The 144,179-nt window shown below is 48.2% G+C and overlaps 1 protein-coding gene across 1 annotated transcript; it reads left to right on the plus strand.

Moving 5' to 3' along the window:
- The first annotated feature begins 1,063 nt into the window (after positions 1-1,063).
- On the plus strand, positions 1,064-82,955 carry Cacng3 (calcium voltage-gated channel auxiliary subunit gamma 3). The gene is made up of 4 exons (XM_077106099.1): positions 1,064-1,274; positions 71,335-71,418; positions 77,918-78,058; positions 82,444-82,955. Exons 1-4 carry the CDS (start codon positions 1,064-1,066, stop codon positions 82,953-82,955), a joined length of 948 nt encoding a protein of 315 aa, XP_076962214.1.
- Positions 82,956-144,179: the final 61,224 nt, after the last annotated feature.

Consider the following 144,179-nt stretch of genomic DNA (forward strand, 5'->3'; position numbering starts at 1 on the left):
CGGAGAGAGCGCCAGAGTGCGCTGCGGGCTGCTTCCCCTTCCCCTCTCCTTAACCCTTGGCGGAGCGGAGGACGAGGATCGTGCCGCAGCGCCAAGAAGCCAGGGCGCCGACTGCCCTGGGCTCCCGAAACTTTGCGCGGAGCGTGGGCAGGACTAGACGGAGCCGAGCCGGCTGCCTGGCCGGGGAAGGGTGCCCGGGGAGCGACCCTGGTGCATCCCGGGTCCCTGGCCCAGGCGCGACCGAGGCAGGGGCGCCGCTGCAGGAGGGAGCTGTCCGTTCAGCACCACGGACCATCCACCCCGGGCGGAGGAGCCGGAGGCCGGGCAACAGGCGGGGAGCTGTCCCTTCAGCACCACGGACCTTTGCCCTCCCTGGAAACCAGGCGGCCCCCGCCCAGGACTCTGCCTTTTTTCCCAGTTTGCGCGGGGGTGTGGGAGCAGGCGGAGAGCTTTCCTGGGAGGCTGGGGAAGCAGTGAACACTCTTCTCAGCGATCGCCTCCCAGCAGTGCTATTTTTTGCCATCCGCCCTCACCCCCAGCACACGCGCTCGCACACACACACACACACACGCACGCACACACACACACACACACACACACGCGCGCGCGCGCGCACACACACACACACACGCACACACGCGCACACAGACCTCTCCGGATTTCTTTTCCTTGAGTCTCCCGGGGCTGTGAGGAGCCAGGCGCATCTCAAAGCGAGCTGGAGGCGCCAGGCTCTGAAGCCATGCCCTGCACGAACCCTTGTCCTTACCAAGCTGCTGAGGAATGAAAGGAAGCCAGGGACCCTCCGAAGGCAGCAGTGATGTGGACCAACCCCCTGGAGCCAGCACCCTCCCGAGGGCCCTAGACGACCCGGGGAACTGGAGAGAGCTCAAGACAGGAAACCCCAGCTTTCCTAAAGTCCCCGTGGATGCTGACAAAAGGAGATCTGAATTGTGGGGAGAGCCTGTCCTAGGTTACACAGCTGCAGAGTGATTTTTTTCTCCTCCGGCACTGAATCTCCCCCCCGCCCTCCAACCCCCAGACGTCCAGAGTACCATGAAGAATTATGAGGATGTGTGACAGAGGTATCCAGATGTTGATCACCACCGTGGGAGCCTTCGCAGCTTTTAGTTTAATGACCATTGCAGTGGGCACGGACTACTGGTTATATTCCAGAGGCGTGTGCAGGACTAAATCTACAAGTGATAATGAAACCAGCAGGAAGAATGAAGAAGTAATGACCCATTCGGGGCTGTGGAGGACCTGCTGCTTAGAAGGTATTTACAAATTCCTCTCGATGGCTCTGAATTATCCGGCTTCTGATATCTGGTGGGTGTTCAGGGAGCTATGGAGGCAGTGGTGGGGGAAAGAGGAATAGTTGGGATGATTGCTGAGAATGTGCAGGTGTCCAGACTGTTCCCAGCAAGACCGATGCTGTGTGGGATGAAAGTGTTGGATCTTGTTGATTGTTTTTGGTGTAAGCTTCATGTGACGAGATTTGGGTGACACTCGAGGCAGCTTCTGCAGTTGAGATATCTCGAAATCCAAAATCCTCGGGCATGTTGTGAACTGCTTGGGTCTCTGGTTAGAAAAGAGGGTCTTTACAGTTGCTTTGATTGCATTTCAGTGGTGGGGGTGAGGAAAGAAAGAAGCCAAGATAGAAGGGAGAGAGAGAGAGAGAGAGAGAGAGAGAGAGAGAGAGAGAGAGAGAGAGAGAGAGACACCCTGGTCTGACCTGGTGCATCCTGAGCTATTTCTTAACATAGTCTTTTCAGTTTCTTCTGAGTTTGGTCTAACTAGATATTGTCATAAACTTCCAATGCCAACCAGCATCAGGGTAACATGTGGAAACCCCCACCTCCTGCTACACACGTTTGAAGAAAACTTCCTTATTTATACCTGTGTCATTATTTTGGATCAAAATAAAACGGAAGTCTTTGGGAATTGAATCCACCTGCCTTCATTCCTAAATCATCCCCCAACCCTACAAATAATATTTCATGGCATTTACATAAGGTTGATTCCCCAAGAACTGCAGCTCATCACTTCTAATTCTAAAGATTTTAGAGGATTTGTTCTACATTAGAATGCAGAGGACAGAGCCGTTTTAGAATGGGTAGCCTATCTCACTCTTGAACTTGTTTCACTACATGAGGGTTGACTCTCAGTAGCTCTGGGCAGTGCCTGGGTATCATGGGGAGAGAAAAGAGAGATAAAGAAGAAAATCAAAGCCCTGTGGAACCTGGATGCCTGAGGGAAGTCACTGGATGAGAGGGACAGTAGACAGGTTCTTTTTTTTTTTTTTTTTTTTCCAGGCTTCTGAGGAATCTGTCAAGCTTATCGCAGTGATAAGCAAGAAAATATGGATTTCCTATGTCCTCCCCTCCCTTCCTGTCATAGCTCTCTCTATACCTGCATTCCCAGTGGCTGGTACTGTCGGAGCTTCTGGAGAACTTGCATTTATGTAAATGTCTTAGGAAGTCATGCTATGACATCACTCACTAGTGTAATATTGCACCATTCCTGGCCTTCTTCCCATGCCCTGACTCTGAACAACTGCTCTCCTGACTGTAGCGCTACTACAATTGATTGTGTCTCCAACGCATATTTGCAACTGGTGGGAAGCCCAGGTAGGAAGGGGCTACTTAAATTGCAACTACGATCATGTGAAGTCGAAAGACCCGAGCAAGGCAGCAAATGACCTGGGTAACCTTGGCCAAGACCTTTGCCCTCTCCAACTCTCAGTGTATCAATAGGAGCAATGATTAGTTTGCAATTGGTGGTCTTGGCTAAGCGTTCTCCCACATGTATACTGTATCCAGGGCAATGACTGAAAATTGTAACATGATTCTTTCTTAAACATTGACAAAATGCTAATATTTGTGATTATTTGTGATCATGCCCAAGCTGGATGGTGAAGTCATTTTCCTTAGGGAAATTCCATGAATTCCCTTTCCTATGTTGGCAAGAAGGAATCAAATTATATTTTGGTGATACTGGGATATGGAGAATGTTTGGATGCCCGCAAAGTTCCAGAGATGGCATTTAAAAAAATCTGAAGCACCTCTCAAGCCCCAAATGGCACATAGGTATATCATGTTTTAGTCATTTATAGTCCTTCTGCTTCTTGCAACTAAACCTGGAAGTACCCAATGAAACACCAATTTTGGCTTTCCCCATTATACTCTATGAAAAAAAAAAAATCTGTCAGAGCAGAAGTGTGGCCTAAAATTTCTGAACCCTTGCTCAGAATTTCTCAAGTGATGGTTTCCTCTTTTTTCCCAACATCATGTCCTACACCCACAATTTGCACAAGGAATTGGAACTCCACCCAGGCTTTCTGTGGGCTTGGTGGGAGAAGTGAGAAATTGACTCAAGAAGGGAACTGGATGAATTGAAGATGTGTTCTTGGGCAAGTGAATTCTTCTGAGAAAATTCATTTGCAGTCTTCCTACAATTTGGCCCAGCTAAATCTTTTTAATACTTTTGAAATATTAAATACAACAAGATGCACAAACATTAATGAATCACAACAAATTTTTTAGCTAATGTATACAGCCCTATCACTAACATGTAGATGGGCCCGGCTAACATTTGAAATGGGATTCTTTCTTAATATACCCAATATATCAAGTGCTCAAGGATCCTTTAGTGTCTGCATGGTAAGATACAGGCTTCAGGCAACATCTATTTCCATCCTTTGAGATTGAAGATGCATAGCCATCTCTTATTTGGTATCTCTTTTTCTGTTCCCGAGCCTCAACATCTTCATCTTCTGGTCCTTTATGTATCCAAGGAGACCGGGGGTGGGAGTGGATCTTGTAGCTCAATTTTCTTACAGACCCAATCAGAAGAGTTCCTCCTTCCATACATTTTTAAAAGCCAAGAGACAATGTGGCTAATTTGTCCAAAAAGAAGAAAATGCTCAGGAGGGACAGGGCAGTTGTCTGACGGTATCTGAAGGGCTGTCATTTGGAAGAGAGATTTGAAATGTTCTATGTAGCCTCAGTGTGGGTAGAAGTAGGGACTAGAGTTAAAAATAAATAACTATCCAATGTGGAATGGGCATCTCCAGGAAGCGATGGAGTCCCCGACATCAACGATATTCACGTGGGAGAAAATAACTTCAGTTGTTCCTTGACTTGACTAGACATTGGAGTCTCATGATGAGTTTTTCCAAAATAGATCACATCAGGACCCACAATTAAATCTCCTGCTTCTCTATGTCTATGGTGGATCGCTAGACTCTGAATTTTCTAAGTCCTCCAGGCAATCGTGAGGTTCGAACCGACACATACTGAGTATTTACAACAGGCTTGGACCCGACTATGTTTGATAATGAGGATCACACCACTCAAGGAAGAGAAGGATACTTCCAGTTTTTATTCCCATGACCCACCAGCATGTCCTTGATCTTTAGCCCTTGCTAGATGCTAACACTGCTCTATGAATTTAAAAAAAAAAATCCTTAAACTTTTGATTAAATGCTTTCCTGTTCGGAAGAGCTCAGTGATGTAGATACAATTATCATTAATCCCATTTTATAGATGAGGAAACTGAGGGGGAAAAATTACATAACTTGCCCAAGGTCACAAACCTCCACTCAGCAGTCAATACTTAAAATCTACAGAAGGCTGCTCCTCGGAGCATTTGCTAGAGAACATTAATTCGTGTTCTGAGGGATGGTTTGCTACTGGTACAAGCATCAGCTCAGGAGAATGCCCAGCCACATGGGTTTTTCCATTCTAGAAGTCCCCATTCTCAGAACACTCAGCCCGTGTGGCATCAGCAGGAGAGCCACAGCCACCAGATACCACCAACTCAGAGGTGGCAAAGGACACGCTCTGAATGAAAAAAAAAAAAAAAAAAAAAAAAAAAAAAGATCAACCTATGTACAGACACCCACACTGAGAAACCGAAATGAATGACTGACTCATTATCTGAAAAAGCATGTGAGGCATCCACCAAGTAGTGCCTGCCCTAACCTGCAGCAGGTTTCCAATGGCAGCCCGTGAATTGGAATGAGAACATGTGCAATCTGGAACTCTCTCATTAAGAAAAACCTCTTCAAGTCCTAGCTACAACCAAAGCAATGTATTTCCTGGGTGGAAAGACCACTGGCCTAAGAGCTTAGAAGCTCTGGGTAATGAATCCACTCAGTGTTACTAACAGTTAGCTCCACTGTGTGTCTCGCTCTCCTCCATTGGAACCCAGTGGGCCCAATTCTAAGAAGAAGAGCTTATGGTGAGATGAGGGAGTAAGAAATACAATTAAGTGTCCGTGCGGCCTAGGCAAGCAGTGTGAAGTGTGAAACAAGTATTTCAAAGTCCTCTGGATTCTATGGGGCAGGGGAAGATCGACGGTACCTGAAACTTGGTCTCGGTGTGGGGGCAGTAGGGAGTGGTGGGGACTGTGGCAAACTGAAGGGCACAAGCACCATCTAAAAAGGCAACTATGACTTGACTTCAGTTGATTTTCACCTCGGGGAGATGTGCACCCAATGGGGCCCAGAAGTCCCTATAAAGAAAAGCCAGGGTGCAAAAATCTCTTCAATTTCAAAACGCGGGCAACTGGTTTGCCTTCTTAAAAAATCTGGCATTCATTTTTTCCATTGTAGCTGAACTTGGCCTACGGGATGCCAGTTTGGAGCCCCCCAAATTGCCTCAGTGACCTTTCTAATCCAAATTTTGGATATTTTCATATCTGATCCCTAAATTGTCCTTTATAAGCCGATAATCACTTTTTCAATTCATTTTTTTTTAAATTAACTGCTAAGAAAAGAAAGCCCACTTAGGATTTTAGGACAGGGAACTTAAAATTTATGGAAAAGAGGTTCAATAAACTGCTGTTTCTGCTCCAGATGGGCCTCGATGACACCAAACATCTGGCAGAAAAACTGGAAAAAAAAAAATTAGCCAGTCATTAGAAGTTCCCCCATATTTCCTCATCTCCAGATGGTTGACTTTTTCAGCCAGATGGGGTTCCAGCTTTATTTATGTGTTCGGAAGGCTTCAGGGAAGCTGCAAAGATGTGGTTGAGGATGAGGGGAGACAAAGACATCGCAGTTATGGAGGACTTCCTGTGTGCCGAGCCCTGGGCTCAGACGGGGTGACTCACGTTTGGCATCTTCTACCCGCCAGGAGGCTTGAACGCCATAAGGACCCCTGGGTTTGGAGACACTGCAGCTTAGACACAGTTCCTAAGTAGCCCCTTCTGTTCCCCCAGTCCTGGACTGAATGCCACACCCCCCTCCTTAGCCATGAGTGTAGAACGTTCTAGAGCTCTTCTTCCTGTTCCCTTCTGTATTCTTCCTCCTCACCCACAAGGCAGGAAGGAGACTGGGGTCCTAGGAGAGGTGTGGGTGACCTGGCCGTGTGTAGGTTTAGTCAGGACTGGGCAGAAAGTAGAGGTCAGGACGTAAGCATGATGAACAGGCAAGTTTCCACCGACTTCCCACCAGGCTACAGCCCCCCTGGCCCCTTCTGGAACCTCCCAGAGATCCCTCAAGTGAAGGGTGAAGAGCCGACCCCACAGCACCCTCGTGGCCCTGGGAAACCATCTGTTCTTCTGGGCTGGCCTTGTGCTCTGCTGATGGCTGAATATTTGAAATCTCACTCTGAGTTGTGTCATCCCTGGTAGAAAGAACCTCCTTATGTTTTTCTGCCTCTCCTGTGTGACTCCACAATCCCACCCATTTTAAGAAGTAGATGCTTTGAAAATACTGTTGTTGGTTTCACCGCTCAAAATTGTATCTTTTGGATTAGAATAAAGGCCCATGGCTGGCCTGTGTCCCAAGGCTGGGTGACCAGTGTGGTTTATTTGTATGGGGTAACTAGTGGGTGTCAAGAAAACAAAACAGGGAATCAGGCAAAACGAGGGCACGTTCTTTTAACGTTCTCCCAGAGCTGTGTGCAACAAGTTTACCTGAGAAGTCATCTCATTCTCTGGGGACATATATGTTTAACTTTCCTTCTCCTTCTCCTTCTCCTTCTCCTTCTCCTTCTCCTTCTCCTTCTCCTTCTCCTTCTCCTTCTCCTTCTCCTTCTCCTTCTCCTTCTCCTTCTCCTTCTCCTTCTCCTTCTCCTTCTCCTTCTCCTTCTCCTTCTCCTTCTCCTTCTCCTTCTCCTTCTCCTTCTCCTTCTCCTTCTCCTTCTCCTTCTCCTTCTCTTCTCCTAATAAATTTGGGCCTAGCTGCTGCATATTCCCTAGTAGAAAACTGAGAAAATGCATACATATAATTTTTGGTCAGTAGAGGGACACATGATTTCTGTTCATTAGAAGAGATAACCCCAAAGATTGTGGATTTAGTACTTGCTTTCCGGAACACTAATCCGTTTTATATCTAACTTAGCAATCTTACTGGAGAACTTTTTCCCTGAAAAATAAAATAACCAGTTTTTCCCTTCCTTATAGTTGAGTTGGAAAAAAAATCTGACATAAGCTCACTACGTATTTTAGGAGAATTGTCTTTTTTTTTTTAAGCAATTTGAAAATTATACTATGACGTGGGGGAGTTCCCCCAATGAAAACAATGTTTCTGAGGTTGAACAGAAACCTGGAAAAGCCCAAGGCTCATTTCCTCTTCCCACATCCTTGTGACCCTGCCAGAACGCACCGCTCCAATAGAGGAGCCAACATGCCTTCACAATGTATTCGAGACCAGAGTGGATGCCGAATAATAGCAGGGGTTTGGGGGCCAGGTGGACTTGGGGTCTCATCTGGATCCTCCCACTTCCTGACTGGGGGACCTTGGAAGTTCCTTCCCCTCTGAGCATTATTTTCCTTACCTGCCGAAGGGGAGAGAACAAAAATAGCAGGTGCTCTGAACGGTTTTACGTTTAGTTCTTGTGGCTCCTTCAAGCTTCTGAGTAACCCATTGGCCATGAGCTCATGATCCATTCATTTTAGACGTTATCTATTTGCAAAGAAAAATGGTAGTTAGCCTCATATACCAATTTCTCCCCTTTCTCCAAATACTTTGAGTTCCTCTACCCGTGGCTCCAGGAGAATCATGCGTATCAAACAGGGGACCTGGGAAAAAGAGAGACTAGTATCTCATCACCGGATTGGATGCGCCCAGGTACCAGTCTCAGCAAGGGAGTTGGGTGGGGAACAGGGTGAGTAGGCGACGGGGCAGCCTGTTTGGAATGGTGAGGCCCTGTGTGTGGACTGGTTCCAGTGATAGAGAGCTGAGTTTGAGCCTTTGTGCACCTGTGCCCAGGCAAACTGCCCCTAGTCACCCACACTCCACTCATCAGACTCACACCTTGGCCCAGAACTCTGTCTACCCAAAGGGAAGAGGATCTTTAAAAAAAAAAAAATGGTACAGGTCAACTTGGGTACCAACAGCATGGGTCTGTGAGTGGCTGATAGCAGGAGCCAACGCTGAATAGGAAATCCTGCCCCAGAGTTAGATATGCCACATCAGGGAAGGAAGTGGCGGTGGGAGGGCACCCTAAGACCCTTCACTAGCCAAGGCATGTTCCCTGCTGAGAGTCAACATGTAGGTCCCCGCCACACAGAGATCACAGCCGTGGGTGCTGGCTGGAAAAGCTGTAACAACCAATCAGAGAGATTTGCAAGGTCACCCAGCAAAATGAAGTGACAGGTTGATTTTTTTCTCTCTCTCTCTCTCTTCCTGCTCTGGTCATGGGTCTCCAAGGGAAATGGGATTTGCTATCGTTTGGAAGCACAGAAATCTCCTCCCTTCCGGAGGAGAGCCAGTAAAGCAGAGATAAAGGAGGAGCATTCTGGATTTGAGTAGCATTTCAGGGGTCTGCTGAGGCTTGCTCCCCAATGCTGCAGATGAACAGCAATGTCTAGAAACTTCTCAGCCGAAGAGATATCCCTGCAAGGAAGGGGCTCATCTATGGCCACTTCCTGTGGGCTTGGGTGGGACAGCCACCTCCAGCGCAAATCTTCCCTCCTTCCTGGAATTGGTAAGCCAGAGAGGTAGTGTTATGGATCCTGAGGGTTTGCTTCTAAGGGAGCTATAGAAGGAGTGGACAGGCCATGAGAACCAACCCCAGAGAGATCCAAGGGCCAGGCCCTGAGCCTTTCTTTCTTTCTTTCTTTCTTTCTTTCTTTCTTTCTTTCTTTCTTTCTTTCTTTCCTTTCTTTCACTGATTCTGACACACACTGATGTCAGGCACTGTTCTCAGGAAGCACTCTACAAACACTGCTTCATCTCCACGACTTCCTCCGGAGATAGATCTTATTATTATCCCCATTTTGCAAAGAGAAGTGTGCAGTCAATCAGAGCCAGGATTCAAACCCCACTCTCTGCTGTCTTTTATCACCTAATGCCGGCCTAAACAGGCTGCACTGGTCTCATAATGGTCTTGTCCACTTCTGGTTTTTCTGCTCCACTAGCAAGAGGACGGCGGCTCAGAGGGTAGCCTGTCCAAGATCATGCTTCAAGGTGACAGGGACGTGAGCCTCAGCCTCACTCGCCCTGACCATCACACCACACTGCCTTGATTTAAAAGCCCAGGCCTAATGGGCTGGGTTTCCTTCTACCTGTCTGCTCTGATGTCAAGGAGAGTGTGGTATCAATCACTAGCTCTGAGCCATTCAGTGACTAGGAAAAAAAAAAAAAAATTACTCCAACAGTTGCCACAAGCAAGGTCAAGGTCAAAGAGAGAAAATAGTGAAGCCAATAAGACTTTTGGCCTCTGTAGCACTGGGCTGTGAAGAAGCACTGTCTCTGGAGGTTCAATGCAAATTTTTATTTTAAAAGGTGACGTGTCAATCATTTGGAAATGAGAAGCACAGGCGTCTGAGGGGGGCAGGGCGGTGCACGTGAGCAGACCACTGGAGGGCGCCACATCTTCCGCACCGGGCCCAGCGTGTGCAAACTTGGGCATGCCATTAGGTTCGTGGCTGCCCCCCTCCCTGAGGATTAATCTTGGCACAGTATTTATTTGACTTCTTTGAGCTTTCGACTCTGGGTCAAGCAGAAGTCAAGGATTCCATCCCCAGTCCACCTCCTGGTTTCGGGTTTGGACAACTCTATTCCACAGGCAAAATCCATCGGCAGCCAGATCCCCAGTGCATCCCTCAGAGGCCAAAATCATCTCTGAATGCTCACCAGGCAGTGCACCCATGTACCGCCAGGCCTGATTCTTGCTGACCTTGGGCTTGAGTGGACCAGAAATGGGCAGATGGATGAAATTTGGGGCGGACAGGTCCTAACACCAACAAATATTTTGTTACCATCCCCAAACTCTATTCACCACCTTTCTCTGAATCACTAGCCTAACGCCAGAGCCTGGGGTGTATAGTAGATGCTCAATAAATATACATTACTTTGTTGCTGGAGGGAGGATAACTCAATTACCTTGCGCTTCTCCTGGTGTAAGCACACTAATCCCTAACGATTGCTGTTCTGCTCCTGAGTGCTTACAAACCACCCTTTTAATAACATATCCTATTATGCCGGTCATGATTTTTTTTTTTTTTTTTTTTATAATTCAGCAGCCTGTAGTTTATGGAAATCTGGCTTTCCAGTCTTGAAAAAAAAAAAATCTCCATGCTATTTGTCATCTGTTATTTTCCATTTTGTCCTTGAAGATTGTCCAGAATAGTTCAACCATCGCATCTTAAAATTCCTCCAATACCTTGGGTGCAAACTTGTTGTGTGGACATATTGTGTATACACCCAGCAGACTGCTTCTATTCCTTGTGCCTAAGAGTCTCTCTATATATTTAGTTACCTGGACGTTTAGGAAATAGAATTTCCACTACTCTATATTCTGTAGCATATGCTGTTTGGTATCATGCATCGCTGCTCTGGAATCCGATAATACCTACCTGTTAAATGAGAGCGATTCAAAAACTCACGGGTAACGAGTGGGTTCGGGGGGCATCTTCTCTTATCTAATCCATTACAAAATTCTACTGTCGCCCGTGGAAATTGGTTTTGGCAGAGGGCAGTTAATAGAGATGCATATTTACCACAAATCATTTTGACCCTTTGCAAATCCCGGGGGCTGCAGAACCAATTAGCTGTTTCTCAGCTGAAGATACCTTAAAAATCTGCATCACCCCGTGAGTTCTGATTCTTCAAAATATTGCTTTTCACCAAAGATGAATCTGGTGTGGGATCAAAATGTTCTAGGTGTTTAGAGAAAAATAAAAAAGATCAAATCAAGAGGCAATGATGTTAATCGGAGTCAAAGGGTCTACCGTGCAGCATAATAATTGCCCCTTGTGCCTTTGCACTCTGCGATGGGGGCAGGATTCAGCTCCTGAGCAGTGGGGGGATGGCAGGGGTTGGGATGGGAGGAATTATAAGGTCTGGACCAAGGAAATCAGGGCGAGGCCAGCTCTGGAGGACTATTTGCCAGCGAGAGTCCCTGGGGCTTAGCTGCAGGGACCTCTCATTGCCCTAAGAAGTAAGGAATCATTTCCCAGCACAAGGGACTCCTTCCAAATTACCTGGCACCGGGGCGCTGGGGTGAAGTGGACACTGAGGTGAGTTTCCTTGAGAAGGTGACACTTCATTTACAATGTGAAAGAGGCGAGAACCAAGCCCAGTGGTTGCTGGGGGAAGGGCATTGAGGCAGAAGGATCAGCAACTGCAAAGACCTGAGGTCTCAAGGCAGCTGTGTGGCAGAGGAGGAGGGAAGTGGGTCAGTCGAGGTCCTGGGGGAGCCAGGCCACCCCCAGGCCTTGAAAGGAGCTAGAGGGACTTGGACTTTGACTCTGAGCAAACTGGAAGCCTCTGGGGAATTTTGGACTCCTGTTCTTGAGTTTGCCAGGTCTGAGTCTTCTCCACGGTGTCACCTGCTGTGGTTAGTCCTGTGACTGTCCCTCCTTCCCTCAGGCAAGAGCTTCAGCTGTCTCTTTAAAACCTTTGCCCTGCTCTGTCCTCAGCCTCCTGGTGACAGGGCGCCGTGAAATAGCATCTCAGCCTTGTCCTCCTTCTTCCCCTAAAGAGGAATCCATCCGTGGTCCCTTATGATTCTCAGTGTTTTAATTCTCACTGGGGCGGGGGGGGGGGGGCGGTTTAAATAAAAAGTGACAGCCACGTAGAAACTTCTGGCACTGACGGAACCTTGCAAAGATCTTGCAGTCATCCTTCCCGCTGGGCAAAGCCCCTTCCCAGCTCACGGACCCTCTCCCACCCTGCGGCTCAAGCTGGCACGTCTTCCCCGCAGGCCCCCCAGCCAGCCTGGAGAGCCCATCAGACGTGCTATTGGTGGGCACTCTGGCCGGGGTCCCCTGCCCTCTGGGTGCATCTCCAGCAGCCACTGGACACAATGCCAGGTCCTGAGGACTTGGATGAGGACCAGGGAGACAGAGTCGGTAAGCTAACCACCGTGAAGGGGAGGTGCAGGCAAAGATGGCGCACCCAGGTGAAGCTCCCGCAGCATCGAGTAGGAGGCCCTGGCTCAGTCAATGTTGGGGTTGTCATGGAAACGCTCCCTTAGGGCTTCCGCCTCCCCAGAGCGCCTGGTCCTCCGGAGGTGCTCGAGGCACTTTGGCAGAACACCCAGAGGCTTGTGGAGAACTCACCACCGAGGACTGTGCTCTCCTGGTCCTGGGAGTTGGAATCCAAGGGAATTCAGACCTCCTGGCCTCTTCCCCTTAGGCAAAGGGGACAGAGATCCTTTGAGCGATCACACATTTATTATTGAAAAAAAATATATTATTGAAAAAAATTGACCCTGGCTATTCAATTATAATGGTGTTCTTTTGAGTGGTATGTTTTTTGCATGGTATTTTTCCTGGTATATTTTCTTAATCCAAATACTTTTAAAATGTATAAGTGAGGGGCTGGGGCACAGATAGAGAGCTTGCCTAGCACGTGTGAGGCACTGGGTTCGATCCTCACCACATAAAAATAAATAAAATAAAGGTATCGTGTCCATCGATAACTAAAAATCAGAAATATGAAAGTAATGCAAAAGCATATTTTTATTTTTATTTAAAAAAATTTTAAAGCCCACGTCCTTTGATTTGTTTATTTTTGGTACTGGGAATTGAACCCAGAGGTGCTTAACCACTGAGCCATATTCCCAGCCCCTTTTTAAAATTTTTTATTTAAAAACAGGGTCTCACTGAATTGCTCAGAGCCTTGCTAAGTTGCTGAGGCTGGCTTTGAACTCACAATCCTCCTGCCTCAGATTCCCAAGCCACTGGGATTACAGATACACACCACCAACACGCAGCCAAAAACACATTTTTAAAAAATATAACACAAAATCTATCTCTGAGTTTATCTTTGTACCCTTACTATAATCTCATCCACTCCTGCTCCCCCAAAATGATTGCCATTTCCGGTTTGGTGAATAGCTAATAAATATCATTTCCTTATTTTTCCACTCTACCAAACCAAAGGGTTGAGAGAGGGTATGATTTTCCTCTTTGAGTTCAAATTCTTCAGAATCTACTCAAAAGCTTTCTAAAATCTATCTTATTATGTATAAAGGCACTTAATCATTCACACTATTTTAAAAATCAAATCAGAGAGAAGGGATTTTAATGACAGTCACCCACCTCCTCCTCCCCAGTGCAAGTCATTTTTTTTTTTTTTTAACCATTTCTGATTTGGTTCTGCCGGTGTTCACCCACATCCCTAAATAATATGTTTGTCTATTTCTTGATTTATCATCTATTGACTTCCTGCCATGATACGGGAGGACTGAGCTAACGTACTCCACCCTCGGTATCGATCAACTTTCTAATTTCTAAAAGTAACATAAATCTTCATTTCTTTTCCCACTCACCTGGGATAGAATGTCTTAGCCTCACGCTTTCTGGGAGGAGGATGGGCACATCCTCCATCGGCCTCTACCTGTGTCTGCTGGCTACATCTGTTCCTCAGCGTCAAGACTCATCCTGGTGCGTTCTGTTCTGCGGCTGCACCAATGCCTTCCCTGCTCGGGCTGTGGACAGACTCTGAAGGTGGACAGCCAATGGCCATGATGATGACCATGTAGATCACGTTCGACTCCAGCTGAGGGGTTTTCTGTCATTTTCCCTTTCTGGCTTCGATGTCACCATCTCTGAGTCGCTGGAAGGAAAATATCCAAATGGTGTTCACCAGTTGCTCAAAATTATGTCTTGGGTGTGTTTACATCACAGTTGGGCAGTTTAGTACAATTTTCATTTTTTTTCCTGGAGTTTCTGAAGGACCCAAGGGGGTTTTTAACACGCTCTTTTAGAGCAGAATCAGGTCTTTCAAAACACACCAGCCCTGTGTGTGTGTGTCGGGGGGGGGGGGAGATCTTTCTGGAAGAATTACTCCTCTCTCCCCACCTCTTTTTCCTACTTCTTCAGTAGAGTCTGAGGTTGAGTATTCAAGCTCTCCCACCATGAGCTCAAGCAAGCTCGAAAATCAAGTCAGCCACATAGGACGGCCTGACTTCCGGTGCGTCACTTAAGCTGAGTTGGTTTCCTCATCTGGATTATCATTGCGCCCACTCCTAAGGTTGCTATGGGTACTTAATATTTGGATGGCACTTAGAAGAGTGCTTGTCACACATAAATACCAAGGTGGTGGTGGTGTGCTTATCCCATTTTCCCGGAATAAACAGATTGCACAGAATCTCCTCATCTGCACTGTTCTGTCAACAGCAGGAAATCATCTGGGCCGTGGCTGCTGTATCCCCAAGAATCTTCTCCACCCTCAGAGAAGACGGAGGCAAAGCCAATGATACAGTTGATGGAGACCCCTCCCAGGGAACCAGGCTCACAGTCTTTAGAGACCAAGTCTGGGGCCTGATTCTTTTCAAAGTCGTTGACAGGGTCATCAAAATGTCACAAAATCTACGTCCCTAACATTCTCCTAGCCTCTCAGGGTCCCTATTCTCGTAGCTTCTCAGTGACAGCAGCAGGATTCGAACTCGGGTCTTGCAAATCTGAAAGCCAAAGTCCTTCATTCCGATGCTACAATCCAGCCTTCTCAAGGGTGGACCACTACCAGAGCCAGGGGGCAGGGACGCAGGCTTCCCAAGATCTTTCCAGAAAGTCCACAGCATCAAAACTATTTCAGAGTAATCATAACCTCCTGTTTGCCTTTTTTCATTGTGTTGACATTTGCACTAATGATGCAAAAGCAGAGATGGGTACACCTGCTGGAGCCTGAACACAAACCATGACAGTGACTCAGTTGGCATTGTGTGAGTTACCACCACTCCTAGGCAGAGAAAACATCAGTGTCACTTTAAGATATTCCTGGCAGAACAGCAAGAAAAAAAGAAAAGAAAAAGTGTTCATTTTATTAAATCTCAAGGCTGGAGCAGTCGATTTTAATAGTGTGGGTAACACAGTGGGAAGCATCTTCGAGGCACCTCAGATGCAAAGCCAAGCGCACTGGTGGTCTCTGGCAAAGACCCTCGAGGGACGGAGTCGTGAGCTGAACTCGCTGCTTTCCCCCCCAACCACTACCCCATGAAACGTCATATTTACTTGAAAGAATGACTGACAGGCAAATTATGGTTATTCAGACTTGGGTATTTGGCAGATTTTTTTTTTTCAACAAATGAGCTAAGTAAGCCTGTCACTTCAAAGAAAGCAACTAACAGTATTTGTTGCCAAGGATAAAATTCAAGGTTTCAAGTGAAAATTCCAATTTGGGAAAACTTGTATCTGGCCCCATGAACCAATGTGATGTTCTTTTTTTTTTTTTAATATCATGTACTGAAATGTGGCAAATTTAGAAGACCTGTGTAAGTTAGTGAATCAATATTTCCCAGCTGACCAATGCATATGCCCGGTAAAAGATTCATTCAGGGTGCAAGATTAGAACAATGGCTTTTAATAGGTCAGAATGTGAAAAGCTAATTAATATGGTTTCAGATTCTACATTGCAACCAGCTTTTAAGAATCTATACTTGTTGAGATTTGGCGTAATAAAAAAGAACAACGTCCACAAATATTTTCACAGGGTATTCAAATATTCCTCTCTTTGCCATCCACATATTGGTGTGAGATTAGATTTTCATTTACTTCGGCCCAAACAACCTTTGGCCAAGGATCAAATGCAGAGTCAATGAGAATCTGACTTCTATGAAGCCAGACATTGAAGAGGGTTGCAAAGAATCTAAAAACAAATGCCACTCTTCTCATTCAATATTTTTTTTCTGGAAAGTATATCATTTTTTTTCATGAAAATGTGTTATTGATGGTAATGTGCAACTGGGGTTGCTCATCATTTGGAAATGAATTGAAAATTTAAATGTTTTTTTATTTTTTTGCTTCTTTCTAATTCAAGAAATACCAAATAGATACAAGTCACAAAAACAAAAAGCTCAATCATTAAGCGTGTAGCCAGACGGAGAGCAAAAATTTGAGGGCTGTATTTTAATTCTGATGACAAGTTTCAGATGACCCAGGAGAGACACTGAAAGAGTCATTTTCTAACCTTGTCACATTGGCTTCTGGGCTTGCCTTTCCTTCTCCGGTGGGAGATGAAACACGGTCCCTTGGTGAGAACTGCCATCTCTGTTTCTGAGTTCTTTTTTAGTTGCAGCTAAGCAAAACCATTGTTCCTCCATTGCAAGAGGCAATGGGGGACTTCAGCAGCCCCCGGAAGAGGTGTCTTTGATTAAAATGCAGCCCTGCTGGTGTAAAGTCTGATGGGGCCCGGAGGACGCGTAGCATCTTGTGTCTTTGTTCACAAACAGTGACTCCACGGAGTCGGGATCTAAGTGCAGGATCTAATGCTGTAGCTCCTCAGGCGTTTGGTGGCTTAAATTCATGTACTGTCCACTTTCTACCCTGTAAGCACAGAGACTGCGGTGAGGATGGAGAGTTTCTGGGATGGAAGGGACTGCTGGGAAGTCTCTGAACACACACTCCCCTTGGCCCATCTGCTACTAGGTTCTAGAAAACAAAGAGAAATCAGAAGAAAAAAATTAGGCTGGGGTCTGTAGCCTGGTACATCTCTTCTGTTTCTTTGTTGCTCGCCCGGCCCCACATCTGTTCCCCTTTTCTCCTTCTGGCAATAGAGTTCTGGTTTTCTTAGGGGGTCTCTATGTCACCCTGTTCACAATCCGTGTGGTTCATATGGAACAGACCCAAACCCGGCTCTCAGGATGAGTATGTGACCTAGGAATGACCTTGAAGATTATCATGAGGCACCTGGAGTTTACACCAGGCCAGTGATTCCCAACAGGGACATTTGGCCATGTTTGTAGACATTTGTTTGGTTGTCACCATTTGGAGGGGTGCGGTACTGGATCCCGTGGGTGAGGCCGGGGAGGCTGCCAAACACCTGGCAAAGCACAGGGCACCCCCCACACCCACCCCAGCAAAGGACTATCAAGTCCCAGATGTTGAGAGCATCAAGGCCGAGAACCTGCTGGGAGGGGAAGGGGGAGCCATGGGAGGGTTGTAAGCAGAGGGGCCACGTGACCTGAGTCGGAGCTTGTACAGTGAAGCGGCCTCGCAGTAACAGACTGTAGCTACAGCAATCGCCCTGGTAAGAGAGGACTTGAGAAACGTGAAGCGCATGTGATGTGGAAATAGACATTTGGAAACTGGCCGAAGTAAAGAGCAGAGGCTTAGGGGGGAATGAGAACCTCCGGTGAGCTGTGACCCATGGCACGTAGGTCCAGACGCCGAGCCCTTGGGAGCTTCTGCATGTCCCAGTAAAGTCATAATCGCCACACCTAACATTGCACGTGCCACCTGCTACGCTACATAATTTACATGATCACATAAGCAACTCTTACTGTCCCCATCTGGCAGAGCAGAAAACGTACACACAGAGAGTTTAAGCAACAGACCCAAGGCCACACAGGTAGCTATCACCTGAGACAGAATTTGAACTCAAAGGGTAGGAGGCCATGGCTTCCCTTCATAACCACGAGGCGACTCCCCAGACGGAGAGGAAAGAATCTTCCAGAAGAAAAAAAAAAATCACAACTCTCAGAAGAGCTGACGGATGCAGGAGAGTTAGGGAGACCTAAGCAAGGCTTCATCTGGAGGCTCCTTCTGGCTGGACTGTGGAGAGCAGAGTGGGGAAGGGAAGAGGAAGATTTGAAGATGGGTTATGAGGACTTAGTGCAACAACGCAGTAACACTGGATTTCCATATTAAGGAAGGAGCAGGAGTGATAGAGGCTTCGGCCAGCACTTTGGCAGATGCTCAGAAGCAAGAATCCGACAGAATTTCCTGATGATTCTATGTAAAGGGCGAGGGAGAAGGAGGTCAAAGACTCTTCCAGCCTTCCGATCCCCTTCGGTGACAGCAAGCTCAGTGATGGAGAGGTGGCGAGTTAGCTTTTGAACATGTCGGAGTTTGCAGTCACCTATGTGACATTCAAGCGGGGCTGTTGAGGGGGCCACTGGATCGTCTGCTGTGGCGCTCCTGGGGACATCTTGTCTAATTATTTCTACGCTTTCTGATCACAAAACACTCAAACGTGCACATCCCAACCCCCGCTAATTGTAATCGAGACAACCGGAGGAAAAGGCCATTAGACGAACTGATGTTAAAAGTCCGCGTGCGACATCAGGAGGTCACCGCGGTCTAATTGGGCACGGATAAGGTTTACTGGGTCACGGGAAGCAAGTTGTGCGTAACCATTCTGTCAGCCCCTTGCCTGCTATTTCTGACTTATCTTCTGGTTCTGAGTGAGCATTAAGGAACCCTTTCATAAATGGTGACCTTTCGAAATTTGAAATGATGGTTTCTGGCTAATTTCCATAGCAGCCCTGGGGCTGCTGTTTGAAGGTCATGGGCTGGAAGCTCTTGACTTGTCTGCACCCTGTGCTCTCAACCATAATTTGGAAAAGGGCAGTGTTATTTTCATCCTTAAAATGCCTATCATTCAGATGAAGGAGCATCTTCATGGTTGTGTGGTCAAACATGGTTTGAGGATGAAAAATGTAATAAGCTTATTTAAAAAAAATAAAAAATAAAAAAGACCAGACCCAATCTCTTGTGCAGAATTCAGGAGCCTTTTGCTTGAAGTCTGAAGTCCTAATAATACAATAATACTGTCCATGTCACCTGGAAGTCTCTGAGTGGCACCAAATTCTGTTTTAAGACTGGAGATACAGAGAAAGGAGAGAACCTGATTGGTTCACATCACCCAAGAGTGGAGACAGGGTTAGATGCATGGGGTTGAATCTATTGTTTCCTTTGCTTTCTGCACCGACTCTATTTTGAAGCCATGAATGGGAGACTCAGGGATCCACCAGGATACTCTCTTCCAGGCCAGAATCCAGCAGGAGTAGGCGTTTCCTGCCCAGCAAGCAATTCATTGGCTGGGGCTAGGTCACCTGCCCACGACTGAACCAATCACCGCAGGCAAGGGGTCTCAAAGAGCTGATTGACTGAAACTCAGTCAAGGGTTCCAATCTAGGAGTAGGAGAGCCAGAGCGCCCCCAGCCCCCAGAGACAGGTGTGCTAATAAACAGCAGCTGTGACTGGTGGGCTGCTACCTGTCCAGAATTGTTCTAAGCAATGTGCAATATTTTTTTTTCTCATTTGTTCTTTATAATGACCATTTGGGGTAGGCACTATTTTATCCCCTTTTTAATCATGAGGGGAAAATATAGTGATATTAAGTAAATTGTCCCAGAAGCCACCGCTGGTAAAGGACACAACCACAAAGAGATGAAGTCCCCTTCCCAGAGACCCACAGGAGATTCCAATAGTGGAATCCCGATGCAATCAGGCAGCCTGAGAGCCCAGCCACAGCCTTCTGTCACCACCCTGGGAGAGGATGGAGTTTCCAGATGGCCACTCTGACTTAACACTCTGCAGTTACCGAGGCTTTCAAATATGACTTCCTTTTCCCCCTCCCAACAAACTTTATGAATGAGACGGGATGCAAGAGCAGCCTCCCCATCCCCCATGAGCAACCTGGGCTTCGGATTCATTGATCAGCTCTGGATCAAACATCGAGGCAGCTGGGCCACAGGAGAGTGGAATCCCATGCCCACCCCTTCTGACCCTGCAGCAGCGGAACCTAAGAGCTTGGTAAAGGTCCAGGGCTTACCCCAGGCTTTTCCAGAGGACTCACCTACGTGTGCCACCCCCTGGGTACTTTCGGCACTCCTTATAGGCAGAGGTCAAAAATCCCAAGAACTTGGACACAAAATTACCCTCGCAGACTACAAACTGTAGACCTACTTATGCATCAATGTGTCCCTGTGAAATTTATCTTTTGTCAAATTCACATTCATGCATAATAGATATGCACACATACACACATAAAACAGATTGATTTCTGAATTTTCTAATGTGATTTTTAATCTATATTTTTATTTCTGAGATTCTGTCATACTGGTTTTTGAATTAATGTAGCTTTGCAAGACTCTGAATACTAACGATAAGGGCTTCCTTATCGTTATCTTAACTCATAATCTGATTTTCCCAGCTGTTCTATCAGCTGGCCAGAAAAAAAACTGAGATAGCAATAAAGATTTAAATAACAGATTTATTTGGGCACAATCAAAACATTGATTTCATATTTTAAATGTCTCTTTTATTTGTTAATATTCTATTCTATGTCTTTTAGAGAAATTTTAACATTTTTCACATTCAAGCTGGGGATCGTATTTCTGGGTAGTTTCTATATTTTAGGAAAGTCATGTTACTTTCCAGGACATTTTCCAAGTTATTAATATTACTTCTATAGAAGAAAGCTACTATTGATCTGTGATTATCTATTTGTAAGTTGCTTGCACTTTTCTTTTACTGGTGACTATTGTAATTAATTTCATTTAGGTTTCTGGTTATACAATCCTTTTTTTTTTTTTTTTTTTTTTGGTACCAGGGATTGAACCCAGGGGCACTTTACCATTGAGCCCCATCTCCAGTCCCTTTTTATATTTTTTTTGGAGACAAGGTCTCACTCAGTTGCTTAGGGCCTCGATAAATTGCTGAGGCTGGCTTTGAACTCACAATCCTGCAATTTAAACCTCATCCCAAGGAAAAAAAATGTGGGGGGATTGAACTCACAATTCTCCTGTTACTACAATGCAATGATCTGAAGAGAAATTTCCTGCAGGATTTTACCAAGAAGCAGGGTGTTTTCCATTGGTTGAGACAGGTTTTCTATATTACTGGTATTTATCAAGGTTTCCACTAATGTCTAGCTAACTAAGAATTTTAATCAGGCAAGGAGGTTTATATATTTGGATATCTATTGCAATTATAAAACTTTTTTTGTTTTGTTTTTAGTACCAGGGATTGAACTCAGGGGCACTCAACCACTGAGCCACATCCCCAGCCCTTTTCATATTTTATTCAGAGAAAGGGTCTCACTAAGTTGCTTAGGGCCTCACCTAAGTTGCTGAGGCTGGCTTCAAACTCTCCATCCTCCTGCCTCAGCCTCCTGAGCCACTGGGATTACAGGCATACACGCACCTGGCTGAAATTATAATTTTTTAACCCTTTTGTTTTATTAATAGGACAAACTGTATTAATGCCTTTCATCTTAGCAAACTAAGCTTCCGTTCTTTGTAATAAATCCTTGGGAGTCATATTTTATTTTTTGTTATAATGTTGAAATAGATTTGCTAAAATATAATGTGGGATATAGTCACCTGATCAAATGATTTTTCTATACTCTGAAATAGACTAAAATGGCAGGTAAATGTTCATATAAAAATTTATGACCTGGGGCTTGCTTTCTTTTTTTTTTTTTTTTTTTTTTTTTTGTGGTGCTGGGGATTGAACCCAGGGCCTTGTGCATTCAAGGTAAACACTCAGCCAACTGAGCTACATCCCCAGCCCCTTCCTTTGGAAGTGGTATATTGGTACCTTCTTTCTCATTTGTCAATGTCAGGAGTCATTTCTGTTTCCTAGAAAGCCTTCATTTCATAGAAATGTATAAAAGTTGGAGTAGAGCGTTCAACAGTGTGTGTTTACCACTTATTTTCTTCCAAGTCTGCCTGTTTTTCTTCTCTGTTTTCTCATTTGGTTTCCGACTGCATTTATAATTGGTATCCTCGCCTCTTCCAAGATTGTGCCACGAAGTTGTCTTTCAGTCTTCAAACTTCAGGCTTCGAGTTTCCATCTTTTTCTGGGCTTTCCCGTGTATTTTTGAAGAGGTTGAGAAGAACCGTTGAGAGGCAGCTCGCCAAATGCCATTTTGAGTAATAAATTCTTGCTCCTGGGGTTTTTTTTAAACCCATATTTAAAATTTCATCTTGTTGAGGTTGACAGGTTTCAGTGTGAGGAGATCCTTTGGGGGATCCTAACCCACATCTCGCAGAGTCACTGGCTGTCTTGGGGAAGGAACGTCTGCTGAGGGGATTGACGAGCTTGTCACCTCTGTTCTCAGAAAGTCGTTGGTGATGTCATTGGACAGGGGAAAGTTCCCGGATGCAGTCCTGGGGTCAGGGAGGCGCTGAGCATCCTGTGAACTTGGGTGAGGTTCCCTGAACACCCTGAAGAGCCACGCCCCCCGGTGCAGGTGGAGCCCATGTTGTTCACTCCTGTTTCCCACAGGCTCCAAGACTGACTCCGGGATGCCCTGGTGCTGGGCTGGCTTAGACCCATGAAACCAAAAAGATGTGACCCCTGCTCTCAATGGACTTAAGTAGGAGAAAAATCCTTTCTTGGTTATGTGATGTCCTGTATCACAAGGTGACTGCACCATTATTTTCTTATGTGTGTAAACATTGAGAGTTCTAAGTTCCCTCTTTAAAGATTATAAAAGCATGTATTCTGGATATGCGTTCTTTATTGAATATGCATAATAAAGAACCTTCTCTAACTTAAAAAAAAAAAGATTATAAAAGCAATGTATTTACCAGCAAAACTCTCCAAAAATAGGAAAAGAAGTAACAGTACACCCTGCTGTATTTCCCCCCTGCTTTACCCTCACCGACTCCAAACTAGCCACTGTTAACAGTTGTATTTCCTCTACATCCTTCTTGACCCTCAAAACACACACACACACACACACACACACACACACACACACACAGGAGAGGGCCATTCTTTGCCTTTAGAAATTGAATCATGTGATAGACATTACTCTGCTACTTACTCTACCCCCCAATACCTTTTGACTATCCTTCCAGGTCAACAGATACTAACTACAGAGCTAACTCAGTCTTTTACATGGCTGCATAATATTCCACTGGTCAGAATCCCCCCCCACTTATTCAACCATAAAGTGGACTTTCACTCTATTTCCAGTTATTGCTGTTGTTATCCTCCTTATTCCCATATCCTTGTGTACCAGTGCTTTTGTTTTTCTACCTAGGCTTCCAAAAATGAGACTTCTGGATCAATTAGGGTGTAGTCTAGTAGATATTGTCAGATTATGATTTTAAAAGATTGCAGCAAGGGGGATTTGTTATCAGACAAATGTCTTTATTAGTAAAATAAAGAATCCCACACTTTGAAAGGAGATACCCCAGAAGGGGATGGAAGCACAAATGTGAGCCCTGAGTTTCGGTCTGACCTTGGCCTTGGGCAATGGCAAAACCAAGCCTGGCCTCCTGTTTTGTGGTGGACCTTGTTCTGGGAACGATAAAGGCAGCATTGCCATTTATTGAGTGTTTTCTGGATGACACGGCAGAGCCTCAAGCCCTCAGCTTCCACCTCACTCTCATTTCTGGGTATTTCTAGTTTTTATTTTTTTATTTTTTACTTTTTATTGTTTGGGTACTGAGGATTGAACCCAGGAGTGGTTAACCACTGAGCCCCATCCCCAGCCCTTTTTATATTTTATTTAGAGACAGGCTCTCGCTAAGTTGCTCAGGCCCTCGCTAAGTTGCTGAGGCTGGCTTTGAACTCGAGATCCTTCAGCCTCAGCCTCCCGAGCTGCTGGGATGACAGTGCACGGCCCTGCCCCGCCAGCCTCGTGTTCTGACCGCCACGGGGGTTTCTTCCACTGATGCCGTTGCCGAGTCCCATCTGCCATGAACCACTCCCCTTGAGCAGGGTCAAGGCCGATCCTTGCTTCCTGTCCTGAAGGAGGGACACTCCTGGGTAAGGTCCTTGCGGTGAGTCTGACCTGCAGGATGTGGGCCCTTCGCGGGGACCTCCCCTGGCTCTCTCTTGACAGGAGGCAGCCCCAGCTGGAGTACAGACTCTGGGAGCAGTTGGGAACCCTCCTGTGTCCTTCAGCAGTTGTCCTGAGACTCTCTAAGCCTCCTGCTCTCTTGGCCCGTGGCTGCCCGACTCAGTCTCCTGTCTTTTCCCAGAGCACCGTCCCCTGGGGGACAGGCCGGGTCCCTGCCTCTTGGCTCACAGGCAGCACAACACTGGCGGGTGTGGCTTCGCGATCATTAAATTCAACAGTGTTTTAAAGTAACGTCGAGGGCTCACGAGGGGAGAGGGACAGGGAATTCCCGGTTATCAAGGGCTCACCGTGGGGCAGGTGCTGTCTTGGAGCCTAATAAGCATTCACTCTGCGGAGCAGGAATGATCATTTCTATACGGTAGTTTTCTCTGTCGTATTATTTTATAGTCATTTCTATGAGTCGCAGACATCCCCATTGTATGGAGGAGAAAAATGAAATTAGCAGAATCAGGGTGACTCTGCAGGAACCGCCTGGGTGGTGGCGATGGCGGCTGTGATGGCTTCAATGATCAGTCATTCACCTCGGGCTCTGTCTGCACTGTCTCTGTTAGTGCTCGCAGCCACGAGTCATCCAACCGGCAAATCCTACTATTATTATCCCCGCTCACAGATGGAAAAACTGAGCCCCAGTTCAGTGACTTGCCAAAGGCATTTGGTGATGGTTGGCGCTTGGATTGTTCCGATTCCTTAGAAGGGCCTCTTCCGCTTGCTTTGGAAGGGAAATCTTCTTCTGTGGCAGTGATTCAAATCTAAACATCCAGCTTCCTGGGCCATTCTGAGATGCAGTGTCATGCCACCCCCCAGGAGGCCTGGGGACAGGAAGCCAGCTCCCATGTCCCTCGGTCTTCTGGACCCCGCGGGCAACATGATTCTGCATCCTGTCTCGAGGCTCCACAGACGGTCTGTGCTTGGCACGGCCCGCTGTCCCCATGGAACATCTGTACCCACTACTTCTGTGAGTGATTCTATTTTCCACACATCCCCAGCTCGTTAGAAAGCAAGGCTCCTATTTGTTGGTGGATGTTTGCAATCTGAAGCCGAAACAGACAAGAAAATGATTGAGCTGATTCACGCTGGAGGGGAGTCTCTCTCTCTCACACACACACACACACACTCACACACACACTCACACACACATGCACAATCAGTGAGGACCGATCTCTAGCATCTGATCCAAGGCCCGAGGTGACTTTGTCCGCCCAGGGGCCATTTGGCTCTTGGAGACGCCTGCCCAGTGGGGAGATGGTCATGCAGCGATGATGGTGGTCTTCAGCCCAGGGTCCTCTGGACCAGGCAACCAGGCGAAGTGTCAATGTCCTAAGACACCCTCCGTCAACCAATGTGAAAGCTGAACTAAGCAGCGCCCCGCAACCCGGCCAACCTGGGGCCCTGCAGAAAGGTCCCTCTGCCCCTTTACAAATGCACAGAACTTCCTCAACATTCCTCTCAGATTTTCCACTTTTGGTCTTTGGCCAAATGCAATCTTTAAAAATACACATTTGGCAAGAATCTGGGGGAAAAAAAAAATCCCTTCAGATTGTTATGTGATGGTGGGGAAAGACACGCTTTTCTTTTTTTTAACTCTAAAAAAAGCACCTTAGCATTTTGTAGGCTTTTATAATTCTCAAACAGCTGAAATGCTAAAACTTTCAAGTTGGCAGGATTGAAACTGAGAGCTGCAAAGCCGGTTCCCTTTGACAGGAGTGGGTTCCTCGTCTTGCAGATGGGTTTGATGGACCCGCATCCTGAGCCTTCATCACGGCGGATGGCCGCCTACAGGCAGGGAGCCCTTCACCCCTGGGTCTCCGTCTCCCATCTAGCTGCAGGTACAGACCACTCCAGGAGCCACTGTGGGGCTAACCCACAGAGGCTACTCCACTGCCCTCCTAGCTCCTGATGGTGTAGCCGAGTGGTTAGGGATTCGGGCTGTGAAACCAGACCCACCTGGGTTGGCAGACTGCCTGGTTCCATTGCTATGAATGACATGACCTCAGTCCAGCTCCTCTGGTCCTCTGTGCCTCGGTTTACTTATCTGTATCATGGGAATCATCCTGATCTGATGGGATTGCCACGGGGCCCAAGCAAGTTAATTTTTATAAAGGTCCTTAGACCAATCCTAAGAATCCAGAGGTCATTCCATAATATTGGCTATTGCTTATTAACAAAGACAGGAGCGAGGGACCAGGGGCACTCCCACCTGGAAGGATAGAAAGGCTCAGGATATAGCTGGCAGGGGTGAGATTAGCCCAAAGTCCATCAATAATGAAGACCTACTATGTGTCAGAGACTCTCCTGGGATTCAGAATTAACAGTTAGTATATTGGTGAGCTATGCCCATCTGGTTTCCAGAAAGGACTGAAGGAGATTCCCAGCCATACAACATATGTCGGGGTGATTTTAAATTATACCCCCAAAAATGGGAATATAGAAAAAAACCAAGAATGACTCTAAACACGTGTATGGTGGTGATTTAGGGTATTCGTGAGGTTGCCTGCGAACCAAGCTTCCCGGAAGCCCCTTGAAACCAGCACGAGCCGTCAGTCAGGCTGGGTCCAGGGCTCGTCCCTGGGTGAATAACTCATACCTCAGAGTTCTGAGTTTCTTCACCAGTGGTGAGAATAACAATTGTACTCCTGGGTCATTTTTAGAGTAAGACAAAATAATAATCGTAGGTAGATCAGATTGTTTATCACCGCTCAGCCACGCAGCAAGTGATCAGGAAGTAGTATCTCAATAAAATTGACCGTTTAGAGATGACACAACATTCCTTGGTACCAAGATCAGAGAGGAATGCCCCCCTTCCTAAGAGAGAGAGAGAGAGATGTCACAAAACAAGGCACAGTGACCTCGGTGGTGGCCGATGGCAAAATCCCCAGTGCAGTGACAGAGAGGGCTCAGGACCTTGGCAGAAGCACAAGTGCAGGCCCAGCTCTGCCGCTGACCAGCTGGGTGACCTTCAGGATGCTGCTTCACTGTGCCGAGACCTGTCTTCATCTGTAAGAGCAGAACGGCAGGACCTCCCCTGGGAGGGTTCTGGAAATGAAAGGCGGTTATGATGGATGAAGAGCTTGAACAGGTGGGGCGGACGGCCCCGGGGGCTGCCACGTTGGTGGTTGTCTTGTAACTGATCAGGGGTGATGCCGAGTGTCAGTCGGAGCACCCGGGAGGCCTGCGGCCCTGGCCCACCTCCCAGCCCCACCAGCCGTGGAGCCACGGGCTTCAAGACTCCCCTGCAGAGTTCAAGTGCAGCTGGGCTCATCTTGCCGACTGAGCACGGATCCTGCACGGCCCTCCCTCGGTACCCAGGGGGACGGCTTCCAGGATCCTTCACAGACACCAAGCCCACAGATCCTCAGGTCCTTCCTATGAGATGACGTCATACTTCTAGGAAACCTAAGGAAATCCCCCACAGGTGTTAGGCCATCTCAATTACTCCTAAAACAATGTCAACTCTAGGTAAACAGTTGTTCAACGGCCTAGTTTAGGGAATAATGACCAGGAAAACCGTCTGTATGCGCTCAGTACTGATGTGATTCTTGTTTCCTGAATGTTTCCAACCTGTAGTTAGTTGAATCAGAAGCCCACCTGTAGGCTTAAATCATCAAGTGAAAAGTGCAGAGAGAATCCTTTAGGGGAAGAAGATGAGGGACAATGGAAGGACCTGGGCCTGCATGGAAAGCCAGCTTAGGATCTTTTTTACAAAAAAGACTGAGTTATTTGTGAGTTATTGCAGTTAGGTGCAAGCTGTCCTGGGTTCAGGGTCTGCTTCCACTACTTTCTGGCTGTGTGACCTGTAACAAGTTGTTTAACCTCTCTGTGCCTCCGTTTTCTCATCTTTTTTTTTTTTTTAATGACAATATTAATGCACCTGAACTTCATGCTGTTGGAGAAGGATTGTGGGAGCTGGTACCTGTGAGATGCATTCAAAGCCAGCCCAGGCGTTATTCAAGGAGTCCAGGAAGGCGAGGAAGGGCAGACCGTATGGAGGAAAGGGTTCAAGGGGACGTCATTCTGAAGGGCGGAGAGTGGAGTGAATGCATTTTGGGATGAGCCAGTGGGGAGAGAGAGCCTGAGGCAGAGGAGGGCTGGCGATTGAGGAGGCAAGGACACGGGGGCGACAGACAAGATGGGCTCCAGGGCACAGGTGGAGCCGATACCCGGCCGCGGAGGAGGAGGAACACGGTGGCAGCTAAGTTTAGCGCTGGCAGGGAAGGCTCTGAATATGCATGTCCCGTCCCACTGTGCCAACCGCACGGGGAGACGCTGGCGCAGGGATTCCTGCAGGCTGCGCTGTCCCCAGGGTCACCATCCCCTGGACCCCCTTCAGCCGCCCAAGAGGGGCCCTCCTCGCTTTTGATAAGTGAAACCAGCTGATGGGCGGCTTTGGGTCTGCGGGGGCCTGCATTCCCTGTGGACCCCAAGAAGCTCTGCTCTCCCACCCCAGGCTGAGACCCTGGGAAACCCAAAAGGGACCTGGCGGGGACCCTGTCCCCTGTCCTGGAGCTCAGGCCCCCGCCCCCCATTCCCCTCTCCCCTCTCCTCCCGCTCCCTCTGCATCTCGCTCCCACAAATCTATATTCAGTTTCTGTCTCCCAAAAAGAAAAAGGCGAGTAGGAGGACAAATTGTTTAAAAGCAACGCAGCTATTTTAACAAAATGCTTTTTTCCCTTTGAGTCAGTCCTAAGAAATTTGAGTAAAATCTAAGCCGGAATGAACTTAAAAAAAAATTAAATGAATTAGGAAAAAGCGCGGCCCCCCCCCACCCCCCCAGGTGGAATGGGGAACTGGGGAGGGAAGGGCGGGCCCAGCTAGAAGGACACTCACCCAGGCTGGCTGAGGACCGACAGCCGCCAGACGAACTGGGGACCTGCCTCTGCTGCGACAAGCTGAGAGTCTGTGGCGCCCAACCTGAGGCCAGCCCCTGAGGCTCCCGGGAACCCGAGCAGGATGGCTTGTGGCCACTCGGATCTTGGCCACTCGGACCTGGGTCCCTCCCTAAGAAGTCCTTGCCCCTGGGATTTAAAGGCCCTGGAGCTGAACTGACCCATGGGAAGGCTTCTCTGTTGGAAGAGCCAGAGTCTTAGCTCTGACCCAGAGCGTGGCTCACTCCACATTGCCCCCACTCTTGTTCTAGAAAGTTCATCAGGGCGCAAACGAGTGGGAACAGAACCTGCGCTCATGAATAAGGATAGAAAGGACATCACATGATTCTCCAGTCGCTGAGATTAGGTGCCTCTCTCCCCTAGATCCATGTTGATTTCAGCTTGAGAAAGCTGAGGACCAGAGACGCTCAGCTGTCTGCCCAGCGACATTCAGCAGAGCCTTTTCACTCCCCTACAGGAAACCCCAGGAAAGAGCCAGAAGGGGAGATCAGGGCCCCCTGCATCTGGCTGGGAGATCCATGCTGGGGAAACCTTAAAAGCCCATCCCCTGCTTCTCCTTCCAATCTCCTCCCTCCAGCCTCGTCCTCAGCTGCAGGAAAATATTTCCATAGGAAACGACTCTTGTCTTATCTCCCTTCTGAGAAAAGGTGCTGCTTTGGAGAAAATGGATTCTTCCCACAGACCTGGTGTCGTGCACCTGCTTGTAGGTGGAGGAGCAGGAAGGAAAAAAAATCCAGGGAGCCGTAAAATTGCTTCCTTGGCTTCTCTGCAAACTCATCTTAGGACACTGGACGAAGATTCTAGAAAGTCTCGTCCCCAACTCCAGGCAGCTGGGCCAGCCTCTGCTTGGCTTGGGAATGAGAAATCCCCTGAGTCAGCCCGTGTCAAGGGACAGGACACCATCCCTGCTGGCAGCCGAGCTGCCCGGCCACAGCCTGGGGGTTCCCGCCACTGTTGATTAGCGCTGGCCACAGGCTGCGGGGAAGTCTGTCTGCTCCGACGGGCAGAAGGTCCGGGTTCCGGGGCACTGGAGGAGATAATTGCCTTTTTATCCAGGGGACTCTTGGCAAGGGGGTCAGGTGGCTTGCCCACTCAGAAAGTGCGGGCGGATGATGAGATAAAGCCACGCTGGCCTCAACTGCTGGCCGGACACACAGATGAAGGGTGGTGCGGGAGCCGCTGTGCCGCTGTAGAGGGAAGGACAAGGGACCTCAGGGGACTCAGGCCTGAAATCTCGCCAGGGAGGAGAGCCCTGTGACAGTTCATCTGGCAAAATTAGGAAAGGGATCCTTGCCCTAAATATTTCATATGACTGTCTTGAGAATTCAGTGGGATGCGAGGTGGGAAAGGGCTTTGAGGATCATGCCCCACTTCATGCTGCATTCATTCATCCCTTCATTCATCCCTTCATTCATCCCTTCATTCATCCCTTCATTCATCCTACTGGTGGATGGCGGTGCCTCACCCTGGGGATCGCTGGTGCCAGGCAGCCAGGGTACCTGCCCTGACGTCCATGTGTGCACAGCAGTCTGTGCTGAAGAGCGCCCTCCAGCGGCCAAGTCCTGACCTCCACCTGCCTTTTGGGGGTGAGGAGGTTACCGGGATGGAACTCAGGGCACTCGACCACTGAGCCCCATCCCCAGCCCTATTTTGTGTTTTATCTAGAGACAGGGTCTCACTGAGTTGCTTAGGGCCTCGCTTTTGCTGAGGCTGGCTTTGAACTCACGATCCTCCTGCCTCAGCCTCCAGAGCCACTGGGATGACAGGCATGTGCCACTGAGCCAAACTGGAGCCCAGATGTGCTCCCTGGAGACCCCTACATGTCACAACTCCACCGAGATGCTGGCTTTGGAAGGCACCTCCTCCCTGCCAAGTTCCCTAGGGTGCCCGCTGGGACTGGGAACCCCCAGAGATCTCGGCTGGCTATTCCCTGGGCTGATGTTGGCTAGCTCTCAGCCTTCAGAGATGGTGCAATTTCTGCCCGGGCTGCTGTGATTCTTTGAAGTGTGAGTAATAAAAACAACTGGCATCTTTTGAGTGCTTTATATGCTAGGTGCTATGCCGAGAAATCATACCTGGATTCAGACTGCAATGGGTGTGTCTCTCCTTCTCCACATACACGTGGGGAAGAGTGGCCTAGGCTTTCCTTTCATGCACAATTCACATACTAACTCATTAATCCTCAGAACAACTCTAAAGGTATTAGGATTCTCTCCATTTCATAGATGAGTAAACTGAGGTGCAGAGAGCTTAACTAACTCTTCAAGGTCACTGTTAGCAAGCGCAAGAGCCAGGATTTGAACCGGGGTCATTGCTTTAACTAACAAGCTCTGCGTCCTCTAAGGAGGATGACGATTCTGCAATTTGATGCATCACATCCAAGTAAGACATAGCTTTAGATCCAGGTGTGAGTCTTCCCGCAGGATGGCGAGGTGGGGTGCCCCCACATTCACCCGTCCACCAGGGCGGACCCCTCTCCACGACCTGGCTCCGGCTCCTGTCCCCTTCCTGGCGCTTCCATTTAGGGGTGTGAAGTCCATCTTCTCGGCCTTCCATCTTGGTTTTGCCTGCGGGGTCTCAACGTGGCTTCTTGGTTTCTTCTCCAGGTCTGTCTTCCCAGCCTGCATCTCAACAGACTCCCTTGCAGAAAACAAAATGAACCTTTTCCTCAACAGACTCCCAGCTGTGCCGAGAAACTAATCAATTACAGTTGAGATAAGAGCCGCAGAGGAGGCAGAGGCGGGTGTGGTGAGGCGGCCTTATCTCTGAAGACACGCCTCAGCCCTTCCTTGCAAAAGAAGGGCCTGGCTTGCTGGGGACCTGCGCTCCTCCCGTGGAGATTTCCACCTCTGCTGCTCCCCCACAATGCCTCTCCCCTCCTGCTCTCTCCTCCTTCCGTGAAGATATTCAAGAATTAGTCCTCCTCCTTCTTTCTGGGTGTGCATGACAACTATCGCTGTGTCTGAATAATTAAATTAACTTCCTATTATACAACCAAGACTCTCAAAAGACCGTCAGAGGGAGGAGAGAAGGGCTTCTGGTGCCTCCTTGAGTCACAGTTCTGAGGAAGTGATCCCTGGGTTGGAGAGAGCGTCCTCGTCATTCAGAGAATGCCAGGCAGGTTGGGTCGGCGAATGGTGCTGGAACTGTCCCACACACGGGGACGGGAGCTAGAGAACAGTGGGGCTGAGGGGCCTCAGTCCTGGCTGCACAGGACCTGGGGACTGCCTAAAAATGTTGCTATCTGCCCCCCTCCTCCAGATCCACTTAAATCAGATTCCTGCGCAACAACTGGCTTTGAAGCCACTCAGGGGATTCTAACTGGGGTGAGAACTGGGGTGCTACAGGAAGCAGGGCCTCCAAAAACAAAATTAAAACCTCTCTAAGCTTAGAATTGCAAATAAGAGAGGACACATCCATCCACCCATCCACCCATCCATCCACCCATCCAACCACCCATCCACCTATCCATCCACTCATCACACATCCACCCATCCATCCACCCACCCACCCACCCATCCACCCATCCACCCATCCATCCACCCATCCATCCACCCACCCACCCATCCACTCGTACATCCACCCACCCACCCATCCACCCATCCACCCACCCACCCACCCATCCACCCATCCACCCACCCATCCACCCATTCATCCATGCACCCATGCACCCATGCACCCATCCATCCACCCATCCACCCACCCACCCACTCACTCAGCAAGTATTTATTGAGAACCTATTATTCACCAGGAACATCGGAGTCTCCCCCAGACTCAATACCCAGGGCAAACACAGAAACCTCTTTGGCTAGAATTTAGACATGGAACCCAACATGCTAGAACTTGGGAGATTGAGACCTCCTAAGAGTCATCTAAGGAAAGAAGAAGCACCCAGTAATGGTAGTTGGTGGGTTTTTGGTAGATTTCTATAAGGTTCTAGAATCTTTCCATTGTAAGTTGCCTTTCTTTTTCACTACAGAAGCAATGGATTCTCTTTGTTGTTGTTGTTGTTCTAATTAGTTCTACATGACAGTAGAATGCATTTTGACACATCATACATAAATGGAATGTGAAGCATTCATCTGGTTGTACATGATGTAAAATTGCACTGGTTGTATAATTTTATGCACATAAGGTCATAAAGTCCGATTCATTCTACTATCATTTCTACCCTCATATGTCACCTCCTCTCCCTTCACGCTCCTCTGTCTAACCTAATATACCTCTACTCTATGCCCCCCTTATTGTGAATTAGCATCCACATATCAGAGAAAATATTCAGCCATTGGTTCTTTGGGATTGGCTTATTTCACTTAGCATGATAGTCTCCAGTTCCATCCATTTACCATTTACCAAATGCCACAATTCCATTCTTCTTTAAGGCTAAGGAATATTCCATTATGTATATACCACATTTTCTTTACCCATTCATCCACTGAAGGGCACCTAGCTTGGTTCCATAGTTTAGCTATTGTGAATTGAGCTGCTATAAAAATTGATGTGGCTGTGTCACTGTTGTATGCTAATTGTAAGTCCTTTGGGTATAGACCAAGGAGTGGGATAGCTGGGTCAAATGGTGGTTCCATTCCCAGTTTTCTAAGGAATCTCCATACTGCTTTTCAGATTGGTTACACCAATTTGCAGTCCCACCAGCAAAATATGAGTGTGCTTCCCCCCCCCATATCCTCACCAGCAACTAATGCATTCTTCATTATAGAAAAAAAAAATAGAAAATAAAAAAGTTTGAAAATACAATTATCTTTATAATCTGAGTACAAAAATAATCCCCACCAGGTGTGTGTGTGTATGTTCTAAGTTTTCCCTTATTTTTAACCCAAATTGAATTATATCGTAGGTTTTTTTATGATAAACTTTTTCATTTTTAAAAACATAATGATCATCCTTCCTACGTCAACCCGTATTTTACTTTACCATTTAATGACAGCATTTCATTGTATGAAGTACCATAATTTATCTAGTTAATCCCCAGTTCTTGGGCACTTATCTTGCTTCCCATTAAGAACAATAGGTATTCACACATACATATCACTGCAAATAAATGCAGGCACACATTCATAATAATTTTCTTACGATGGAATTTCTAGAACTGAAATCACAGAGTCAAAATTTAGCCTATCTTTAAATAAAATCTTTTACTTTGGAATAATTTTCAATTCATAGAAAAACTGTAAAGGCAGGACAGGAAGTTCCTGTCCACACCATTTCCTGTTGTTAAGGCTTCATATTAAAATGACGCAGACAGTTGTCCTAACTAATGAACCAACATCGGCACATTATTATTGACTGAATCCCATGTTTTATTCTAACGCCTTTAGCTTTTACCTAACATCCATCTTCTATGATCGTCTCCCCCTTAGACTGCTCTAGGCTGTGACAATTTCTCACTCTTGCGGATTCTCAGTGACCTTGACCCTTTGGAGAAATACTGCCCAGTCACTCTTTTGTGTCTTTGGAGTTGTCCTCTGATAACGGGAGGGGGTTATGGTTTTAGGGGAGGAAGATCATGAAGGTAGAACATCCTTCTCATCTCCTCCTCCTAAGAGGACATCTTTTCAACGTGACTTGTCACGGATGGTGTTGACCTTGAGCGCCAGCTGAGGTTGATTGACAGGTTCTTCTGTAGAGTTGCTCTCTCTTTTCTCCTTTCCCTCCTGGGCACATTGGAAGGTAGACATAAGCACAGCCCACGCTCACGTAATAGGGAGTTAGTGTCCATCTCCTCGGGAGGACCAGGTCCTCACGGGCTACTGCAAATTCTTCTACCCAGGAGACTCATTTACTCTCCCCCATTTATTTATTCACTCATTCATTTATATCGGCAGGGCTGAATAGACATTTATTTTATACATTGGCTTATAATTCACTACTGCAACACCTAATTTGCTTAAACTGTTCCTTTGAGAGCTCTTCTAATTTGTTCCATGTCACTTTATGTCACTCTGACATCCCTCTAGCAGTTGTTTTTTTTCTGGGGTACCAGGGATTGAACTCAGGGGCACTCCATCACTGAGCCCCACCCCCAGCCCTATTTTGTATTTTATTTAGAGACAGGGTCTCACTGAGTTACTTAGTGCCTTGCCTTTGCTGAGGCTGGCTTTGAACTCGCGATCCTCCTGCCTCAGCCTCCAGAGCCTCTGGGATGACAGGCGTGCACCACTGCGCCCAGTTTCTATCAGTTTTAATTTTGATCACTTCCTTCTTTTCTGGCACCACAAGATCTCCCGGCTCATACCTTCTATTCCCTGCCCAGATCCTGGAAGTAGTTGTTTCTCCAAAGATCCCTGGTGCCTTTGGCTGGAGGATGGTGTTAGAAACCAAGATCTGGGTGTCGGATGTGCTCATTGCTACTGGGCCACTAGGCCACTCTTGTTTCTAGGTGCTCTCAATGGTCAGAGCTTGGAAATGTTTGTGTGTGTTCTACTTTATCAATGGGGACATGCTCAGAAGTATTTTATGTCAATCCGTCTGTACACAAAGCTAAACAAGACTTCATAATGGTGTCTCCCATTTGAATCCAGTTCACCTGAATCCTGGTTCACCTCCCTTTTCCCCTCCTTGAAGATTAGCAATATTTTAAAAGCTTTTTGTTCATGTTGCTTTTCATACATTTTATGGGTGTGTGGGGGAGCAGAGGTGTGCCCTGAATCTATTTGCTGCTCATCAGGTTTTAATCAGCTGACTGCACCAAGATAGTCCAGTGCACCCTAGGATAATCATTCTCATGAGACTTAGAGCTTATTTTATTTTATTTTTTCTTGAAGAGATCAAAACCTGAAAGTACAGCGTGCACAACTCACCCACTTTGAGAACCAGAGACCATTAATATCAAAGAAAAAGTCCAGATGGAAAGCAACGGCTGTTTCTATGTTTATTTCTCACTTTGTAGAGTCTTCTTTGGAGCTATGACTAAGGCCTTTTGATCTGAACTGCTTCCAAACTGCCTTTACATTCTAGATAAAGAGTTGGTCTTTGGTCCCCACCTTGGGAGCCGTATACCTCCAGAGGAGAACAGTGGGCTGTGAGCTCAGGTAGGGCTCACAATGTCAGGTGCCTGCAGAGCACTGGAGGGTGACCTGGGGAAGGTCTATCGCCAACACGAAATCCACGTGGCCTGTTATAGGAAGGAGACCGTGTTGCCAGGTGTTCTGATTCTGGGGACAGAAACCCAAGCTAGATTTTTGTGTGAACTCTTGCACTTTGTAAGCTATTGACTGTGATTGCCAAATCTTCCCCAAATGCTGTAAGAGCTAACCAAACTATGACCTCTGGCAGAACCACCAGAGTAGGATCTTGGTAACTTTACTCTCTTATTGATAGAAAAGGAATAGCAAGTCAATAACATGGGACTCTGTGAACATTTTTTTGTAGGAGAGGGGGTTACTGGGGATTGAACTCAGGGGCACTCAACCACTGAGCCCCATCCCCAGTCCTATTTTGTATTTTATTTAGAGACAGGGTCTCACCGAGTTGCTTAGAGCCTTGCTAATTTGCTGAGGCTGACTTTGAACTCGCAATCCTCCTGCCTCAGCCTCCCGAGCCACTGGGATGACAAGCCAGAGCCACCTTACTGGCTCTGTGAACTTTTTTTTTTTTTTTTAATATTCAAAGAGGTCCTAACTACTAGAAAATCTGCATGGCATTGGGTCATTTTGTATCCTCCAAAACATCGACCTTTTTCCATTTCCTGGGTTGGAATCTCGATTCTCTGGAGGTTGAGGAATGAATACTGGCATTCAGCAAGCCAGCAGAAGCAGTCCAACCCACGCCAGTCCACTTCTCCGTGAAGTTGGAAGAAGAATGGAGTGGTGTCCCACCGCCAAAAATGGTCCCCAGGAGCACTCAGGCAGGGAAGGGTTTCCATCTGCTAGCCACAGTACACCCCTCATCCCCTGAGGACTTGGCTGCTTCTTTTGATTTTCTGACTCATGATTCTTTTTCTCAGGGGTCTGGGGATTGGTTTGAAGGCAGGGGATGGGACTGGGGGGAATTATTCTCCAACTGGGAGTATCAGGCCTCCAAATGGAATCCATGCTTCATTCATTCATCTGGGCAGGGAGCCTGGACTCTCTGACCCAGGAGACCTATTAGTTGGCAACAAGCGTTGAGATATGGATGATCATTTTCGTAGTGCTTTACCCCTGTTTATTCTTCTGGTCTCTGTCCCACCCCCTATATCTGCTGTCAGAGATCTCTGGGGCTGGGAGTCAGATCTGGGTTGGAGAGTCATCACTAGGTGAAGCTGGAAGGAGATACTCATGGGACCGTTCTGAGTATCTACCAAGATGACAGAGACAGGGGGTCACGGTCAAGGTCGTGGACACTGGACATTGCTAATCTCTCCCGCTAGCCTGATGCCCAGAACCCCCAGGGCCTCGGGCAGCAAGTCAGCAGCAGTTACTCAGCTTTCCTTCCTCCTGACTCCTCCCGACTGATCTTCCGGCTCCCTCTCCAGTCTATTTTTCACATCATTGTAGCCTCCGTAATCTTTGGAAAACATCCGTAAGGTCGCGCTATCCTTCTGTTTAATATTCTCCAGTGGCTTCCCATGGGTCTGTGAAAAAAAATAAGCCTCCTTATCGCAGCCAAAAACCTTGTTACTCAAAGTGTGGTCCTCGATCCCCATAGCTTGTAAGGGACGCAGCTACTGAATCCAACCTACGGACTCAATCTGCATCGTCACAAGGTCCCCTGGGGATTTGGATGCACATAAATTTTAAGAAACTAGGCTTCTGGGGGCTCCCCCCTAGTGTGTCCTCCTTGCTGGACGCACATCTCAACTCCTGGGGAATTTTTAAGACACACCTGGACCTGGGCTCCATCCACCATGGGGTGGGGGCGGGGGGTAGGTTCTCAGCATCCATTTGTTTTGTTTTTGTTGTTTGGGGATTGAACCCACAGGCACTTTGCCACTAAGCCATCTCTCCAATTCTTTTAATTATTCAGGTTTTTTTTCTTCTTCTTTTTTTTGAGACAGAGTCTCCCTAAGTTCCTTAGGGCTTCGCTAAATTGCAGAGCCTGGCCTCAAACTGGCGATCCTCCTGCCTCAGCCTCCTGAGCCGCTGGGATTACAGACATGCACCACCATGCCCAGCCAGCACCTGTATTTTTAAGAACTGCTCGGGTAGTTAGTTGTAAGTCGCAACAGGGGTTAAAACCACTGCTATCCCTCATGGGCTCCTTGCTCATCTCTCCAGTGTCCTTTCCGCCACTGTCCCCTCCTGGTGGACTCCTCATACTCTAGGAAATTCTTGTGTCCTTAACCCTTGCATTCCCACAACCTAGAATGGCCTTCTCATGGGTATTATCCATTTAAGTGCCTCCCTTTAGGGACCCCCGCCTTACGATCCCCCCAATCAGCTCTGTGTCCTGTGGTCCTGTTTTATCCTCTCTGATGTGTGATGTCTGCAAAAAACTTGCTTCCGCATCTGTTTGCTTCTGCAATGGCTGTTTTCCTTCATTAGAATTTCAATTCCAGGAAGACGGGCATCATGTAGGTTTTATTTACCAGCAAGACTGGATTAATGGCCTACCACGTCTGTGCTCTGGGCAAGAATGTGTGCGAGCCGAGGAGAGGAGAAAGGCTTTGAAAAATGAGACTTGATTTTTCCCCCCCAAAAAATGATCAAAACAGACATCATGGGAAAAGATTTGAATGTGTTGACTTTCTTACCCATATTTTAAGGAGAGTGTGTTTTTTCAAATTACACCTGGGAGAGGGTATTACCAACTTCTTAGCACTTGGAGCTTTTTAAATGTTTTCGCTTCATTTGAAAGTATAAGAGGCACACAGAGAGATGCAGACATCCTAAGCATACAACTCAATGAAATGTCAAAATGTCACCTGTGTCACCAGCACCAGATAAAGAAAGAGCCCCTGAGAGACCCCTAAAAGCCCCTCATATGCTCCTGTGGTCTCTGCCCGTCCTGGGAATCACACTAACCTGACTTTTTTTTGGTATGGGAAATTGAACCCAAGGGTGTTTAATCACTGAGCCACTCCCCAGCCTTTTTTAAAAATTTTATTACTATTATTATTATTATTATTTTATTTTAGAGACAGGGACTCTCCAAGTTGCTCAGGGCCTCACTAAGTTGCAGAGGCTGGCTTTGAACTTGTGATCCTCCTGCCTCAGCCCCCAGAGCTGCTGGGGCGCCACCCTGACTTCCAACAGCCCAGACTGGGGTTTGGGAAGTTTTATTCCAACACAGCTGCCTGTACGGACCTGGACAGTGACCAGGACAGCACCTCACCAGCACAAGGCACTTTAAACACTGGATTAATGACACGAATTCATCGCTTCCCTCCCGTGATCTCCATGCACATCCTTTCTGGAGAATCCAAAGGCGTGTGACTCTCAGAGGCCGAACTGTCAAGTTTTAGTGGCAAAAAAGTGACAGGCAGCTATTGCAAACGCTGGGCTCTGGGTGATCCCGAGGCGTTCACGCAGGTGTCCCAGGATGGGAGACCCTGGTCCTGGGCAGCCTGCGCATGCGGGGTCCCGGGATCGGGGATCCTCCAGCCCCTCTGCTCACCTGCCATGGACCGAACCCCGAGTCAAGGGCTCAGAGCGGATGGCCACCTCCTCTCAACCCATGGCGGTGCCTGGTGCTGTGGCAGGGGACTTTGGTGGAAGCGGCCCGCTGAGCCCTCCTGGGTGCTTGACCCAGCATCCTGCAGCTTGGGGATGCTCTTGCCCCTGGGATTTCCTTTGGAGCCAGCGCCTTTGGGTTTTTGTGGTCTGGCTACAGCCTGTGGCTCCGTCCTTCCTGTGGCCTCTTGTATCCTGACTTCTGGCGGATGCAGTGGTGCCTAGCAAGGGGACAAAGGGAGTGGCGGTGTCAGAAGCAGAAAGCTCCCCCACTGTGTGTAGTCCCCTGTGTGTAGGAAGGACCCCCCAAGGCAAGGCCCCCCCATGGCATGGACACCTTCCAACCACTGGACTCCCCTGCTGTCTTCTGTCCCATCATTTGTCCCTCCCTCTGCCCCTCCCTTGGCTTCCACAGCCAGGTAGCACAGTTTTCTCAAAGTTCACCTGTCACCAACCCAGAGGAGCCTTCCTGGACGCCGCCCTTCCTGCTCTGAACTCCTGCCCTCCCAGGGTTCGCGTGCATGTCCCTGCACACCCACGGTACAGTTTGCCTTAGGTGGGACCCTTTGCACTGTCACGGCACAGTAATCACGACCTCTTGTACAGCTGCCAAGCCCCCTACCCAGCCTCCCCCGGAACACTCATGCAGTCCCCACCCCTCCCTATGAGGTCCCTCCTGGCCCCAGATCACTCACAGATGGGACAATGAGGCACCAGGCTGTGGACTCACCCATGGTCTCTCGATTAGTGCCGCAGTCCAGCTTGTGTACATTGACACAGCAGGAGTGGGAGCCGTTTATTGTAGGACAGGAGGGGTATTTATACATTCCACACAGCTGATCTAATTAGCATAAACTAGATTCAGCAGTCAACCAATAAGGAATCTCCACACTGAATGGCTCGCTGGCCTTACTTCACAAACCACTCCCTCTGGCAAAATGCCAGGCGCCATCCAGACTTGTTTACAGACCCTAACAGGAAAAGCAGAGCCAAGGCTGGCCTCTGGGTCTGCGCGACCTGGGTGGCAGGGGCTGGGGCACTGTGACCTCTTCCTGGGATGGAGCCACAGCACAGGTGACAGGTCCCTGGCCCAGCCCCTCCCTGGGAACTGCCTGAGCACAGGACAGCTGTACCAGCCAAGGTCACCCTCCCAGCGGCACTCACGTCCAAGGGCTAGGCTCTGCCTTCGTCAGGACATTTCCACCTGCCATCGCAGGCCGTGGTCCCCGTGGGATGCTGAGTCTGCTGTCACGACTGCACGGCAGTCTGCTTCCCTCGCAGCCCCACCTACGGGGCTTGTTCCAGGGGCCCTCCCTGTAAGCCTCTGGCCTGCGGATCTGTCTCAGGTTGTGGATCGGAGTGAACGCAGCCCAGGACAGCCCCGGGTGCCCGCTGAACACCTGGCGGCACTGCCCATGGGGCCTCAGTCTGCTTAGCACAGACGCCAGCAACGGGATGACACAAACCCAGCCTCTTTCTGTGCACCTCTAGGTGCTCTCTCGGGCTCCCCGTCTTGCTGTGTGATCTCCCCCCTCCCGTGTTCTCTGGGCATGATGCCATCTGCCACGATACAATGCAACCAGCAGAGCCTTACCAGAGTTAGTGCTATGTGAACCTTCAGTCTTCAAAACTGTGAGCTAAGTAAGCCTCTTTTCTTCCTAAAGTACCACGTCTTGGGTATTTTGCTATAGCATCAGCTATTGGACTAACAGAGAGACTGGGGAGGGGCCAGACTCCCTCTTTCACAACAGCCCCCTGAAGACTTCACCAGGGTCCCAAGAGAGCGACATCAATTCCTCCCAAGGGCAGGGCCCCCAATGACCTCCCACCAGCCCCACCATCTCCTAGCATTGCCGCACTGAGGGTCCAGTTTCCAACACAAATCGCATCCAAACCTTAACATTCCGACACTCCGTGCTGAACTCGTGACATGCATTACCAGTGCTTACTGTCCTGGCCTGGGTCAGGGCTTCTGACTTTATGACACGCAGAAAACATTGCTTGAATGAAGAGACTGGCCCAGGACCCAAGAGGAAGGACAATGAGGGGAAGGACCGCATTTGGTAGGGACGGAGGAAGGAGCTCGGGGTTCATGGCCTCAGTAGGACTGCTCCCTCTCACCCAGCCAGCCAGGGGCAGCACAGGCGTCCCCACGACCCTCTCCTGCCCTAAAGAACCTGGATGACGTGTGCGACTTCCCTGGGCATGACCTCCCAGAGTCCAGTGATGCCCTTGGTCTCCGTAAGGGCCCTATCTCCTCTGCCGCTGTATCCCCCCCGACTTCCTGTCCAGGCCTGAGGCCACATCATTGATGAATATGATCAAGGGTAAAAGTAAAGAGTTCTTCAGCTTTGCTCATGTGGCTCCTAAGGCACAGACATGCCAAGCAACCTACCTGAGGTCACACAGCTAAGAAAGCAGGGACTCAAGCTCTGTGCACAAGCACTTGATCCCTGGTCTGTGAAGGCAGAGAGCAAATGATATTTACTGTCTAACACATGCTAGGCGTTTTCCCACACTCTATATCTTTTACTCCCAACAGCTGGGCTGTGAAGCTCAGAGAGGTTAAATAACTTACCCAAGGTCTTCACAGCTAATGTCAGAGCCGGGACTCAAACTCGGGCCTCCTAACATTGGTTAGAAAAATTTCACTCTTTACAGAAAGTTTCCATCCACGAAATGTTTTCCGCGTGAAAAATCACCAGGTAACCTCCCAGCTCAGGTGCTGACCTCCTTGGTTTTGTACACAATCCCCAGCACAGCGCCTGACAATGAACAGCTGAATTGCAATTCACGGAGGTCCATGCAGGGGTGCCTGGGAACACACTGTGTAAGCCATGACTTCTCCACAAAGCTTTCGAATCATTCTCTTAAAGCGTAAATCAGATCCTATCCTGCCACGGGATGGCAGAGAGGGCCTCTCTGAGGTGGTGACATTTGAGCTGAGACCTGAGTGGAAAGGGGAGGCCGCTTGGGGAGAATGTGGAGAAGATGGATGTGCGAGGGTCCTGGGGCAGCGAAGAGATTGGTGCATTTGCTGTGGCTGGAGCACAGTAACCGAAGGGGTCCAGTGGTAGGAAGTGAGGGCTGGAAGGTGCACAGGGGCCGGAACACGGAGGACTTTCTGGTCCCTGGCGGGGATGTGTTGCAAAATATCTCTAAGGAAAAGAAATGAGGGAGCCTAGAAGTGGGGGATCACAGAGGAGGTCACTGGAGCCATCCAGGTGACTTGTGACTAGGACCACATGAGGCAGAGAGGCTGCCAGAGACAGGAACTTTCTGCAGATTGAGTTGATGGAAGCCTCTGGCAAGTCTCCAAACGAAAGGGACCACATCAAGAAAACGAGCTTTTGGAGCCAGGGAAGACTTGCCAATGACAATGGCCCTGACTTTGATGGTGTTTGCGGCCGCCTGGCGCTTGTCTGACCCTGTCACGTTACCCTCTTTAGTTTGCATGAAACCCTAAGACACAGGGATCCTTGTCACCCCCATTTTACAGATGGGGGAAACTAGGCACAGAGAAACTGTTGATTTGCCCAAGGTCACACAGCGAGTAGGTGGTGGTACTGGGAGGGGGACCTGGGCAGCTGCTCCAGAGTGTGCGAAGTGGACTCTCATCCCAGATTCTCCCCCCCACAGAGGCACGTTCCCCAAGCAGGAGCTTAGGGTTCCCCACACCCTGCCCAGAGCCCCTGTCAACACGCACAGTCATACGTGTCCAGGGGACCCATCCTCCGAGGACGCTGGGGGTCAGATGGGGGCGTCCTCCCAGGATACCTAGAAAATGTCCCTGCAGGGAGCAGACCCTAGGAACCCCCTGGGTCCTGGGTCCTGGCCAGAAGGGACCCGAGGCCTTGGGATATTCTCGGGAGCTTTCCTTTGTGGGGTCGGGAAGCAGGACACCAGCAGCCAGGCATCTGGCTTGCCCCTTTCAGCCTCAGGGCAGCAAAAGTTAGGAGCCAAAGCTGCCCAGATGGACCCCGTGTCTCCATCTCCCCGAGGATAAAGTGGGGAGTGAATGTCCCCTGGGGCTGTGATGGGTGGCCTACGGAAAGCGCCACAACTGGGAACCACCTAAGCGCGTTTCAAGTACGTGATCCTGAAATGAGCCTGCGGCCAGTGAGGACCCGGGCAGAAGCGGTGCCCTGGGAGCCGGGACTGTGGCCCAGCGCGTCCGCCCAGGACGTGATGGCTTCGGGGGTAACTTGGAACCACCGTGAAGTCAGACTTCATCCCTGCGCTCTTGGTGGGAAACCAAGGAAGGCAGGCCGGGCGTGGCCGGAAGGTGAGGGGCGTGACCGGAAGGTGATGGGCGTGGCCGGAAGGTGATGAGGCGTGGCAGGATGGTGAGGGGAATGGCCGGATGATGAGGGGCGTGGCCGGATAGTGAGGGGCGTGGCCTGGCTGGAGGGGCAGGCCGGGGCGGGGTGGGGCGGGGCCTGGTCGGGGCGGGGCCGGCTTGGGCGGTGAGTCCCGCCCCCTGGAGGGGAGGCCGCTGGTCGGGCAGATCTCCAGGTGCACGCAGCCCACCAGGCGTGGCCCCTCGGGTGTTCTGCAAGCCTGGCCAGTCCTCCTGTCCATAACTGAGCCAGTCATCTCCTCCCTCCCTGTGGATGCCTTTGGTTCCTTTTCCTGATTTGATGGGTTGCAAAACAAAGAGAAGTGGAGCGCCAAAGGTACCAAAGCCAAAGCCAGACCACTTGGGTTCTAAGCCCAGCTGTGCTTCTTGGCACAAGTTACTTACCTCTCTGTGCCTGTTTTCTCATGTCTTAAAAAAAAAAAAAAAAAAAAAAATTGGGTGATGATAACTACCTTTATGGCGTTATTGTGAGAATTAAATAAACGTATACTTCTCCCATCTAGCAAGCACTGAATAAATCGCAATCCCAGGGTGTAGAACTATTTATCTTTTCTTCAAATAACAATGGCTAAGACATATTCATAAAAACACTCATTTTTTTCTTCTAGGAATTATGTATATATGAGCTCCTTTATTTCTCACAGCAATCGCCTGAGATAAAGCTTATCATATCCAATTTACTGGAGAAAACAATGAGACTCAGAAAAGTAAAGCAACTTGCCCCAGATCACACAGCTTGAAGTGGTACTGCTGGGATTGAACTCAGGCAAACGTGGCTTCAGAGGGAGGCTCAGGATCTGTACTCCAGGCTGTTCCTTTAAAGCCAGGCTCAGAGACGCACACCTGTAACCCCAGTGACTCAGGAGGCTGAGGCAGGAGGATCACAAGTTTGAGGCCAGCCTCAGCAACTTAGTGGAACTCCATCTCTAAATAACGAAATGTCACAGGTTTGGGGGATAATTCAGCAGCAGAGTGCTTTCCTAGCATGTGCAAAGCCCTGGGTTTGATCCCCAGCACCATGGGTTAAAAAAAAAAAATCTTTGGCACATTTATGTTTTAAAACAAGTCTATTTTCTACACCTTTCACAATCAAGAAAAGATGAAACTGAACCTATTTGTAATTGACATGTTTTTAATTCCTTAGAACAGCTGCCCTCGAGCTGGCCAGTGTGGGTCACTTGTCTGGGGGTTCTGGGGCCATACTGGCCCCTCCCTTCCTGGGCCACCCCCAGTGAACCCCACCTCGGGCTGTCATTCTGGCTGTCCCCACTGCTCCCGGACACTTTCGCCCAGAGGCCACTCCTCCATGTCCCCTTCATACCCCTGACCCTTTGTCTTCCCTCCTAGGGCTAAGTACTATCCCCGGGCTGTAGACAGCAGCCCGCAGCCTCGGCTCTGGATCCGCAGACCCAACCAACAACGGGTTGGAAATATTTGGGGAAAAAAAATTCCATCTGTCCCGACCATGTGCGGACTGGATTTTTCTTCTTTTATTTCTTTTTATTTTATTTTATTTTATTTTTTGTACGGTACTGGGGATTGAGTCCAGGGGCACTTAACCACTGAATCACATCCCCAGCCCTTTTTTAAATATATTTTAATAGAGTCAGGCTCTCACTGAGTTGCTTAGGGGCTCTCTCAGTTGCTGAGGCTGGGTTTGAACTCTCGATCCTCCTGCCTCAGCCTCCCGAGCCTCTGGGATTGCAGGTGTGCCGCCATCGCGCCCTGCTCCTTGTTATTTCCTCACAGGACAATGTAACAACCATTGGCGTGGTGCCCATGTGTATTGGGTACTACAAGTGGCCTAGAGGTGGTTTGAGGCATAAGGGGGTGTAGGGCAGGGGCAGAGCGCTTGCCCAGCATGAACAAAGCCCCGAGTTCGATTCCCCAGTATTACACAAAGAACAGGTGGCAAATCTCATAAAGTATAAAAGAGGGTGTCTGGAGGTGGTGTGCAGATACTATGCCTCTTTACATAAGGGAGTGGCGTATCTGCCGAGTTCGGCAGCCAAGGGGTGTCCTGGGATCTACTCTTTGTGAATGCTGAGGGACGGGGCACTCGGTGGGGCCCAGGGCAGATGGGGAGTCCTTTGTTCAAACACGTAAGAATCTCAAGTCAGAAGAGGGCATTAAAAGAGGCTCCTGGCCGGGCTTGATGGTGCGTACCTGTAATCCCAGGGGCTCAGGGGGCTGAGGCAGGAGGATCGCAAGTTCAAGGCCAGCCTCAGCAACTCAGTGAGGCCTTGTCCGTAAATAAAATATAAAAAAGAGCTGGGATGGGGCTCTGAGGTGAAGCACCCCGGGGTTCAATTCCTGGTACCCTCCCCCCCAAAAAAGTAGCATCTGACACTTTTCAACATGGGCCCTGTGTGACAGCTCTGGTCCCCCAGAGTCCCCACTGCCCTGTGTGCCCCCTACCCCAGGGCAGCCTGGTGGACCTAGACAGCAGCTTCTCTGGAGTCCCCCCCTGCACAGCGGAGCCAAGCCCAGCTCTTCTCTCTGGGGTTGATCAGCCATCAAAACGCTCTGTGTGTGGGCTGCCGCTCCCCCGCGGTATAGATACATATGTCCCTGCGTGCCCACGGACGCCACAGCACATATGTGGCCGCTGCTCTCGGAAACCTGGCAGATTCTCCAAGGACTGGCCTCCTCCCCCTCCCCCCTCCTCCCCTCCCCCCTCCTCCCCTCCCCCTCCTCCCCTCCCCCTCCTCCCCTCCCCCTCCTCCTCTCCTCCTCCTCTCCTCCTCCTCCTCCCCCTCCCCCTCCTCCTTCCCCCCTCCTCTCCTCCTCCCCCTCCCCCTCCTCCCCCTCCTCCTCCTCCTCCTCCTCCCCCTCCTCCTCCTCCTCCTCCATGCCTCTGTCACCCCCACCCCCACCCAGGTAGGCCATGGGGGAGAGGAACACACGGTGAGCAAGACCCCAGTCCCCAAGCTTGCAAGGCTGTGGGACCCTCTTGGGCCACTGCACAAGGAAGCCCTGGGTTCCTGCCGGATATTTCAGTTTTCCACCTGGATTCTTAGGGAAGCTCCTGAAAAAAAGGAGTGGACCTATCCACCTGCCCCCCCAAGAAATGGAGCTCCAGCCTGCGGGCACGAGCTGCCCCACCCCCATGCCAGCACCCCCAGCCCCTGGGCGCCTCTCAGAATTATTCTTTCCTTCTTTTCTTTTCTTTCTTTCTTTTTTTTTTTTTTTATTCAACAAGTGTTTGCTGAGCGCTTACCCTGGCCGCCCTGCCTGCTGTGGACGTGCTGTGTGTCTTTCACCAGGATTCATCCATCTCTGTATCTCACCCAGGCAGTGGGGGAAATGTCCCCCCCATCCCCCCGACCCACGATCCAGGGAAGGGACTTGTGGACTTCCCGGTTGTCCTTCTGCGGCATTCAGAATAACCCGCCACCTCTCTTCCTCCCGTCCTGGTCACCACCCTGACCACCAGCACCGTCATCTTCTTAACTGCAGGGTTTACTGAGCACATACTCTGTGCCAGATTTCCAGGAGCACCTTGCCCAAGCCCACAGTTCCTGTGTCCACCCTCCTGCTGCCTGATTGTGGGGTCTCCTGGAAGGTGTGACGGAGGGTGGGTGGAGGAGGAGGAGGAGGAGGAGGAGGAGGAGGAGGAGAGAGTCTTGGGGAACTGGCCAGGTTTCAGAGTGAGGCCGCCACATGGCTGTGGGGAGTCTGTGGGAACACAGGGACAGCTATATCTACACGGCGAGGGCTGCGGCAGCCCCCACGTCCGCTCCACAGCAAACGCAGGGGTTGCACTGTTATCTCTGTGAGGAGAAGGAACAGGCTCAGGCGTGGGAGGAACTTGCCCGAGGTCACCCGGCCCGGGAGCCAGGCTGCAGGAGTAGCTTCGGAGTCTCCTCCACTTGAAGGATCTCAGGACCCCCTGGGCCTTCCCCACCCACTGGACACTGCGCTTAGGCCCAGCTTCGCTTCTCAGCTCCCCTCCCTGCTGGCCTGGGCCGGGCCACCCCTGGACGGGTTGCCCTTGAGCCCCACCCAAGTGCCTGGCCTTCTGGTGAAAGACCCACCGACTCCCTGTCCAAGAAAGACGCACGAGGCACTGGCTGCAAAAGCATGAGGTTTATTCAGACACAGACGCCTGTGGGTGCTCAGCGAAACCTCAGCCGAAGCTTTGGTGAGCTGGCACACCAGGCTTTGGGGTACAGGTTTTTTATAGGGTCAAGGGGCAGGTTTGGCGCGCGCGGTAAGCAACAGGTTTCTTATTGGCTATTTTGAACCCAGCATATAGGTTACCTAAAGGGTAAAGTTATTTTTCATTTTATGTTCCTGAAACAATACCACATGACAGTTACATATGAGCATTCTGATTTTTCTGTTCCTGCTTATTAGCCCCTGTTTATTCAGGCATGCCCTGGAATCTGTTTTTCTGCTCTTTCCCAACCAACCTGTTTTTTTTCCTTTTCAATCGGTCACACTTAACTGATTATCTGAAAAACACATTGTCTGCAGGTTTGTGACGTGCCCTAATAATTTTGTAACTAAGCCTAAGGTTGCTGGGCTGGGGTCTTTCATTCCCCCCTTTGTCTGGAAACTTGGGAACCAATCATGGTTCCCTCAGTTGGGGGCCTATTTGGGCTGGCTCTACATCTTGGTAAACAGTAATCCTCAGGGGACAGTCTTTAACTTTCCAGACTTACTTAAAATTGACCTCCTAGATCCAACCTGACTCGATTTACCTATCTACACTATCTATCTACTTTTGGCTTTGTTCCCCCCCTAATTTTAGAAACTTTATTGCTGTGTGGAGAAGGGGCGATGACTCGTTCTTGCTGCTTCAGAGCTGAAAAGGGGTGTCGAACATGAGGGGGCTTGAAGACGTTGGGGAGCGACGTGGGGGACGTGAGTTTCCTTTTAGAAGTCAGTTCCATTTGAGGTCTGGTTGGGGAAAAACAGGCTGTCATCTGGGGATGGGTGCTTCTATGAGAGAAACAAAAACCATGAGTACTGAATAAGTGTTGCAGCAGCTGGAACATGTCACTGTACATAAGTTCCCTCATCAGGCTTTAACATCTCCAGTTACTAGGACTGTAAACATAACATTTAACTTTTAGGGTTACAGATGTCCTTTTTTAAGACACAGTTTAATAATTTAATGTCATCTGATCTTGTGAAATCTTTAATTCTGTTATTAGGGCTGAATAACCATACTAGCAAAAACTAAGCCCACCTGTATAGGTTAGAAATAAAGGCCTTAACCTTAAGCTAAAATTACTCTGGCAGTTCCCTTTTGATGGTTATCAGGCATTTCTACCTAAGAATCTCTTTTGAAGTCTCCAGTTTATTTATTTATGGAAGTTACATTTAACTATTATTTTATTTAAAATGCCCAGGAATAGCTGTGTTTTGGCTTTGACTGTCCTTGCCAAGTGTTCAAGATGAAGCAAGTCAAACTGACTTTTGTTTCTATCTATTGTTAACAGTCAGCTGAGTTTCCCTGGGAGTCCTCGGGAACTTACAGCAGCTTTTCAGATCTGCTAGTGCCATTTGTGCTAGGATGGGTCCAGGCCTTGCTTGACCATGTGGCTTCCCTCGGAAGCATCAGGGATGTCTCCCTTTTCTGATGACCCTCCTCTTTACAGCAAATGCACTGATTGGCTTTCTGTCCTCCACTGGTCTCATTAATCTCCCTGTTCAGGAGGTTATGTGGCCTAGAGTTGCAGAGCCCTTTGGAAAAGTCCCCTATCCCCTGACTCAGACTGACTCAGAGGGCAAAAGCCAAATTTTTAATTTTAAAACTTGATCTTAAACATCCAGCAAATAAGTCAACAGCCTTATATTAAGAGCACTGGGCTTTAATGTCTATCTCTCTATCCTGTAAGTGATAACTTTTTATCTTACATTAACCCAGGTTGTGAGTTCTTAAATCAGTACCTCTGCAGAACATTAACAGGCAGTCTTTCAGCCATTTTGAAAACTACAAGATAAAATTATCAAAGAGTAAAAACATATTTAGTTCATATAATAGATACCTTGAATTTTGGCAGAGTTATACATTATAATTTCCTGTTTGAGATCTTAGTAATCTTAACAAAAAACTAACTTTTGGACATAACTTTAAAGTACTGAAATCTAGCCTACTTTTTTATAGTCACTTTTACATATAGTGGGATGGGACATAGAGCTTTATCTCAAGTAAGGCGGGGCTCTTTATAAATCTTAAGTACTGCAGTTCTGAGACTGATCTTTACTTTTTAGACATCATTTTACAAAAGTTTACATAAATTGTTGTGAACTTGAGCAAACATAACATAATATCACATCTAAAACATGAATTAAAGAAAGGCTGAAAGCTTTTAACCTTTTGTAGAAAAGTGGCAAAGTACTTTTGTGTTTTGCAATAAAACCTTTACACAGATTAGGCTCTCATTAACTTAAAAATATATTTAAATTGTATCTCAGTGTAAAAAGTAACATAGAACTTTACATATCTTATTGATAACAAGTCCAGTTATAGAACACAAATGACATAAATAAATTTTTAACATTTTTTAAACCTAAAATTACCATACAACTTTAGGACACCAGTTTGATATAATGTTTTTTTGAAGCTTTTACCTTACAGACTTGTATACCTGGAAGATATAAACATATTAATGGCACCACAATTACATTGATGTTTTTATATTAACCAAGTTTAGCTTTTAAAGAGATAACATAGCACAATTTTTTAAAACAACAGCACTTGTTTAACCAGCTGTTTAATTTTTTTTAAGATTACTTGTTTAAAAACTTATACTTATAAGCAACTTACACAGACCTTTTTTATATCATTTATTTAAATTTTTTAAATTATTTAATCATATAGACTTTTATCCAGAAATATATTTTTTATTAAATTTATATCTAGAACCTTTCAGTTTTTTTTTATCTGTTTACCCAATTTAAATTGAACCATTTTAATCACGTGAGTCAAAGATATTTGGATCCATTTTTAAAATACTTTATGAGAGCTCCTCATCTGTCAATTGTCATATCACTACATGATACACGGACATACACACATACAGACATACTGACATATAACACGTAACAAGTGTAACACAACACAATAGCAAAGGCCTTGTTGCTTTCTCAGGTGATATCTCATTGCAATGTTTAAAAACTCCATAGTTGATCAAAAATAGAACTTATCAGAAAAACATTAACTTGTCTGTAGGATCAAAATCATGAGCTCAAAAAATACAAAATTTAAGGAAAAAGCAAAAATCCTAGAAAAAATTGACTGGCCAGTAATTAGTAAATGCCATACAATTTACCCTCTGGTTTAATCTAGTTTGAGTTCCCATAAAAAGACACTTTTACTATTTTTTTTTATACTAGAAAAACTTGCTCACACAAAACTGAAAATAGGATCTTACTTAATAATATAAAGCTACCATCAGAAGAGATCCCTTCAGGATCATTAAGCCACTTTCTTTGTTCTGAAGTTTTTTAAAGTAGTACTAAAAAATCTTAAAAGAGAACCACACACTACCACTACCATGTATATCCAAAATTAAGCTTTAAATATATCCAAGACTGTTGCCAGACCAACATCTTAATTTAACATTTTTTTTTTTCTGAATCTTACACACTAAGGGGAACAGATACCAAATCATAATTTACTATCCTTGTCCAAATTAATGCACTGGTACACCTAGTGAAATCTTTTTAGGCTACCCAGTTCAGAATTGATGGAAAAAATAAAACTGAATGATTGGGAGTTACTTGCCAACTTGGAAGTAGAGTTCTTTTAAATTTTTTTTTATCCTAAGTATTTAAGTTTTCTGGCATGAATTATCCGAAATCACAAACTAAACAATTACCTAACCCCAACTTTTAACTGCAGGATTATGCAATGCTTCAAACTCACTTAGGTACCAGATTGTTACAATAAAAAAAAAAATTATCTTTTAGACACACATTTAACCTAGATTATCCCCAAGAAACAATCAGACAACTAGATAAGAAAATATCTCTCCAGGTTTTGAACTTCCATTTAATTATGACTCCTATCAGTGGCACCATAGATTTTCCCATGAGTGGACCAGATGTTTTTACATAGGGGCAACTATAGGTGTAAAATCAAGGGTCTCAGTGTGACTGACTTTACTGCATTCAGGTGGAGTAATCCTTGCAGTGCAGGGAAAGAATGAGGAAATTCCCCAGAGCGAAGATGGCTCTGGCAGCTGCTGGGAGTTTCTCAGTCTCTCCTTTACTTACAGGATTAACTTCTTTGGATAGACCCAATTTCAGGCAATCTGGCATATCTCCTAACTTTCCAGTAGAGTCAGTTTTTATCTGTCTTAGGTCTTAAAGGGGGAAGAGGGTATGTACTTTGATCGGCTCAAATTTCTCTCTTGACTCTTTTTTTCCTCATGGTGGATCTGTAAACTAAAGAAGCCACCTAAGTGTTAATGGATATCTACTGGTTTTAAGGTCCCATGTTAGTCTTAGATGGAATGAGAAAGTACAAAGGCAAGAAGACAGACACAAATATCAGACTGGACACAGAGAACGCTGCGCGGCTGGAGCACAAACCGAACGGATTAGGGAGAGGAGGGATACCGTCACCTCCGTCACCCACGAGTACAGTGTACTCTACAGAACATTGGAGGCCCCCCCAGATGGGCCTCCCTGAGTCCCTGGGACGTCTCCCAGGGTGGCAGGGGAGAAGTCTGAGTTCGTCAACTCCTTCTCAAGCTGCCCAGATACAGAGCAATTACGCGTAATTGTACAGACGCTGCGCATGAACAGATAACAATCAGACATAGACAGAGACACACAATGACACGAACTGGCCAGCTTACCTCCCAGTGGTTATCGGGTGTTCCTCGGGCAGGGATCCGGACGGGGTTACAGGAGTTCTCCTGGCTGGCTCGCCAAATGAAAGACCCACCGACTCCCTGTCCAAGAAAGACGCACGAGGCACTGGCTGCAAAAGCATGAGGTTTATTCAGACACAGACGCCTGTGGGTGCTCAGCGAAACCTCAGCCGAAGCTTTGGTGAGCTGGCACACCAGGCTTTGGGGTACAGGTTTTTTATAGGGTCAAGGGGCAGGTTTCGCGCGCGCGGTAAGCAACAGGTTTCTTATTGGCTATTTTGAACCCAGCATATAGGTTACCTAAAGGGTAAAGTTATTTTTCATTTTATGTTCCTGAAACAATACCACATGACAGTTACATATGAGCATTCTGATTTTTCTGTTCCTGCTTATTAGCCCCTGTTTATTCAGGCATGCCCTGGAATCTGTTTTTCTGCTCTTTCCCAACCAACCTGTTTTTTTTCCTTTTCAATCGGTCACACTTAACTGATTATCTGAAAAACACATTGTCTGCAGGTTTGTGACGTGCCCTAATAATTTTGTAACTAAGCCTAAGGTTGCTGGGCTGGGGTCTTTCACTGGAAGCCTCCATTGCCTCCCCTGAAGTGGGTTTCCCCGAGTGAGTCCGGGCTTTCCCTCCCCAGGGAGACAGAGCTCCTACCGGGAGGCCGTGCCTCTCTGCGTCCCCATGGGGTGGACGCCCTGCTGCCCACCGGAGCCACCTCTGATGGATCCATCCTCACGGCAGCTCCCGCTGAGAGCTCCCAGCCCCCTGAGCCCCCCGCTCTTGGTTCCTGGGAGTGAGTGGCACGGCTCTGCCCAGGGTCCTGATATGGTGACCCCCTGTGGGGTAGCGACAAAGAGAGCTGGTCCCAATCCCAAAGGAACAGCATATTTCAAACAGAACTCGGTTCAGATTCCAGCTCAGCTACTTGAGTGTCCAACCTGAGATAACTTCACGTCCAAGACCTCCTAATGTCCTCGCAGGCAAAACATATTTTATAAAATGCACAGGAAATAATGTAATAGGGGGAAAATATTGAATATGGTGACGGAGACTGTGATATCCGACACCCACCTCCTAGGGAACTCCCGAGGACAAAGGGGTCCCACAGGGGGAGCCATGGGTCACATATGCTTTGTTGTGACATGGTGAGGGTTTGCAGGTTTGGAAACCTAGAGGTGTGGCCCCACCCCAATGTCCTTAGTGGTGGCCTCTGTGTTCCTAGATAGCATCTGTGTATCTACTTGCTGTTGCTGTAATAGAATACCTGAGGCTGGTTCCTTTATCAAGTAATGAGGTGAGTTTGGCTCACAGATTGGGTGGCTGAAAGTGTGGGATTGGATGGCCACATCTCTTTAGCCTCTGGGCCACCTTGACTGCTCCGTGACATAGAGAAATGGGGAGAGAAACCACCAGGAGCAATGAGAGCAGCCATCATAATCCCTTCCAGGGCCAGCGCCCCGGGTGACCTAATCACCCTCCACTGGCACCCAGAGGGACCTGCCTCCAGGGACTCCTGGGGCAGCTGGCATTGTAAATGGGGAGTGGCGAGGCATGCAGAACAGAAAGACCCGAACCCACAGCATCTTCCTCTCCCAGGAGCTTGTTAGAAATGCAGAGTCGTGGGCTCCAGCCCAGAGCTGCTGAGTCAGACTCCCTGGAGATGCGGCCCAGGCAGGGCCTGCAGGGGACTCTGCACACCCTGAAATGTGAACAGTGCCACCCTGAAGGAGGGCGCGTGAGTCGGGGAATTCCAGCCCCCGGGCCTTTGCACAGGCTGGTCTCCCTGCCCAGCTGCTCTCACTCTGCGCTTAGTGTGGCCGCTGTGCTCAGCAGGGGTGTCGGCTCTGATGCCTCTGGTCTGAGAGGCTTCCCTAGCCTGCGGCTGTCACGGCCACCTGAGTACCTGTCCCACGCAGCAATGGGCTCCCCTCTCTTCTTTCTGGTATTCACAAAGGCCTAACGTCTCTGCACCCACAGAACCTGGCACGGTGCTTAGCACAGAGTAAGTACTCCGCCTTCCTCTTTTGGATGAATGCAGGAGCAAACACCAGTTTCCTGAGCCGGGCGCGGTGATGCACGCCTGTCATCCCAGCAGCTCAGGAGGCTGAGGCAGGAGGATCACGAGTTGAAAGCCAGCCTCAGCCAAAGTGAGGCCCTAAGCCACTCAGGGAGACCCTGTCTCTATTAAAATACAGAATAGGGCTGGGGGTGGGGCTCAGGGATCGAGTGCTCCTGAGTTCAATCCCTGGTACCAGAAAATCCATGTCCCTACCCCCAGATTGAAGGGACATGGGGGTAACTGGGCAGGCCACCCACCAGCCCCACCAGTAGGCGGCTCCTCCACCAGGCGCCCACCCTAGCTGAGGTGTGGCCTCCCGACACAGCATTCAAGAACATGTCACCACGCGGTGGCGAGAAAGTGATTTCCTTTTCGATTCTGGGCCTCTAGCGGGCATGGAATCACCTCACCTTGTTTTGACTGTGTCTATTTTCACAGTGGCCTTCTATTTATGGCCAAAGGTACCCGCTTTCCATTTGCAGTCGACTTATGAAGTTTCCGTGGAAAATATATTTAAGTTAGAAAAAAAACCACAGTTGCCTTAAAGAAAAAAAAAAATGGAAGACAGATACTAAAATATGTGACATGGACCTGTGACAAAATAAATCAAGGCCAGAAACTCGGGGTGCAGGGGAGCCTCGGGGACGGGGGTGTTGGGGTTTTTTTAGGAAGAGATGGGGGTTCATTTGCCCCGGGGGGCTTAACCGTTTGGGGACCACGCCCCCTGATCAAGTTCATTCATTGCTCTGCGATAAAACTTAGTAATGGCCCCGAGAGGGGAGGTAAAGAGGGGCCAGGGAGAGGGTCTGCGCTGGCGGGTCAGGATGCACTGCTGAGTGGGCTCCGAGGAGCGTGGACCTCAGGGATGGTGCTGGTTGGCTGGTCATCGCCGTGACCCAAAGGCCTGGGGACAACTTCCAGGGGACATGATTCTTTGGGCCTGGGGTTTGAGAGCTGAGTTCCATGGAGGACCAGCTGCCTTGCTCCAGGCCCAAGGTGAGGCAGAGCCTCGGGGCGGAGGGACGTGACCAAGGCCAGGACCTTCTTGGCAGCAGGAGGCAGAGAGAGGGGCAGGGCCGCAGGGGAGGGAATCCCGCCAGGTGGTGCCTCCAGGGCCTCCCGGCCTCCAGCCTCGCCCCTCCTGCCAAGGTCCTGATGAGGGCCTAGTTCTCACCGCCGGGCCACTCCACCTCTGACCCTCGGGGACACCTCATACCCCGGCCATAACGGGGACCACTCCGATGCCCACATACCAGCGGAAATCCCGGCTCAGGGTTAACGAGAACCTTCTGGGCCCCACGCTTGGGCCATTGGACGGTCTGTACCCTCAGGCCACCTCGGAGGGGGACTTGCTGCGGTCCCTTCCCCAGGTAAGGAGGCTGAAGCCCTGGGAGCCAGACGGGCTGCAGGAGGGGAGCCGGGGTCACCCCCCAACTCAGACCTGGCCTCGCCCCCCGTCCCCCCACGAGGACTCCCCTCCCCGCCTGGATCAGACTCTGACAGCACTTGATCCTGCGACTCCAGGCACCCAGTGGGGCGGCCGGGAAAGCGCTCCCGTGTTTTGGGCACCCCAGAGGGGACCCTGCTTCCCTGGGGTCCGCCGTGGGAACTGCTTCCTGGCTGCTGTGATTTTTCTTTATTATTATTATTATTATTATTATTATTATTATTGGTACCAGGGATTGAACCCAGGGACACTTTACCACTGAGCCCCAGCCACAGCCCTTTTTAAAACATTTTATTAGACACAGAGTCTCACTGAGTTGCTTAGAGCCTCGATAAATTTCCCAGGCCGGCTCCGAACTCACGATCCTCCTGCCTCAGCCTCCGGAGCCACTGAGGTGACAGGCCCGCGAGTTCCTTGAGCTTGGGACCTGCTTCCACCTCAGCAACCAATATACTCTGGACTTGTCTCTTTTTCCCCCTAGAGTCGCCATTTTTTTTTTTATTTGAACACTCAAACCCGGTGCCAAACCATTCTTAGCTAAACATTTTTTTTATATATCACCTATGATTTTTTTTAAGATTTTCAAATTGGAAATATGCAAGAACATGGAGCCCAAACAGTAAAGTTCTGTTACGATCCATTTTAAAAAATAGAGTGTAAGCAGTGAGAGTCGCCCTCCCCCAGCCTGCTGCCAATTAAAGTCGATCCCTTCCTCAACCCACAGAGGTAACATTTTGAAAATAGCTCTCGATTTTTCTCCTATGTGTATTAAGACTTTTCTACGTCCAGATCTATATCCATGATTATTATGTCTAAACCTAAATCAGTATCTACCTGTTAAGCTGCCAGTTCACACACACACACACACACACAAATGACCTATATATGGTTGCTCAGGTGGTGCACTGTCCAATTCCTGAGGCTATCATTCACATGAACTGCCTTATGATCCACTCATAGATAGTGTTTGCCTGACCAAAAAAAAAAAAGAAATAAAACCTTCCAATATTGTACTACAACTTTTAAGAAATATATATATATATATATATATATATATATATATATATATATATATATCCCTTGTGGACATTTTTCCTGGCCATAGAGCTTCCTGTTTCTCCGTGATAGCTACCTGTCAGTCCATAGGAGGATAAATCTCAATCTCAATGGCGCTCACCCTTCCTCTAAGGAGCTCATCTAAGATGTCTCCAGGCTTTATCATTCTTACACTGACCTTTCAATATTCATAGCAGCCTTCTGAGTATGGCTTCATTATACCCACTTTAAGCTAAAGAAATGGATGCCCAGAGACGTGGAATAGCTAGCTCAAGGATGCACAGCTCTACAGGGTAGTTCCGCAATGCACCTTAGCTCAGCCTGCTCTTATGTTTATGTAAAGCATTTGGTACAGAGGTTGGATCTCAGTCACTCAATAAATCAAGAGCACCGTCTTCACGGGTTCACACTGGTAAGCACCACCTTTCCCTGGAAGAGCCAGAATTTTGTTTAGCACTTATTCTGTGTTCAGAACCTTAATAGACAATTTTAAATTGAATTCTCAAAATGACAAATAACAACAAGAAAGCCGTTGAGAAGCACCAGCATCTCTGTTTACAGAAAGCTAAAGTTCAGGACAGATAAATGGCTCAGGGTCACCTGGGACGTAGCAGAGCTGGGATCTGAACCCCCATCTCCCATGCATACAGATTTCAGCCCCAAATCCAGGTGTGTATGAATATAGCTTTATTTTTCGGCAGGTGAGCTGTATTTCCTAATTCCCTTTGTGTTCCTGGGCCTTGAACAGCTTTCCCCATCTCATTTCCGAGTACAACTATTTACTCTGGTCACACACAGGCCCCAAACTCGGATATCCTGGGTGCCTCTGTGTACCCCACACCTCACACTCAACACACCAGGTCTTGTTGGCTCTGCCTTCAAACCACAGCAGCCCCTTGATCCCCAGAGAGAACGGGTTTCAGCAGCCCCTGTAGCCCAAATCCAAGGGTGCACAAGTCCCTCATAGAAAACGGCATCCTATTCTCATGTCACCTTTGCAAGCTTCCCACATACCTGGAATCATCTCTTGATGGCTTGTGATGCCTCATGCAATGTAAATGTTATGTAAATGGTTATCATGCTATTGTTTAGGGAACAGTAACGAAAAAGAAGATCCAGCCTGTTTATGTCCATCACAGGTGCCATTCTCCCCCTAATATTTTCAGTCCGCCGTTGATCGAATCCAGATGCAGAAGCAGCCGACCCCGAGGCCGGGCTGAGCAATCTCGGCTGAACACCAGGGCTCCTCCCACCTCCAGAGATGCCCACTTGGTCCCAGCTGCCATCACCCATTGCCCCCACCTGATGGCATGGCCCCCAGCTTCCCCCAGACGACCCTCCACCCCGCGGCCTGGGGACCCCTGACCTACACATCATGCCGCTGTCCTGCCCGAGCTCCTGACCCAGGCCTCAGCAGCCTTGGAACAGAGCTCAGTGCCCTGCCCTTTGGGGTGCACAGGTCCCCCTCCCACGTCCAGAGTCCAGGGGAAGCCAGATGGGCAGGGTCAGGTCCCAGAGGACCTCAGAGGCCGGGTTAAGGTCCCCCCCACCGGGGGACGCACCCACGAGAGAGAGAGAGAGAGAGAGAGAGAGAGACTCAGTAAGGACTGACAAAGCACCTGCTCTGTGCAGGGTTCACAAGGCGCTCCAGACCCTGAGGCGCGCTCCAGGGGCGAAGTTAAGAGAGAAACGGCAGCAAATACAAAGGAGATCTTGAACACACTCACAGTCTCAGCTCCAGCCAGGAAGCCACCCGATGGGTTTAACCGGGGGCTTGGACCTCAGTGGTCCCTGGGGGGCCAGGAGAGAAGGGTCCAGGGGGAGACAGGTGGATGTGAAGGCCTCCAGGCCACAAAGCACGCCCTCACCAGCCTGCATAGAGTGGCAGACACATCTGGCACCTCTTGGCCATTACAGCCTCTGCTTTCCCCAAACCGGTGACAGTCACCTCTGACAACGCCGGACACCACCTCCACCTGCACCCCACCTGCACACGTGCGCGCACACACGCGCGCGCGCGCACACACACACACACACACGCTCCTCTTTTGGGGCACACCCTGCTCAGACACAGCCCTGCCACACCCCCACTGATGCTGGGGGCTCGGGGGCAGGGAGAAGGGGCCATCTGGAGGAGGGGACCCCATCTTTCTCCTGCCCCAGGACCCGCGTCCAGCCGGGAGGTCTGGAAGGATGCTCAGATCCAGGCAGGTCAGAGGGGGCCGGCCAGCCGTCACCTCCCTCTGCCAAACCCCAGCGCGGAGTTTGCTCCACACGCGGGGACTATTCCTGGATGTCAGGTGCGGTTAATGGTTGCTGTGGCAACCACCCATGCTTAATGAATAGAAGAGAGTCAAAGACGCCAGATAAATGTCAGGGCCCCGGATGGATTTGCTGGCGAGCAAAGCTGGTCGCACTGGGCAGAGCTGACCAGCGGAGGTTGAAATGAGCATCGCAGGGCAGCCGGGAAGCAGATCCGGGAGGCTCCCTTCCCAGCCTCAGGTGGGCACCGTCAGAATGGGACCAAATGTCAAGCACGTGTGGCTCTTTATAGCCACTGTCAAATGCAGGCTGTGGTTTTTTTTTTTTTTTTTTTTTTTTTTTTTTTTTTTTTTTGCGGGTCTGATTCTGGAAATTATTTATGGAAATTGAAAGGAGCAGAAATCCAAGCCCAGGTCCCTGAGGAACGAAGAGACACCACTGGAAATGAATAAATAAATATGAACTAGGCAGGCTGGCGCACGCCTCTAATCCCAGAGACTCGGGAGGCTGAGGCAGGAGGATCCCAAGTTCAAGGCCAGCCTCAGCAACTTAGTGAGACCCTGTCTCAAAATAAGACATAAAAATTGCTCTAGATGTAACCTTCCCGCTGGAAGACCTCCTATGAGTTTCCTGAGTCCACTGGATGCTGCTGTCCCCGAATATCTGCGACGGGGTAATTTATAAAGAAGAGAGATCTATTTCTCACAGTTCAATGTTGCATTAGGGATTCGGTTTCTATTACAGGGAGTTTGGGGTGCACGTTCAAACCATAGCGCAGGTTTGACGTGGCCTCCACCCCGAAACCCTCTGTAACCTCCAAATCAAATCCACCTTGTGTGTCCCCCAGCCAAGGTCTCGGTCACCGGCAGAGCCTCGGTCCTTTGCAGGAGTGTTGGTCCTCTGTGAGTGACTAGCTAGAGACCTGGAGCCCCTCTGGAGGTTGGGGTAGCTCTCAGACGCTGGTGCACATCAGGACCCCGGCAGAGCCCGTGACACCACAGGTTCTCGGAACCTCCCACTCAGCCCGTGTGCAGAGGGCCCAGGACAGTCTCACACACGGGAGTCCATCTTCCTTGGGCACCTCTGGAGGAGAGATGTCACTGCCTGCAAGCAGCGGAGACAGAGAGGCACCAGCCGCGGCCCTTGCAGTCCCCCAGCCCCTCTCCCCAGAGCCCCCGCCGAGCCCTGGCAGCCCCTGTAGTCTGCAAGGTGGCCTGAGGTCTCACTGGGGGAAGGACCAAGGCTTTGGGACTCTAAGCAACCGACTGTCATTGACATCCAGCATTAAAATAATGCAGCCATTCGCTAAGGAAGATCACTTCGGGCTTTTTCTATTGCATTTTAATGCTATTTTGTGAATAACTTCCAGGTCTCACTTTCTCTTTCTCCGTGCCCCTGCTTGGCTGGCACCCCAGACCCATGATGCCTTGCTGGTTCATCCTACGTCAGTGTTTATAGGGTTTGGGGTGCCTTACAGGGGAACCCGCCTGCAAAGGTCAACTAGAATCCGCCCTGTGGTCTGGACCAGGATGGGTTGTCTCTTGGTTTGTGCCGCAGGCCGGCTCAGACCCTGGGCGCTGGGTCGGGTTGGCGTTTCAGTTGGATCCTCAATTAACCAAATAATTAAGGACCGTGGGAAATATTTCACCCCAACCCTCCACAGCTCACCCCCACCCCCAAAGGCCCTCCACGTCAGGCTCTTGAGAAATCAATCAGGACTATGAACTGTGTCACAGAGGGACAAGGGACACCAGCAGCCCATCTCACGTCTCCAAGTCCCCCCTTCTTGGAATCTAAGGCAAGACGCTCTGGAGCCTGGGCCTCTCTCTCTCTCTTGCCCGTTCAGCTCCGGTCGCCAGACACCTGCCTTGTTAGCCTCTGACCCTGTGTTTCCCAGATGGTCCCACGAATGGGTCCCTCTTGTCACTCAGCTTCCCTTCCCTGTCCAGCCAGTCTCTCCATCATCCTTCCTGGCCCATCCCACCCATCCCAGCCGCTCTCTGTCCCTCCAGGGCTTAGGATTTCCATGGGGCTTATCACTCTCTGAAGTTATCTCTGTCTCTTGGCTGGTTCCTCCGATTCCTCCATGACCTTGTTTACTCGGGGTCTCTCCCCATCAGACTCCCAACCTAGATCGCTCTGTGCCCCGATGGACGCCTGCCGCCCAGAACGGTGCTTCACGGGACAGAGGCGCCGAGGATGGGCACCAACAGCTCTTCCCTAACATCAGAAGAAGCGGCTGATTTCTCATTAACTCACTCTCTCTGTCTCCCCTGCTTCTCTTATTAGAAGCGGTGACTCTTAATTGCTCTACCCCAAGTGCTTCCACCGGCTCAGAGAGACCCAGCTTAGTGCGGGGTCCTCATTATCCATGAATTCATTATCCGATCCCTGCAAAGGCAGAGGCAAACCCGCTCTGCCTTCACCCGGACACGGGCAGGAAAGCCCGAGAGCTTATAAAACATCCAGCCCCCACCGCAGCCCCTGCCCGGGTCCACTCTCCTGGTCTCTGTCTGGTGGCCCCCCAACCCTACCCATCACCAGCTGTTGAGACTTGGACAACACAAAGCAAATAGAAGGCGCCCTGTGATGACCGATGATGAGATGACCGTGGGCCAAGGACAGCCTGCCTGCGGGGACACAAGCCAACAATGGAAGAGAGAGTATTGATAAAGACCATGACAAGACAGACCCATCCAGTGATTTGAATATCAAAGGGTTAGCAGCCGCCCTCAGGAAAACTGATGCTCTGCTCCAACTTTTGTGGGTGTGCAAAATGACCCACTTTATGATCCTGCTGTGAAAATCAGGCTTCAAGGTCCCATCAGGGAAGTGAAAGGGTCGCATATGGGACCATCTTGCGACTGTCTGAAAAAAATGACCCCCTCCCCCCACCCCACCGTCTGCCAAAAAGTCAACATGACTCACTTTTTTTTTTTTTTTTTTTTTTTTTGGTATTGAGGATTGAACTCAGGGACACTTTGCTACTGAGCCCCATCCCCAGCCCTTTTTAGTTTTTATTTAGACACTGAGTTGCCGAGGGCCTCGCTGGGCTGCTGAGGCTGGCTTTGAACTCGCGATCCTCCTGCCTCAGCCTCCCGAGCCCCTGGGATCACAGGGACGCACCACGAGAGACCTGGCCGACTTCCTATTTTTGTTCGCCGGAAGCGGAGTTGGAAAAGATGAGGCCAAACCAACATATTTACCTAAATCAGGATTTCGCGTCCAAGATGATGTCGGAGGCACCTCTTTTTACTTCACCGCTTCCCGTGAAATGGCAGCCCCTGGTTTTAAGCAGACTTGTGGGGCTTGTGGTTCTCCACCTCAGTCGCACAGTTAAGATCACCCCGGGGGGGCTTTGAGAACGCCACGTGCCCCAAATCTCTAGACCTAGAAGCCGAACCTCGGTCGATGTTGGGTCTCTCTCCCTCCTAGGGGCGGGGACCTTGTGAGCCCTGGTGGATAGTCACTGTTGCTTCCTCAGAGAGCAAAGCCTGCTCTGGCAGCAGGAACCCACACCTTCTTCCCGTCCAGGGGTGGCTTCTGTTTCCTTAACCCAAGTACTTGGGAAGCGTAAACAAACTTGATATTTGCTCTTCTTTCTAATATCCCAAGGCAAATCCATGACCATGAGAATCCAACAAGAGACACGAGCCCTGCTTTCTAACCGCCTCCGTTTTGAGCTCTGAGCTGGGCTCTTGGGGCCTGGTATTTGGAGGCTGAGGTGGGGGGGCTGTTCCCCTCATCAGAGCACCGGGTGACTGTCCCACCAAAGCCTACCTCAGGACCACCACTGTGGGCTGTGCATGGTCCTGCAGAGACGGACGTGGATGGTCCCCTCCGGAAGTCCATCCAGAGGCCTTGGTGACATCTTCTCCGTCCAGTGGACAAGGCACATCATGGGGAAGCCTGTCCCTACCCCCATTCAGGATCCCCCTTCAGGACTGCAAACTTAGAAAAGCTCAGCCTGAGGTGACAGTCCCACTTCCCCCAGGCCTCTCTGGCCCAGGGTCAGTATTTCTTGACTTGAGGCCCAAAGCGCTAGACGGTAGAGCTGTTCTCCAAGGACCCAGGAGAGCTCTCTCTGGTCCTCGGCCAGGCTTGGCAGAGCAGCTGGTCTAGGCTAGTCCCTTAGAGGATGACGCTCCTCAGGTTCCTGAATTAGACCCTCTCGGCACGTGCACACCCAGGGACCCACATGCACCCGTCTGCACCTGCGTTCGTGAGTCTCTGAGGGGGAGGGAGAGAGACCATACTCTCTGGATTCCCCCTGGTTTCCTCTCACTTCAGGCCCAAAATAGAGATGATGACGATACTAACCTGAGGAGCTGTCCCCTGTCAATCACATCTGCGTGCCCAGCGTCTTGTTAGGACTATCAAGAGGACTTCGGCTAAGAGGTCTGGTGCTGGAGTTAGACTTTGCTTCGATGGCTTAGATTCCCATGTCTAAATGTGATTATTGAATTAACATACATTACAGAGGACTTGCCATGTACTAAGCATCGCTTTAAGTACTTGACCAATACGGACTCCTCCACTCCTCATAAAAACCCAAAGAGGTAGATCCACAAACCCAAAGAGGTAGATCCTATTAGATACTCATAGCTAAGTAACTTGAAGCTAATGTGTGGCAGAGTCAGGATTCAAACCCACTCATCCTAACCCAGAATGCCCTCTCACCCCACTCTGTGATTGACAGTAGTGCCCCCTTTGTGGGGCTGTGAGGAACGCCCCAAGAGTCCTTCACCTTCACCGGCTGCCTGGAAGAGTATGTCTAAATGAACAATGGATTATGTAATGGGATTTCTTCTGAAACTCCCAACAATCAGGAGATTTTCAATACTTTCAAAATGAGGGTATCCAGGCTCAGGGGAATAAATAAGTTGCCTAAGGTATCTTAGTCAGTTTGAGTTGCTGTAACAAAATACCAGAGACTGAGTGGCTTATAAACAACAACAAAAAAATTATTCTCTAGAGCTCCAGAGGCAAGAAGTCTGAAGGGTGCCCCCACAGCCGGGTTCTGGGGAGGACGCTATTCCGGATTCCCTACTGATGTCTTCTCCTCGTATCTTCCTTTGTGGGGGAGGGCAGAGAGCTCTCTGGGGGTCCCTTTTATAAGGGCACTAATCCCGTTGACGAGGACGCCACTCTCAGGACCTGCTCACCTCTTTCTACCATCCCACGGGGAGGTGAGGGTTTCAGCATGAGAGTTTGGGGGGACACAAACATTCAGCCTCCTGCACAAGATCATCACCCAGGAGGTTAGTAAGTGACGGAACAAGGATTCAGAGTTGAGCCTGGGAAAGCTCGTCCCTCCCCCTCCGTAGGCCGCATACGCACCCCTGGCAGAAGAGGCGGCCTGTTTCCCTCAGACTGCAAGAATCTGACTTGTGCTTAAAATCTCCCAGCCAAGCAGCCCTATCCTCTCTCTGTGATTGTTGATGGCCATTTCGCGAGACCAGGTTGAATCCTACAGGAAGCTTTCAGAATGGGGACACTGGGCCCAAGTCACTTGAAGTGTCACTTTTCTTGGTGATGGTCAACAAGCGCTTCCAGACTTGAAAACACAAATATCTCATTTTTCAGACTCTTTCCCTACCCTTGTGTGTCTGGAAGCTACCCTGGACCGTGTGGACCCTTCAGACCATCCCAAAACTCGTTGCTTCCACCTAAGAACTGAGGCTGATCTTGGTCCGTGTGCAGCCCACCTCCAGGATATCCCAGAGGGCAGTGCGGAAGGGACAGGTCAAAGGGCAGGGAAAGTGCCATTGTAGCCCCCTCCTCCCACTGGCCTATGGGAGTGGGTCATGTAATGGGATTTCTTCTGAAACTCCCAACAATCAGGAGATTTTCACCACTTTCAAAATGAGGGTATCCAGGCTCAGGGGAGTAAATATCTTGCCTAAGGTATCTTAGTCAGTTTGAGTGGCTGTAACAAAATACCAGAGACTGAGTGGCTTATAAACAACAACAACAAAAATATATTCTAAATATTCTCTAGCCCCATAAATCCAGACTCTGTGATTATGGGCTTCCTGTTTTCTTTATAACATCTCTGGGCCTTAGCACCTGAATGTTCCCTCGAGCTGAAAATCTCTTTCCCGGGTCCTTCACATACCTGCCTTCACCTTTTCTTTCTGGTCTGAGATCAAATTTGGTGTCCTTCAAAGCACAGTCATCTTGCTCATTCATTCATGATTCCAGAGTCTCTCTCTGCAATGAGAATGTGAGCTCTGAGGGCCAGAATCTTCTGTCCTGCCCCCCACCCCACCCCACCCCCGGGAATCCCTAGGACGGGAACCCAATCTTCACAGTTGAGTTCTTCTCTCTCACCTCCCGTATCCCAGGATCCCAGCACCCCTCCCCTCTCACCTGTACCCACTGGGTCTCTCCTGCAGCCACCAGCCACTCATCTTCCACCCCCCCCCCCAGCTACGAGCTCATTTTCTCTTATCACCACATGAGCTATTCCTTCTGCTTTGAGAAACACGCCTCCTCTGATCAACTTCTCATTAACCTTCAAGACTCGGCTTAGACATGATTTCATTCATCATTCCGTTCACACACAAAAAAAAAAGTTCTGCTGATTTATCAGGTGAGAGCATTTGGGGTTGGGGAAGGTGTGCTTCCCTTTGAACCCTTTCTGTACCGCTTGAATTTTTTTCCTGCACATATTGTTCTTCCGATTTAACAAGGATTATCTGAAGAAGGGAAAAGGAACGGCTTCTTGTTTTCTTTACAACATCTCTCCGCATTGAAAACGTCCTGATAGATGTCATTCTTAAAGCCAGTACCACAATGTCTTAATTCTTGCAGCTCAGTGGGTAGGACTTAATATCCCATGAGAAATCACTTGACTAAGCCCTTTTCATTCATTCTGATATTTTTTTTTCCTACCAAATTGCTTTCAGCTTCCCAAATAGACTAATTCTTACCACCTGGGAAAAAAAAATGGTCCCCTTATTCCATTTTTTTTAAAAATTATTGCTTCTAACACAATTCTCATGCTAGCTAGAACTTGTACGACTATCTGGTAAATAATAGAGGCGATGATGTGGATCATCTAATTCTTGATTTTAATGATATCTCCAAGGCTTGGCTTTAAGGGGTGTTGGCTCAAGGGTGCATCCTTATTCATGTGACGGGTGTTTTCTTCCACCGTGGGAGCTGGAGATGAACTGCTGATGTCGTCTTTTCTATCTAGGATGGAGCCAGAGTCCTAGGGATTCACGGGGGCCAGAACAGAAGATTCTGGTCCTCAGAGCTCTACATTCTCATTGCAGAGAGAGACTCTAGACCCATAAATCCAGGCTCTGTGATTATACCTCAACTGCTCAGGAAATTTCTTCTGGTTCTGTCTCCCATTCCCAAACTCTTCCCAAGGTCCTGCAATCCATTGGTTCTCATGCCCAGTTCTCATGCCTGCCCAGGGCTGGTTCTCCATCACCTCTCCCCTGCAGCCCCTGGTTCTGTCTCCAGACCACACCCCTTCGGTCCTCTTCCTGGTTTGCTGCTCTCTGCCCCAGGGCCTTAGCACTGTTGATCTCTGTGTTCTGACTTGCTCCTTACTGCCTGAAGGTTTCCAACCTCTCTCTTGATTTCTTCCTGTGCAATTGGTGGGAAATCCAGCGCCCCTTCTATTTCCTTGGATTGACTGATATGGGGAAATACTCCCAAGAAAATGTGAGAAGCACAGCATGATCTCAATCTTGTTAAGTCATTTTTGTGTGAAAGCACAAGATTGGGGCGGGGGGAGCCTGAAAGGAGATATATATATATATATATATATATATATATATATATATATATATGTAAATGCAAAGCAGTGGTTATTTCTGGGAGCTAGCAATATGCTACCATAGGAATGGCCAAGTTCACTTTATGATGAGTGTGTGGCTCGGGGTGCCAGCAGCTCCGTTTTCAGTGTGGAATCTTCCTTGAGGAAATTCCTGTTTCCCCTTTCCTTTTATATTGCTTTCTAAAAATCTCACCATGTCGCCGATGTGTCTCTGCTGGTCCTAAAATACCTACCCAAACCGGCGATAGTAATAGCTGTAATTTACTGAGTTCTTACTAGGTGCCAGGGACTGTAAAAAGTGCTCTACATCATTGCCTGATTAAAAGATTTATGTGCAAAGTACCGAGAACAGCGACTGCCACCGTAACGACTATTACTGCCGCCATTAATTCTGGTGACAACTCCCAGGAGTAACTATTATTATCTCCCTTTGGTAGAAGATGAAGCTGAGGTTTGGGAGAGGTGATTTGGGGCAGGCAGCCACAAGGAGTAAGTGGCTGCTGAGTCAGGATTCTCCCTAAAGGGTGACTCGGAAGACTGGGTTCTCACCACATTTTGACTCTGGGGTTATAAGCCAAAATATCTATAAGGACAGGGAAGCATCCCAAGTTGGGGACTTTGGCCAGTTGGAGAGTTCATGCCCAGGCTTAAGAGGGCTGCTGATGTCCAGCTACAAAGGGTGTTGTCCCATGGAAATGTGGGATGGAGCACCTCATTTTTTAAGAGAAACTGCCCATCAGGCTTTCGAATGAGATACCTTGAATTTTTAAATTGTAGCGACACGTGTAATTTTTTTGAAAAAAATGCATCAAAATATGCAATAAAATTTTGCAGGTAAGAAAAGCACAGAACTATTTATTTAGCAAACAAACAAACAAAAAAAAAATCACCAAAACAGTCTGCAACCAGATTTTCTAAAAACCCACCACTGTTTGCTTTGGAGGGACCAGGCTGGATTATTGCCTCCATCCCAGGAAAGGGATCAACCCTTCCTCACTTTTCACTTGCGGCTTCACAAGACAGAAATCATCAGACCAGGGTTCAGCAAGATGGTTCCAAAAGGACCAGAGGGCAGCTATTTTCAGCTTGGCTGTCTCTGCCACATCTCTCTCTGCCACAGCTCACTCTGCCACAGGAGCATTTAAAACTATCATCAAAACTATGTCAATAAATGGGTACAGCGGTGTCAATAAAACTTTATCGACCCCTGAATTTGAATTTCACGTTTTCCACGTGTCATGAAATAATATTCTTCTTTTGATTTTTTTTCCCCCAATCATCTAAGTACACTAACACCATTCTTCACTCATGGGCTGAACAGAAACAGGTGGGAGGCCACTTTAGACCATGGAAAGGACACTGGTGCCTGTGACTTCAAAAGCCTCTGGCATTTGAGGTTCTGAGTCCCAGGTTCAAGCCACCTGGAGTAAGGCCACTTCACAAGCAGATGCAGGCGAGTGCGTGGCTCCTAACTCCCCCAGCGATTGCGACTGGGCTGTTGGAGGAGGATCCACATTCCATTGTCACCGGGACCTTCTCTTCCCCGGGAAATCTTCTGTGCAACAGGTGGAACTGCGAACCTGCCCACTGGTCCCTGGAATACATCATAGAAAAAGTATAAGTTGATGGGAAGATGACCGGTGCCGTTCAGTGCCACACCAATAGCAGGGAACAGACCACAGGATGACCACTAAGCCACCTATCCGGGGACTTGCTGGCAACTCCGAAGCCACTGAAGGGAGAGCAAGTCACAAGAGTGCTTAGGAACCTTGACCTTGGAGTCAGCCAGACGCATTTACCAACCACAGCCTTGTTAAGCCTCTCGGTTTCCTCACCCATCAAATGCGTAGACCGGTCCTGGGGCACATGGTAAAAGGAGAACCTATGTTACTTATGAGGATTTATTATCTAGGCAAAATACCGAAAGGAAACTCTGAAATCCGAGCCAGAAAAAAAACGAAAGGCCTTTTTTTTTTTTTTTTCAACATCAGGGAAGATGATGCAGGTTTGTCTTTTCTTCCAAGAAACTTCCTGGAGACTTCTCTCCTGAATCCTTTCCTTGGTTCGAAGTCCATCCTTTGCCTGGCGAGCCGGGAATCAGAACCCAAGCGATGTTCTACATAGCTCATTGCAATTATCGCGAAATGTCCCTGGGGAGCCCTACTTATGATAGAGGTTAAATAGATAGGACTGTTATCATTATAAGATGATACTAGACATAATAATAGTGGACATGATAGTAATGGTCATTCATAGAGTAATGATGAGATCACAGGCTTTGGAGCCTGGATTCGAAGACCAGCTCTGCCACTCACTGACTGGGACACCCCCATCCCCCTCTGTGGCTCTCCTGCCTCGTCATAAATGTCATTATTAATAGACCTTACCTCCCGGGGTGCAGGGGGCAAGAGTCAGTGAGATAAGGACTGCAAGGTTTCGCCAACGTGCCTGGCTCCTTGGAAGGACTTTATAACTGGCAGCTGTTATTATGATGTGCCTAAAGCTTTGCAAAAAAAAATCATCTCCTGTTCGTGAGTGTGGCTTTTTTTTTTTTTTTTTTTTTTTTTTAATATGCAACGACTGCTCTGAAACACAAGCTCAGCTCTGTCTGATTCTCCCACCAACAACAACACTCTTTCTCACCTCCCTACTGTCTTTGCAGACAGGGAAGAGGACGGGAATGCATAATTTCATGCTGTGTGGCGGCCAGATGAGACATCCTGAATATTGTTTGTCATTTATAAGAACTGACAGAGCCATTAACTGCCCCAGAGAATGGCTAATTGGCTAGTTAATAAACACCCACAATGATTATCAAACACACACACACACAATGAGTTAAGTCCAATCTATGCTGAAGAAAAAGGAGAGGAAGTCAAAGGCTGACAGTTTCTTTGAGATGTTTCCTCGCCAATTCTGTGGTTCCTGAAGGGGTGAGCCACGCAGCAAGGGACAGGGAGCTGTGACCCTGCAGAGCAGGGAGAGGGAACAGGAGAGTCCTGTGGTCAGAGAGGAGCATTGTCTGAGAAAGTAGCATGTTCCACAATGTCTGGATTCAGATCTTGATTGGGAACCTGGCTTGACCCTTGATGTACTAAATATAATTTTAGTTGTTGATGGACCTTTATTTTACTCATTGATTTATATGCAGTGCTGAGAATCGAACCCAGTACCTCGCGCATGGTAGGCAAGCGCTCTACCACCAAGCCACAACCCCAGCCCTCGAGCAAAATTCTTCAAGCCTGATTTCCTCATCTATAAAATGGGAAGATAAATTAATAAACATAGTTCCCACCTCTTTTTCCTTTCACTTGTGGGAGAGGTAAGAGCCGAAAGAAAGTGTCCTGAGACCTGCTTTCATATTCCTACTTCTTTTTGCTCTTCCAAGGTGATGCCAACGTCGTGCAATATGGAAGAAACAGAATATTTGAGTCTTTTCCTCTTTTATTTAATGAATGGCTTGCCTCTAGTGGAGTGCTCGCACTGTGACAAAATCCCTGAGATAAATCAACTTTTAAAACAGGAAGAGTTTATTTGGGCTCACTGTTTCAGAGGTGTCCGTCCATGGTTGGTTGGTTGGTCGGTTGGCTCCATTATTTTTTTGGCCTGGGGCAAAGCAGAACAACATGGCGGGGCCGGTGATAGAGCAAAGCTGCCCACCTCAGGGTTGCCAGGGAGCAGACAGAGGAAAGGGCCGGGATCCCAATAATCCCTCCAAGGGCATTCTCCCAATGACCTCACTTCCTCCCGCCAAGCTCCACCTCCCAAAGGCTCCACCACCTCCCACTGTGTCACTGGCTGAGGACCCACAGGCCTTTGGGGGACATTCAAGATCCAAGTCGGAGCAGCTAGTCTCTTTTCTTGTGTTCTGAATAAGATGCGATTGAGCCTCCCTGTGCCCAGCTTCCCGACAACCAGGGGAAGGGACGGTCCCAGGGGGTCAAGGACTCAGGCTGGGCCCCCGAGAAACGGCCTTCTCCCGTTGGGTTCTCAGGACCACCTTTGTCTCCGCAGGGGCTTTCCGAGGTGTGTGCAAGAAAATCGACCACTTCCCTGAAGATGCAGACTACGAACAGGATACAGCCGAGTACCTCCTACGTACGTCTCTCCTCTTCCTGGCTTTCTCTTGGGGGGAGCGGGGGGTGGGATGGAAGGGTCCCCTGCCATCCACCAGCTGCTTCTGAGTTTGAGGTCCCTCCACGTCCACATCTGTGTGCAAAGGAGCAGTTCCCGGTGCCACTAGGCAGAGCTATAGGCAGGGTTCTGAGACCTGAGTCTCTTTCATTCTTAATGAACCAGAAACAGGGGTGGGAGAGTGGGTCAGCTAAAATGGAAAGGTCCTTTTTAGTCTACTTAGGATAAAAATCTAAGAAATTTTCTTCAACTTGGATACAAGTTTTCCCTTCCCCAGAGGGTTGATTGGAGGTGCTGATGGGCGAGGTGCTAACGGGTGAGAGGCTGATGGGTGAGGTGCTAATGGGCGAGGTCCCCAGGGGTAAGTCCTAGGAGGATAAACACAAACCCAAGTTCACTTTCGTCTGACTTCCCTTCAGTTTCAATCCTACTGGGACAGGGCCAGTGTCACCATAGGATTTTTCCAAGGTCAGTACCATGGATCCGATATAGACTGTCACAACTAAAGCAGTGGAGTGTGGTGACTTCAAGCAAGGGCTCCGGAATCTGACAGATCTGGGCCGTGACCCTGGTTTTGACTCCCTCCCGGGGAGGTTCAACCTGGGGCAAGTTGTCTCACCTCTTAACCGTTCTTCGCCTTTTCCGAAATGGAGATTGTCGTGTCATCTGTCTGACAGGGTCATCAAAATCAACTAAGCTAATGCACAGTACGCTTAGCCCCGGGCCCAGCACGGAACTGGGAGGCAGTGTGTGTGTTAGCTCTGGTTTGTTGCAGGGGATTCTATGGGCACAGTTCAGCCGCAGAACCGAGGTATTGCTTGTCATTTATAAGAATTGACAGAGCCATTAACTGCCCTAGAGATTGGTTAATTGGATAGTTAACAAACACCCACAGTGAGTTTAGTCAAGTTAATGCTCAAGAGAAGAATAGAAGTCAAACTGGGCCCGGCCCAGAGGGAACTTGGTTTGGGGTTTACATGTCATTTCTTCAAGAACCTGTTTTCAGATCACTCAAAAGGAAAATTTCACCGGTATTGACTAATATGCTCTTCAGAAGTGTTAGACTTCGGGTGATTTTTAAAAAAAATAAACAGTGATTATAAATTAAAACTCCAAGAAATTTTCCTATTCAGCTTCTGTGTGTTAGCTCCTACCTCAAGTGTTTGGGGGCTGGGGATGTAGCCCAGAAGTGGAGCACGCTCTAAGCAGGCAGGAGGCCCAGGGTTCTAGCCCCAGCAGCAGAGAGCAAGGAAGGAAGGAGAATTTTTAAATTAAAATCATTTTCATCTTTAGTCATGACGTGATTCTAGATGCATATGGCCGTGAACCTACATATGAACCTTTAACAACGTAACAGGAAAAAGCTGTTGTGGAAGAGCTAATGTGAAAGGAATCGTCGTGCTAGGCCCCCTTTGCACACGGAACACACTATTCGTCTTTCTTCAAACCCCTCATATCAGCAGCTCAAAGAGATTTGGTGTGCAAAATCAAAACCACATTTGGAGATGCAGCTTATCCAAAGCTTAGGGTATGACATTAAGGAGAAAAATCTCAGGCATTTTCTTCAACTCAAATACATGCTTCCAAAAAATCTCCAGAGGGTAGAACTTGGACCTCCTCAAAAGAGAGTAGCTTGGACGTCAGGACCCGTGGGATTTCACCGGAGCGCCCATAGCTGATCCTTGTTTTTCTTTCCTACTTGGACGAAACGTTTTGATGTTTGCTCTGTTGGAGGGTCAGGAGAACCGTGACTGCTATTGCACAACTCGGAAAATTGATTTTTTTCAGTTCTTCGGAGAGGTCGATTACTTTTCCATCAAAATGCTTTTCTCCCCGCTCTGGGAAGGTGGAGTCCTCTGTTCCTTCATCTCCCCTCAGCCCACCGCACCGTTCACGGAAGCTTCACCAATCTCCACACCATCTGGCTAAGTTGAAGGAGGGACCTTAGAAGAGCCCACAGGTCAGGAGTATTAGAATCCCTGACTCAGCCATGGAAGGCCAGAGTCTTATTCCTGCAAGGATCTCCTTGCCCATCCAAGAGTATAGGCTGCTAATTCTGTTGGGACCCACAGTCCTGATGGGATCGGACCTCTACACATGATTTTTTTGTTCTATTCCCTTTTTCATGTGCCCTTTGGGGTAGGCTGCAGCTTAAACCCATATGTCTCAGTCTGTTCTACATTGGTATAACAAAATGCCTGAGGCTAGGCAATCTACAAAGAATTAAGGTTTATTTGGCCCACAGTCTGGAGGCTGGAAAGTCCAACAGCATGGTGCCAGTGTCTGCTCAGCCTTGGATGAGGGCCTCCTGTCTGCATGACGTGGAGGAGACTATCACAGGCTGAGATAAAGCAAGCGAGCCAGATGGGGTCCCCCTTCTTCATCTCCTAAGGTCACCAGGGCCGTCTTGGGGGACCCACCCTCATGACTTCCTCTAATCCTAATTACTCCTTAAGGTCCCACCTTCAAATAGCATTAATATACTGATTTGGGGATTCTGTTTCTGGCACATAAATTTTGGGGGGTTCCGTTCAAACCAGGGCACCCTAGAGGGAGGCTTCAAAGGCGTCTGGAGACTCCCCATAACATAGCGTGGACTCAGCAAAGTCCTACTCAGACTCGATGGTGGAAGGGCCCTGGATCAAGCTTACCTCCCCGCCCTGAGGCGCTCCCTTAGCTCCAGCCAGTGCGGTGGTCAGCTTTGTATCTCTGTGACCAAAACCCCCGACTTAAGGGATGGGAGATGTATTCCGGTTCATGGCTTCAGGGCACTCAGTCCATGGTCAGCTGGTTCCAAGACAGAAGTCGTGTTGGAAGGTCCTGGTGGGGGAGGGCTGCTCAGCTCAGGGCACCCGGGGGAGGGGTGGGGGAGAGAGAGAAGGGGCCAGGGAGAGGACAGACCCCTCCAAAGCAGGCTCTCAGTGACCTACTTCCTGCAACTCCCCCCAACTCCCATTCAGCTGAAAGTGGATTAATCCATCCACCCACTGATGAGGTCAGAGCCCTCAGTGCCCTGGCTGCACTGGGGACCAAGCTTTCAACAAGCGAACTTTCAGGGAACATTCCAGATCCAAACCAGGTCAGAGACCTTGAGAAGGAGAAACGGGGAAAAAAGACAATATATATGTATATTTTTTTCTGAAGCCACCATGTGATCCCTGGGCTAAACCATACAGAGTGGACTCCAACCTACTCAGAGAAAATGTCAGCAGATTAAAAAAAAAAAAATCCTGCCTTACAGACACCTGTAGCCAGAGATGACAGAATCTGTTCATGTCTTGTTCCTTAAAAGTTACTTAATGGTTACTTTGCCACTTTGAAAACTGCCACGTTTACATGTCACATATTCACACGTTGCAAATATACACTGTCACAACCAACGTGAGTCAATCGCTTCAAATGTTCAGATCTTTTCCTTTGGGCACATTTCAAAGGTTAATCATTTTTTGGAAAAAAAAAAAAAGAATTTGTAAAGGATTCTCTCTCTCTCTCTCACCAAATAAACACATCTCTTTGAATATTCAAGTGATTCCTGTCAATACGCAAAGCCAATGCTCACTTTAAACGTCAGTTCGCAAGTTCCAAATGGGCGCTTGAAGCCACTGGAGGGGGTGGATCCCACCCCCTTAATAATTTTGGGGGTTCCAGGCCAAGAGTCCAAGTGGAAACCCGCAGGCCAGACGTGTGAATTTTTAGAAATCATCAATGAGTTGCTCTCCCACATTTGGGCTCATAAGAAGTCAGTTACATCCACACTCAGGACCCAGAGCCCACGCCCCTGAGATGACACCTGGGGGCTAGCGAACACCAAGGTGAGCCTGCCTCCTGTAGGCCTCAGGGTGGAGGGAGACTGGCCCTCTGCCCGCTGAAGGTCCGCGGAGATAAGCTGATCGCATCGGTCAACTTCTTGCTGCTGTGACCACAAGACCTGATAAGAATAACTTAGCAAAGGAAGAGTTCATTTTGGATCATGGTTTCAGAGGTGCGTGGTCAGCTGACTCCATTGCTCTGAGCCCAAGGTGAGGCAGAGCCTCATGGCCGAGGGGCATCCAGAGGAGCACTGCTCATGGCAGCCAGGAACAGAGAGCACAAGGTCCCCAGGGAACAGGATACCCCCAAGGGCAGGCGCCTAGTGACCTGCTCCCTCCAGCCACCGCCCCACTTGCGAACGGTTACCAACCATCAGTGGATCCATCCGCAGACTCGGTGACAGCTCTCCTAACCTAATCATCTCATCTCTGAGTTCCTGGAAGGACATAGGAGCTTTGTGGGCAGGGGGGGGGACTCCTTATGTCCAAACCACAGCACTGACATAACATATCATAAGAAAAGGGAGAAATAATCTGCAAATTTATTAACAAGCAAAAAAACATCACAAGGTGTTGGAAACCCACAGGCATGTGCTTAGACCCTGTGCCACATAATGGAAAGCTTCTTTCTATACCCCTTTGGCTGGGGGGGGGGGCCGTAAATGAGGTAAATGATTTTTCAGGGGACTCCATGAGCCTGGAGAGCCCAGGGTGACCTGGGCGGGTCTGGCTGGAAGGACAGGCTGGATCCTAAATGGTTCCCTCTGGGGCTAAATAGAGGCAGTGGTGCGTGACCAAAGTCCGTCCAGGGGTGTCGACAGACTCAGGTGAAGTGGGTTCAGTGAGTGAAAACTCAGGAAGGAGCCCAAGGTAACGGCTTCCTCTTTAGTGGGTCTGGGCCTCAGGCAGATGCGGGACACGTGCAGAAGACCTGTCCCTGTGCTTGAGGGAAGGACAGGGTGTGCCTGGGGCTGGGATGGGGAGGAGCCCAGGGCAGAGGGGCCTTTAATGCTGAAGCTGCTTTTTGAAAGCCTCTTCATTTCCTTTAGATGAGATCACTCAGCATGCAGGAAAACCAGAAAACGCTGTATTGCCACGCTACCAGGTGGCAGGACCCTCTCCCCCATGCCCGTCTTCCTCTAGCAGGTTTCTAGGCAGTTTGAAACTGCTCCCAAAATGTCACCATCGCAGCTAAGGGCCAAGAGGGGCAGAGTCACCTGGGGCCCTGGACAGCCCAGACCCCTGCGTTGGGTCACGTGGGGCAGCCAGGTTGGATCAAACGCTGGAAGCATTCTGTCTTCTCTCGACCCCGTGAGCTCAGCTCCTGACCCCAGGGCTCCTCCACTGTCCCCTTCAGATAATCCCGGCTACATCGGTTACCAAACTTTCAGAAATCTGAAGGTAAAAAACAAGCAAGCAAGCATTTCTTTAATTTATTTAAACACAATCATGACGCTGTGGAGAGAGCTCTTGCCCCTGGCGTCTTGAGCATCTCTTGGGTGGTGAATGGAAGTACCCGGAGCTAGACCACTTCCACTGTGGTCTAGCCTGGGACACTTCACCGTGGTCTAGCCTAGGACACTGAGTGACGCAAACAGCTGTGAGTCCTCCATGGCCCAAAAGAGCTGCGCCCCTCCCTGCCCCACCCTGGTGCTGCTCCTTTGTCAACACAGATGCCACCATTGCTCGGGGCTGACAGAACTTTTCCTCTCCCATCCACAACTGCTCCATCAGCGAATTCTGTCAGCTTCACCTTCAAAACATAAAATAAAGTGCCCGTGCCTCTGTGGTTGTTAAACCTTCTCCCGGCAGCCAGCACAGCACCTGGAATCTAGTAGGTGCTCAATAAATACGTGTTGAGTGAATAAATTCATTTGCTCATTCAGTGACTGAATGGGTTTTCAGTGGACAGGAGCAGGCCCTGCGCTGCACAAGTGCAGGTGTGCGCTGGGGAAGATCCTGCATGGGATGAGCGTCGAATGTTCTGACAGGAGTCCCCGCATCCAAGGCTGGGTGCATTATCTGCAGATCCCAATACAAAATGAAGATCTCAGGCTCCTCGTTCAAAATGCGGGGGGGGGGGGGGGAGAGATCCTCTCCTGTCTTCTGCAATCTCTCTGCTGACCTGTCATAGCATTTTCTATTGGTTGTTTAATGTCACACTCCCTTGGGCCTGGGGACACTGTGAGAGCGAGTGCTAACCAGGGACCTGGGGCTTACACCTGCCCCTGATTCTCCCTGAGTTTATATGCACAGGCCCATAGCAGGGACAAAGGATGACGGTGGTCACCGAGCAGAGGCAGGAGAGGACAGAAAACCCAGCCCAGGGAGTTGGGGACCTGGGGAGGTGGACAGTAGAGAAGTTGTGAACCAAAGCTCAAAGCTCACAGCGCAGAGCCCCCTGTGCCCTTGGACTTGGCTTCCACCACACGGATTCAGAGACAGAGGTTGTTAAGGCTCAGGACGGTGACTGCAGAGTGCCAACCCCTTCCCAGCTCAGGGCCCCGAGCAGAGGGCACTGGCCTGGGCCCACATCCCCTGTGGCCTTGCCCTGCAGCTTCTGTCCTGTCTTCCCTCAGGGACCCCCATGCCCGAGGCAGGGGGACCCCGGGCGGCCGGAGTGCAGGACGCGGCCTCTCTCTCTCTCCCCACAGGGGCCGTGAGGGCCTCCAGCGTCTTCCCCATCCTCAGCGTCACCCTGCTGTTCTTCGGGGGGCTCTGCGTGGCGGCCAGCGAGTTCCACCGCAGCCGGCACAATGTCATCCTCAGCGCTGGCATCTTCTTTGTGTCTGCAGGTGAGTGTCTTGCCCCAGCCCTGAGATCGTCGCGGACCCCCAACCTGAAGCCAGGTGGACAGAGCCATGCTACCCAGGGTCCCCTCCAGGAGAGAGCCAAAAATAAAATAGAATAAAAAATGTGCGATTCGTTGTGCTAAAGCAGAGCCCGCGAAGAATTTCATCAAAACCAAAGATGCCGAACCTGCAGCTGGAAGGGGGGAACCGGAGCAGATTGGGTGTACCTGCCAGGGCTGCACCTCTCTGTCCCCCTGGGCATGCTCCGTGCCAACCTGGGACCTTTGAAACGTGCATATTGTAAACCCCACCCCTCTCAAGACAGATCAGTGCCCCTTGATGGGATGCGACAGAGGATCAAAGGACCAGGCAGGGTTTGAGGAGGAGGGGACCTCCCTTCTCACCAGTGACCTCCTTCCAAGGTTTGCACAGCACTGTAGTCCCCAGGTGTCCAAGACCCTCTGGTGGACGCCGGAGCTGCAGAGAGTACCAAACCCTCCGTGGACCGCTTTTTCCCACCAATACACAACTTACGATAAGGTTTAATTTGTTAATGAGACTCTAACAAATATATCTAAAAATATACTCTATTTCTATTATAGAACAATAAAAATAGAAGAGACATAACAATCCATGCTGATAAAAGTTCTTTAAAACTTATGAATTGGGCTTTTTTTCTGGAATTTTCTATGTAATATTTCCAGACGGCACATGAATGAAACCCTGGAAAGTGAACCCATGGCTTAGGGGAACTGCAATGGCGGGATGTTTACTGAGGTGGGGACAAGGAAGGCTAAGAGAGGGTGATAAGCAAGACAGGGGTCCTCCTGGGTCGGGATCCTACGTGGCCTTGGGAAATGTCACCAAGACCCTGTAACTCGGTTTCCTCAGCTGGGAGATGGCGAAATGATAATCGTATCGACTTCCTGGGGTGGTCGGAAGGAGACTGAGTCAAAAGGACCCCAGTGTTGCTTCTTAATAAATTCCTAACATATTCCACAGTCGGGGACCCTATAAATCCCTGCTAGGTCTCTGCCCCACTGTGTGTGTACCCTTCTACAAAGTGAGGATGTGAGAAGTGTCTGGCTGAGTCTCTGGGAAGCCACAACAGTGACAGGCCAGGGAGGAAGCCACCACAGGGTGGCTGTGGCCTCTCTCGGGGCTCTGGGTGGACAGATGTTCCCGACTGGCAAACCCAGGGACTTGTTTTGCTTCGAGGCACGTTTCTGTAACTGGTCGGGCCCCCTCCTGGCTCGGAGCGAGCCAGAGCCTCAGTACCAGTGTTGTGCTGATGTGACAGTTTCCCAAGAACAAGAGAAGATCATTATTTTATCCCCCAAGGGGATTGTTAGGGAAGCGTGTGTCGCCAGCAACTCTGAACGCACAGGGCTATCATGAGACATGGCAGGTAGATTAGGTTCAGAGGAACTGGAGGGCCCAGAGGGGGATCCCAGAGCTTGGGGTCTAAACCTAGACCCCTCCACCAACTTCCCCCAGGGACCCCAAGAGTCTCAGGGCTTTTTTCCACTTATAAAAAGGGGGGAAATGGAGGATTCAACACTCTGTAGGGCCTTTATTGCTCAACCACAAAAATCAACAACCATTTATTGAGCACCTACTGTGTTCCAGGCACTGGGCATAAAAAATAATAACATGATCTCTGGAGCTACTGTGCCTGCTGCAAAGCTTGCCTCAGCTTCTTCTGTGTTGTGTGACCTTGGGCGAGTCACTCAGTTTCTCTTTGCCTCAGTTTCCCCATCTAAAAAATGCAGATACTCATGGCTCTACTTCTTGAGGCTGGGAAGATGAACTGAGCCCCTATATATGAACGAGCCTGGATCATGCCCAACCCAGTCAGGGTGTGCTTGACACGGCAGCTGACCCTACGCGCCCTGTGTCCTTGATTTTCACATAACTCCATTCACTCCCGCATTGCGTGCTTGCTTTAGGTCAGGCTCTGGACTAGGAGTTGGGGCCATAGCAATGAGCAAACCTGTTTCCTGCCCTCAGGAAGTTTACAGTCAGACAGGTGGGACCAAGTCGTTGCCCACTCACACCTTGTTCCTCCTGAGCCACTGAAATCTAAATCTACTACCACGGCTGAGCTGGGGCTTCAAGTTCCACTTGGAGCTGGGTGCAGGGGCACAAGCCTGTAATCCCAGTGACTCAGGAGGCTGAGACAGGAGGACTACAAGTTCGAGGCCGTCCTTAGGGAGACCCTGCCTCAAAATAAAAAAATAAATAAATAAAAATAACTGGAGATGTGGCTCAGTGGTAGAGTCCCCCTGGGTTCAATACCCAGTACCAAAAAAGTACTTAAGTTCCGCAGTTTCCTTATCTGCAAAAGAGGAATAATTAAAAAAAAAAAAAATCAGGCCTGGCACAGAGTTAGTACCTTATAAATAAATGACTGACAGTTCACTTGGCTTCCTGCCTCTTTAACCCAGGTTGACATGGGAGCCTCTCTTTGAACTTCTTTTTCTTTCTTTTTTATTCCGACCCCCAGCAAGACTCCTTTGGGGGGTGGGCTTCCTAAACTTTACCACCAAAATTTCCCTGCTAGCGGTGGAGACAGCAATCACGGCCCTGGGGAATCAGGGGGCATCTCGAGAAGCCGCCTTGAGGGAGCGGAAGTGCCTTTGAAGTCAGCTTCTCATTTTACTTAAAAATTCATGTGGATTCGGCTTTCTCCTCCTTATTATATCCGTGTTCATTTTAATATAAAAGAATGTGCCTTCCTTACTAATCTTCCAGCCAAATTGACACTCCAGGAAGAGGGGACCGTTTTTTTATCCTGTCAGGTCCCCTGCGGCCTGACACCGAGCAGGATGTGCCAACCCTCAGAGTGACAAATAGCAAGGTGATTAGCCTTTGCTGAGTCCCTGATGAGTGCCTGGACCCAGTCATGCCAAGAGGACCCCCAGCAGGAGCAGACCCCAGCCCTGCCGCTCAGGGGCAGGTCCTAGATGGAGCATAAGCAGAAGCCCCACCCCAAACATGGATAATAACCGTCACGTAGGTGCTCCTGCCAATCACATGGTAGCACTTGAGCAGACGCTGTGACCCTGACATGCCAAGCTTTAGCCCTTAGTTGCTTGATTTTGGGGAGATCTAGGGGAGACCCAGAAAGAATACGGAGTGTTCAAAGCGTGTCGGGAGGACTCAGGAATCTTCTGGAAATGATCACTTACCAACTGGTGCTGGGAACGGTCATGAAGGACAGATTCCATTTCACACTAATTGCCGGGTAGTGTGTCAACCTCCTCGGGCCACGGTTGGCACCAACTCTGAGTGAGACCCCATGAGTAGAGGGACCAAAAGAGACATTTCCCATCCGGGGTAATAATGTGGGGAGGTACCCGAGATGAACACAGCCCTTAGAGATTCCTGTCCCTTCTTGTCATTCTCTAGGGAATCTATTTCTCTCCGATGGGCTGAACTGAGCTTCAATGCTATTCTGTTGGCACTTGGGGAAACTAAGTCTGCAGACCTTGCCTTTGGGGGCAAACAGCTTTATGTCCCCCAATTTTTGACACTCAAACATCAGCCAACCCAAGACTGGTGATCTTATTCCTCACAGACAGAAAGATGGTCAACGACTGTCCTTGCCCCCTGAGCTTATTAGTTCCCCCAAATTGCAGCCGCAGATCTGTAGACATCCAGTGGTGGATGTCTCCCCCAACGCTTTCAACTTGGTGTATCCAAATCTCTGTTCTTTAAACATGGTCTGTTGGCTGCCTCTTATTTTAGTTTGAGGTGCCACCAGCCTCCCAGCCACCCAAGCTGACTAGCCGGTCATTCTTGGTCCCTCTGTGATGCTCCACGGTCCACAGCCTTCCTTCTCAGCTGCAGGATCCGGCTCCCATGTGGCCTCATCTTCAAAGCAAAATTCTCAGCCTTTCTCTCTCCCGCTTTGCCTCGGAAGCGTTTCCTAAGTGCCTCCAGTAAAGTTTCTACTGTATTTGGCTCCGATGGCATTTATCCAGTCGCCCAACGGTGAGGAATTCAAGGGCAGGGGACAGTCGCTGGTTCGCTTTATCACTCTCATGACTTAAAGCCAAAGATTCAGTGTTGCCTTGTTTCTAAGGGGTCCCCCTGAGTGCTACCACCCTGGCTAGAGGAGTAGGAGGGCATCTTGACCTGTAGGGGCACAGCCCAGGACGGGAGCTGCAGAAATCCCCCGCTTCCCAAGACACAGACCTTGCAAGAGGAGCTCAGCCCCAGGATTTCTTAGCCATTATCCATGTCTCTTCTCCTCCCCACCTTAATTCTGCATTTTCTATCCATATTTCAAGACCCAAAGTGACCTTGACCTTGGAGGTTTCATGCAACACGCGCGTGTGTGTGTGTGTCTTTTTTCCTTTTCTTTTCCATTTTTTTCCCCTCAGGCTTAAGCAACATCATTGGCATCATCGTTTATATCTCAGCCAACGCCGGAGACCCCGGGCAGCGAGACTCCAAGAAAAGCTACTCGTACGGCTGGTCCTTCTACTTCGGCGCCTTCTCCTTCATCATCGCCGAGATCGTGGGCGTGGTGGCCGTGCACATCTACATCGAGAAACACCAGCAGCTGCGCGCCAAATCGCACTCGGAGCTCCTCAAGAAGTCCGCCTTCGCCCGCCTCCCGCCCTACAGGTACCGGTTCCGGAGGAGGTCCAGCTCGCGCTCCACCGAGCCGCGGTCCCGAGACCTGTCCCCCATCAGCAAAGGCTTCCACACCATCCCCTCCACCGACATCTCCATGTTCACCCTGTCCCGGGACCCCTCCAAGATCACCATGGGGACCCTCCTCAACTCGGACCGGGACCACGCTTTTCTACAGTTCCACAATTCCACGCCCAAAGAGTTCAAGGAGTCGCTGCACAACAACCCGGCCAACCGGCGCACCACGCCCGTGTGAGCGCACCACGCCCGTGTGAGCGCGCGGGGCGCAGCGTGCACAGACGTCTCCAAGGTTGCATGGCATGGTCCTCGTGATGGTTCTTACTTCTCGCAAAGAAATGAAAACCAAATGGACTCCGCCCTGCCCCACGGGGGCCCCCCCATCCCCACCGGACCCCCACCTTTCCATTCCCAACCTCCCCAACCGGATCCCCTCCTGTCGTCCCTCCCTCCCTCCCCTCTGTGTATCTGTGTCCTTCCTTCTGTCCTTCCTTCCTCCACTGTTCTTCCCTCCTTGGGAGAGGACTTTACCAAAAGTCACAGGGTGGTGGCCAGAGGGTGGGGGGGGGTATCTGCAAATCCCCCATCAGGTGCCGGTGTCGCTGTCCCCATTTGTCCACCCAACACAGATCCTCAGGAATCCCACCACCGCCAGGGTGGCCCTGAGGGTGGCATTCACCTTTCCGTGTTAGAAAACAAACAATAATAATAACATGACCGGAAATCAAAGATGTCAGAGTCCCGAAGCAGCTAATGTAATAAGCACTCATGTTATTAAAGGTTTTGCCTTGTCGTAATCAACGAGCTGGGGTGGTTTTGGTTTTTGTTTCTGTTTTTTTTTTTCCTTTTTGATTTTTTTCTTTCTTTCTGGATGCTTCCCACATGAGCTCACTCACCTGCCACTCCCCTGGGGTTCATCTCCCTCTTGGAAGCTGAATTTCATGCAGTCACACTCCAGCCTCTATAGGAAGGATCCTCTCTGCCTCCCACGAGGCCAGCAAGGTGTTCCCCGTAGATGTCAGGGTCGGTGTGTTCTCCGAGGTAGTGGGAACGGTGGCATTTGAGGTCTGACTGAGGCACACAGTAGTAGCTCTAGGACCTCAGGCAAGTCACCTGAGCTCAAGTCTCAGACTCCACCTGTAGAATGGAAAGTGATAATCCTCCCTCCTCCACAGAGTTTTGAGGCTTAAATAAAATGCTCCATATAAAACGATGAGCACGTTATACATAACCAATGTGTGTTTTTAAATGTTTAGGTGGACTTTAATCAGGCTGAGCATCATGTTATTAGTCAGATCCTACTATTGTAACGCAATAGTGTCGACTCAGTGCTTAAACAATACACATTGGTTTTTCACACTTGTGGAAGCTGGAAGTTCAAGATCGAGGATCCAGCAGATCTTGTTCCAGGCAGGGGCTTTCTGCTGGCTTGTGGACATCTGCCTTCCTGCTGTGGCCTCACGAAGTGACAAGAGAATGTTCTCTCTTCTTCTTAAAAAGCCACTAAGGCCATCATGGGGCGCCCACCCTCAGTGACCTCATCTGACCCTCATGAGCTCCCAAAGCACCCCGCTTCCAATATCACCATACTGGAGGTTGAGGCTTCAACCTAGGAATTTGAGGAGACAGGGAGACAGAGACCTGCTTCAGGCCACAGCCAAGCACGGCTGTAGAACCATGAAAGCCAAATGGAAATTATTCTAGGTGGCGGGAAGGAAGAGACCACTTCTTGCAGGTTCTGAAGTCTCTGGGAAGAGAGAGAGGGGAAGGAGAGCTGAGTCTTTTGAATATGTGATATTAGACAGTATGAGAACATGTCCCCTCTGCCAGCAAAGACTTCCTAGGGCACTTTGGGCACACACCCAGCACGCTGCCGGTCAAAGATCTTTCCCCGTGTAGGACTCCAACTGCAGCAGGAGGCAGGGTCACCGACCTAGGAGATGACAGTTCCCTGGTACAGCCATCTAGTGCCCCACATGTGTCAAATCAGTTGATCCCCCGTATCCCCATGGGGACAGTGTTAGTAATATTCTCGATGACCAATTAAGAAACTGGAGGAAGAAAGATATGGGACCTGTCCAGATATGACCCCATGTCCAGATTTTTATTATGAGCTGGAAGGTCCTGAGAAACTCAGGTGCACCCTCACACCGTGATTTTTAGTATAAAGTGGCTTTTATTATGAAGTGCACACTGGAAAAAAAAAAAGTTCATTTCCCTTGACACCAAAGAGTCATTACATGCAAATGACATAGACATCAAATTATCTCATTTAATCCTCAAAACAACCACATGCGGTCGGAATTACTGTCTCCATTTTGACAGGTGAAGAAATGGAGGCTCAAAGAGAGCCTCTTAGGTGCTAATTAGCATGGCTGGCATTCAAACCTCAGCCTCTGCTTCCAACGGGGACCGAACCCTCGCTGTAGCCACATCTTCTAGACCTCGGTCATCTGAGTCCAAATTTGGCGAGATTTTTTCCGATCTCCATTCCCCATGGACAATGACTTAACCTCACTTTATCTTTAAGTGGACTCCCTCTTCCCCTTCAAAAATATGTTTATTGGAGGGTAATCTTAAAGTTTCACTACTCGAAAAGGGAAACTGGAATTATTTACCATAAGTAAATGGCAACTGGGAAGATAAATATAGAAACCAGAGACCAACCATGTGATCTTCCAGCTGTTGCTTGTCCTGAGGGGGTGGCCAGGGTGGAAGCACAGTGCTTGGGTCTGACACCGAAAGGAGATGCTTCAGCAGGAGAACTGGAGAGGGGACCTCTTCCTCAGTGTGTAATGCAATGTTCGGTGAGTCCCAAGCATCTCCTCCCTCTCTTGGGGACAAGTGGCTTCTGCCAGCCCCCGGAGATGGGGACCTCAGAGTTCTAGCAAATAGGAAATGCACCATAAACATGAAGCAGCAAATTCCAGCCACTCTGGATCTAGGAATTTGTCAAGAACAGTGTATACGGGAAGCTGATTTGGGATAGGAAGGTTCCAGAGCCTTCACTAGCGGGGAACCAGCCCTGGAGGCAGGGGAAAGCCCTTTCTGCAGAGCCGAGCAGCTGGAAGAGGGAATCGGGTCCCTGAGTCCTGGAAGACTCCCCTGCACCCTCTAGGTCTGTGCCCCCAGTTGGCTGACATCAAATAAAGATGAACATCACCCTCCCAGACCGCAGCCAGGATCGTGGCCCAGCCTTGTCCTCCAAACCCCTGTGAAGGGCGTCCACACACGAGGCCATCTCCCCACGTGTCAAACGTGGGACTGCGAATGTCGCTTATTTCATCTCACTTTACTAAAACCACCCGGATAGATGTTGAAACCTGCAAGGAGACAGGAAAGTCGGGGTGCAAACCGTGCAGACCCGTGGCTGCCTGGCTTCCGAGTCAGGCCACAGCTGTCCCCTGAGCTCTCCTGGTCAGGCCTCAGGCAGGTCCTGCTCCATCGCCGTTCTCCGTCTTCTCTGCCCAGGGCTGCACCCCCTCCCAGACTTCTCACTCCTGGGTGAGCAGCATCCTTCTGGCAAGCTCAAAACTGGAATCCTGGGGTCTCTCTTGCATGTTTTCTTAATGTGAGGCCCCCAGAACCCGTCTGCTGGCACGCCGTACCTTGGTAGAGGACAGATGAGATGAAATAAGCGACATTCATAGCCCCATGTAGAGGACAGAGGCAGCTTGGGCCAACACCTGTCTAAACCTCTGTGGCTGCAGCTGCCCACATTTGAACCCCAGCTCTGTGTTGATCCACCATGAGATCTCTGGTGAGATAGTCTCCCTGGGCCTCAGCTTCCCAGGCTGTACAATGGGCACCAAAGTGACACTCTACAGATTTGTCATGAGGATTAAAAGAGTTTGTGTGCATATAGCACAATGAAAAGAACTTAGAACATCGTAAGCACCATATAAATGTTGGCACTTACTATTTAAGGCACGCCTCGGGGATTTCTTTTCTTTTCTACTTGGGTCTCTTTGCATTTAAACAACCTCATCTTCCATATCTTGTCCACACACATGGACCCAGTGGGCTGACATCAAATAAAGATGAACATCACCCTCCCAGACTGCCCTGCAAAGCCTTCCCATGGTACTTAAATGAAATCCAGATTTTTGCTGTGACCGCCAAGGTCTTGAGTCTCCAACTTCATGCCAAGCTACTCACCCCTATACTCCAGTCCTGCCGGACTCCCTTTTTTTGGTTCCTTAATCGAGCCAAACATATCTCTGCCTCAGGGCCTTTGCACCTGTTGTTCCCATTTCTTGAAATTTCTTCTCTCTCTTTATACAGAGCCTTGTCATCATTCAGCTCTGTCACCTCCTCAGAGGGAACGGCTTCAGCAACTCTTTAAAGTAGGTGGCCTATTATCTTTACTTCAGACTTATTCCCTTGATAGCTCAAAGTTTTGTAATGTCTTATTTTTGTCGATTTTTTTTTTTTTTTTTTACTTATTTTTATAGGTTTCCCCTTAAGAACATAAGTTCCGTGACAGCGGAGTCCTTGACTGTCTTGGTCTCCATTGTATTCTCCAGGCCTAACACCTGGGGGGTGCTCAAACATCTGAAGAAGACAGAAAGGAGAGAGGGAGGGAGGGAAGGAAGGAAATGCAGTCTGTGCTATTTCGAGGAAGGCCGAAGCATCTCAAAGGAAGAGACAGTGACTTCCTGGGTATAGCTTCCTCGCCCCAGTTCCTTGAGGCCCAGCTGAATCCCATTCTCTGATTCCTAGGGCATTCTTCCAAACATCTCCCCTTTCCGGAACCAGCCTAAGTGGATCTCTGTTGTGGATTACTGAGCCAACACCGACTCAGAACTAATGCCTCTAGAAGCTTCCAGAACTGGGGGGCACCTGACCACAGGGGTACAACTAAGCATCTCTCTTAGAAAGAGCAGGACAACCAGGCCAGAATCGCAGTTAGTCCAAATGTCAAGGAAGAGCTTAAGCCGAGCGCAGTGGCACAAGCCTGTGGTCCCAGTGACTCCAGGGACAAAGGCCAGACAATCCCAAGTTCAACACCAGCCTGGGCCACTTAGCAAGATCCTGTCTCAAAATCCAATCAAAAGGGGCTGGGGATGCAGCCCAGAGGTGGAGCACTGGACTAGCATAGGGGAGACTCTGGGTTTGATCCCCAGTACCAGGAAAATTTTTTTTAAAAAGTAAGGAGGAGGGAAAAAAAAGAAAAAGAAAACCCTCAAAGTGAGTTTAATTCACAAATATCTAAGTCAGAGGAAACCAGGAATGAGTATCTGAGGGTTTAGTAAACCTTTGGTGTAAAATCAAAGCCACCATAAAGACAATAGCTAGGTCAAGTCACCAAGCCAGAAGCAAGCAACTCCTGAGGTTAAACTGATGAAACGTTGATGGCTTTTGTGTGTGTGTGTGTGAATGGACATCGAATCGATCAAACAGAAACCAGTCTTTGAGGTAGTAATTTGGACTCACTGGACCCTTCTCTGAGTATTTAGGTAAAAAAAAAAATTGTTGACTTAGTTCCAACTTAACTAGCTTGTATTCGCCATTTAAACTTCGACTATCTGTCATAACAAACAGACTCCAAAAGATCAAGCTTAACACAATAAACCGCTATTTCCTGTCCACACAAGGACTACTGCGGTCCCCTGCTGAGTGGCTTCTCTGGATGGGTTGGCTCCAGGCGGTGATTCAAGGAACCAAGCTGTTCTGTCTTGTAGTTCTGCCACCTTGTGGCTGCAGGCGGGTACTGCAGTCATCCACCTGGGGGATGCAAGGGAGAGAAGAGGTGGCGAGAAGGTCAAGGTCCTGCGCCAAAACATCATCACCTTGGCCCAGAAGTCATGCCCTTCAGGTCACGTACCACTGATGAGGACAAAATGGCAGGGTCCTGTCCAGCTCCCATTCGGAAAATGTCACGCATGGCCAAAGAGTCGCAGCTCTACCTTTCACAGTGTGTGCACATTTCAGGTCTTTGGCGGGAGACTGGTTAGTCCTCTCTGCCACACACCCAAGTAGGAAAAAAATGTTCTCCATAAAAACAAAACTCAAGGTAAAGAGCCCTTGAGGTTAGTAAATTCAGCATTTTAAGATAGATTCCAAGACCCCCCGATTTTCTGTTTCCACATTTCCATCCTTAGACACCGTCAAAAATCAGATAAAATATCCCATTGTATACAAATACACTGCCACATCCCACCCAGGTACAATATCCCATAATATCCAGAGACGACATCCAGCAAAGAGCCGACTCCTACCTACGGGTTTTAAGAGTGAAGAAACCGACTCAGAAGCATTCTATTCAATTTTTTTTTCTTATTCTCACTGGACAAAATGGGGTCCTGGATCCCTAAGCCATTGAGGGGGGTGGACTTAATATGGGAGAGAAGGACCAGTGGTTGGTTCTCAGCCCCTGCTGCCCCCTGTTAGGTTAGCATCACCTACAGGAATTTTTATTTTAATTCCAAATGACCAACCTCTACCCCAGAGATTCTTACATAATTGAGCCAGAGTGAAGCTGGACTTCAGAAATCACCAACCGATAGTTTGGACCCAATTACATTCACATTCGTGTTGAGTTTGGGCCCACGGGTGTTTATAAAAAAAAAAAAAAAAAACCAAGAACTTCTTAAAACAATCAAGCAAATCATGCAAAAAAAATCAAGAACTTAAAACAATCAAGCAAATCATGCAAAAAAAAAAAAGTTTCTGGGTGAATCTGAGTAGAGGGGAGAGCTCTCTCTGTTCTGTTCTTGCAATATTTTTGTATAGATTGAAACTATATCAGAATAAAACGTGACCATAAAGGGGAAAAATGGGAACTTGGGCCTCCCAGCCAGGATTTTTCAGCTTTTCTTAAGGAAAAAAAAAAAAAATCTGGAAAGACTGGCTCTGTGTTCCTGCAGAAAATCAAAGCAAACCTGAGAGGTCAGCCTTCTGAGCCTCCCGGGCCGAGCCCTGGGCACCTGTACTGTGGGCTAGAAATCAGGTGAGCCTGGCGATGCTCAGGTAGGCCCGGGACCAGGCTCGGGAGTCCTCTACGTTCTTGTTCTCCCCCCAGCCTTCTGTTCCAACCTCTCCCAGCCTCTAAGTATAGCTTGGATTATTTTCTGCCAAACGCAGCACCTTGCACTTGCCCACACTGAAGCTGGTCCCTGGCAACTCCTCTGCCCACTCACACAGCCTGGCGAGTGCTTCCTGCGGCTTTATCACCAGCGGCTTGGTATTTCACTACCTGGCAGCACTGTCACCAGCCGATGTGGAGTGATGGCCACCCGTCCACCTCCAGATCAGTCAGGCAAATGGCCAACGGGACGGGCCCCAGCGCGGACACCCTGCGGCTCCCAATTAATTAATTAACTCATAACAGCCCCCCCCCCCCCCCCCCGCCCAAGCAGCTGGCTGCAAGCGAAAAGATAAGAAAAAGAGGAAAAAACCAACTGTGGCAAATAAGCAAGTGACAAGGGATCTAGTCTGATTTGTTTTTTTTTTGTTTTGTTTTGTTTTTTGGGGGTTTTTTTGGTACTGGGGATTGAACCCAGAGGTGCTCAACCACAGAGCCACATCCCCAGTCCCTTTGTAAAAGTTTTTTATTTTGAGACAAGGTCTTGCTAAGTTGCTTACGGCCCTGCTAAATTGCTTGAGGCTGGCCTCTGACTTTTGATCCTCCTTCCTCAGCCTCCCCAGTTGCTGGGATGACAGCCGTGCACCACCATGCCCAGCATAGATTCAGGGCTTCTTAACAGCAGCATTATTGACACTTGGACAACTCCCTGTTGCTGGGGGCACTGTCCCATGCAAGGAAAGACATTCAGTAGCCCCCCCCCCCGGCTTCTACTCACCAGATGTTAGTAGGACAACGTCCCTCCACTGCCAAATTGTGACAACCAAGAATGTCTCGGGACACTGTCGAATGTTCCCTGGAGGGGGGAGGCTAATGTTGCTCTTAATGCAGAATCACTGGAATGGGGAAGTTGAAGAACTAAGCCTTAGGGAAGATGGCAACCTGAGTCCATTTGGGGCTCTACAGAGGAAGGACTAACAGAGTTTGAATCGGAACACCACCATTTACTGGGCATCCACTTGACAAGTTACTTACCCTCTCTGGGCCTTATAGTTTCCTCACACAAAATGAGGTAATCAGGATAGGATGGGTCACTTGGTGGATAGCAATAGGTTAAAACACATGCTATATGTCCGTGTGGTCAGCTGGGGGGCGCTGGGGATGGAGCTCAGGGGTAGAGAGCTTGCACAGCCTGCACCAAGCCCTGGGTTCTTCCCGAGAACTGCAAAATAAAGAGGGCGGGGAGGAGAGGCTGGGAGACACTCCAACGTGGCCCTCTGGGGCTCTGCTCGCGTTGCCCACTACAGGAGATCAAAACAGATGGAGAGTCCACCTTGTGAATGTTGCAGGTCACATGATGAGGGGGGGGCGGAACGAAAAGATAAATTGGCTTTAAAATGTTTCTGCCAGGGCTGGGGATATGGCTCAAGTGGTAGTGCGCTCGCCTGGCATGCCTGCAGCCCGGGTTCGATCCTCAGCACCACATACAAACAAAGATGTTGTGTCTGCCGAGAACTAAAAATAAATATTAAAAATTTCTCTCTCTCTCTCTCTCTCTCTCTCTCTCTCTCTCTCTCTCTCTCTCTCTCTCTCTTAAAAAAAAAAAAAAAAAAAAGTTAAAATGTTCCTGCCGGCAAGTTACATACATCACTATAGCTCCTAAGTCCTGGATGAAAATAAGTCCCAAGTCCACACCAAACAGGAAGGGTGCAGGAAAGTGAAGACTCACCAGACGCTTGGGAAAAGAAGAGGGACAATTGACCAATAAACAGCAGGACTGGCCACGTGTGGTGGCGCACACCTGTCATCCCAGCAGCTCAGGAGGCTGAGGCAGGAGGATCGCGAGTTCAAAGCCAGCCTCAGCAACTCAGGGAGGCCCTAAGCAATTTAGCAAGACCTTGTCTCAAAAAAAAAAAAAAAAAAAAAAAAAATGGCTGGGGATGCGGCTCAGTGGTTAAGCACCCCCGGGTTCAATCCCTGGTACCAAAACAAACAAACAAACAAACAACAGCACAACTGTCCAACACAGATGATAATACTGATCTCATACACTTGTTGGGCTGGGCAAATGAATTATTATACATAAAGTTTCCAGAACAGCATCGGGCGTGTTTTAACGACTCGGTAAATATCAGCTTATTCTTCTTTATTCATTTTGCAAATGTGTGTTGAGCACGGGGTGGTCCGCTTCACGTGCCACCCTGGCCACCCTGTGGCACCCCGTTCATCAGTCCTACGCCCATCTAGGAGCTGCCCGGAAGGGATCTGGCAGATGTGCTCAGCATCTAGAGTGGGCTTTTAGGTAAAAGGCTTATCGATTCAAAGTTTAATTGATTGTGCTCAATAACCCGGGCGGGCCTGACGGCATCGGTTAAAGGGCTTTAAAAGCAGAACCGAGGCTCCTCTGAAGACAAAATTCCACCCGTGGAGAGTCGCAGCAGCATCTGCCCGGGACTTAAGCAGAAGCTCCCCTGTCACAGGAAGCTCTCTGGACCTACTGCCACAGCCCCATCCTTCCTGTCTTTAAAACATACCCCGTTTAATCCCTACCCCATGACTGTGGGGGGCTGGCTTTTTGATACCCCCTCTCCTGTACCAGCAAGAAGAGGTGATTTTTATCACTGGTGATGACACCAACTCAAATCTGCATAACCGACCTTCCAACAGTGAGCGCAAACAACCCTTACCTTCCACCAGTCCCCCCTAGATCTACCTTCCCACAATTCACCACCCCCAAAACTCCAAACCCTTTTCCGATGCTGTGCCACGTTGCCCCAAATTTACTGCTCTTTGTTAAAATAGTATATAAACTCTGAGGCTTAACCACTTCTTTAGGAGTTTTATTTCCGTTTCTATGAGGCTCCGATGTATGTGTATGAAATTAAAATATTGGCATCAAACAGTATTTATTATGCCTCTTCTCTTTTCTGTTGAACTGTCTTTTAACCAGTTTAATTTGCAGGGCCCCGGATACTGAACCCAAGAGAGTAGAAGGAAAATGACAGCAAAATAGGGATGACGATAGAATCCACTTCACGGGGCACAGTGAGGATTAAGCAGGACAAAGCTTGGGTGTCACTTGACACAAGACCAGCTCATGGTCAGGGCTTCGTAAGTGAGAACTTCTCAGACCGTTGTGAAAATACGAATCCTGCTCCTCCTGGACCCTAGTATCCTTGCCCTTAAGGTTCTAGGACAATTTAGAGAAGGCAGACGACTGAATCAGTAGGTAATTTTATCAACCCTAAAAAAGCAGGCAATCACCACCCTAAACCTCTCTCAGGAAGGGGTACTTCTTTGAGGTTTCCAAATACCCGAGTCCCGCAGTCTTTCCTGCCAACCCACCATCCCATCAGGCAATGAGACACTTGGGTTAACGGGGACCACGGGAGCCGGCTTCTCTCTCCCCTTCCCTGATCCAATCTCTGGAACCCCAAGGTCAATATCCTCACCCCAGATGTGACAGAGTCACATTAAATCTTGAGCCTTCAAAGTGTCTCAGCTTGATCCACATTGTCCCCATCAAGAGGGACGAGGAGCCTAAATATCATTATTGTCCAGGAAGATGGAGGAAAGAGCGGAGGTTGAGAATCCTAAAGCAATCAGTTAGGACAACAAGAGGCAAGACATTCTGCAGATGGAGGCCGTGCCACCTTGAGAAGATAATGTCGGCTCTGACACAGAGGGGTTTAGCGCAGCCCCGGTCCCTTCCAATCCTGCCTGAACACTAAGCTTCCTTATTCATAATCTCGGGCCTGGGTAATGCCAGGTCCCTGAAACATCAACACTTTCAATTTCCTCCCTAATGACGTTGGTATTAACTGTGCTGGGTTTTAAATATTTCACCCACTGGGTAGGAGTGAGAACGTAATAAGTCTGAGGTTTCTCCAAATAACTTACAGCCTGGCTGGGGCTCACACCGACCTTCCCCTGAGAAGCCTTTTCAGATTGACATCATGGTGGGTGGTCTTTGGCAGGGAGTCAATCAGGGGGGAAGCTGGTGGCTTCTGATTTCAGTTACTCTAGGAGAAAGCAAGAGACACCCAAACAGTGGATCTCCCTTCCTCCAAAGCCCCATTGGTGGGAACTGGACTCTTCATTCTGTCCACTCTTTTTCCCCCCAGAAAAGAGGGTTTAATTTGCAGGGCCCCGGCTACTGAACCCAAGAGGGTAGGGTCAGAATATTATCTGCCAAGAGAGGCAGGCACCTTTGGGAGTAAACTTCTGCATAAACCCATGGGCAGACTGGTCTCTTGCTTTTTTTTTTTTTCGGTTTCAGCTAAGAACTGGTAAAAGACCCATGAAGGTCACCAAGACCCTCTGACTCATCCTTTCCGGCCTTCTGCGGCCACCTGGGCTCGTTCTAGTCCTGACCCAGCATGCCCAGAAGTGTTCAGGTCCACCATCTTAACTTTTTTGAACGTGTGCTCTCTGACCTTGAGGTGAGCATGCCCAGAAGTGGATCGGCCATCTTTCCTTCTGGAACTATGAACCTCACTGAGCATGCTCAGGAATGTGCTTACCCCCCCACACACACACACCCAAAGTGCTTGGGGAGAACTTCCTTTTGCAAATAACCCCAGTGCTCTCCTGCTGCAGGTACCAAATCTTTCTCCACTCTATTGTGACCTGGTTGTAGTTTTGGGGGGGCTTTGTACTCACCAAGAGGCAAAACCACCCTATTCAGCTACAAGAGAGACTCTCTCTCCACCAGCAAAAGACACCCCCGCCCTGGTGACCCCCCACCACTCTCAACACTCCCCCGGGGTGTCCCACAGTGTTTCTGCTCAGTGTCTCAGCGCTCAAAGCACCTTTCGACTGACCCCAGCCATGGTGAAGCCCAGGCCAGGGGAGACCTTCAGGACAGGACAGTCCCAAGAGGGGGGACCTCACTCCTCCAAGGGGGACCCCGCTCACAGAGCCGTCACCGTCCATGGCAACGTACTGGGCACCCAGGAAGCTCTGCCCTCTCCATCCCTGGATTCACCAGAGTCAGCGCCTCACTGAACCTCTTCGTAGCTCCGACGGGAGGCCACCCTCACCCACGGCTCTCCTCTCCAGGGTTCCAGCTACCCGCAGTCAGCCTCTGCCCAAAAGCATGAGATGGAAAATTCCAGAGGTAAATAATGCATGAGTTTTAAATTGCATGCCATTTTGAGGAGTGTGATGAGATCTCACGCTGTCCCACTCTACCCCACCCTGGACATGTAATATCCCTTTGTCCAGAGTATCCAAATGGTGTCCATTGCCTACCTGTTCGTCACTCAGTGACCATGTTGGCTATCCGGTCAACTAAGGAAGTACTGGAGTGTTTGTAAGTAACCTTGTGTGGTCCCCCATGCTGCGCTGGGATGCCAAGGTCATTCAGCTCCTCTCCTCTCATGCAGGCATTGTACCACACACACACACTCACACACACTCACATATACACACGCACGTACACACGCTTACACTCACACATGCACACACTCACACATGCACACACGTGTGCACACACCTACACACACTCTCACATGCACCCTCTCACACACACTCACACATGCACACACACACACACACGCACTCACACACATGTACATAGTAACAACATTCTAAAGCTTTTCAGGTTTGTATCTCTAAACCTTTCAAAATTTCTTCCCTAAACCAGCACCAAAGGTCTCTGAATCTCATGGTCAGTTTAGTCACCACTATGACCCCCACTCCCAGTATCAACTTCTATCTTCAAGAACAACTTAGAGGGCTGGGGACATAGCTCAGTTGGTAGAGTGCTTGCCTCGCAGGCACAAGGTCCTGGTTTCAATTCCCAGTACCAAATACATATATTAGAGGCAGGGAAGTTTAATGGGGGCACGTTTCAGAGACCTCAGTCCATAGACAGCCAGCTCCATTGCTCTGCGCCCAGCTGAACCACCCATCGTGGGGGAGGGCCCAGCAGAGAGAAGCTACTCAGCTCATTGGGGGGGGGGGGCAGAAAGCAAAGAGGGAGACGGAGAGGAGGGGCCACAGAGCAGATGCATCCTTCCAGGGCACAGCCCAGTGACCTCCCCTAGCCACACCCCAGCTGCCTAGAGTTGCCACCCGTCCATTCAAGCTAGGATGAACTGATTAGGTCCCAGCTCTCACGATCCAGTCTTTTACCTGCAAATATTCCTGGATTAATACCTTTGGGGACACCTGCTTTCTAAACCATCACACTATCATTACTACCCTCTCCCCAGAGAATAGAGCCTGGTTTCCACCAGGGGACCCAGCGCATCACCATACGAAGGCCTTCTGTGGTACTAGAGACGGAATCTCAGGGTGCTCTACCACGGAGTCACGCCCCAGCCCTTTTCATTGTTTATTTTGAGACAGGGTCTCACTAAGTTGCCCAGGCTAGATTCAGACCTGTGATCCTCCTGCCTCGGCCTCTGTAGTCGCCAGGGTTACGGGTGTGTGCTACTGCACCTGGCCACAGAGTTCTTTGGTGGCTCTGGGGAGACTCATCTTCTCGGGAGTGAGCGTATCACCTTCGATCACCTCTCCTGCTTGGTCACAGAAACTCACTTTAATTCCAATGTAGCATCTGCTACAGGAGCCAAAGCTGGTTACCTTCAGAGGAACCCTAGGTGAGCTCGGATTTCGGCTGCCGGCAGGGACTTGGCTCCCTGGATTCCCCCTCTTCTGTCCCCTAGCAATAGGAGAAGAGCTAAATGTTTCATTCGCCAGGGGAAATAAACCAACAAATGCAATAACAAGAGGGAAGCAGTGTCCAAGAAAGTGTGCCTCTCCTTTGCCCACTAACACTCCACTCTTTTGGGGGGTGAGGGGGTACCAGGATTGAACTCAGGGGCCCTCAACCCCTGAGCCCCCTCCTCAGCCCTATTTTTATTTTATTTAGAGACAGGGCCTCACTGAGTTGCTTAGCGCTTCGCTGTTTCTGAGGCTGGCTTTGAACTCGAGATCCTCCTGCCTCAGCCTCCCGAGCCGCTGGGATTACAGATGTGCACCTGTTTTAATATTATACTATTTTATTATTATACTATCCATTATTATGTGTTTATTGCATTTCTATTAGTTACATAATTCTTACATAATTCTATTATCAGGTTCTGTGCTACTGTTCCTATCCCTCTAAAATCTGCTTCTTCCCCTGCTGAGCTCCCACCCCAGCCCCTAATAATGAAACCCACTCCCCCAGCAGCTCTCCTGTGTTGTAGAAGCTGCCGGCTCAGTGGCCACCTGAGTGTGACTTTCCTCTGCTCCTTCTGCTGGTGAGACTTCCTTCTGATTTCTCCAGACAGTGAGAAGGAAGAGCCCTGGACCGTGAGCCAGGACTGCAGGTAACATGGGGGCGGTGCTCCCTGCACCCCAGCTGTGGCTCGTCCGCTCCTAGGGGAACCGACACCTGACACAAGGTAAGTTTTCCTTTGAAAACCAACCCCATCTAGGCTAAGTGAGAAATGTGTCTGTCCCCTCTGGCTTGACCTTGACCTTGCCCCTAAAGACCCAGCTAGCCCAGACCCCGATTGACAAGTTTTAATATCCACAGCCCCACGTTTCTTGAAGATGGCTCTGCCCACCCTCCAGATCCATTACTCTCAACTCTTGAGTAAATATTAGAACACTTTGGGTGCTTTAAAAATAAACAAAAAACCTATGCCCTTTCTGTAAACACTAAACCTACACCAGTTTGTGTCCCCAGAGAATCTGATGTGTACCTAAGAAAAACAAGTATACTACAAGGTATGGTGCTTACATAGTGACAGAGGGGGGGGCCCTGGGAAAGCAGCACCCCTTAAAGCTAAGGGAGAAACACCCCTCAGGAGGGAATGAGACCATCAAACTAGTTTTCAGTCTTATAAGGTCAACAGACAAACTGAAGACTTTGGCGTTCGGTGAAGTGGACCCGTCTCCAGAGTGTGGAATTCAGATAATGCCCCCCTGGAGATGGGAGGCGGCAAGGCTGGCCCAGTTTTTGAGGCCAGGTGGTCAATAGAAATATCAGAAAGCCGGAGAGGACAGGGTCCCTGACATCAAACCCACTGAGACAGGACCATGGTCAGCCCTGTCCTGGAAATCAATTTAGGGACTCTCCCCCATGATCAGCAGCAGCTGCAGGTGGTGAGGGGGAAATGCTTGCATAGAAGATTCTCTGAAATAACCACAATTACCTTCACCTTGTTCACATAGTGGAATGCACACCCCTAGGGGGAGACCTAAGATGGTAATGAGACAGGTGACGCATGAAGATGCACAATAAAGAGCCCAGGAAGCAGCTAGAAGGTCACCTCTGCCTGTGACATCAAGAGACAGATCCTTCCCCTACAGATGCCCTAAAGCGGTCCATCTTTTGTCCTTTGTTTCAGCTGGTGCACCCCATCCCCCGAGAAAGCCTTGCCTGTGCTTAAATTCTTCCTGAGTCTACTTTTATTTCCACCCTCTCTGAATTCAAGGACTCAGACTCGGGTGACCATTGGAGTTCGATGAAGACAACCAAATTTCCATCATGGATGGGATGGATCAGAATATGGCAGTCTATTTATTCAGTGGAACACCAGGCGCCTGCCCTCATACCCTGCATGGACGGCTCCTCTTCATGACACTGGGAAGAGGCAAAATGAACCTGTTGGGAGTCCCCCAGCTCCAAAGACTAACTTCCCCGTCCCCCAAGAAGAGCCATCCAATGGTGAGCCCTGCTAACTCACATGATCCTTACCCACCAATCAGACTAGCCCTGCTGGCTCACCTGATCCTTACCCACCAATCAGACTAGCCCTGCTGGCTCACATGATCCTTACCCACCAATCAGACTAGCCCTGCTGGCTCACATGATCCTTACCCACCAATCAGACTAGCCCTGCTGGCTCACATGATCCTTATCCACCAATCAGACTAGCCCTGCTGGCTCACATGATACTTACCCACCAATCAGAAAGCACCCCATGCCAACTGTCAAACCCTCCATCCATTAAACTGTCATAACTGTCAAACCAACCCCAGCTCTATAAATATGCAGAGCTGTTCCTCAATATTCGGGCATTTTCTCCATCGGCAAGCCTTGATCGTTCTTTCAGAACCTCGGGTGACAGAAGTCAGAAGAGTAGCACCCTGATCTGGTGCCTGTCTACGTCTGTCCCTGGGTGATGACACTCAGGGTACGTTTACATGAAGATTCGTGGAGCTGTACGTACCCAGGAGCGGTGCACTCCACTGTAAAACTCCATAAAAATTCTTGTAAAAAAGCCCAAGTTATATCAAATAGAAACCATTTGTCCCAGAGACTCTGATTCACTTGGCCTTAGGTAGGCCCAGACAGGGGAATCTATTTTTTTTTCCAGTCCTGGGGATCGAACCACTTTTCCACTGAGCCACCTCCCCGGCCCTTTCTTATTGTTTTATTTTGAGACAGGGTCTTGCTAAGTTGCCTCGTCTGGACTCAAACTTACTGTCTTCCTGCCTCTTCCTCCCAAGTCGCTGGTATTACAGGCTTAGGATGGGGCCTTGGCTTTCCATTAGGACCATCAGGAAAGATTTGAAAATCCCAGTGCCCGCCTGGGCTGATTCCCAGACCTCATGGAGGCAGGATCTCTGGAGTAGGGCCCAGGCATCAGCCTTCTGTAGAACTTTCTAGACGGGTCCGTTATACGGTCAATGGTAAGAACCACTGTTCTCACCTCGACTGCCAAAGACGGCTGCACCCAGATGACTATCAAGTGAATGCCCAGTGACATGGCCTTGACATAGAATCTGACCCAGCCCTGTCAGTCTTCTCTTTTCTTCCCCCTCCCTCTGCGCTGGATGGAACCTGTACCAGGCAAGTGCTCTACCACCGAGTGACATCCCCAGTCCCCCGTTCTTCTTATAACAGGTCTTACTGTGTTCCCCAGGCTGGCCCCAGACCCCCTTGGCTCATACAATCTCCCTGCCTCAGCCTCCGGAATAGTTGGGGCCATAGGCACAAGCCACCATACCCAGAGGGGACAAAAATGAGACAGGACTGGCAGTCTCCTCCCCTCACCAACTCCAGGCAAGAAGTACCAATGTCCTGCGGTTACCATACACAGACTTTCTCTCCAGGGCCACCTTTAGTCAGCAGCAGCATGATTCCCTAGGAGCAGCTTCACTCCCCTGTCCATTTGGTTCTAGAAGCACGTTTCCCGGAACCCCACTTCCCTGTCCGGCTCCAGGTTAGAATTGCCAACAGCTGGTGCTCTGTGCGATGGGTGACACAGACGTCACCCATCAGCATGGAGAAGGTTCCAGGTGGCGAGACGGATGCAGAGGTGCTAACCGGCTCCAGCCCGACCAGCGGCGACCCCCATGCACCAGCAGATGTGGATTCCCAGAGGCAGCAGCGACAGCGCCAGCCACCTTCCAAGGGCAGCCCCCTTTACCCGTCTCCCACCTGCAGCTGAACATGACTGACATCCGGGCTTTCCCAGCAACCTCCACCTGCTCACCTGTGTCGGGGCCTCTGGACACCGGTGAGCCCCTTTTCCCTGATCCCCTGAACCCCAAACACTCTTGGGGCTATTTCTGATTCTATCCTGACTGATATACAAGAGAAGGGCGGGGGGGGGGGCTTCCAGAATATTAGAAATGTCCCATACACCCATCTACCCAGTGGGTTCCCCGGGGTCTACGTATATTTAAAAATTCATACTTGAGAGGTGTTCCCTGGGCCCATCACAGGCTACACCTCACTACCTTTCTAAAAGTGCAACGTTCACAACTTCATCCGACAAATCAATGAAAGCACAAGGCCTTTCATAGGTGGGGTGCAAGGCCCTTTCTGTCACCTGCATGAGCCACAGATTCCTGTCCCCTTTTATATGCTGTCGCTACGGCTGCCGCTGGGGCTGTTGAATATGTAACAGTCCTTCCAAGGACTCCTCTGCCTGCTGGCTTTGACAATAAGAGATCATGATTACAAATGGCTTTCGACTGGGGAAGGATCTCTGGTCTTCATTAAGGTTTATTTGTGACTGTTCCAATGGTGGTTTCTCAGAGAAGAAAAAAGAATGCCGATGGTAATTAGGCCTTCCTAATTGCAGTAGTCACTGATTGCCTGTATTAAAAACATTTGAGGAAGTGTAGCAATTAGAGCTTTGGGAAATATTTTAAAAACAAAAGCAAAAAAAAAAAAAATAGAGGCCTCTCGGTGCAAGGACACGAGAGGCAGCAAAGGAGCCCCTGCCCAAGTCGGAGCAGACCCTGAGCCATCACCGATGTCTGGGCAGAGCACCCCACTTTGGATGGCGGCCATGACGGTCTGAGGAGAAAGAGGTATTTTCCTCCCTCGTCATTCTGCAGATGTGGTTGTGAATGTGCCCGCGAAGCCGCAATTTAGAAGAGATGTTTTGCAAACAGTGCGTAAGAATAATGGAATGCCAAGCATATGATACTTAGACCTGTTAAAATCTATATAACCATCTACAGCCTTATTCCCATTTTAAAGATGAAGACATTGAGGTCTTCCTTTGGAGAAAGTTGGAAAGTTTCTCAAGGACACACAGCAGATGTGAGACCCCAAATCTGCTTGATTTCAAAACACGTGCTCAGAACCAATCCATTATTCTATGGCCTCTGCAGCCCCAGGACCCTGGATGCCACCAGCACCCCAGCAAAGTGAGATCGTATGCAAACTCCCACCACCCTGTCCCACCAGCCCTCCGGCCTGTGTCCCTCAAGAACGTATTTCCAATCACCAAAGCTATAACGACTGACTCTCTTGCCTATCTTGTCCCTCTCCAGCCCCGCACAAGAGTTGGGAAGAACCTCTCAGTCCTCCTACCTCAAGTTCCTTGAGAATGAGGTCTGAGCATCTCTCCATCCCCTTCTCCAATGAGACCTTGGATCTGAGGTCTTTCATTATCCCTTTAATTCTACTTTGAAGAATTCTGATCATAGTCATCATTCAGCTCCAAAATTCTTCAACTGCCAATCAATTTTTTTTACTTTTTCATCTGGCCCTTTGGCCCCCAGGACCCTTAAACTGGAATGTAAGTTCCACAAAGGAAGAGATGTGGGTCTGTTTTCTCTCCTGCTATAACACTAAAATAATAATTGGAACATAATAGGTGCTCACAAAAATATTTACCAAATCACCAAGAACTTTCTTTTGTCCCAATACAAGTATGTCCTCTCCGTTTCCAGGCATCTCTTGGCACATGTTTGTTTCTCAACTGCCAGAGAAGCATCTGCTGTGTTTCTTTCCATGAGTCAGTGTTATAGCTTGGGTCTGGAATGTCCCTCAAAGGCCTGGTCCCCAGTGCAGCAGTGTTCAGAGGTGGGGGTCTGGCTGCATCAGTGGATTAACCCATCCATGGGTTGTAATTGAATGGACTACTGGGAGGTGATGGGAACCACAGGAAGGAGCCGAGTTGGAGGAAGTGGGTCATGGGGGTCAGGCCCTGGAAGAGTATAACTTGTTCCCAGTCCTTCCTCCTCTCTCTCTCTCTCTCTCTCTCTCTCTCTCTCTCTCTCTCTCTCTCTCCTTCAGCCACTCTCTCTCTGTCTCTCCTTCCTGGCTGACATGAGGTAAGCAGCCTTCCTCTCTCCCACCCTTCCACCACGATGTAGCAGCCTCTCCACCAACCTAAACGTAATAGAGCCACCTGACCGTAGACCAAGGCCTCTGAAACCATGAGCCAACAATCAATCTTTCCTCCTTTAAGTTGATGTTCTCAGGTATTCTGTCACAGCACCAAAAAGCTGACAAACACAACTTTTCTAGAATCAGACCCAACACCTTCCTAGCCCAGGTGGGTTCATTGGGCCCCTCTTGGAACCCATTTGTATTTCTAAAGCAAGACTTAAAAGATGATGACCTTTGTGTCACTGTGCAGTGCCAGCCCAGGTAAAGATGATTCCAGATTTACCTGCATAGTACCTGGAAGAGAAGGTGTGTCAACCCTACAGGTCTTATGTCCAGGATGAAGCAAGAACGCAAACTTTATTTCCATCTCTTAATTGGAACTGGCACCCCAAGAGAAATACTGGTCCATTTAGTGAGGCATGCTAATTGCTTACTCACCTCCTACTGACAGTGATGACAGGCTTGGTTAAGGGTTTTTATTAAGGCCCATTAAAGGGAAGGCTGTGTGGCAAGTTTCTGGGTTTCATGAAAGGGGGAGACTTTGCACATAGATGCTGAGGGGGTGGGAGAGGGGGATGCCAAGTGCCGGAAGGTGCAGGTGAATGAGGAGCCAGATTCCGGAGGGTGGAGGACAGATGGGAAGAGAGCAAGTAACGCAGATCACATGCCTCAGACATGTTTTGGATCTGAAATGTTTTGTTATTTAATTTAAAACAAATTGAATCTTTTCTGATATATGCACCAGGTGTCATCCTACGTACTCTGAGTGCACTCCTGCATTTATCCTCCCTGCAATCCCACCAGGTGGGAATTATTATCGCTCCCGATTATGAATGAGCCAAGCGGGGCCAAGTGCATTAAAGGAACGCTCGGAGTCACCCAGCTAGTGAGCGCTGAGCCAAGTTCAAACTCAAGCCCATCTGTTCTGAGGGTCCACGTTTCTGAGCACTGTGATACAGAGGTCCCTGGGCTTGCAGCATCTGGAAGCTTCCCTACCACCCACCAGTCTCTTGATTCATTCTGAAACTAACTTGGTAAGTGTCTGCGATGACCTGAGCACCCTGTCCTGTTTCCTACATCAGCAACATGTCAAAAAGTTCCCTCGGAGATTGACTCAGATGATTGATTAAGCACAAGCTCTCATATCTTTATGACTCATCCTCTCGTGAAACAAATCTCTAAGTGTATGGGAAAAACAAGAAAGTGCCATCAGATGGCCAGAGATTTGAAGTTAAAGCTAAAAGTGGAGAAGTAGACAGTATAGGAACTATAGATAAACCAGAGTGGAGGAAACCGTCACTTCAAACATGGAGAATTATCCAAGAAAGCAGGAATACAGGAGGAGGGACCCAAGCTCAGGATGAGCCCGGGAGCCCAGGACACAGTCATTCCTTGGTATCAGCAGAGGACTGGTTCCAGGACCCAGGTATGAAGGTTCAGAAAACAGCATAGTATTTGTTTATTTATTTATTTATTTATTTATTTATTTTTATTGTTTAAAATAAATGACAGTGGAATGCATTACAATTCTTATTACACATGTACAGCACAACTTTTCACATCTCTGGTTGTATAGAAAGTATGTTGACACCAATTCGTGTAACAGCAGAGTATTTGAATGTAGCCAATCCATATCCTCCCATGGACTTTAAACCATCTGTAGATCACTCATAATACCTAATACATTGCAATTGGTATATAATATTGTAGAAAAAGATCTGTACGTTCAGACACAGCTATCCTAGTCCTAACTGCATTTTCTATTAGCAGTTGGTTGAATCCCCAGATTTAGGTGGCTGGCTGCACTTGTCAAGGTAATTAACTGGGGAGAATAAACAACCAAGCCAGCCCCAGTGTTAAGCAATGTGACGATTACCAGGTAAAGGCACTGACAAGAGGAAATTGAGAAGTCCCATGTCCAAATGCATTATGTTGACAATGATTGGCATCAAGAATAAAGAGAACATCTTAAAACCCACAGAAAGGAGAAAAATATCCCAAATACCTACTGTTCCTTATCATCTTCCTGTTTTTGTTTTTAATGGAACAAAGTCTAGGTTTTGAATATGTATGAATGGGGGATAAAGAAAGAGGTTAAGCATATAGGAGAGCATCATTTATGTAGTTGAGGTGGATTAGGTTGAAGGGCTCTTCCTCTAAAGCAGGAGAAAAAAAACAACCCTAAGAACAGGAGAAGATGTAGCTCCAATGTGAGGTTGATAGGCATAGAATTGAGAAAGATCATTCTCTGATAGCCTCTGTTCTCTCTATTTGGAATAATGACTGTATGCTGGTACTATTCTTAACATATAATATTTCATTTGAATCTCAGCAACATACAGATTAGAAAAAACAAAAACATAGTACCTGTATCAAAGGAATAGTATCCTAAATATATAAAGAACTCCTACAAATCAACAGTAAAAAATCAACAACTCAATGGTTTCATTGGGCAAAAACCATGAACAAATAATTTGCAAAGGAATGAGCAATAGGCACAAGAAGTGGTTCTCATTATTGTTTGTCATCAGGACAAAGCCAACAGGAGCTGTCATTTCATACCTATTAGAATGGCTAAAATCACACAGACTGACAGTCTGGTGTGAAGAAGGATATGGAAGAACTGTGGCTGTTCTGAAGTTTCATATGAAGGTAAATATATGTCTACAACATGGCCAGCAATTCCATGCCTAGATATTTGCCCAGAACAAACAAAATCACACATTTACAATAACAATTACATGCAAATGTTCATTGCAACCTTATTCATTATAGCCCCAAACTGGAAATGATGCAAATATCCCTCAGAGGAAGATGGATAAGCAAAGTGTAGCATTGTCCACACAGTGGAATGTTCCTCCTTAATACAAAGAAATAAACCACCGATACACACCAGAGTGTGAATGCATCTCAAAGACATTTTATTGTGCAAAAGAAGTTAGTCACAAGACAGAGCACACTATATGACTGCATTCTGTTGCAGTAGAACTGTATTAGCTAGAAAGGGGCACAGATTGACTTTCTGGGGTGATGGAAATGCTTTTTATCTTACTTTGGGAGGATTATTACACAAATGTATGTATCAGTCAAAACTCATCAAACTGAATCTAATAAATGAACAGACATCAATTAATAGATTGAGAGGCTTTAATATTGTTAAGCTGGCAATATTCCTCAAACTGATCTACAGGTTCAGGACAATCCCTATCAAAATCCTATCAAAATCCTGGTGGCCTTTTGGTCAGAAATTCAGATAGAAATTCAAGGAGCCAAGAAGAGCCAAAGCAAACTTGAAAATAATGAAACTCAGAGGACTCACACCTCTCCCTTTAACACTTAGAACTGAGTTACAGTGTGGCGTTGGCATGAGGCTAAACACATAGATTCGTGGAATAGAATTGAAAAGTCCAATGTAAGTCTTACATTTATAGTAAATTAATTTTCAACCAGGGTGCCAAGACAATACAATTAAGGAAAATAATCTTTCAATGAATGGTACTGGGACAACTAGATATTCATATGCAAAAGAATGAAGTTGGACCCCCCGCTCCACACCATGTAAAAAATAAATAAATTCAAAATTAATAATTCCTAAATGCCAAAGTGAAAACCTTAAAACATTTAAAAGAAAATACGGTAATAAATGATCCTGACCTTGGGTTAGGCAGTGGTTTCTTAATCATGACATCAAAATCCCAAGTAAAAAGAAAATAGATAAATTCAACAACATTAAACTAACTTTTTTGTGGGTGTTTTAAGTGACATCACCAAGAAAATAAAATGACAACCCGCAGAATGGGGAAAAAAATTTCAAGAATCACATATCGGATAAATTACGGTGTCCAGATTACATAAGGAATAAATACAGGTCGATAATAAAACAACAACCAAAAAACCATTTTAAAATGAGCAAATGGTTTGAGTAGAATTTCTCTAAAGAAGATATAGAAATGACTTCCAAGCTTATAAAAAGATGTTCAACTTCCCTTAGTCATTGGGGAATGCAAATCAAAATCACAATGAAATATCACTTGACACCCACCAGGATAGCTAAAATATAAAAGACGGAAATTTTTATATAAGGGACTTGAGCATCCGTGGCTTCTGAAATCCAGGAGGGTCCCGTGGACCAGCGAATCCTCCACGGGCACCCAGTCATTCAAAGCACGAGTGGCAATGTGGGAACTGGAACCCTCGTGCATTGGGATTGATTAGGATGGTACCACGGCAGAGCCTCTTTGGAAAACAGTTTGACAGTTTCTCCAAAAGTTACCACGGGACCTAGCAATTGAATGGTAACCTGGATACCCATCAGCTGATGAATGGAAAAATTCAATTCCTATCCTTGCCATGGAACGTATGCAATGGAAAGAAAATAAAGTATTAGCACACGCTACAACGTGAAATGCCATTCTAAGGGAAAGACACCAGACACAAAGAAACATATTGTAGGATTCTGTCATATGAAATGTCCAGAATAGACCAATCCTATTTTCAGACAGTTGATAAAGTCAACTAGAGGCTTCCAGGCCCTGGAGAGGGGAGGGACGTAGGGGTGGGGTTGGGGGGTAGGGTTGTTAATGGGAATGGGGCTTCTTTGGGAGTAATAAAAATGTTCTAAAATTCGATCAGGGTGACAGTTCTACAACTTGGCATATATACTAAAATCACTTAACCATTTAAATGTACACTTTAAACGGGTGAATTTTCTAGCACAGGCCTGATACCTCAATAAAGCTTTTATCTTAAAAATTCACCCTCTGCCAGGTAGCGGGAGTGGGGAGGGGCCAGTGGGTACAGAGGCTTGAAGCCAAGTAATGAGGTTTGGAATTGGTGGCAGTGGGCGTGTAATAGGATTGCTGAGCAGCGAGCGAGGGCACCCCTGTCTGAGATACAATACCACAAAATTGTAATGGCACCCATCTGCACGGTCTCGTTTCCCGTGAGCACCTTACAGTCAACGGGGTGCAAGCTCAGCGGCCCCAGGTGTGAGAGGAAGGTCCCCAGGGTGGAGGCAGGGGGACAGCTTTCCGTAGAGAGAGCGAGGGGATACCTGCTGTTCCCTCCTGCCCACATCCCAAACACTCCGGTTTTCACACCCCCAAAAAGAAAAAAAAAATGCTGAGGACTTGGCTTGCTGTTTCTCAAGTAGAATTTTTGGAACTAAAATATCTACTAAACCTGCTGCCTTAAGCATCAGTCAGGGGGAAAGAAGAAAGACAGAAAGGAAGGCATTTTCCTGGTAATTAAATCTGAATTATTCACAACCTGGTAGACACTTTTTTTCCTCCTGTGATGGAGAAGCATACATTTCCACTTCTTCCCTGAGTCCTTTGCAGTCAAAGTTGAATTGGGGCCTGAGAGCCAGAGCTTTGGACCTGAGCCAGCGGCCCAGGCCATGCCTTCACCTGGGTCCTCAACAGACCCATCCCCAACTCACCCCCGGGCCACTCCGAGGGGCTGCTCTTACCGAATGCTTTATTCCTGCCCCCCCCACCCCATGAATTCCCCCCAAGGCTTGTATATCATGAGGGTTCTTTGAATTGTCACAAGTGGCCTAGTTTCAACCAACTGTGGCAAATCGGGGAATTTATTGACCAAAGTAACTAAATCTTGGAAAGACTAGGAAGCAGCTGCCTTCGGGGACAATAAAACCAAGAACCCGGGTACTCCTGCTTGGCACGTGGTGACGCCCTCCCTCCCACTCCCCACCACACACCACTTCCTCTCTCTCTTTTTCTCAGATCGGTTTTCTCCATGAAGCCAGAAACGTGGCCATCCGTGATGGGCAAGCCCACATCTGTCTTATAGCTCTAACTCCCAAAGTCTCCAGGGCAGTTCTGATCTTGGCTCAGGTCACATGCTTTTTGTGATTGGCAGTCCCTGAGAAAGTCATATTGTTGGAATGGAAGCGGGAGGGGCTCCCCGCTCAACAAGATAAGCGATGTTCCCAATCAGAAAGGAGTTGAGGACGAACAAAGCTTCAGATGACCAGGGCAGCCAGATTCCCACAGCCTAGTGAGAGGAGATTAAGGTTTGGAGCCAGGACATTTGGGTTTGAATGCAGCTAGGTCATTGAAAAGGTCATTCAAAACTATGTGCTAAATAAAACTCTTTTTAAAATAAAATATCTGGCTTCAGGTATTTTGTGATAGCTACAGAAAACAGACTAACACAATGGGGAAGGTTTCTGATTCATCTTTGTAATCCTCTCCTTCTGTGATCTTGGGATCAGTTTCCCTGTCTATAAAATAGGTCTCACCATAAAGGGTACAAAGGAAAATTCCATCTCTTGATAGGAAGAGCTACAAAATATGTGGTCGATCTCGAACCCTATCCTAAGTGGAAGTAGCCAGAAGGGCATGCTTCCAGTTGTGGGTGGGGGACTCGGGTAGGAAGGAGCAATGGGGTATTCCCTGGAACTAGGAAGAGGTGGCCAGTGACATCTGGAGTTGTTGACCACTGAGTTCCAGACAGGAAAACGAGTAGGAATTGACCCGATGAAAGAAGGAAGGGGAATGTTCTAGGCAGAGGTAATAGCATGCAAAGAAAGCAAAAGTGAGGAAAATCGTGCACTCAGAGAGAAAACTTAAAGTAGTTCAATGCAACCAGGGCATGCAATGCAGATGGTGCCGTAGGATAGTAGCAACTAGGGCTGAGCCATGAGCAGGGACGCCACTACCACAGCCACCAACCCACCCCGGAGCTCCCTGCAGTCATGCTCCCCAATCAGGGCTTCACAGCAAAAAGCAACAGGGAGTCGCAGACAGTTTTAAGCAAGAAAGGAGCGTGATCCAATTTGCAGCTTCTGCAAATGAAGCCCATTTGTACCTCCTTTAGAATACCTCATATGAAAACTGCAGACAATAGCGAGTGTTGGCAAGAACACGGAGCAACTGGAACTCATATGCTGCTAGTACGATTGCAAAGTGGTCGGATCCACCTTGGCAAACAACTTGGCCGTTTCTTACAGAGTCAAACATACTGACCACGTGACCCAGCAATCCCACTCCTGTAGGTTCACCCAAGGAGAACGAAAACTTATGTTCACACAAAAACCTATACACAAGTGTTTCTAGCAGATCTGTTCCAAATCACCCCACACCGGAAACAACCCAAATGTCCTTCGGCGGGTGAATGGCTAAGAAGCAAACTGGGGATCATTCACATCGTGGAGTGCGAATCAGCAATGAAGAAATAGAGAGAGAGAGGAATAAACTATTGATACACACAGGAACTTGAATGAATTTCAAATGAAATATTGCTAAATGCAGAAGCCAGACTCAAAAAGTTCTTATGCAGTATGATTTCATTTATCAGCCATCTGGAAAAGATGACTCTAGGGGGACAGAAGAGACACCAGGGGCTGCCAGGGGTTGGGGCTGACTGTAAACTGGCGTCGCGAAGGGATTTGGGGTGATGGTGGAATTGCTCTGTGTCCTGATTTTGGTGATGGTTTCATGGCTTAGATGCCTTTGTCAAAACTCATCCGTCTGTTCAACAGGAAGAGTGAGTACTGACGCATGGCATTCTCAAAAAACTAAGTTGTAGTAATTGCTTACTGGACAGCTCACTCCGCCGGCACCAAATGGACCAGAGAGGGCCGTGACTAGACGCCGAGAAGCCACTTGAGAACCTGCAGTGAGCATCTAAGTCCTGAAATAGGCAGTTCAGGGATGGAGAGAAACAGGCTCATCTAAGAATACTTCAGAGGAGGACTCCATCGGATTTGGGGACTTCACCGGGAGACTGTGGATTAGAAGGCCAGGAAGCCAAGAAGATGACGGATTTAGAGGCCTGGAGGGAGAGTCATGGAAACGATGGGCCATGGGTCCAACTAGAAAGGAAGTCACTTGGGAGGGACTCAAGGACCGGCAGGGCTAAAAGGTCACACAGAAGGTATATTGGGAGGGATTTGGTAGAACAGTTGGCAGGACAGAGATGTCACCAAAATAGGCCACTGGAGTTTGAGCTTTCAGAGCCAGAACAAGGGGCAAGAAAGAAGGTGAGCCTGGTTAACTTTCCGTTTGCGGTACCCTCTGTTACAGTGAGATTTTGTCTTGTATTTTGAGACGGGGTCTGGCTACGTTGACCAGAGTGGCCTCAGCTCCCAAGGAGCTAGGATTATTGTCCTAGCTTGTGGCCAGCTTGATAGTGAGATATGTGAGGGTGTGTTCTCTGGTTTGGATGTGGTGGGTCACCTAAGGGTTCAGGTGTTGGAGGCTTGGTCCTCAGTGTGGTGATGTTGGGAGGTGGGACCTTCAAAAGGTGGGACCTAGTGGGAGGCCATTAGATCCCAGGGGGCACCACCCTTGGAGGGGATTAAGTAGCTCTTGTGGGACTCCATTTAGTTCCCTTCAGAGTAGGTTGTTGTTAAAGAGTAAGACAGCCTTCCTGTCTTGCCATGTTCTCTCTCCTCTCTTTCACTCTCTCTTTTTTTTTCTCTCTCTCCTCTCTTTTCAATGTCATCTGCCATGAAGTGACATAGCCAAAAAAGGCCCTCACCAGAGGCTACCCCATGGTGCACTTTCAGCCTTCAAAACTATGTGCTAAATAAAACTCTTTTTAAAATCAAATATCTGGCTTCAGGTATTTTGTGATAGCAACAGAAAACAGACTAACACAATAGGGAAGGTTTCTGATTCATCTTCATAATCCTCTCCTTCTAGGTGTTTAGCACCTAGCTCAGAGGTTTATAGCCTTGGATACAATCCCCTGAGGAGCTTAGAAAAATCCTCCAGCCAGGCATGGTAGCATGCCCCTGTAGTACCAGTTACTTGGGAGGCTGAATCAGGAGGATTTCTTGAGCTCAAGGCCAGTCTGGGCAAAGTGCTTACGACCCCATCTCAAACAATACAAAACAAAACAAAAAATACCCCCAGGCTTGCTTGGCTACACCCCAGTCAATTATATCCAAACCTCAGTGGATAGGACCTAGACTGTAATACTTTTTAGACACCCCTAGTGCAGCCATGTTTGATGATCACTGATCTAACTCATTGCTTATTGCAGAGGTTCTCAGCCCTGACTGCTTAGAATCACCTGGGGAGTTTTAAAATCTGTTTTTCAAATTTACAGATGTCGAGGAGTCACCCCCCCCAAGGATTTGGCCTTACTTGTTCTGCAGTGGGGTACCTGATCTATATGTTTAAAAAGCTCTTTGGGTGGTTTTAATAGGCAGCCAGGGTGGAAGATCCCCAGCCTGGCCCATGGAAAGCATCTCGACAATGCCTGGCGTGACTTCCATCTGTATTTACAGCCCTCTCCCTCTCCTGGACCATGGGCCTGTCAACCTAATGACCTCCTCTGTGTCTTCCAGGTGCCTCAAACTCAAATTGTCTAAGAGGAAACTCAGCCACCCTTGCAGGCCAGGGTGGAACCGAGCCCTTCACAGGCACAGAGGTTCTGGGAGTGGGATGCCAGTTCTGGAAATAAAGTTATCCTGTGCCCATAAGCAGAGAATAAAGGGAAAAGAGGGCTCGGGGTTTGTTTGTTTGTGTGTGTGTGTGTTTGGAGGAGTGAGGGATGGTGAGCTCATAACTCAAGGTTCAAAGATCTGGGAAACACAGCTGGGGTCATAGGTTGTTGGACTGATGGACCAAAAAAAAGCAGAGAAATGGTTTTTAAGGGAAGGGATTTCAGCCTCATTAAATCACAGACACTTTGTACGTGCTCCAAATAAATGGTAGTGGAAAGAAATGAATGAACCGGAGGAGGCTCCGGAGCCATCCATGTGCAGAGGTTGATTAGCCTACATGAAAAAGGAAGCGACATCTGCTTACCTGGGGCGCTCCGGGGATTCTCCAGCCATACTGGGCCATCTCATCGGTCCTCAGAGCTGGTGTATCTGCGGTTCCTTCTCCTGGATCACTCTCTCCCCAGATATTCAGCATGGCTCACCAAAGTCGATCTCACGCTCCTGACTCCCTGCAGCTCTTCCTGCTCCAATGTTAGTATGTCCCCCCAAGATCCTGTGTTAACCCGGGAATGTTCAAAGGTGGCATGCTTAGATGATTAGAGCTACAACACATTGCTCAGTGGAATAATCCATTTGATGGTTTAGTGACTCGAAATGATTATTAGGTGGTAACTGTAGGCAGGTGGGGTGTGGCTAGAGGGAGTAGGTCACTGAGAATTATATCCTTGGGGATTATATCTCGTTCCCCTGACTCCTCCCCCGCCTCTCTCTCTCTCTCTCTCTCTCTCTCTCTCTCTCTCTCTCTCTCTCTCTCTTTCCCATCTGCCATGAATTGAGCAGCTTTCAACTCCACACCACACCCTTCTGCTGCTGCAATGCTCTGCCTCACTGAGGCCCAGAGCCATGGATTCGGCCAACATGGACGGCACCTCCGAAAACGGAAACCAAAATAAGATTTTCCTCCTTTACATTGTTCTTGTCAGGTATTTTTGTCCCAGTGACAAACATATGACTAACGCAGAACATTTGATGAGAAATGGGACGATGGCGGTGACAAACTTCACCATATGGTTCAGAAGACTTTGGAACTGGTTCTCAGGAGAAGTTTGGAAAGACTTGGAGACGCGAGGCTGGAGAAGCCTTGGAAAATGGGGTAGGCCGAGCATCATGGGTGATTCTGGCGGGAGCTTACAAGACCAGGATGATGACGATAGGACTGCAGACAGTAAAGACTGTGCTCATGAGGATTCCAGAGGGAATGAGGATTGTGTTGGGAAGTGGACTAGAGGCCATTTATGTCGCCATCTGGCAAAGAATTTTTCTATTTTTTTGGTCCATATCCTGAGACTTTCTATGGGGCTGAATATAAACAGCACAGCGTTTAGGCATGGGAGGTGGGTTTCGATGTCAGCTTTGAGTCAGGTATAGCGTGATAATTAGGAGCAGAAAGCAGAGCAGAAGGATTTGGAAAATTTGCAGTTTGGCCAGAAAAGTGCATGTAAAATTGGAGCCAAGAAAGGTGTGGTTGTTGAAGAGATTGCTTCCACTCATGCCAACGGGAAGCTAAGTATTTTGCACAGAGACAATAGGAAAGATGCCTTAAGGGAATCTCAGGAATCAGCCAAAAAACGTACCCATTGCATTCACAGTGGTGTAGAAGTGAAAAGTAATTTAAGAGAACTTTGGGGTGCTCTGCTCAAATAGGGGTGCTCAGAAAGCTAATTGCCACGGATTTATTTCACTGTGCTCAGTAACCCAGGCACTCAGGGGCCACGATCTAAGTGGACCCAGCTACTGCTGGAGCAGGTGGCCGACATTGGCGTCATCCAGAGAGTGTAGAAATTCAGGATGTTGGAGTCAAAGGGTCATGGAGGCTTCCACCAAGATTTCAAAGGGAGGCTGGAAGGCCAGGCAAAGGGCAGCCCCCTGGGAGGGTGATGCATCAAGCCGTGGAAAGGAAGCCAACGTCGTAGTGGAGGCCCCCAGATGAAGAGATATCAGTAACATCTGCCAAGGACAGTTGCTAGAAAGAGCCGGCCCAAGAGACCCTGAGGACTACAACCAGCAAGGCCGTCGGGGCAGGGATGTCCAAGCACCGTGGCGCTCACAACCGGCCAGTAGGTGCTCCCCCAACCCCGACGCTGGATGTGGCGTTACAGGACCGAACGTTTGCCCGGCTGGGTTTCAGTCTGATTTTGGTCCCATCTCTTCTTTCCACAGACCCTATTTCTCCATTTTGGAAATGAAATGTTTATTTTATGTCACTGGATATGGGATATGCGTAATGTGCTTTTGACGTTCACAGGGTCTCGGAGCAGGCTTCGCCTGGAGTCTCAGAGTCTTTCCACTTGGACTTTTGAGCCATACAGGAACTGGGAAGGGGCTCTTGGATGTGGACTAAATGCATTTTGCCTTGTGAGATGCATGACTATCACGACATCACATTTCTTCTCTATTAATTCTTATAAGTAATCTAGAAATGATTCAAAGTATAAGGGAGAATTGTGTGACCTAGGCACAAATGCTAACCCATTTTCTATAAGAGACTTGAACATTCATGGATTTTGGTATCTGAGGAGTCCTGGGATCAATTCCCCACAGATACAGAGGGGGAATTGTATTTTTTAAATAAATTTTGTCTATTAAGGTTTTCTTAAAAATGTATTTTATAAGAATACAGTTTTTATTTTTCTTATAAATTTTGTCTATTAAGTGTTTCTCCACTAGCCATAACCCCCATGCCAACAGAGATTTTTGTCTGTTTTGTTCCCTGGCATATTCTAGAGCCTAGAACAGTGCCTGAAAGACAGCAGGCCCCCAATCAATGAATAAATGCATGGAGTGGTGCAAAATTCAGATTGAGTCCAGATATTATAACCCAATAGGCCCTGGGTAGGATCCAGAAATGGACATGTCCACCAGGTAGTTCTAAAGGAGATGGTCAAAGGCCACATAATAGTAGACATATTTCTTAGCAAAGGTTTTGTTGCCTGGATACAACTCTCTTGACATCCAGGTAGCAAGCAGGAAGCTGAGGACCAAGGGGCTCAGGATCCCGGCCAACTTCACTGGATTCTTTCCTGCACAGAAAACACATCTCACATCAGGTGATTTGGCAGAGGCAGTAAGTGTGCATGGGAGGCAGGTGTGTGGGTGGCCAGTTCCTTGGAGGACTCCTCTCTGTGGCAGTCTAACTACACTCTGGGAAAAGTCCCATGTGGAAGAGCGACTAAGCCTCCCGTGGGAACAGGCCTTTGCCAAGTCGGAATCGGAGCTTGACAGGGAATTGAGGTGGCACCTCACCGCAACACTCCGCTTGGCCAAAGTCCTGCTTGACAGCCACATTCGCTAGTGACAGCAACAACCGGCTCTGGGAGGTGGGGGAGGAGCCAGCAGGCTCAGCAGGCCTAGCCCTGTGTATGTTTATGATATCACAAGGATATCAGGAATGTAGCACGCAGTGGACAAATAATAATATAAGGGGTAAAATGCTCTTCATTTAAAATGGCACCTAGCCAAGGGATTCTTATAGAAGAACTCCTTGATGAGTTTTGCTGAGCCTTGCGTTGCAAAAAAATAAATAAAATTATATATATATATATATATATATATATATATATATATATATATATACATTTGTACATGTGTATATATGAATGGAATTTTCCATTTCATATTTTATGGATCACAATTCAATGTGAATAACTGAAACCGCAGAAAGTGAAACCATGATATATTTATATACTTCAAAACACAGGTAATAGTAAAAGGTGAAATTATAAGGAAATGATGTCTTTTGAGTATTAACTTTTAAAACAGAACGTAGCCCATCATACATTTATATCATTTAACTTTTTACAATGGCTGTTTAATAGCCAACGTGCAAAAATTTAACAATCATCTCTGCAAAACCAGCCCCAGCACAACACTGGGCAGATTCCAGCCTTGGGAAAGAACTCATTCACACATAGGGAGAATCCAAGTTTTCCTTACTTGCAGGATGATGTTAGCCTTCCATTGCTGTAACAAAGTACCTGAGGGAATCAACTTAAAGAAGGAAAGATTTACTCTGGCTCACAGTTTCAGGGATTTATGTCCAGGGCCATTCTGAGGCTCTGGTGTATAGAACACCATGGCAGAGAGCATGTGGTGGAGCAAAGCTGCTCACCTCGTGGTGGCCAGGATGGAGAGAGAGAGAGAGAGAGAGAGAGAAGGAGCTGGGGACAAGATTCACCCTTCAAGGACATGTCCCCAATGAACTATCTCCTCCAACTAAGCTCTACCTGTTAAGGTTTCCATTCCCTCCCAACAGCACCACCATCTGGGGACAAGCCTTCACCCCAAGAGCCTTTGGGAGACATTCCAGAGTCAAATTATATCAAGAACCAAGGCAGGTTCACTTCAGTGCACAGATACGGGGATTGGCAAATGGTGAGGTATTCAAACTCCATACTCCTAGACAGGCAGTGTCGCAAGCCTATAATCCCAGAGGCTCAGGAGGCTGAGGCAGGAGGATTACAAGTCCAAAGCCAGTCTCAGCAACAGTGAGGCCTTAAACAACTCAGGGAGACCCTGTCTCTAAATAAAATACAAAACAGGGCTGGGGATGGGGCTCGGTGGTCAAGTGCCCCTAAATTCAATCCCCAGTAACAACCCCCCAATCCATATTCCTTTCATTCTATTTCTCACCCACATTTCATTGTTCCTAAGCTTAGATAATGGTCATAGAATCAGGGGTCCCAAGATGGGGTTCAAACATCAGTGGACGAGTAAGAAGGGAGGTTTTATTCTGCAAGAGATGTGTTTTCTTTAGGTGATATGGGAAGGAACGCTGGATAAATTTGCTGCACACCCAAGAGCTTTTTAGGGACTAAAAACCACCATCTTATTCTAAAGTTCAGATTTTTCTCAGGAGCATCCAGTAAGTAGTACAGACTTTGGAAAGAGAATCTCAAACACAAAACTGAATGAAATCATCTTGACAGACAGGTTTTAATGGTGCAAGTCAAGACCAGAAGGAGGAGAGTGAGAGGGGAAGATGGAGGACCTTTGTGTCTGCAAACAGCTCTGCTCTGGCAAAGGAGAAAGGAACCCACAGATCCAGCCAATTCCACTTGAAATAAGAAAAGGAGGGCTGGGGATGTGGCTCAAGCGGTAGTGCGCTCGCCTGACAAGCGTGCGGCCCGGGTTCAATCCTCAGCACCACGTACAAAGATGTTGTGTCCGCCAAATACTAAAAAATGAATATTAAAAAAAAAATGAGAACAGGAAACAACATTGTTCTTGGGGATGCAACATCCCGAGACAGGGAGGGACGGGCTGATTTAAACAGGTTCGGTTCCAGCCCCCTGTTACCACAATCCTAGGCCAGAAGCCTGACTCTGGGGATCCAACGATTCAGGTCCTTCATTCACCCCAAAATCCAAACAGAAAAGGGAGTGGTAAAGAGTATGCAAGGAACTTTCATATTGTAGCTACACCAGGAAATCCAGGGGTACTGAGAGCCACAGCCGAGTCGGAACGGCCCCTGGCATTTTGCCAATAGTATTGGTTGAGAAGCAAGCTATTAAGATGATGCTGGATTGATTCGGTTGTATATTAGACCTTTACTGTCCGCCTCAGCCTGCTGCTTTGGAGTTCTCATGCTACTTTGGAGTTCTCGAGGGGATTCCCGGAGAGTTCCCATTGGTTGGGGAAGTGCGGGAGGAGGGATTTCCGGAGGAGGGATTTCTGGTTGTTGGTTCCTGGAGGAGCCGCATGGCATTTGGGAGAATTCCCAGGATCCTGTGTGGAGTGTGCTGGTGGAGTTCAGAAATAAAGTTTGTTCCTGCTTCAGTGGCTCGTGATTTGTGCCCAGCCAGACTGCGGCACAGGGGACCCGGGTCCTTAGACCTTTCTTTGAGGGGCAGACAGACCCCTGTCCTGGGGTTTTACAGAATGAGAAATGGGTGCAAGGGTTGGGGGAGGGGATTGCATAGCTGGAGGCTTTTCCCAGCTGCCAAAGCAGGTGATGTTGCTGGGGTCCCCTCTGTCCATCATTATCTCAGGATTGGCCAGGCAGGACCTTGTAGCTTCCACGTTAATGGATGTCCTTGTCACACACCCCGCCTTCAGAACAGGATATCTTCCAATGCTATATCCCAGCTGCAAGAAAGTCTGGCGGTTCATTTTCAAAATCTGGTATTCAGCCTTAATTGGATCCTGCTGGAGCCCTCCCCTTTTGCCCGCCCTCATTCTAAAATTAGCCAATCGTGTAGATGGTAGTCCGGAATCCTCCAATCAGAGTGAAGGGCAACTGGAGCTGTGAGCAGGTGATGGTCCAACCAGGTGCACCTGCTAACCAGGTTCTAGGAACCGCCCTTCTGCCTGCCCCAGACGGCTCTCATAAGCGTGGAGGGACAGACTTGCAGTGAATCCTAGTCTTCTGCTGTCCCTTGCTGCCTGTCTGAGTAATTGATCTTGTAGCCCATGGCACATGAGTGTGTTCTGTCTCACCAGAGTCAGGGACATTGATGGCCAGTGCCCTGTGAACCTGCTTCACATGTCAGAACCATGCAGCTGATCGGATCTGGAATTCCGGACTCCCAGACCCTGTCTGAGATAATAAATGTGTATTGCTATTTTTTAATAATAATAATAATAAACCAAAAGGTTGGAGAACATTCTGTCCTTCCTGAACTCCTGAGATCACAGCCGCTTTCAGCTAGAGAATGATGGGTGGGTGAGGGAGGTGTCTCTCCAGTGTGGACAACGGTTGGAACAAGCAAGGACCTTTGGGTACATCCCTCCCCTGAATTCTGCAGGAGGAGACATGTGCATTGGGGATCATCCTAAGCATGGAGAAGGAAAGCAATAGACATTTATGGTTGGAAGTTTGGAAAAAACAAAAACAAGGAAATATTCTTGTATGTTCAATAAGACTTTATTTATGAACACTGATATTTCATATACTTTTTCCTCTGCTATAAAACCTTACTCCTCTTTTTAATTTTTTTTTAAACAAGGAAATTTTATGGACAAAAATTTGCTTTCATAAATGCCAGGTGTCCTGGTCCTATGAGAGGGTACAGGGAAGGAAACCTTTTCCCCGTAACGCAGCATCCTCATTTCCCAGTGTCATTTCTGCCTGTTGGCTCTTATTTCTGCCCTCTGCGCGCAGCACGTTAGGGAAACCCGAGCCCTGGGAGTGTAAGAACGGGAGATGTGTTCTTTTCTTTGGGTGAAGTGGAAGGAAGGCTCAATAAGATTATTGCAGGTGTAGGAGGTTTTCTTTAGAGATTAAGATGGCCCTTTTTAATTCTAAAATTCAGATTTTTCTCAGGAGCATGTCATAAATGGGCCCATCTTTTCAGACTTTGACATTTGGAGAACAAACACTTTGGAATCAAAGTTAAGCCCTGGAGACACTCCTTTTGTCTGAGAGATGATGCAGGGAGCGAGGTGGGTACGTGTGCTGTGAAGGGCCAAGGAGATCCCATTGGTGCCTAAACACGTCTGGGCTTTGGAGAAGGCCAGGGATCATGAGGTCCTCTGGCCTCGTCCATCACCTCAATCTGTGCTATGTAGCTGCCCACCACAGGTGGGCATGGGAACGGCAGTTAAATTTAAAGGGCCGTTTCTCAGTCTCACTAGCTGCATTTCAAGTTCTCCACGGTACTGAAGCCCAGAGCTCCTTTAGAAGCCCCTTCTTAGATTTATTTTCTGTTTATTTTTTTTTTCTAATTGCCTCTCCCCCATGAAGTTTTTATAACACAAATGAGCTGCGGATCTCCTCATGGACTGTGTCTGTGTACCTGGGCTTCATACGTAAATTCTTTCAGGGTTTTGCACACGCACACCCAAAGCCAGGAACCCGTTTTTGACCCCTGAAGCAAGACTATTCCACCAAGATCACGTGTGTCCTATGAACCAGAGCCCAGGTCAGGGTGAGGGCAGTGAGGTGCCCGTGCCCAAGGTTTAAGGAGGCGCTCCAAACCCAGGGTCCTGCAGATGGAGGTTGGTACCCAAAGTTCAGAGCCTCCTTAAATTTTTGCCCCCTCTGTACCTCCTGGGCCTCACCCTTGTCCGGGTCCTGATCCAAACGTTGCTATCCTCCCAGAAAGTTGTATTTGATTCGAATTTTGAAAAGGTGCAGCCAAGAGAGACATGAAAGTCCATTTGGAAAAGCTGACCTTTAGTCCAGGGTCAAGTGCAGCCGGAGGTCCATTGTTCTTGAACCTGGCTGCCGATTAACGAAGGATCATTAACACTCCTGATGCCTGGGCCCTGCGGCAGGACCATGGGGTCTGACCTCTAGGAGGGAGGCCTGGGGAGGGGACCTTTCTCAAGCTTCTGGGTGATTCTACTGTGCAGCCTGCGCTGAGAATCCCGTCTCTGCACGTGAAAGGCCCCAAACCCCAGCCAGGGAACCCCCCTGAGGGAGATCTCCACTGACACCCCCAACACCTGGCCGTGCTAAGTGGACTGTTGCGGAGCTGGGGTCCCCCAAGAAACTGGGGGGCAGCAGGAGGAGCCCCTCTTCAAACCCCTGTGACCAAGTCAGAGGATTTCAGACATGTTGCTCATAATCACAGGAAAGAGTTTATTGGAGGAATAGAGAAAAGGAAAGGGGACACTCTCAAGGTACAGAGGGGTCCTCTCAGAGAAGAAAGGACAACATCCGTCTCCGGCACTCTAGTTTTATTATTGGGGATCCCAGAGAAGTTTCCAGAGAGTCCCACCCAAGTCCATCTCTTGGCTTTTGAGGGACAGCAGGGTGACATCAGACTTTCAAGTCCCCTCTGCCATGACAACTCTGGGTCACTTTGGCCCATGCTGGCCAGTTCTAACTAGGTTCTTTTTTTTTTAATATTTATTTTTTAGCTGTAGTTGGACACAATACGTTTATTGTATTTATTTTTATGTGGAGCTGAGGATCGAACCCAGGGCCTCACACGTGCTAGGCAAGCGCTCTGCCGCTGAGCCACAACCAGCCCTCTAACTGGATTCTCAACCGTACCTTCTTATGGATTTTATGATTAGGAGGCTCTATCTGTATCTCCCAGAGTTTCAGGATCTGGTCACCAAAGCCTCCTCCTTCAGGGTGACTTGGTTTCCTCTTATCAACATGACGTGGGGCCTGCGCTTCTCCTGCAGTGAACGGGTAGTTTGCTGAGGAATGTGTTGTAGCCTGTCCACTGGGGCCAGGCAGGGCTGCGGGTACACTGCTTCTTGGAAAACCAACCATGTGGGGGTCAGCACTGTGGGCCCATTTGATAGAATGATTCTCTTAACCTGGTGTTCCCACCTTCTGTCCATCGGCTCTATAACAAAGGGGGCTTCGGCTGCTGTGTGGGAAGCAGGGCTAAATTGGTAAAGGAAGATTTGTGGTGTGAACCGTGGAGCCGTGCTGTGTCCAGGGAGTTTACGTCATAAGTATCACAGGGTTAAATCTTGTTTGTTATATTAACCTTTCTCTGCAAGACTTAACCGGGCTCTGTAATGGAGCACCCGTGAAATGGCCATGAACCCCGGGAGGTTCTCAGATCCAGTGAGGACTATGGGGATTCGTTGATTAACATACTTCCCTGACCTTCCATCGGCACCAAGGAGACCCTCTTAAATGTCTTTAACAACACGACCCTTGTTAAATGCAGTGGTCACTTCTCCTGAGTCCCAGATGGACAAAAGGTCCACATTGTAATGACTAAAGGCCTTGGCAGGATTTTACCTCCTCTCCTGGGTGACTGTCACAATGAGACAGGGCAAAGGATGGGCAGTTGATTATCAAAGAAAAGGCAATGGGGAGATAGCGCTTCCCCATCAACCGTTGCTAACAGCCTCCAGGGGAAGGGAAGGATTGACTTTCCAACTCAAGCGCCCACCCTCTAGACGCCTCCCTGGCTCTCTTCCTGCCTGTGAGTCCTGTGGGCTGAGAAGAAAGGAAACCTAAAATCTATAAAGAGGCAAAACACCCCACTCTCTTGGGCTCAGCTCTACCGGGTCCCCTCCTCTCCAGGGGAGTCTGTCCCTGCTGTGTCTCTCTCTCTCTCTCTCTCTCTCTCTCTCTCTCTCTCTCTCTCTCTCTCTCTCTCTCTCTCTCCTCCCTCTCCCCTTCCCTAACAGGATTAGGGAGACAGGGTTACCTTTTCTTCTCTGTCCTGGGGCACACACCCACCACAGGAAGGAGATGGAGCCAGATCTAGGAGGTGACTCTCTCCCAAATTAACAAGTGAATCACTGTCCCCTACAGGGCACACCTGGACTGTAGGCTTTGAAGAGTCTCTTTAAAATCCCTCTGTTCTCCCAGAGTCCCGGCCTCTGGGACTGGAGTCCCCTGGCTTCTCCTCTGCTAGCAAAGCAATAAACCTTCTGTTTCCTTTTTTTTTTTTTTTCTTTCAAAACTGTGTCCTCGTTATTAAAGTGGCAGAGACTGGCATCAGGGACAAGAGGGGCACTCGACTCAGGATGTGAGGAACATGTTCACCTGCCCAAACCCAAGAAAAAGAAAACCTGGGGTTCTAAGGAACACCTTGTAAGGTCAGGTGTCGGGGAGCAGGTCCCCAGGGTGGTTACAATAGCACTTGATCCCTAGAGGGCAGGGTCCCTCCCTGTTCCTCGTTGGCTGAGTACTGTGGGCTTCTGCCGTCACCTAGACTCACCGTCTCCTATTGGGTGACTTCCAGAAGTATCCCTGTCCTTGTTCCACCTCCCCTTGTTCTCTGGTGGCAGGAGATTCCCCTCTGACCCAGTGCACTGGGGCAGGTAGGTGGAGGGTCAGGTCAGCCCCTTCTGTCCCCCCTGTGTGTCAGGAGGCTGTGAATTCTCCACACTGTGGCTTTCCCTGCTTGGGGCTTGCCCTCCTGGGCTCTGCCCCCTGTGGCATTCCTTACATCCCAACGTCACACTGACCGCTCAATACTGTGTCCTGAAAATGGACGCCCAGACTTCCTGTTCCTCCTAAGGATGAGTAAGGCTCGTGACGGATGTTGCCGAAATGAATTGGAGGGTGTGCGGATGAGAGGCCCGGAGATCTGTTTAGGAAAGCAAAGAATATACACATCCCAGAGAGAAGGCGGTCATCTCCAGGTGACGGACACTTGGGGATCTCAAGCTCTTCTTTTAAAGGAAACCTGGGGAGGGACAGGCTTGGGAAGGTATGTGGGGATGACATTAGTCTGGCGATCACAAGACCCTTGGTGGTGGCCTGGTCATTCTCAGGATTCTCAGGCTGACGTGGTCTCCATGATCTGATTAGTAGATAATGTTGGAAAATCCCTAAGTTACAGGTTTCTTAAAATATCTCACCTCTCTCTCTGCTTATTCTCCGTATTATGTGGGCCAATTAACAGTGCACAGGGTAATTTCCATAAGTGGGTGAATTTCCAGTAACTCTAGGATTTGCAGATTTCCCAGAAATTTTGGAGTGACAGGCCTGAGAGCAGAAATTAGTCGGGGAGAGACTGGGGTAGAACTGTAAGTGGAGCAAAAGACAAAAATTGTGTTTCCTTATCCTTCCTTTTATCTCCTTTTTAACCTTCATTCTTTTTATTTCTTTCATCCTACCTCAGTACTAGGGAGGGGAGGCTTTGATTCTAAGTACCATGAACCATCACCTTCACACCAGTCTCCATCTCTAACATTGACACATGTGCGTGCACGCGCGCACACACACACACACACACACACACACACTCATGTAACCAAAGTCCTAGACCCACCAGAGGCCCGACTCTGAGAGACCTAATGATCAGCTACTTGGCCCTGAAACCAAACAGATGGTGCAAAGCAGGAAATGGATTTATTCAGGGCCAAGGAGGCTGAGGTAGGAGGGTCGCAAGTTCAAAGCCAGCCTCAGCCATTTAGCGAGGCCCTAAGCAACTCAGTGAGACCCTGTCTCTAAATAAAATACAAAATAGGGCTGAGGATGTGGCTCAGCGTTCAAGGGCCCCTGAATTTAATCCCTGGTATCCTCCCTCCCCCCAAAAAAGAAAGGATGTTAGATATGGAGGAATAGATGGGAGATAAAAGTTGGGAGGGGGTTCCAGCCTCCCCAGTCTCCCCTTTGTCTTCCCAATAGAGATGCATTGAATCAGTTTCCTTCCTGCTTTGCACCATCAGTTTTTCCACTTGGTTTTGGGGGTGCATGGCTAGGACTGACCCACTGGGACCCCCAGAGTTGCCCTCTGGCCTAGGACTTCAGTTACACTCTAAAGTCAGGGCAATATGGACCCTGGATGCTGTGGGTGTTGTTTTGGCAGGAAGAAAAAAAAGAGTTAGAATCTCTAGCATCGTTCATTTGGTATTTTTCTTTTCTCTTTGGATTCATACTTATGGTGAAAAACCAGCCTCTATCTCAGAGCAAAGCCTGTCCAAGGAAGGGACATGACCTTAGTCCTTGGAAAGACCCACAGAGCACTCCTAGGCACATTCCCACCCTGCTGAGTTGTTTATCTACAAATAACAGGAGAGATCTGCTGTGCCAGGTGTCCCTGACTCAGTCAGGCTAGGTGGGGACCCATAGCAGCCCCCTAGCAGCCACCAATCAGCATGAGACAGGGAAATACCTGGGATGCCAGATGATCCTCCCAGTATTTTATGGTGGTTGATAACAAGTTGGGAAACCATGTAGTTCAGTATGTACACCCCTCTTGGCTTAAACCAATCAGTTCAAATGAATACCCCTTTTGTACTGACCAATCACCCCTACCCAACTTGTTCCCGCCAGTGAATGTGCTAATCATGTTTTAGAGTTGTTATTTGATTTTCCCGCAGTGTGTGATGATTTGCTAAGGGATGCTATGATGTATGTGGGGGTCCCTGCTTTCTCCAAAGAATGTATAAAGCTGCTGCAAACCCTGGGCTCGGGGCCTCTCAGCGTCACCAGTTGCTGTGTGTGCACGCGGAGGACCGAGCTAGCTCGCAATAAACACCTCTTTGCTGCTTACATCGATCTTGGGTCTCTGGTGGTCTTTGGGAGTCCCGAATTCAAGCATAACATATGGGGGCTCGTCCGGGATCCCCCTAATAAGCCTACCCAGACACCCGGATCGAGAGGTGATGAAAACCCGGCCAGTAAGTAAAGGCATTGCCGATGTGTGAGTTTCTGTGCTCTGGATGCATGCAGTAATGGTTTTGTGTGGTGAGGTCGGCAAAAGGTCCAGGTGGACGCACTGAAGGGCAGCCGACGGGGTTTGTGGGAGACGTCCCCAGCCCCTTTCTGGTTTCTGAGTGGATCGCCTGTAGTAAAGTATTTTGTGAAGTATCTGGTAAAGTATTTTGTAGCTGACGGATCCGAGGTCCGCCTGAGCCTTTAGTTTCTGGGTAGCAATCCACGACGCGCTGCGAATTCTGTGGCCGCGCTGCGAATTCTGTGTTATGTGTGTTTGTTTCTATTGTCCTGTCTGTCTCCACCCCAACACCCTGGCAAGAGAACTGATCTCCCAGTCTGGGGTCGTCAGACCCAGTCTGAGGGGGATGCTCCCCCAAATCTGAGGGGGATGCTCCCCCAATCCCTTTGTCTGAAGGGAAGGCCCCAGTTGGCTTGGGGCCAGCACCCACTTTCGTTTTTTTGACAATCTGAAGAGGGAATCTATGTGTCTGTGTGTCTTTCGTCTGTGTCTCTGTTAAGTGTGATGGCGTTGTTTTACTTTGGACGGATGCAGAGTCCCAAGTTCCAATCTGCCTTAGAGGTGTGGAGGTCACTTTATTGTCCCTAGTATGCTTCTCCTGTAAGGGACCAAAAGTCAATAGAACCTCCAGCTTTTCTGTTCTCACCTTTTACACCCCTTTTAGCTGTGTTTTAAAGAACTTTGATAAACTTTATTCCCCTTTGTTAAGCGAGATTAGGGAAGCAGTGTTTTCTTTTCTTCCCGTAGTTGACTGGAGTGCACCCACTGCAGAGGGAAATGCCTGCTGGGGGTCTAAGAACTTTGATATCTCACTTTAACTTTTCTCAAAACCCTGTCCTCATTATTAAATTGGCATTAATTGGCTTCAAGAACAGGAACCAAATTTTCAATTACAAATTTTGACACCCCAGGGAGGAGTCTCCCCACTCTGCCATCTTGGGGAAGCCTAGCACTCGAGACAACTGCAAGCAGAGGATGAACTTTTTGGGAGCTGACTACTGAAAAGTTAGGAGATATGGAGAGTGCCTGGTGCCTGGGGTCGAACCAAACCAGAGGAACCAGTCCTCTAAGTACAAGGATCAGGGACTCCCAGCAGCTGCCAAAGTGATTTTGCTTTGGGGAACTCCCTCTTCCTTACCTGCACTTTAAGGATCACTCCACCTCTGTCTACTTAAAAAAAAAAGGGACAATGAATGCAGTAATGTGTTGATATTATAGATTGTTTCTTGGGGATGATCTTGGCTGAATGTGTATCTAAAAGATGATTTTTTTATTGTAACAATCTGGTATCTGAATGGGTATTTGAAGCATTGCACAATCTTGCAGTTAAAAGTTGGGTTTAAGTAATTGTTTAGTTTGCGATTTCAGATAGTTCATGCTAGAAAACTTAAATACTTAGGATGGAAAATTAAAGAACTCTACTTCCAAGTTGGCAAGTAACTCCCAATCATTCAGTTTTATTTTTTCATCAATTTTTGAAACTGGGTAGCCTGAAAAGATTTCACTAGGTGTACCAGTACATTAACTTGGTCAAGGATAATAAATTATGATATGATATCTGTTCCCCTCAGTGTGTAAGATTCAGGAAAAGAAAGTGTTGGATTGGGACGTTGGTCTGGCTTATTGAAATGACATTGAATAGCAACAGTCTTGGAAATTTTTAAAGCCTAATTTTGGATATACATGGTAGTGTGTGGTTCTCTTTTAAAAAATTTTCAGGTGATTTAATGTAACTTAATACCTTAGGAACTTCAGAGCAAAGGAAGTGGCTTAATGATCCTGAAGGAATTTCTTCTGATGGTAGCTTTATATTATTAAGTAAGATCCTATTTTTAGTTTTGTGTGAGCAAGTTTTTCTAGTGTAGGAAGATGTAAAGGTATGAAATTTTGAGAATTGCATCTTAAACTTGTATCATAATTTCCAACATCCAAACCTGAAAATTATATGACTTATGGTTAAAATGCCTTAGGCATGAGGCTTCTCCTCAGAATTCCAGTTTTTCTTGCTCCTCCCAGACCTCAGGCAGGATTTAAGTTGAAATGCAAATAGAAGAAGCCTGGAGCTCAGTAGGAGACAGATCTGAGGCCCAAGGGAAAAAAAAAAAAGAGTAAAAGTGTCTTTTTATGGGAACTTAAACTAGACCAAACCAAAAAGTAAATTGTATGACATTTATTAATTACTGGCCAGTCATAGGACTTTTGCCTTTTCTTAGATTCTTTTTTTTTTTTTTTTTTTTTTTTGAGCTCATGATTTTAATCCTACAGACAAATTAGTGTTTTTCTGATAAGTTCTATTTTTGATCAACTGGAGTTTTTGTGGTTTTTTTTTTTAATTGCTACAAGGCCTTTACTATTTTGTTATGTGTTACACTTGTGTTACGTGTTGTATGTCTGTATGTCTGTAAGTGTGTATGTCCATATATTATGCAGTTATATGATAATTGGCAGATATATGAGGAGCGCTCATAAAAAATTTTGAAAATGGATCCAAATATCTTTGATTCACGTGATTCAAATGGTTCAATTTAAATTGGGTAAACAGATAAAAGTAAAGATGTCTTTAAAATTAAGCTTATAAGTTTTTTTAGGTGTTCAAAAAGACCCTAATAAAATGTTGATGTCTATGAAATAATCTGCTTAAATTCAGAAATTTATAAGTATTGTTTCAAAAAAAAAGGAGGTTAACAGATGGAAAAGAAAAACTAAAAGGTTCTAGATATGGATTTAATAGAGAAAAAAATGTGTTTCTAGATAAGAAAGTCCATATGATTAAGTTAATAAAAAGTTTTAAGTAAGTGATAAAAAAAAAGGTCTGTGTAAATTGGTTATATGTGTAAGTTTTTGAGCAAGTAATCTTAAAGAAATTAAAAATTATACAACTATGGTTAAACAACAACTGTTATTTTTCAATATTGTAATGTTATTTGTTTAAAAGCTAAACTTGGTTAATATAAAAACATCAATGTAATTGTGTGCTATTAATGTGTTCATATCTTCCAGGTATACAAGTCTGTAAGGTAGAAGCTTCAAAAGAGCATTATATCAAGCTGGTGTTCTAAAGCTGTATGGTAATTTTAGGCTTAAAAAACAACATGTTGGAGATTTATTTATATCATTTGTGTTCTATAACTGGACTTGTTATCAATAAGATATGTAAAGTTCTATGTTACTATATACACCGAGATACAAATTTAAATGTATTTTTAAGTTAATGAGAGCCTAATCTGTGTGAAGGTTTTATTGTAAAACACAAAAATACTTTGCTACTTTTCTACAAAAGGTTAAAAGCTTTCAGCCTTTCTTTAATTCATGTTTTAGATGTGATATTATATTGTGTTAGCTAATATTCATGTGAACTTGAGCAACAATTTATGTAGGCTTTCTAAAATGATGTCTAAAAAGCAAAGATCAGCTTCAGAACTACAGTACATAAGATTTATGAAAAACCCCGCCTTACCTGAGATAAGGCTCTGTGTCCCATCTCACTACGTGTGAAAGTGACTATGGAAGAAGTAGGCCAGATTTCAGTACATTTAAAGTTGTGTCCAAAAGTTGGTTTTTGTCAAGATTACTAGGATCTCAAACAGGGGATTATAATGTATAACTCTGCCAAAACTCTAAGTAGCTATTAAATGAACTAAATATGTTTTTACTCTTGATAATTTTATCTTGTAGTTTTCTTATAAATGGTTAAAGATTGCCTGTTAATGTTTTGCAGAGGTACTGATTTAAGAACACACAACCTGGGTTAATTTAAGATAAGGAGTTATCACCTACAGGAGAGAGCGATAGACATTAAAGCCCAGTACTCTTAATATAAGGCTGTTGAAATTTATTTGCTGGATGTTTAAGATTAAGTTTTAAAATTAAAGTTAAATTAAAAGGGCCAAGAAAACCAATATTTGGCTCTTGCCCTCTGAGTCAGTCTGAATCCAGGGAACAGGGGACTTCTCCAGAGAGCTTTGCAACTCCGGGCCACCTAACCTCCCGATCAGGGAGGTTACTGAGACCACTGGAGAACAGAGAGCCAATCAGTGCATTTGCTGTGAAGAGGAGGGTCATCAGAGAGGGGAGATATCCCTGATGCTTCCAAGGGAAGCCACATGGTCAAGCAAGGCCTGGACCCATCCTAGCGCAAATGGCACTGGCAGAACTGAGAAGCTGCTGTAAGTTCCCCCAGGACTCCCAGGGAAACTCAGCTGACTGTTAACAATAGATAGAAACAAAAGTCAGTTTGACTTGCTTCATCTTAAACACCTAGCAAAGACAGTCAAAGCCAAAACACAGCTATTCCTGGACCTTTTAAATAATAATAATAGTTAAATGTAACTTCCATGAATAAGTAAACTGTAGGCTGCAAAAGAGATTCTTAGGTAGGAATGCCTGATAACTATCAAAGAAACTGCCAGAGTAGTTTTAGTTTAAGGCCTACAGATATTCCTAACCTACACAGGGAGGCTTGGTGTTTGCTAGTATAGTTATCCAGCCCTGAGTAACAGAATTAAAGGTTTCTCTATCAGACCCAGAGGTCATACTAGTAAAAGGATTTTGCAAGATCAGATGACATTAAATTATTAAGCTGTATCTTAAGGGGAAGGACATCTGTAACCCTAAAAGTTAAATGTCATGTTTACAGTCCTGGTAACTGGGGATGGTAAAGCCTGGTGAGGGAACTTCTGTACAGTGACATGTTCCAGCTGCTGCAACACTTATTCAGTACTCATGGTTTTTGTTTCTCTCATAGAAGCACCCATCCCCAGATGACAGCCTGTTTTTCCCCAACCAGACCTCAAATGGAACTGACTTCTAAAAGGGAACTCACGTCCCCCACGCCGCCCCCCAAGTCTTCAAGCCCCCTCATGTTCGACACCCCCTTTTCAGCTCTGAAGCAGCCAGAACGAGCCGTCGCCCCTTCTCACCCCTTCTCCTTACAGCAATAAAGTTTCTAAAATTAGGGGGGAATAAAGCCAGAAATGGTTAGGCAGTGTGGATAGGTAAATCCAGTCAGGTTGGATCTAAGAGGCCAATTTTGAGTGAGTCTGGGAAGTTGAAGACTGTCCCCTGAGGATTTCTGTTTACCAAGATGTAGAGCCTGCCCAAATAGGCCCCCAACTGAGGGAACCATGATTGGTTCCCAAGTTTCCAGACAAAGGGGGGAATGAAAAACCAGCCTCTGTCTCAGAGCAAAGCCTGTCCAAGGAAGGGACATGACCTTAGTCCTTGGAAAGACCCACAGAGCACTCCTAGGCACATTCCCACCCTGCTAAGTTGTTTATCTACAAATAACAGGAGAGATCTGCTGCGCCAGGTGTCCCTGACTCAGTCAGGCTAGGTGGGGACCCATAGCAGCCCCCTAGCAGCCACCAATCAGCATGAGACATACTGGGATGCCAGTGGTTTATGGTGAGACATACTGGGATGCCAGTGGTTTATGGTGGTTGATAACAAGTTGGGAAACCATGTAGTTCAGCATGTACACCCCTCTTGGCTTAAACCAATCAGTTCAAATGAATACCCCTTTTGTACTGACCAATCACCCCTACCCAACTTGTTCCCGCCAGTGAATGTGCTAATCACGTTTTAGAGTTGTTATTTGACTTTCCCGCGGTGTGTGATGATTTGCTAAGGGATGCTATGATGTATGTGGGGTCCCTGCCTTCTCCAAAGAATGTATAAAGCTGCTGCAAACCCTGGGCTCGGGGCCTCTCAGCATCACCAGTTGCTGTGTGTGCGCTCGGAGGACCGAGCTAGCTCGCAAGAAACACCTCTTTGCTGCTTACATCGATCTTGGGTCTCTGGTGGTCTTTGGGGGTCCCGAATTCGAGCATAACAATGGATCCCAATCTTGCTTTATTTCTCTCGGATACCAGGCCACTGGTTGGGTAGGAAAGTGTCCAAGCCTCTTCCTAAGAAAAGAACCACAGGAGATCCAGAGAGAGACAAGAGAGGAGAAGACCTGGAGCAAGTTGTATAGGTTTTACCAACCGGGGACAGGCGGTGCTGTCACCAGGGGGCACCATGTCCCACGTAGGGTGGCAGGAGGCAAGACCAAAAGGCTCTCTGTTCCAGCAAGGCTCAGAGGCAGATGGTAGGAAAATAGGTTTTACTCAAAGCCGGCTAGCTTTGAAGGAAGGTGGTAGAAACGTCAGTGTTTCAAAAATTCTCTCTCTGGAAAGCTCTGGGGAGAGGAACGCTTTTAGGAGGGCAGAGGGTAGGACAGAAGGACAGAAGACAGGAGTTCAGGGTTCTCAGCCCTGGAGTCCTTTATCAGATCAGAAGGAGCTAGGACTTCCTGGGGCCAGGGTCTGTATCCCCCTTTGAGGTCAACACTTATCTTCTGAGGAGAAGAAAGTGTTCCAGGAGGACTTCTACAGAACTTTGAGTAACAAAAGAAAGGATGTTCGCCCAGCAGGGGTGGCGGTGGTCCACGCCTGTCATCCCAGCGGTTCAGGAGGCTGAGGCAGGAGGATCACCAGTTCAAAGCCAGCCTCAGCAAAAGTGAGGCCCTAAGCAACTCAGTGAGACCCTGTCTCTAAATAAAATACAAAATAGGACTGGGGATGGGGCTCAGTTTTGAGTGTCCCTGAGTTCAATTCCTAGTATCCTCTCCTCCCCCCCAAAAAAGAAAGGATGTTAGAAATGGAGGAATATATCTGAGATAAAAGTTGGGAGAGGTTTTCAGCCTCCCCAGTTTCCACTCTCAGTATGAGGAAGCCATTCCCTATTTTTGATGAGGGACAAATTCGGTCTGTTTCGGTATGTCCTAGGCTCCCACAACTAACCAAGCAAGGGGAACACAACGGAATCTGTGGCCAAAGCTCTCCTTGAGGTAATGAATAATTCCTCTGACTTTTTTTCCTCTGTATCTAGAGGAAGTGGGAAGAAGCACTGAAACCGGAGTTTCCCCACTTCCGCCTGCAGGTGAGGTCCGCACAAGCCGCAGGCCTCTGCAGCCAGGAGTGTTGAGCTCTTAATGGCAGGCCCTGCCCACCCGCGTTTCAGCCGACCACATCGGCTCGCCTCAATTTTCTTCTTCTTCCCGGTTCTTATCTCATGAATTTGAAGGATGAAATCCCCAGATCAGGATGCGTGAGTGTGAGCGTGGGGTGTCTTCAACGCACAAAGACACAAAACTCTCACAGGGTGAGCGGGGGCCCAAGAGCGGCTGCCCTCTGTGCCAGTCTAGGGGTTTATAGAGCACTTGGGTCAATGCTCTCCGTCCAAAATTATGCTAATTAGGGGCTTGGAAAAAAGTACCAATGCTCTTGGTCCAAAACTGTGCTGATTAGGGTTTGGCAGAGTACTGATGCTATTGGTTGGCACCGAATTCCATTCAGGTTTGCCTTCCTTCAGTTTTCTCCCTGCTTCTTGGACAGTGGGAGGTTGAGGTCACTGAGTGGCGCATGCTGGGGACAGGGGGTGTCTGGAGTTGCCACACTGCGTGGAGCTGGTGCCTGCACTGAGCCAGGCCAAGCTGTGCTGGGGTGACAGCTCAGGGCTCCTTCTTTCATCCACAGCACTGGCCCGCCCTGCCTCAGGTTCATTCTGAGGAACCCACCCACGGGGTCCCTCTGCTGCCCCTCTGCCACATATTGGCAAGGACCAGAGGGATAGCTGCACTGCCTGACAGCCAAGTCATGTCCGCAGGACAGTCGAGAACCTAGGTAAAAGACTCTCTCTCGGCTTCTCGGAATGTCCTCCCCAGATGCAAAACCATCAGCCTTGTTATACCAGATTCGTGGGACCCCCATAGACCTCCAGGAGCCGAATCCGATGCAATCACACAAGAGTCTTTATTGCAAGCTCCAGCCTGGACTCACAACCGTTCCCGACGCAGCAGTCCCAGGGAGTGAGTCCTGGTCCTTTGTCCAGTGAGATTTTATAGGTTTTGGGGGGATACTCTATACGTCACAACGTCACACAGCAAATCATTCCACACCGCGGGAAAGTCACACAACAACTCTTAACACTGATTAGCACATTCACTGTGGGAACAAGGTGGGTAGGGTGATGGGTTAGTGCAAGAGGGGGATTCCTTTGAACTGATTGGTTTAGGCCACGAGGGGTGTCCGTGCTGAACTACATGGTTTCCCAACATGTTACCAACCACCATAAACTACTGGGGGGTCATCTGGCATCCCAGGTATTTCCCTGTCTCATGCTGATTGGAGGTTGCTAGGGGGTTGCTATGGGTCCCCACCTAGCCTGACTGAGTCAGGGACACCTGGCGCCTCAGGCCTCTCCTGTTATTTACAGACAAACAACTCAGCAGGTGGGTATGTGCCTAGGAGGGCTCTGTGGGTTTTTCCCAGGACAAGGGTCACGCCCCCTTCCTTGGACAGGCTTTGCTCTGAGGTAGAGGCTGGTTTCTCAAAAATGGAGTCACATTAGTTTCTCAGCCTTGTACACGTTGGGTCTCAGAAGATGATACCCCAAAGAATGGGGCTTTGGCATCCTGAGTAGTCTACCCCAGAGAAGAGCCAAAGTCTCCCTGCCCTCTCCCCGTCCCGTATCTCCCTCTTCTCTCTTTCCCCTTGCGCAGGGAGAGGTTTTCTCTGAAGTTGCTTTATCTCCCTGAAGATAGATCCTTCAAAAGGGAACTTTACCATAACGTCCAACCTCCCCGGGAGTCTCATCCTCCAGGGAAGATCAACCAGTGGGAGAAGAGATGGCCACGCCCAATCGTGCACTCGGATGGGCCCCTCTTGTTCCAGGGCTGGGCACTTTGGGAAACTGAGCCCTCCTTCAAGCCCCAGATCTTGCAATCAAGTCAGAAAGACTCCAGACACGTCCCTTGGAGTCGCAGGAACGAGTCTGTTGGAAGGGGTGGGGAGACAGTGTGTCCTCTCGGACCAGAGAGGGACAGCGTGCCTCTCCTGCACCCCACTCTTGTTGGGGATCCCAGAGAAGTTTCCAAAGAGTCCCACCCAGGTCCACCTCTTGACTTCTGATTGACAGCGAGATGACATCAGACTTTCAAGTCCCCAGGGCCATGACAGCTCTAGGTCACCTTGGCCCCTGCTGACCAGTTTTAACTGGATTCTTAACACCCTAGATCCTAACAGATTTTATGGTTAGGAGAAACTCTCCTTGTCTCTTTGTTCTGGGATCTGGTCTGCGTTAAGTGTCGCAAAGGTCCCCTGTCCCCTTTCTTCCCTGCCACTTTAGGGTCCCTTGTGTCCCCTCTTATCAAAATTACTCCGGGTGGTTTGCTGAAGGATCTAACATACCCTGTCCACTGAAGCTAAGTACAGCTGCCGGTAAATTTGCTTCTTGGAAAAGAACTCATGTGGGGGTCCCCGCACCCAGCATTCCCACCTCTCTGTTCCCTGTCACCCTAAGGCAACTTCTGCTGCCTGACAGACTCCATCTGCACAACATGACGATTTTTATTCACCACACCTTGCCTCCTCTCCTCTCCCCGGCCTTGACCGTCCCTTCCAGAAACCCCACGCCCCTGTTCCTTCCTGTAGATCAGGATGCTCCAGGACTTCAACCACAGGGCCTTTCCATGAGGCTTGCATTTTGTGGGACTCCTGTGATTATGTGCATGATTAAAATGGTCTTTCCTTTCTCCTGTTCATATGTCTCCTGCAGGTTCATTTCGTAGACCCAATTATTGCACGTTCCTAGGGTAAGGCAGAGGCCTTAGGTTGGAGGGGGTTGCTAAGACTGGGGTGTTTAACCCACTCTCCTTAGCTCCTCCAAAAATCCGTTGGTCCTCTGCTTAAACCAGGGACACCCAGTCACTCCATCTCAAGACTCTAAAGCCTCCCAGTCGCCCCCTTCTATTAGGTGCTGTAGACCCTCTCGGTTCTTACCTCCCACTCTCCTCTCCCTGACTCCATTATTCCCCACCTCCGTGGCCGCCATACTTCTTCCAGCCGCCATCATCTTCTGCCCTCACAATAGTCTATTTATGTTATTTCAAGATTACTTTCCATTGCACAAAACATGAATATATTATCGTTTTAAAAAAATTCAAACAATACAGATCATCAAAATTCAAGGAGGAATGATGGTAATTTGTTGGGAGTGATCCAGATTTTTTTTTTTTTAGGTCTATTCTTATAGAAAAAAAAAATTTCAATTTTTTTTTCCCCCTTAATATCAATGGTGTCAGAAATGGTTCTGTTTCTTTCTTTGATCATTTCATCTCTCTTGGAAATTCCGGTGCAGACAGAGCCACCTTATTTGGTCTGCTGTACAGAATGCAAGACGTGACCAGCACCCAGGGACAAGGAGTCCTGTTTCTCTACTTCCTGGCCTCTCTGCGGCCTCCAAGGATCCCCTCTAGAGGTGCCTGGGTGGGTGTTTCCAGAAGAAATCAGCATTTGAATCAGAAGACTCCCGTAAGAGAAATCCACCCTCACCCATGTAGGCAGCAGGCTTCCATCCTTCCCGGGCCTGATCAGAACAAGAAAAAGCAGAGGAAAGGCAAATGCTACCTCCTTCGTCTTGGGCTGAGGTATCCAAGGCTTGGAAATTTTCAAAGAGGAGAAAAAAAAAATTGAGAACCTGAGAAGAGTCAAGAAAATATTGGTGTTTAGTGTGAGAAACATGCTCACCTGTAGCCAGACCCAAAGAGCAGGGTAAGAGACACGAAATGATGATCTTGCAAGATCAGGTGTCTTGCAAGATCAGGTGTCTAGGGGAGCAGGCACGAAGACGGTGGTCCCCTATTGGGTTATTTAAAGAAATATACCTGTTAGCCCAAAAGGCCTGGAGCCGCTGCCAACTTCACGGATCATCTCAGCTTTGAATTTAGGAGTGGAGTTTCATGCAGGAATGAGGTGACGCCTCTGATGGATCCACTTTCCTGGTGGATGACTCCCTGTTAGTCTCTAATTACTTCTTAATAAAAGCCAAGGAAAAAACTAATTAAAAATCGCCTTTTTTCACCCATGGTACTTGCCAAAATGAGTGACAAGGTACTGTCTCACCGCTGGAGAAGCAATTGGGAGGCACCTATTAAAATTCAAAATGCAAACATCATTTGGCTCAGAAATCCCACCTGTAGAAATCTATTTTCCCGAAATGAAAGCCCCAATACGCCTAGAATCACCTTACAGAGTCACACTGCAGAATTCTCATCATTGCTAAATACGGAAAAATACTCCAATGCCCTCCGGTAAAAGAATGGTTGAATAAGCCAATGAGTTAAATCTAATTCATCTGAAGGGATGTCCACATAATGGTAAGGGCAGGTCGAGCAAGAGAACTAAGCATACTGTACCGTTTTTGTAATCGAAGCCAGACCAGAAAACAAACCCATCAACCCTGTGTAACCTAAGTATCAGGATATGCCCCTGATTACTAACCTTAGATACTTCCAGGATAAAAGAGGTCAGAAATCATTTAGCTTTTACCTAATTTCTTAATTCTTGAAAATAAACATCTAAGCCAGGGGCGGTGGCGCATGCCTGTCATCCCAGCAGCTCGGGAGGCTGAGGCAGGAGGATGGCGGGTTCAAAGCCAGCGTCAGTCAAAGCAGGTGCTAAGCAACCCAGTGAGACCCTGTCTCTAAATAAAATACAAAAAAGGGCTGGGGATGGGGCTCAGTGGTTAAGTGCCCCTGAGTTCAATCCCTGGTACCAAAAAAAATTAATAAAAATAAGATAAAATAAACGCCTATTAATATAATTCTTGCAAACCTAATAAAATAAAAGGCTGCTGCTCCCACTTGTTCTGAAGGGGACACTCCTCAACATGACATATGAAGTCCCCCTGGCCTGGCCTCTGCCACTTCTATGGCTTCATGTCTCTCCCTGTGGATTCTTAAATAGGGCATCTTGCATCGGCCTCTGGACCCTGGCACACTAATCCTGAAAGCAGCGTTCGTTCCCTTTCCACCTGGTAAAACTCAGTTTTCAAGACCCACCTCCAAATGGTCCCCTCCACTGTCTCTTCGCATCTCGATGGCATTGGCACTGTGTCGTACTTTGCGTGTTCCTGTGCGCACATCTGGGGTGCCACCTACTTTGTGCTGGGCTGGCATGCTCGAAGGTTTGGATGCTGGCCGAAAGAATTAAAATTGACCCACTTGGTGTTTTACGTCAGTTTGACCCAACGATAGCGTCACTGAGGCTGTGTTTTGATGGCTCGCGTTTTTGATGAGCCGGGCCGTGTGCGACATTTTATAAATAGGCCCCTGGGGCTTCATTGGACATTTTTTTCAAAAGTTGAAACACAAGCCACCACAGTTTTCCGATAACTGCAACCCATTTTTTTTTTTAATTTGGATTAAATTCATGAGTAGGGAATAAAATATGGATTTGCTTTTTTGGAAAGTTCCACCAATAGTCTCACCTCCTTTGCTGTCTCCTAATGGATGCAGTCCTGGTCTGCACTTGGATCCATTCCCGGCCCTTTCCCAGCTCGGCTCTGTGTTGCAGAGAGAAGCTGACTCCTGGTTGCTAGTTCTCCAGGCTTCTTCTGGTCCAACTGGTTCCCAGCTGAGCTTCCCTGACGGCAATCGCTGGAGGGAGACTGGAAGGCAGATGGAAGGGAGAAGCCAAGGTACTTCTTCCTGTCCTGGCTTCAATCACCAGCCTCTCCTCCATCTCCTCCATCCCTCCAATCCTCCATGGGACACTCCAGCCCTCATTCCTCTTTTTTTATTCTGATTACACTGGGATCCAGTTGTATTGCTTCCTCTTTGTCTCTGTAACCCAAGAGAGCAATAGTAGCTCTCTGTCATTGCTAAGTCTCTGGAATTTTTCCTGTGTTCCTTTGCTTTTGCTATGAAACAAACCACCCCAACAAACGTATAATGGTTTAGAGCAACCGTCTGCCTGTGGCTCACAGTCTGTAAGGTAGCAATTTAGGTCTGGGATCATCTGGACAGTCTTCTGCTCTGCTCTTAGCTGGGCCTGCCCAGGCACCTGCAGTCAGCTGCCAAGTCTGCAGCAGGGGTCCCGCTTTGGCCGCCGGCGGGTCCATGCTGTCTCTCATAATTCAACCCTCTGGCCCAGGCATATGCAGTTGGTTCTAAGAAAAAAAAAAAATCTCTTGAAGCCCAAGCTTGGAACTTGTACCATAGCACTTCCTCCCAAAGGAAGACGTTAAGACCTGCCCAGATTCAAGGAGTAAAGAAATAAGCTCCATCGGTTGGCAGGAGAGGAATCCTCTGGGGCTGTGTTCGCAGTCCACCACACCTGCCCGTCCTTTCCTCCATCACCAACAGAACCAAGTCCCCGCATCAACTTCCTGTGTGGTGAATAGGAGAAGTGGTCACTGTTTGCTGGATGGACCCTGTGTGCATGTTTGAATGTGTGTGGGGGAGAGAGGTGTGGGGAAACAGGAAAATTCTATTTCTTGTGGGGACCTTTCACTTCTAACGTTTCTGTGATATATACCACGGTCCAAGCTTTTTTTTTTTTTTTTTTTCTCAAAATTAGTTGATTTGACCCTACATGCACTCAGAACTGAAGAAGATCTTAGAAGACGGAAAGATCTCCCATGATCTTGGACAAGCAGAATTAATATAGTCAAAATGACCATCTTACCAAAACTGTTACCCAGGCTTCATGTAGTTCCTATCAAAATCCCAATGACATTCTTCATAGAACTAGAAAAAAGCAATCATGAAATTCATTTGGAAAAAAAATAAGAGACCCAGAATAAGCAAAATCAATCCTCAGCGAGAAAAGTGAAGCAGGAGGCATCCACAATACCAGACCTTAAACTATACCTCAGAGCAATAGGAATAAAAACAGCATGGTATTGGTACCAAAAATAGACATGTAGAACAATGGTACAGAATAGAGGACACAGAGACAATACATACACTCAGCAAAGATGAACTGAGTGTGTCTGCTGTGGCAAACAAAAGGTATTATGAGCCATGGAGAAGGGGGCAGTTCCTGGAACTGAATAAGGCCATGGTGCCTGTCTTAAATGAGTGAATACATGTAAGGCCTGAAAGGCAAGATACACACAAGTACTGAATAGTTTATGCTAAGATGAGGAGGAGGGAGAACATAACCATGTGTTTCATAACCTATAAAGAAAGATGTGTTCGTCCACTCTTCGTTACTATGACAAAATGCCTGAAACAACCTACTTAAAGGAGAAAATCTTATTTTGGCTCACAGTTCCAGAGGTTTCAGCTCATAATTAGCCCATTGTTTCGGGCCTGAAATAAGGCAGAACATCATGGCAGAAGTGTATAATGGAGGAATACTGAATGCCTCCCAGCATCTGAGAGCAGAAGGGGACAGGGACAGGATATAGTCCCTACAGGAATGCCCCCAAGAACCTCATCCCTTCAACGAGGTTCCACCTCCTACAGTTTCATCACCCCCTCCCCATAGTCCATTCACCTATGAATCCCTCAGTGGATTAATCCGCTGATGAGGCCACAGCCCAGATGATCCCATCGCTGCCCAGAAACCCCACCTCTGAATATGGCTGCATTGGAGCCTTGGGGGGACATTCCAGATCCAAACCATGACAAGAAGTAAATACACTCTGATGAGAGATTTTGTTCTGTCTGCAACCTAGAAAGCCGGTGCCAGGAGAGTTAAGCCTTCTCTCTGTTGTTGGCCACTCCATCTCCACCGCCTGACAAAAGACCAACATGTGCTAAGTGGTAAATAAATATTCATTGAATGCATGAATAAAAGATTCATACACACATCTAACAGGAGGCAGATGTGGAACAAGTTAATTGTGAGAACAGGAGAAAAATCCTAAAAACAGGTGAGCTCAGAGATCTAGACTGAGAGAACGTGGTCATATTTTTGACAGGAAGAGAAGAGGGCTGGATGGAAATCCAGGGGACCGGCTCGCACAGTGGGGCAGCGGGTTGCAGCGTGGTGACCACCCTGGGACGATGGGGCTGCTTCCTCTTAGGTTCACCCAGGTATAATTGTCACCTGCATGTACACACTTCAGGGTTAATGGGGTTGTTTCTTGGAGCCCGTCTCACTGAGTACTCAGAAAGCAACTGGAGGTCTGAATGGCCCCCTGTGGACCCACTGTGTGCACCTTGGGACTACTGTGGGAAGTGACCTCCCCCCCGCCCCCGGAAACCCAGGGGCAGCTCTGCATGAATGGGTACAACTTGAGCTTGGGCGAATTTGTCCTTGTGGTTTGGGTGTTTTTGAATATGTGCCTAGAGGCTGCGGCGGTACATCCCTTTTTAGAATCTAGACAAGCACACAGCGGGTGGGGGGCAGTCAGAGGCGGCAGCATATCACAGCATCAAAGTTGGGCGCCAAGTGGGACCGTCAAGGAAGAGGTCAACTGTTGGGAGCTCACACACCCTCTCCTAAGGGGAAGGGGAAGGGGATTACAGGCAACTTTTGAGGAATAGCAAATCATTTTTTGGAGGGTGAATTATATTATGGGCTTGGAGAAACATACAGGGGCCCCAGGGCAGACTGCGTTGAGCATCAGAACAGACGGTAGGATATAAATGGCTCTCTTTGGAATATTGAATGGGACCCAAATAGAAGACAATGGTGTGTGACAGGCGTCCCTCCAGGTGAGCGCAGAGGTAATTGTCTTCTTCCCTGATAGCTGAACTTTGAGCAGAGAAGGAGATATCAAAGTGAAACCTCTTCCATTATCTGCTATTTTTCTTATGACTCTGTTTTGTTTTGTTTGTTTGTTTTCGTTTTGTGGTGCTGGTGATCAAACCCACAGCCTCCCGTGTCATACTACACCACCCCACCACATCCTCAGCCTTTTGTTTGTTTGTTTGTTTTTTAACTTTTATTTTAGGACAGGGTCTCTCCAAGTGTCAGAGGCTGGCCTCGAGATTTTGATCCTCTTGCCCCGGCCTCCCAAGTAACTGGGATTACAGGTGTGCTCCATCACACCCAGTCCTCTACTGCTCTTCAAAGTCCTTTAATTAAAAATAACTGGCATATCAGGACACTATAGTTTAGGGTGACAGTCCCTGGACTCATCCCCCCATACTGCCAAACCCTACTGATTCTTTTTTTTTTTTTTTTATTGAAGTAAATACACCTAAAATTGGCCATCTTAAAAAAAAATAGGAAAGAAAAAAACAGTAATAAATTTTACCTTATTAGTAACTTTAGAGTGTAGCGTCCATTCATCATGTGCACACGTCACCCCCACCCATCTCCAAGACTCTGCATCTGGCAAAACTGACACTCGACACCCAGGAAACCACAACTTCTCATGGCAACCTTCCCCCAGCCACCGGCTCCTACCATTCGACTTTCTGAACCTCTGAATTTGAATGCTCTCAGTACCTCGCGTTGGTAGAATCATGTGTCTTTCCATGTGGGCTTATTTCAGTAGTGAAATGACATCCTCAAAGCTCCTCTGTGTAGTAGCATGTGTCAGAGTCGACGTCCTCAAGTTCAGTAATATTCCATGACATGGATGTTCGTGGGCTGGTGCATTTCCCCCCTCATCAGGAACGCGTGGGTTTCCTCCTCATTTTAGCTATCGGGAATTCGCTAAGTAAACCCGGGCGTCCCTTTCTTAACAAGGTATATGCTGTACCCAGAAGTCAGGCCCCAGGGATCCTTATTAATGTTTATTAAGGGATGGCGGGTTTTCCAAAGATTGGAGGAGAGTCACACTTTGGGGTGGAGGTGTGGGGGTTCTGTCCTTCAAAATCAGAAATGGGAGTAAGTGTGAGAAAGAGAGAGCTGATACAGAGGTCAGAGACCCGGCCCCCCCAGGTCCTTGTCCTGAACATGGGTGGGGTTCCTTGGGCGTGTGGGGAGCGCTCCCAGGGAGCCTGGTCTCTGTTTTCAGATAAGGTGATCTCTAGAGCAGATGGCCCAACCTCCCCCGCCCCGCAGAAGCCTGGCTCCCCGCTCTTTTTTGTGCACTTCCACAGTGCAGGGCCCGTGTTCCTGGCTGCAAAAGGCATCACGAAATCACAAAGCGGTGACATGAAGATACGCTGTGAATGAGAACATGACCTTCAAGAGGGAAGGCCTCGTTTATGAATTTTTAATGTAAATAGGAACAGAAAAGAACCTGCTGTTTATGGGGGAAATAAATAAATAAGTGGCCCTAAAGGACAAACTTAAGAAAAACTCCCAGAATCTCTTTATTTTCTTTTCGAACAGAGAGATAAAAGTTTGGAGGAAAAGAGGGGAGACATCAAAGGTAGATATATGGCAACTGCTTGGGTGAGCTTTTTTCTTCGCTGTGACCATAAGACCTGTCGGGAGCAATTTTAGAAGAGGAAAAGTTTATTTGGGGCTCACGGTTTGAGAGGTCTCGGTCCACAGATGGCTGACTCCGTTGCTCTGGGTCCGAGGTGAGGCGGAACATCTTCTTAAGAAGGGAGAGACGAAGAAAAGAAATGCAGGACAATCAGAAGACAGAGACAGAGCTCTGCTCAATAAGAACAAAGTATAAGCCCCAAAAGGAATGCCCTCCTAACCCACACCCCACCTGCCTACAATTACCACCCGGCTAATCCCTATCTGTGGATGGATGCACTGATTCAGTTAAGGCTCTCCTAACCCGATCCTTCGCCTCTGAACTCTCTTGCATTGTCTCACGTGAGCTTTGGGGGGAACACCTCGTATCTGAGCCATAACAACCACCCAAACCGAAGGATGGATCCCAAAAGCCAAAACTGTAGCCTTCAGCAGTTGGGCATAGAGTTTAGGAGAACAGACTTCAACACTAGAGACTCCCAGGCTCAACTCTGAGCTGTGGCCCTTTGAACTGTGAGAATTCGAACAACTTGACCTCTCTCTTTCAGGTTCTTGGATTTTTCTGGAATGGGTTATGAGAGTAGGGTTGACTCGTGAGGGTAGTTAGGAAACCGTGTGAGGTGGTGTTTGTAGAATAAGACGCGTGAGGTTGGAACGCAAATGCTCAATAAATGTCACCTGTGATCGGCTAAATGGTGTCCCCTAAAAATCCCTATGTGGAAACCCTCGCGCTCGGTACCGTAGCACATGACTGTATTTAGAAACAGTTCCTTTACGGCATTGGTTAGGTTAGGCCACCGGAGTGGGTTTTATATCCAATCTGACGCGGGTGTTCTCAGAAGAGGAAGTTAGGACCCAGACAGACACCAGCAACGCCCAAGCCCCAAGGTAAGTCTGGGAGGTTACACTCAAGGGGCAGCATCTGCGAGCTAAGGACAGTGGCCCGCAGAGAAGTCAGACCTGCTAACACCTTGGTCTTGGACTTCTGACCTCCAGAACTGTGAGGAAAAACCTTTCTGCTATTGAAACCACCCGGTCTGTGGCATTTTGTCAGGGCAACCTAACGTCACCGTTTCAATCAGCTTTTGTGTCACTGAGACCAAAATGCTTGTCAAGAGCCATTTAGAGAGGAAAAGTTCATTTGGGGTTCACCGTTTCAGAGGGCTCCGTCCATAGACAGCCAACTGCTTGCTCGGGGCCCAAGGGGAGGGAGTACATCATGGCAGAAGGGCCAGGGGGGGAAAGCCACTCAGGTCATGGTGGAGTCAGAAGCAGAGAGAGAGAGAGACAGAGAGAGAGACAGAGAGAGAGAGAGAGAGAGAGAGAGAGAGAGAGAAGTAAAAGGGCCACAGGAAGGACGCGTCCTTCCAGGGCAAGTCCCCAGTGACCCTCCTTCTTGAGCCGTGCCCCACCTGCCTATAGCCCCCACCCACTCAGTCCATTCAAATTAGGACCCGCTGATTAGGTCACGGTTCTCATTATCTGATCATCGTGTCTCTGAATATCTCTGCATTAACAGGGGCTTGGGGGAGACACCTCATGTCCAGACCTCACGGCCGCCTACCACCGTTATCAGTTAAAAGTTCAGATGCAAAGCTGGACACCAAGGCGCCCCTGGATCTCCATACGGATGAAGGCACCCAGGACAGTTGTGCAGAAGAAGCCAAGGTCCCCGCTCCTCCCCCGCCCTGCCACAGGGACTGACTCGCTGCAGACACCACTGCGGCCGCGTGACTCACAGTGTTCCTGGTCTCCAAGGCGGGTGGGGCGCAGAGCTCCGGAGAGACCGTCTGACAGGTGCCATGAGTCGACTTCAGGGAAGCCCCTGGGATCCCAAGACCTGCTGCCTCCCCAGCCCTCAGCAGCTCTGAGCTAAGCCAAGAGGATGTCACCCCCAAATGATGAGGCTCTTCCTCGGCTTCCAAATCCATCCAGACGGCCTTCCCTCCAGAGGTCAGAATCCCAGATTCCACCCAAAGGCTAGTCCAGATGTGGTTTTAAAATAGTCCTTTCCGAAGCCCCTGATTTGAAACCTAATTACATATTCTCGCCAATTAGAGGAGGCGTTGCCTTCCCCAGTAACGGCAGAGTCCGTAATAATTCACAGTCTGAAAAAGCATTAAAAAGTCGTCTGCATGCTCTTCCTCCTTACTGTCTGCTACCCGC

This window comes from Callospermophilus lateralis, chromosome 19, assembly GCF_048772815.1.
Source record: "Callospermophilus lateralis isolate mCalLat2 chromosome 19, mCalLat2.hap1, whole genome shotgun sequence".
Lineage (NCBI taxonomy): Eukaryota > Metazoa > Chordata > Mammalia > Rodentia > Sciuridae > Callospermophilus > Callospermophilus lateralis.

Bases quoted from the DNA above. Each gene is read 5' to 3' on its own strand.
- Cacng3 (XM_077106099.1), top strand. From the start codon at position 1,064: ATGAGGATGTGTGACAGAGGTATCCAGATGTTGATCACCACCGTGGGA. The intron at 1,275-71,334 runs GTATTTACAAAT...TTGTCTCCGCAG, and splicing joins GAGGACCTGCTGCTTAGAAG to GGGCTTTCCGAGGTGTGTGC. The intron at 78,059-82,443 runs GTGAGTGTCTTG...TTTTCCCCTCAG, and splicing joins CATCTTCTTTGTGTCTGCAG to GCTTAAGCAACATCATTGGC.